The sequence below is a fragment of the Pinus tabuliformis genome, chromosome 6 (genome assembly GCF_031772625.1).
Source record: "Pinus tabuliformis cultivar Carrire ecotype Pingquan chromosome 6, CPIR1, whole genome shotgun sequence".
NCBI lineage: Eukaryota > Viridiplantae > Streptophyta > Pinopsida > Pinales > Pinaceae > Pinus > Pinus tabuliformis.
The window spans coordinates 194,353,133-194,497,311 of NC_142292.1; positions in this window are offsets into that span (position 1 = coordinate 194,353,133).

The following is a 144,179-nucleotide window of genomic DNA, read 5'->3' on the forward strand; positions in this document are numbered from 1 at the left end:
AATCGCTTGCTCCTATGGCCGGGTCCGATAACACATAAAGGTTATGTTGATGCGATATATCAGCAATCGCTCATCGGCATTTCTTGAAGCCTGAAGTCTGCCCTTTATAAACCATATTTGCCGATGCGATATCAATTGACTGTGTACTCAGCGATATGATCCTGTCCGTTGATCATATTGATCCAATGGATCCTGTGCATCACTCTTCACTTCTCGTTCTACTGATGGACTTACACTACACTCGGGTTCCTCTGCCATACTCTGGTTTTAAATACGATATCCATATAACAATCATTCATTTAATCAATGGATTGCCATCAATCCTTCTAGTGATTGATGGTCGATCAACATGCCTACTAATGGGACTTTAGTCATCAATGCATATATATAGCATAATTACTTGAAAACAGTTCCTCTTCCTACACACTCCTCTCTGTGTTTGCCAAGTTCCGCCTAGATACATATGCTAAACAGAATCACTAATACAAATAGAATTTATCATTTCATAATGAATCACACTATTCCACACGCAGAATCAACTCTCTGTATATTAACATACAAACACATGATTGCATATTGAGGCTCTTCGTCCCTCTCTGGCCTGATTCTTCTAATTAGAGCCTCTATTTTCTAAACTGCCCATAGGCTTACGATTCCATCGTGAATCCTCTCAAATCCCCTCTCTCTCTCTATTTCTCTTCAGAAAAGACAGGAAAATACATATATGCTCTATGTAACAGTCTCCTTCCACATATGAAGGAATTCATTATATATTTAGAAATCATATCCTACCCTAACTAATCAATATAACTACTTGGCTTAATCTCCACGCAGGGAGGATCGCTTGCCACTTATTCTCTAATTTCCTTAGTATTTGCAACAATATAACTACTTACATACTTTGAAATTAATAAAAATTAAATAACAAATTCTTCCTCCAAACTCTCATTAGCCACAACATGTGACCACACCATCACATTTTTGGCTAGGCCTAGATGCTCCTGCATCAGTACCCCGTTTTTATGTTCATAATCATTTATCTATTGTTTGTTCCAGAGCATACCAAAGTACACCCATGTCTACCAACTCACCAATTTGAAGTCCAACGTCAGCTTAGAATTTCCAGGTATTTATCCATCGTGTACACTTGCTCAATTGTTCAAAAATGTTGAAGAAAACCTCTATGGTGGGTTCTGCAACCCACATTCCTCTTATGGACATGGAAAAGGACATTTTTGACCCCGTCTGCACTTTGAACCTTATGGAGTTGTGTCAAAACATCTTATTTGGTCAATCAGATTCCCCTGTATATTCTAGAGTTGTAAAATCAAGATTATTCTCTGCAATTGTCCCTCAGACATACTTTTTCCCAGAATTCATTACTTGGTTGACTTCTTCTCTTTATCCTCAGAAATGTTTTGTGATGAATTCACTGGGGGAAAATATTTTCCAAGTTTTTTCCTTGTTAATTCAACAAGCCCTTGATTTTCCACACTCTAAGCATTATACCTCTTTTTCTAAAGAAACCTTAGTGGCTAGTTTTCAAAACTTGTCTGGAGGGGATTATGCTAGTTTATCCTTCCATATTATGCCACCTGAACACATTTTATCTCTAGAGCCAACTTTGTTTCCTCTAGATAGTTTTCTGAAGATGTTAAACCAATTTTACAAGTAATTGCCAAGGTTTTGGGGAAATAAAATACCTCTATTGTGGATCATGCAATCATAGGAATGTTTAATTTGGTCATGCAACCTGATGTAATCCTTGATATACCAAATTTATGTGAGGGCTTAATGAATTCTCAATTTTCAAATCTAAATCTTATTGGTTGTTTTAGATTCTCATCTCTGTTGGTCTACCTGTTCCTCTATGTCCATGTAGAGAAATTTATGCATTTAGGCTTGAACATAATGGATCCTCATAAAATAAAACAGTCAGTGATAAATTGGACTGAAACTATACGAAGTCATCCTAACTATGAGGGTTTTTCATATTTCATTGCCTCTTTTATGTCAGTTGTCTATTCCATTATAAACAATTATGTTTCACCATGCCTCTTGCCCAAAGCCCAGTCCTTTTTACAACTCAGTAAGGATGTCAAAGTGGGGGACTGGTTTCTATTTGAAGATTATGTTGAAATTAGATTATATGGAGCAGAAGTTGCCCCTTATAGACTCCCATATTTTGTACCAATGAGATTATTTGCATTGGAGTTCATTAGGTAGAGTTTGAATGTAGATCAAGTTCATTTTGTGCCAGCAAAGAAGGGATATTTGTTCAAGTTTCCCAAAACTTTTGGGCCTTTCATTGTTAATAATAGACAGGCTATGGAGGAAGTAAAAAAAATGCTTCAAGACATGCACTTTCAACAAGGAGATAAATGGTCCTATGACCCTCATCAAGTTGTTTCAAAAAGAAGAGTGGAGAATTCCTATGCTCCATACATACATGAATCAAGACCTGAAATAGAAAAACTAGCTAATGGGGGCCAATCTCAAGCACATAAGAGGATGGAAGTTGAAACTCCCCACCCTGCAGAGAAAGGATTTAAGAGAGGAATTGAAGAGATCATTGATCTAGATGATGAGACTAGCCACAGTTCCAAGAAATCAAAATTACATGGAAAGGAAAAGGAATCTGAGCCTTTGGTTGAAAATTCCTCTTTTGCAATTGGTTTTCAATTACAGTTGGGAGAAGTGAGATGCACACCTTCCTCTCCTATTCTTGAAGAAGCTGAACAAACCTCTATTACTGTTTTGAAGGAGTCATATGAACATATTGAAGAGAAGAATAAGAAGGTTAGGGAGAATGTTTCTTCTCAGCTCGAAGCCCAATCAGTGTCAGAGTACCATACCAGGTTACTATCAACCATGGATTTAGAAAGGAATCAGCTCAAACTTTCTTTTTCTCATCCTTCTGCTTTAACAGTTTCTTCTGCAACAAGATTCAAAACTATAAACTTAACTATGGATGCAAGAGATATTCCATTTCCTGACAAAATCAATTTGCACAGGCAAACTGGGGAACTTATTTATAGTGATCTGAGAAAGACATCATTAGCAACAAGTAGGATAGAAGATTTATTGGGAAAACTAATAAATCAGCTGAAGTTGGAAAAATTCAATTTTAGAGCTTTTATTACCTAGAATAAGGAACTAAAAAAATTAATTGTCAAGCTTGGGGTAAACCCTGAAGATAAATCTATTGTTCAAAAGCTTTTGCAGGGGGCAGAATCAAAGATTCAAGCATTGAGGAAGAAATTAAAGTTGCCTGCAATTGAACATGTTATGGCCCTAGAGGTGGCTCAAGTTGAGAAAGAAAAGGAGCTCATAACCTAGGAATTACTTGAAAGAAATAAGGAAGTGGCTACTTTAAAATAATTGAATGCAAACTTGCAGCAAAAAATAAATACTCATGTGTGCACAATTGTAGTGCAACGAGATTTTGAAGATCGATCCCGCTAGTAAACTTACTAGGGTTATGACCGAATTGAAGATTTCAAAAGTTGAAATGAAGAAGATACAAAAGAGTCTGGATGACACAAAGGAGCATTTAAATATTAAGGAGAGACAATTGAATATGTCAAAGGAAAGTGCATCACAACATCAGAAAAACTACCAGTCAACATGTGATGAAATCAAAGAACTAAAGGAGAAATTGAAGGAAAATGTCTCTTATACAATCTAGAGAGATTATTTGGAATGATATTATACAACAGGTGAAGGTAATCTGGGATTATATGTTGATTATGGTAGAGGAGAAAATCATTGTAAGGGATTTAGAAACAATTATTGTTTCTAGTAAAGAGAAATCTCAAAGAAGTGCCCAACTAGCAAAAAGAATGATTGATTTCCTCAATTCTAAATCAACTCAAGAATTGAGAGCTATGGAGGTTGAAGACAAAACAAATCTTGTTCTGGAAATAAACAAAATGGTAAAAAAGAACCTTTATAGAAAAAACACAAAGGAAAAATTGGGGGAAATCAAGGAGTCTGTTTTAAAGTTTAATACATATTTTGACAAAAGGATGAGAGCTAGATTTCCCTCATGTGGGATCAACAGGGTAATATGCTCCCATGGGAGACATATGAGACACTGTTGGTTGAGGAAAAGAGCAAGATTGACTCCTCTCATGAGAAAACAACAATGTTGAAAGACTCTATTATTGTGAATTATTTACACAGGGATTTCTAGTTACTGTGGTTGGTTAAAACCCTCTTCACAGAGAAACCAACCTACAATAGAATCACAAATTTCAGGATGGCTCATGTCAGGTTTATCAAATTCCAAAGCTCAAATTTTTTAATATGGAAGAAATGCAGAGCATTGATGTCACCAACTGAAGCAGATGAACTTGAACCTTCTACAAGCAAACCTGCATAGGGATCACAAGTCATCGAGTGAAAATAAATCACATGTTTTATTTAATGAAATATTTCAAGGAGACATTGTATTTTGTAATTTTTAAATTAAAGTATGTTAAGTTTTAAGGTTCAAGTCCTCACAAGGATCAAATAAGTCTTAGATTAGTTTTCAAAAGTAGTTTAAGAAATTCATGGCAGTTAATAATTTTTATAACTGTCATCTTTGTAATGATTCCTACAAAAAGACATTGAGGAACCATTTTTGGGATTCTGAATTTTGACTTCAGAGAGAAAACAAAAATCTTATGTAATGTGTTTATCTTTTCTTGGAGATTAAATAAAGCTTTTATGGATGATTCCAAGCTTCCTTTTGGATATGATATGTGTTCTTGCTATTGTAAGTCATTTATTATTTCTTCTTCTTTTGGAAAAGTGTAATGAAGTTGCTAGTTATTTACTATAACACATATTTACTTAATTCACAATACCTATAAATTTTAATCAAATAACCTTAAACTACACTCCATTTTTCCATGCATTCATTTTTTGAGTCTTTCATGTATTTTGCTAAGGTTTAAAATAAAGATTCTGTTGTTGCAACCTTCTGCTTTGAACCTTCCACTATTTCTTTCTACTACTCTTCTATAACTTATAAGTCATTTTCATAGTCAGTAAGGTCATCTTGAAAGATAGTTCTATCCCAAGAAGTTTCCTTTACATTACCTGTGAAACTTATCTCTGAATAATCATAATGGTACAACAAAAAATATTTATTATATTTTTGTACATATGTCCTAGACACTGAGCTCTTCTCATCCAAAGGTTGTCTATATGGTTACAACAATCTTGATGGGTAAGAACATGTACATAACTACATAACTTCTCTATGGATATGAAACATGGTGTCTTTGAAAAATGTTGTTAAGTTCTATACATCTACGTGTAAAATGGGCAAAATGGTTGTTACATTTACTGGATCTGGATTTAGGTGTTATATTTACTAGATATTTATTAAATAAAAGAGTCCACACAACACAAAAATGTTAGTGCAAGTAAATATATTCAATGTGTTCAATGTTCATGATATTAAATTAAATGGTGATGGGACATTTATATATTGTGATAAAGGTAATAGATTTGACTTTTTTTCCACACCTAATACACATACATAAACACATTAGTAATGTTATAATTAGAGATCCATATTAAATTCGGTTTATCAAGTGCCAAGAGGGATCAAATCTCTTGAGGTATAAACCATTTTTTAGTGCAAAAATTCATGAAATATTTTCATCTCAAGGGATTTTATATATCTCGGTACTTGATAGATGCAGGGTTAAAATGGATCTAGGTTGGTTTTAGTCATGCACGAACACACACAATTTTTTGAACATTTGATTTATTTGATTATTTTAAATATGTTAAATATGTCTAAGATTAATCAAATCATTTAAATTTAATCAATTATCTAAGTTTGTTGAGAGCATATATATAGTATTAATAAGTTGAATGCTGAAAAATGATGAAATAAACATTTCAAATGCAAAGTAACAATATAAAAATGTTGAATAATGGAAAATGTGAATAATAAGAATGTAGTCATTTATAATTTGTTTACATTGTGATCAATCTCAATCTATCTTCTTCTGCATTTCTTATAGCCAAACCTGTTAGTTTTCCCATCTTTTTATATCGATTATATGAAAAGGGAGGTTGAAATTGTACACCAATCAAATATTTAACTCGAGATATCACATTAAAAGTCATACCTTGTCCCTCTTTCTTCCCAATATTATCAATAGCTTTCTCCATGGCATCCTTGTGACTTATATATTGTTAATCCTCAAGCAAGTTTCAAAGGAATCCATTTTTATATCACCTGTTTCAGTAGGTGTAATAGGAATTGTTTGAGGGAATGATTCATCCCATGGAGCTCCCATATAATTACCAAATCTTACTAAAACATAGGTGAGTGGTTATAGATGGTAAAATTCTAGGGTTATACACAATTTTTTCTACAACTCCAAGAGTACCATTTAAAAGTCTTTCATCAATCAATATGTTTGATGTAAGCATCATTTGCGCTCTAATTGTGATAAGTAACTCAAATTCCATGTCTTCCTCATTTCTTTCCACAGAGTAGTTGCTTTTTCCCTCTTGTAGCAACATTTGTTGCAATGGAACAATTTATGTTTCTTAAACAATACTTATTATGATTTTGCACATCATCATTTGTTGCAAACAAATGTATTGCCTTATCAAAGAACTTTTTTTTGTAAGCATCCAAGGAAGTATCTGTACGAGTCATAAGTAACCTCTAGTCTTTTATATCTGGAATTTCATCTCTAGCATTCATCAACCAATGATGAAAACATTTTTGTTCATTGCTTTGTCCATCTTGTTGAAACATAGTATCAAGGGTCACAATTGTTGTGAAGGAGTTCCATAATTATTTGCAAGACATTTATATGCACATACAAGTTTATCCATAATAAGTGGAATTGTCTCACTCACTAACAAATATAATTGACCTACCACCAAGAGGAATGTTAGTATTTTATGGGAAGTCCCGATGAACTCTCATGTCATTATTTGTTAACAAATTTCTTCTAATGAGACTCATTTCATCTATTAGGATATATTCCACATGCTTCATCTCTCCTTGTAAGGTAATCAAACATGATCCTTGTATACATATTATCTCTTTGATTAGTATTTGAAGTGCAAAATGTATTTTTGTTGCAGATATGTTGAAAGCTACAACCCTTGCAGGAGCTAAAAGAAATAGCTAACTCTTCTCAAAAAGAGACTCAATTTCAAAGGAATTTTTAATAGCTCCAATCAAACACATTTCCAATGCTTGTAGTTCCTTGAATTATCATACATAATGGATCAATCCATGATCAATAATGGCCAATGATAATATAAAGTGCTCTTATTTTCTTATTCTCATACTTTCAAATAAATAAGTAATTGCATGTTTGTTGGTACAAATAGACTTGAACTTTCACTTCTAATATATGAAATGAATATTACGATTATAAATGTTTGCATACACAAAATTTGTATTCAAATTATGCATAATATCATGGTCCCTATGTCCAAGTAACTCAAACTCATTGTAATTTATAAATTATTCTTGTACAATCCACAAATGATCTTCCACTCATTGTCTCTAGAATTTCATGAATTTGGTATTCAATCTTTCATGACTTTGTCTTGGTTCATACTTGTTTTCTTCATTCTCATTAACATAAAGTTTTGAATTATCACATTGATCCCATGGTGCTTTATGTCAACATATCAATATTGATACCTTCTTACGGAGGCAAGATTTCTCATTGCAGGTGATGTGATGCTCAACATAATTAAGAAGTTATTCATAATCAATCATAGGATAATATTGAAATATTTTTTGCATGTCCTTTCAACAAGGATAATCATCAACATTGAGTCTAACCTGAATATTTCTCTAATGTCGATCACGTAAATTCACTATGTGTACACATAATCAAATTATTGTTTTGCAAATTTAACTTGTGCAGAAACATCCTAGTTCAATGTGTCCATGTTAGGAGCATTTTTAACCATATAAATCCATGCACATGTGGAGATCCAATATTTTGCTACTCACAGTGACACTAGTAATTTGTAGCTTGATGAAAACATTCCAAAATACGATCTTGAAACATTGTATGAATTAAGTACATATAATGTTCTACAATATAAGTATTATCACTTACATTTTAGCTTCTCCATTTCCTTCTCTTGAATCTATAGGACTTGTAATCGACATTAATTTATGAAACTATAACCATTGCATATCTACTGCACTTAATATGAAGAATATGTTGGACACCCGATACATTAAATCAATTCAGATAATTCTACATGACACTTGATCCAATATGCATGTGTACCTCTTAGTACAACTCCAAATATAATTAATCTTTTTGCAAGTTGTGAATTTGAAATATTTTGTAAAAGTTATCATAAATCCTCCATTGTTGTAGGGATATTTGTCATACATTTTTTACAAAAAATACAAAATAAGCCTCAACACTTTGTCTCATAATGGTATTAAGTAAAAAGTATCTAAAGCAAGGGTGCATTCCAAACTTTTTGTCATGATATATAAGAAGATGATTTGCATACTCATGAAGTTGGACATTTCTCCTTTGTGGTTGCAACTAATCTACTTCACCTTTATGGAATAATATTTAAAATGTCATATCGAATAATCCCTTAATATTATACTCATTGATCAAAGATGAGCCATTTCCACACCAATTAAGCACTTCTATCATCCACCATTTGCGTTACGTTCCTCTACATTAGGGTTATTTTCCTAAGTTCAAATAATATCAATCTCTCATGGTTAAGTCATCCAATGCATCATTAATCCCTATAATCCCTTCTAACATTGCAAATTTCGTGTCATTGTCTACATCTTGGATTCTACATCAGTTAGATGTGAAATAAACTTTTCTAAATAGAGATTTAAAAGAAGAGTTTTATCTTCTTCAATCAGAGGGGTTTGTAAAAGGGAAAATAACATATTGTTTACAGGTTAAAGAAAGTTTTATATGGAATTAAAAAGACACCTTAGTCTTTGTGTGTAAAAGTAGACACCTTATTCTTTCACCAAAGGTTTCTAAGGAGTAAAAGTGGTCTTAATTTGTATATCATGTCATATGAGAATGGTCATATTTCTTTAATCTATTTATATTTTATGATCTAATTATAATAAAGAGTGCCAAAAACTTGATTGAATACATGAAAAGATAATTTTTAGGTCGACAATTGTAATGTTGAGTTGATAGGTCATTCTAATTTTAATTGGGCTGTAAATCTAGATGATAGGAAGTCCATTTTTAGACACACGTTCAATATATAATATGGAGCTATATAATGGAGTAGTAAGAAACAACCCAGTTGTTTCATTGACCTCCAAAAAAGTTGAGTACAAAGCTTTATGCAATGCTACTTGTGAAACAATATGGCTAAGTAGAATCCTTGCAGATGTTGCAAAAAAGCATCAAGTACCTACAATTATCAGGTGTGATAACCAAAGCCACATCAAATTGAAGAATAATCTAGTGTATCATACTAGGTTAAAGCATATTGAAACACAACATCATTTTGTAAGAGAAAATATACAATCAAATTAAATTGACTTGATATATTGTAATACAAATGAAAATGTGGCTGACATATTTACCAAGCCTGTTAGAAAGGCTAAGTTTGAATTTTGTAGAAAGAAGCTATGTGTTGAAGAAAAATCATTTCTCAATTAAATGAGAGTGTTACGAATAATTAAGAAATAATTTGACTGTTAGGAGGAATTGATGTTCTAGAATTAGTTAGAGTTTATCTAGGTTTAGAGCAAATGCATTGTCATGTCCTTGTTTGGAAGAGTTTGTTGATGTCAAAATTTTCCTTATTTGTAATCACTGAATGATTTGTTTATGATTTGTCTTTAGTTATGTTTTCTATGATTATTGGAATTGTACTTTTGAAATACAAACATCCTAAAAATTATGTTAACTCGTTGGAAATTGTATATGAAACCTAAAAATATTGGAAATTTCAATGAGAATTATGTTGTTTTGATGCGTTGAGTTGTATAATTAAAATGGAGAAAAAGCAAAGAAAGAAACTTTGACTTAGTAGGATTTACGTAAACATGCGTTATAAAAATAGGAATATCTATTTTGGAATAAGGTTTCTAAAATTTGAATTTAATTATCAATAATGTGGATGGTAAAGATTTAACTTCCGTAAAATATTTTAGAATAATTTCAATAGTATACACAAATCAAAGGTTGAGATTTATTTCCAAAGTACTTATGCCATTTTTTTCTTTTAATTAAATTCGTTAATTAAAGCAAATGTCATATGAACAAGTGCCATATGATATGAGCTATGGTTTTTTGGGCATGTGATATTGTAAGCCATGGTATTGACCAATCATATTATAACAAAGCCTATTTACATATTAAGAATCCCCATGATAAAGTGGAGCAAATTACCATGGTTAAGAATCTTGCTACACATTTTTTAAAACTTATATGTGTTTAACTAATATATTAATTCTTTTTATCATTTTTTTAACATAATTGGTTACTAGTTTTCTATTCCAAAAAAGAAAAAAGGAGGCATGCTCCCATTACATCAAGGAAAAATGGAGAGAGGCATCTTGGAAGAGAAATAGAGGGAAAACAATCCCTATCTTCCATGTCATTCCCCCTTTGATTCTTTGAATACCTATTGCACTATCCTTTTAAATACATACAAACTGATCCAAAAAAAATTTACATTTACATAACGTACAAGACTACTGTAGGAAGAACTTTGCGAAAAGGAGTGGAATGGAGATTTAACATCTAATTTTTGTTGACTGAAGGCTCCTATCGAGGATGAGGCTGATTCTTGCTACTTTGGTAGTTAGAGTTTCCTCCTGTCTGACTAATTAGTAAAATCTTCAGATAGTTGATAGTGTCATCCATGTGCTTACAATTATGTTTTAGAGCTACAATTTCTTTACTCTGCTCGTCCAACTGCCTCTTAAGGAAGGAATTCTTAGAATTGGCATCAAATTTAAGATCCTTGACCGTTTCTCTTGTCTGATCGATCATGTACTTGTTAACTCTGCATATTGCATAACTCTCACACTTTGGAATATTTTCTAGAGGGTTCAACTCCATAATTACTGAGGGTTGAAGGCGACCTCTCCAAAAGGGAAGAGTAGGGGTAAGACGCAGTAGAGAGAAGGAACAAATTATACTTCCACAAGAAAGGCCTACAGAGACTGATAACTGCCAAAGAGGGATATAATATTTCAAAGACTAAAATGACTCTCCTTAGAAGCAAAGGAATAAGCTAAGAATCGATACTAAAATTAAGACAACAAAGATGCGTGGGGGAGAAGAGACCATCGAAGGCAGAGTGGATGAGCACATACACCAAAGGAGCATAGTCACAATTACAAAAAGGTTGAAAACAACTTTTGAGACTAGGAGGATTAAAAGAGAGGATGTAGATAATGAACCCCGGGGACAAGAAAACGACGGAGAGGAAATGAAGTGATGAGTTAAGATCGATCGAAGGGAGGGGATGAATATATAGCTGCATTGAGGTCCACTTCAAGATAATGAAATTAAGCATATCACGGGAAGATTGAATAGCTACTATTTTCTTGGGAGACGTAATCTGACTATGCTGACTATCCATGGAGATTTTCCTGATTTTTTTGTGATTTTGAGTTCTTGCTTTTCGAGATGAAACAATTGATACCCACCTTGATGTCCTTGTCTTAATTTTGATTCTCTACATATGGTGGCTTGAGGTCCTATGGAATCAGTTTTTGAGCAGTCTCATTATCTATTATGGATTCTCTCATAGGACAAGAAATTGCAAAATTAGCCTGCTTATCAACAATACAATTATTTTCTCTTAGGATATGATTGAAAGTGACTTCTCCAAGATACTGCAACTTTTTTCCACCTTTTTTGTTATTTGGCTCAGAGCCTTATTCTTGAGACTTCTTCTCTCCACCATCGAATGAATAATTATTGTAGAGTCCCCCATTATGACTGGATTCTTCATACCTTAATGCCTTAAGATTTCAGTTCCCAAGAGGAGGCCATATGCTTATGCTCTATTGTTGGATAATTCTCTTAGTCCCCATTCATAAGTGATGGGGTTTATTCCTCCTGGATCAAAAAGGAGTCCACCTGCTCCAGCCTTGCCTGGGTTAGACTTAAAAACCCCATCAAATAATAAACAAGGACTTTTTAATTTTTATGTCCATGTTTTAAATTCCTCATTTTTAATTATGATCTTCCAATTCTGAGTGTTGATAGCAGATTTGCTGATGTTTATTTTTTGTTTCTTTCTCATTAGAAATTTAATCCAGGTTCTTTCCTCATGCTGAATGTGTTTGGCATCTATTTTTTTAGCTCCTTTGGAATTGATAAATTCTGCAATGCTCCAGGTTTTGGCCAAAAACGTCCTGGTGCTTGGAGGACGATCTTTGAAGATCCTCTGATTTCTTGCTAACCATATTTCCCAACACATAAATGAGGGAAAACTCATCCAATATCTTTTAATTGTTAATTTATTTTTAAAAGTATATGGATAATTTTTTTCCAAGTTGATAGAAGCTCATGCAAAGGTAAATATTGTTGAGAACAATCCTCTAGGGGTCTTACTAGCGATAGCCAGCAGTCTCTAGCAAAAGAGCACTCTACAAAGAGATGTTGGATGCTTTTGTAACAACCATGGTGAAAATTCCATGTAAAAATATATAAATACCACAGATGATGGGACATGTATTCTAAGATGGATGGTGGGCAAGACATCCTAGGGGGTGTTCATTTGGTTGTTTATGGCTAAGGAAATTGGCAAAGGCAATGGCTAAGGCATTAAAGAGGCAAAAAGGTATTTTGGCACAATTATTTATGAAAATAATGGAAATTAGGAGAAAAGGAAGGTGAAAGGTCACTAGTTGCATGTGAGGAGAAAATTGAAGGAAAATAATGGAAAATGAAGAAAATAGAGGCCTCATTAATAAAAAGGCTTCTAAGGATCAGTCGACAACACTTGGTCAGTTTATCTTTGGAGCTCTCTCATTATTCTCTCTATCTCATATTATTGGATACTTAGAGTTTTCTTGGAGAACTTTGGCATTCGAGCAAGAAAGGAAAAGAAGACAGGAGGAAGAAAATATCAAGCAGGGAAAGGCAAGATCAAGCAACTACAACAATCTTCATTGCAGATATCAACTTGCATGTGTATTTTCCTTGCTAGATTTGGCATGCATGGGATTGCATGTGTTTATTTTCTACCATGGCATGGGTTTTGCTAAGTGTGATAGTATTTTTAGCCTAGCCTTTCCATTTCCTAATAGCTTTGATGAGATGGGTTCTCTCATGCGTTTTGTGGGGGATGACTGGATTGGATTCGAAGCTGAGTGGGGTGGATCTCCAAATTGAAAAATAAATGGTGGTAGTGGTCCTTGAACCAGACTGAGGATGCACAAAGCCACTGGCCTAGTAACCCCTGAACTGGACTGTGGGTTGTGGTAAAGCCAAATTGTGTGCCTCGGTGGGCCTAGGAATCCTTGCCGGTGAATGGCGGGATATATGGTAAAGCCAAGAGGTGGATTTTCTCTCCGTTGGGCCTAGTGATTTTGGGATGGAATGCATGGTAAATCCTAGAGAGTATGTCTCAGTGTAGGGCCTAGTGATCCCTGGATCAGACTGTAGATGCATAGTAAAGCCTGAGAGACTAGGAGGCACTCAAATTCCTCACAGTGTAGGTGGAGAACTCCGGTGGCATCCACATTGATTGGTGTTTTTTGATGTGTTCTATGAGTCCCACATTCATGCTTGGAATATGGCACGGGGGTGATTGGCTGAAGAGAAACTTGGCTTAGCCAATCTATGGTCGGGTGGAATGTGGTAGTCCCATCACCGGTTGGTTCATTGCATTTATTAATGAGAAATTCATTCCCTTTATTTTCATGTGCAAATGTACATATATATATATATATATATATATATATATATATATATATATATATATATATATATATATATATATATATATATATATATATATATATATATATATATATATATGGATTTTGATGGCTGATATGTCCATTGTATTTCTGTTCCTATTATGCTGGTTATATGTACATTTTATGGCAGCAACTATGTTTGGCTCTCAACATGTTTTTACTTGTGTTTGAATGGATATTGTATTTATGACCCAATAAGTGATAAGGCAACAAAAGACACGAGGAAACAATGGTTCATGGCGATTCTCAAATAAGTATGAGATCCCTACACTTAATTATGTTGTTTACACCTGTAGGTTACATGTTGATGATATGTTTGATGAAATCCCTGTCATGGCTAGTAGGGGTCTAGTTATGTTTTTTTTCATATTATTGCTTTTGTATCCTTGTTACCTTGTATCCTTACCAATTCTAAATGAACATTACATTCTGGGCAGTGTCCTAGGCTCTGGGCCGAAAAAGGTGGCTCAAATCCCAGAATGTTAGCATTAGTGCTGAGAGTAACTTGCTTGGGCAGTGTCTGGGAAGCATTATAAAGCACCTCGACAGTGTCTGGGAAGCATTATAAAGCACCTAGGCAATGTTTGGGAAGCATTAATATTGAAACTAACTCGCCTGGGCAGTGTCTGGGAAGCGTTATAAAGCACCTAGGCAGTGTCTGGGGAGCGTTAGTCTTGAAACTAACTCACCTGGGCAGTGTCTAGGGAGTGTTACCCTGCACTTAAGTCTCTCAAACAACTGTAGGACCCAAGGACAGGAAGTCTGAGTGGATGACTTGTCTTCTGAAAGTTATGTGGATGATGTTGGATGACTGTTTGTGATGTTCCGTAGATTCCATTTCCTTAAAGTCACCAAGGAGGTTGAATCTTATCATAGTGGCCTCTCGTCGCATGTTTACCCCAGCTGGTCGGTTGCTTAGGTAGATGTGGGAGGAGGGTGTTGTAGAATGGTATTAGAGCATGGTTCAACTCTCGAACTGAATGGGTTGAATGTGTGTTGGTCATTGCATGCATGTTAGTTGTATGTGTGTCTCTTACACTTATATACGTGTTGCATTGGCTTGATGATTGACTATGGTTGTATTATGGTTGTTATGAAGAAATTGATGTTGATCTTGTGAAATGTATTGGTCATGCGTACGTGATTGGTTGCATATGGATTATATGTCACTTACATGTTGATTTTATGTCACCTACTTACATCCTTGTATGTTAGGTTACATTTTTAATATTTTGATTCCATGCATCAGTCTTGTAGGTTGATTACAAGAACTGATCGATTATGTTATACTACATGCGATTATGCATATTGGTAGTTGGTTGGCATTGCTTATGCATACTGTTGGTTGCATGTGGAAATGTGTACACTGGAGTAATGGTTATTGTCATGCATGAATTCACGGTTTCTGTAGTTGATATGGTCATGCATTGATGATTGGACTCTAGCTAGAAGGATGTGTATATGGTTTTGTACTAATGTGTTATATGTCTATATGCAGTCGTTATGCATGTATGGTATTGGTTATAGTTATGCATGAATAGTAGGCCAAATATGCCTTGTGAACTCATTGTATGCAATTTAGGTCAGCATGGTGCTAGTGGTATGTCATGATGCTAATGTGTTGAATGAGGTAAAGAAGGAGATGAAAATCATCAAAGTGAATTTGCAACATTTGACCTCCAGGCGATCACATGTCATCATACAGGTTTACATGTTGGGCATGTAGGTAAGTATGTTAATGATTTTTATATGCATTAGGTTTATATAAATTAGGATTATGTAGATGTATTTTGATGTTATGGTTACATTCATGATGGATGTTAGATGAATAGTGTAGTTATATGCACATGAGTCAAATAGTCAAGAATGATAGTATCTTGTAGTTGTATGCATTGCTATTGTTGTTTTATATTAGATAACCTCATGATTACGTTATATGTTGTTGATAAGCATGTTATAGGTTGAATTGTTGATTTTTATATGACAATTAGTTGATGGTTTAGTTTTATGTTGTTGATGAGCATGATATATAGCTTATTGTTGTTATATGCTATTAACTTGATGATTATAGTTATTTCATTGAGATCTTGATGTTGTAATTTGGATTGGTCATATGTGTGATGTTTATGTTCATTGCATTGAAGATGTTGATGTTATATGTATTGTGTTAACCTGGTTTTACCTATGCAGATGATTATGGTTGCAATATTCAAGTATGAGCCGACACATTTTGATATGGTGTCGTATTAATCTAGACTGATCATACATATGTGATTTTTATGCATGAACAACAAATTCTTATGAGTTTATGATGTAAAAATATTAGCTAGTTACTGATATGATATAATGATCTTACTTGTGTTTGAATTGATATGTTGTGAAGTTATATTATGCTAATATGGATTGATTGTGTAGACAAGATAGTCTCCCCTAATATACATTAAGGTATGAGTTTTCTTATGTCGTATATTTGGTGCTTGGTTGTTTGATCATGACGTCTATTTGGTATATGAGTGTTTGGTGCCTATTATGTCATATAATTGATTTATTTAACATGGCATGTTTGCGAGTTGGCTGAATGTTTGATGAATTACATAATATGAGTATGTGTTCTAATGATGTTGTTTTAATATGATGGTACTAATACATATGTGTTAAGATAGCTGATAGGAACTTGAGTGTAGTAGGTGATAGTTTTAGTATTATGCTTAATGACTATGAGTTGACTATGGATTATGACATGATGGTTAGTCTTGGTAAAGGTTGAGTTCAAATTGATAGATATGATTGTTTTGATATTTGGAACATGTGGTTGACATGTGTGAGAAGTTGCAAGGTAACATGCTTGGAATTAGTATGACAAGGTAATAATTGATGTGTTTACATAACTAATAGATGGGTGATGTGACAACACATAGTAAGCCTCGATTCCAACAAGGTAAAAAGGTGAAAGAAAGGAATTGGGCAAGAATTCCTTTGGCTATGTTTGGAAACCCTAATTTCGAACGAATGAGTGATTTGTACACAGGAATCCTTTGTAACCTTGATTTTGTATGACATTATGTGGATATGTGTTATATTCATGAACATGTACTTGACAGGTATATTAGCTAGTCTTTAGCTACAGGTGGAGTTGTTAAAGGATTGGAGTCCCTTGAGAGATGGCGTGGGTGTGTTCAGTTGCAAGCAGCATTCTTGGCACAAAAAGATGAGGTAACTGGTGTATTGTTATGCTTATTTATACATTGACAGTTATGTGTTTCTGACAACATGATGTAGGGAGTTGCATGGCAAAATAGATTGCCATGAATCATGAAGAAGGCTCAGGTTGAGCTTTCCCTTGGATGCACTGCAAACCATGGGGATTGAGTCATGGTGTTTGTTGTTAGTCTTGTGCTTTTGATCTTTTGTGATTGTTGCACTTGATTTGCAAGTTCAATTGTGTCTGGTGCATAGCCATGCCACTTCGTTTGCGGAGTCGTGTTATTATTGGTTTTCTTCTTCTTGTTGTTTCCGTTCTTTCCTTTTAACATTTTGAGTTTGTGGAATTGGTTGGGAAAGAGGAAAGTTGATGGAGCTTGGGGAGAGATGTGTGGTACCCAAAAGGTAATGTAAGATTTAGATGAAGCTTGGTGCATGAGTAAGCATAGTGGAAGGTAAGGATACGATAGTCAGTTGGACTGGCTGGGTCCATTGTGGTAAATGGACAGTAGCAGTATAGTAAGGATAAAGGTGACAAAAAAAGGTAAAGTAAATGGATTTGAGGCGTCATATGCCTTGGCTATGTTGGGAATTAGTGTTCTCAATATCATGCATGTTGTGCATGAATAAGGAAGTTCTCTTAACCTAGACCTTATGTTATCTGGTAATTATTTTATGATAATGATTATGTTGAAGTTTATATATGTATACATGTATGTCATTGTCTGACAGGATCATGATTGTTTTATGCTAACGTTTATATATGTATGTATGCATCCATGTATCTATGTTACTATTTGGCAGGTTGTCAAGGATCATTCTTGTGGAGGAATGATTGCCTATACATGTGAATGGCATGAAAAGTTCCTCGCGATGAGGAACCAAGTGGGAAGAGTAGTCATGACAAATATAAGAGTTCAGTATCATTAAATATGAATTTATATTGTATGCTTGTATTATGCCTATGCTTATGTTATGGACAGGTATTACCAATGGATACATCAGCAAAGTGAAAGCAGTGTGGTCTATGACATGCTAGGATAAGTATGGATGAGATACTGGAAGAAAGGTTTCTTGGTAAGGACAGTGTGGTTTTTGATTTGTGGTACTATTGTTGAGCATACATTATATATGTTCTACATGTTACATCTATGATGTGTGCACTTGTGGTGTTGTGTATACATAACATGTTTACATGTTATTTATGCAATGTTATGTACAAGATGGTACAAATGGGGTTGTGCGAATATTGCATATAGGGTGTTGTATACATATTTTACTGTCTTCATGATGTATACGCAGTGTGTGTGCATATGGTGCTTTGTGCATGTTGAATATGCAGTGATGCGTATGGATAATGCTATGTACTTGTTAGATGTGCAATGCTATGTACACTTGGTGTTGCATGGACGTTGTACATATGGTGCTATGTACATAAGGTGTTGTGTACATGATTGTACAAGTGGTGCTGTGAGCATGTGGTGTCGTGTACATGTTGTACATAGGGTGCTATGAGCATGCAGTGTTGTGTATATGTCATGCATGTGATGCTATGTACACATGGTGTCACATACACATCGTGCATGTGGTATTGTGTACACGTTGTATAGTGGTATAGTGTACATGTGGCATTGTGTACACATTGTGCAGGTGGTGCCATGTACATGTGATGTTGTGCACACGTTGTGTAGGTGGTGCAATGTACTGGTGGTACTGTGTACATGTGGTACATATGGCACTAGTGCATGTGTGGTAATGTTTGCATGTCATACATGTTGTGTTGAGGGCATGTGGTATTATGTATGTGCATCATGTAGTCATGGTGTTGTGGCATGTGTACTCATTGTGTTGTACTCTTTGTAGGTACATGTATTGGGTGGTATTGCACATCATGTATAGATGGATGCACTATGTTGTACACTGGCTGTAGGTGTATGCGTTGTATGTCAGGTGTAGGTGCATGTATTTCATGGTGTTGTGTGTCAGGTGTGGTTGTATGTGTGTGATGCACACATCTGTATGTGCACTTGGTAAAGGAGAAGGTACTGGAAGTTTTCTGGGTGTGGCAACCGATCTGATGTCTATACAAAAGAACAAAGGTAGAAGTAAGGATCGATGAAGGATAGGTATCGGTATTGTATTTCAGTTTTATTATGCATGTGATTTATGATTCTTGTATATGATGATTACATGTGAATTATGATTTTGGTTTATGATCTATGATTCTGATTTATGATCTATGATTCTGGTTTATGATATATGATTATGGTTTATGATGGTTACATGTGATTTATGATTTTGATCTATGATGGTTGTTTTGAGCTAACCTGATGTGATATTTTTATACATGTTGATTTGGTCAAAGATGCTAGTTTAACTTCTTGTAACAGGAAGCAAACGTGATCCCAAGTATACCTTATTGATGAACCACCAATAAGGTATGATTTGAAGTTATTGCAATTTACTTTGAATCTAATGAAAGTTATGTTCTTGGTACAGGAAGCATGAACATGTCCAGTTGGGTGATTGAAATCGACCGCAATAATTGGCAGCAACAACAAAAGAAATTGGAATGTGTAGTAACATGATGGTAAAGTATTCAGGAGATGGGACATTGTGGGACACTAGTACCCAGTAGTGTCCATTAATTTCCATGAGCATGCTATGACCGGTAATGATGGTTTTAAGGTAGGGATATGCCTTAGTTGTTGTATCTTCCGATGTGAGGAAGACTTGCCAAGGGATGGACTGCCTAGGATGGGGGTGCCAGCGGAACTTGGAAGGTGAGTGACTACATAGAAGGGGTGATCAATTCCCAAGGGAATGTATAGTAGAGAAGGGAAGGTCATGGATGGGTTTGTTTTGGTCATTAGCATTGCCATATGGAATCAGATGCACATTGGGAGTGTGCCCTAGAAAAATGAGCCAGTAATTGTTCATTGAGAGGACAAGTGGCACAGAATCGTAATGCTGAACATTGGATGTAGATTCAACTATGCAGTTGATTCTAGACTTCTTCGAATGGAGGTGAATCCTGGTATTATTTTGAGGGTAGAGGTGTGAGCCTCTGGATTCCCTTGTTGATTGATACGAGCATCATATCCTTTATATGTTGGCTAAGCAAACATGTATATGTGTATATCATTATAAATACTGTAATGAGCTATGTTATAAAGCTCCAATATGTGGTATGGTTTTTATTTGGTCATGTTGTCATGATGTTTTTCTTTTGAGCGGGTCATTCATTGTAAATACTGCAACGAGTTGTCTTATAAAGCTCCATGGGTAGTATGTTTTTATTTTAGAAATCATGTAGGTTATAGGTGTCATTGAACAATAAGGAGGATGTTCTCCCAATGGGGAGGGTTCTGTAACAACCCTGGTGAAAATTCAATGTAAAAATATATAAATACCATGGATGATGGGACATGTATTCCAAGATGGATGGTGGACAAGACATCCTAGGGGGTGTTCATTTGGTTGTTTATGGCTAAGGAAATTGGCAAACGCAATGGCTAAGGCATTGAAGAGGCAAAAAGGTATTTTGGCACAATTATTATGAAAATAATGGAAATTAGGAGAAAAGGAAGGTGAAAGGTCATAGGTTGCATGTGAGGAGGAAATTGAAGGAAAATAATGGAAAATGAAGAAAATAGAGGCCTCATTAATAAAAAGGCTTCTGAGGGTCACTAGGCAAGACTTGATCAATTTAGCTTTGGAGCTATCTCATTATTCTCTCTCTCTCTCATACTCTTGGATACTTAAAGTTTTCTTGGAGCACTTTGGCATTGGAGCAAGAAAGACAAAGAAGGCAAGAGGAAGCAAAGATCAAGTAGGGAAAGGTAGGATCAAGCAACTACAACAAGCTTCATTGCAGGTATCAACTTGCATGTGTATTTTCCTTACTAGATTTGGCATGCATGGGATTGCATGTGTTTCTTTTCTACCATGGCATGGGTTTTTCCAGGTGTGACAGTATTTTCAGCCTAGCCTTGCCATTTCCTGATAGCTTTGATGAGATGGGTTCTCTCATGCGTTTTGTGGGGGATGGCTAGATTGGATTCGAAATTGAGTGGGGTGGATCTCCGAATTGACAAACACATGGTGGTAGTGGTCCCTGAACCAAATTGAGGATGCACGAAGCCACTGGTCTAGTAACCCCTACACTAGACTATGGGTTGCGTAAAGCCAGATTGTGTGCCTCAGTGGGCCTAGGAATCCTTGCCGGTGAATAGCGGGATATACGGTAAAGCCAAGAGGTGGATTTTCTCTCCGTTGGGCCTAGTGATTCTGGGATGGAATGCACGATAAAGCCTGGAGAGTATGTCTTAGTGTAGGGCCTAGTGATCCCTGGATCAGATTGCTGATGCATGATAAATCCTGAGAGCCTAGGAGGCACTCAAATTCCTCACGGTGTAGGCGGAGAACTCTGGTGGCATCCACATTGATTTGTGTTTTTTGATGTGTTCTATGAGTCCCACATTCATGCTTGGAATATGGCATGGGGGTGATTAGCTGAAGAGAAACTTGGCTTAGCCAATCTATGGTTGGGTGGAACGTGGTAGTCCCATCACCAGTTGGTTCATTGCATTTATTAATGAGAAATTCATTCCCTTGATTTTCATGTGAAAATGTACAGATATATATATATATATATATATATATATATATATATATATATATATATATATATATATATATATATATATATATATATATATATATATATATATATATATATATATATATATGGATTTTGATGGCTGATATGTCCATTGTATTTTTGTTCCTATTATGCTGGTTATATGTACATTTTATGGCAGCAACTATGTTTGGCTCTCAGCATGTTTTTACTTGTGTTTGAATGGATATTGTATTTATGACCTAATAAGTGATAAGGCAGCAAAAGACATGAGGAAACAATGGTTCATGACGATTCTCAGATAAGTATGAGATCCATACTCTTAATTCTGTTGTTTACACTTGTAGGTTACATGTTGATGATATGTTTGACGAAATTCTGTCATGGCTAGTAGGGGTCTGGTTATGATTTTTTTCATATTATTGCTTTTGTATCCTTGTTACCTTGTATCCTTACCAATTCTAAATGATCATTCCATTTTGGGTAGTGTCCTGGGCTCTGGGCCAAAAAAGGTGGCTCAAATCCCGGAATGCTAGCATTAGTGCTGAGACTAACTCGCCTGGGCAGTGTCTGGGAAGCATTATAAAGCACCCGGGCAGTATCTGGGAAGCATTAATGTTGAAACTAACTCGCCTGGGCAGTGTCTGAGAAGCGTTATAAAGCACCTGGGCAGTGTCTCGGGAGCGTTAGTCCTGAAACTAACTCACCTGGGCAGTGTTTAGGAAGCATTATAAAGCACCTGGGCAGTGTCTAGGGAGCATTAGTCCTGAAACTAACTGGCGTGGGCAGTGTCTAGGGAGCATTACCCTGCCCTTACGTCTCTCAAACAACTATAGGACCCAAGGACAGGCAGTCTAAGTGGCTAACTTGTCTTCTGAAGGTTATGTGGATGATGTTGGATGACTATTTGTGATGTTCTGTAGATTCCATTTCCTTAAAGTCACCAAGGAGGTTGATTCTTATCATAGTGGCCTCTCGTCGCATGTTTACCCCAACTGGCTAGTTGCTTGGGTCGATGTGGAAGGAGGGTGTTACAACTTTCTTCACTCATCTGGCACATTTCACAATGAGAAGGGCCTTCATAACCTTTATTTTTAAGGTTATCAGCTGTTAGTATTTTTCCTTTGAGGAGAGTCCACATGAACACTTTGATTTTTGGCAGGCTTTCAATTTTCCATGCATCCCTCCAATGATCCCAATCTCGATTTGCTTGCTGATGTATAGTGGCATATCCAGATTTGACTGAGTAATCCCCTCCATCAAGATCCCATCTGAGAGAATCTTTTGCGTCCTAGTTCAATGGTGTTGCACCCTTAAGATGTGAAATTAAAATCCTCCATTACGGAACCAGGCATTGGGGGAGGTTGTGAATCCTCCAATATTCCCAATCTCCACCTCTCCAAAGAGAGATTTCTTTGAGAGTACTGATTCCTTTTGTTTTCATCCACCTTCTTAGATCATGAAGATCTTATTGAAATGATATATGCTGATTTCCCATTATTCTGTCCTCCCAAATTTTGGTAAGTTTACCATTCCCAAGGATCTTGGAGGAATTTTCTTTGATGAGGGAAAGGGTATTTTTAATTAAACTCCAAACCTAGGAGCAGGGCCTTATTGGGGAAACTTTACCAAGTAAAAGTATTCTATTATGATTCATGTATTTTGCTTCTAGGATTTTCTTCCACCAACTACTCTCTCCAGTTATAAATCTCCATGTTATTTTTGCTCCTAGTGCCAAATTCATTATCCCAGGGAGTCTTATAGCCATACCTCCTTTCTCATATGGTTGTGTTACTTCATCCCATTTGACCAGGCTGAGATTATTGTTTCTACTTTACCTCCTTGCCATAGGAAGCCCCTAATTACTATCTCGATTTGTTTATGGATACTTGCCGGAGCTAGTATTGCTGCATACTGGTATATTGGGAGAGCTGTAAGTAATGCCTTGATTAAGACCACCCTTCCTGCCATGTTGAGCCAGTTCATTCCCCAATTCTGCACCTTTTTTTTCATTTTCTCTATGTACTTATTCCATATCTCGGTCTTCAGATTTTCTTTGGAGATTGGAAGGCCAAGATAATGAAAATGGCTCCATTTTTCTTGAAAAGGAATTTCCAGAATTTGTGATATTTTTTGGAGAGAGCGAAGAGGAGTGTTCCAACCGAAAATTATGCATTTTTTATTATTTAGAAGTCCTCCAGAGGCTTCCATAAAGTTGTTGAGCACCTTTTTTATTCTTCTTGCTATAATGCAAGAGGCCCCTCCCATGACCAAAGTATCGTCTGTGAATAGAGAGTGGTTTATGCTTTTTACTTCCGGAGAGATTGAAAGTCCTGTGATAGCCCGATCTTATCTACATTTCTCTAGATTTTGGCCCCAAGAGTCCGCCATGATGATATATAGAAAAGGGGAGATAGGGCAACCTTGTCGAAGCCTCCTTGAGCTTTGGAAAAAATCACTTGGTCTTCCATTGACCAAGGTTGGAATCCAAGGTCCCACAATGTAGGATTTTATTATATCTATTGCCTTTTTAGAGAATCCAAATTTCTACAGAACATCTGAAAGGAAGCCCAAATTAACCTTGTCAAAAGCATTTTCCATGTCAAGCTTGACAATCATTCCTTTTTCCTTTTTTAGAAGGCTAGAGTGCAATGCTTCCTGTACTATTAGAATAATGTCAAGAATTTGTCTCCTTGGGACAAATCCCCCTTGGTTTTTTGAGATTATTACTGGAAGCACTACTTTTATTATATTTTTCATAATCTTTGTAATGATTTTGCAGGAGGAGTTACACAGAGAAATAGGCCTGAACCTGCTAAATGTCTTTGCATTCGTCTCTTTTGGAACTAGGGCGAGAAAGGAGGAATCTGTGAATCCTCCTACCTTGTATTTCCCAAAAACGTTTCTGATCATTCTTATCAAATATTTTTTGATGATGCTCCAATTATTTTTATAGAAAGAGATTGGAAACCCATCAGGGCTTGGGGTCTTATCTGGATGTAAATCCTAAACAACAACATCAACTTCCTTTTCTTCTACTTCTTTGGTGAATTCATTGTTTTCTCCATTGCTGATTTTTTTGGGATGTGTTGTAGAAATTATTCATACTCATTATTTGCTGCTGAGGATGATAACAAATTTTTGTAATATCTAAAAGCCTCCTTTTTTATTTCCTCTTTCCCTCTCACTTCTTTACCTTCATTATCCTTAATGTTGTCTATTTGATTTTGAATTCTTCTTATCCTAGCAGTATTATGGAAGAAAGTTGTATTATTGTCTCCTACTTTAAGCCATAGACTTCATGATTTTAATCGCCACTCCTCTTCTTCCATTCTAGTTTGCCTATACAATTCCCAATACGCTTGTTTTTCTTGCCATAAACTCTCCTGCATTTCCTCTTGCTACTCTTTTTCCTCTTAAATTCTCTCAAATTTTTTTGTTATTTCTATTTTCCTTTTTTGTGTTTCTAATTTTTGTTCTGTTAGTGTCAGTCAATTCGGCCTATCACCAGTGATCAAATATGCTCTTACAAGGTGTTATTAGGGTGTCAAGTCAAATTTTTGTCATTTCAGTGAGTCTTCAAATAAAAATTTGGTCACTGGTTGTTGTGTCTAGGTGACTACTGCTCCCTTCACTTACTCATGCTCTTGGTCACTAATCATGGTCATTGTGTTCTTTGAGGTATTATATCTTCATTTAAATGTATTGGGTCATGAAATGGTTAAATTCCTCATTTTAGGTCATGGTCTAGGGTTTCACTCCATGTGTCGTCATGATACCATATGTAAAAAAAACATGTCCATCATGTAATTCAGTGGATAAAGGGAGTTAGCAACTTAGGGAAAGAAAAATAAAGGTAAACGTAATGTTTTATTTCAAATAAGACAATGTTGTAGTACACTACCTCGTCTCATCATTTCTCAAAGGGACATATGATGTCATGCCACTACCAAAGAAAAATCAACTTTCAAGCTACAAAGGACCATCCAAAGCATCAAAAGGGTTTCATTTCATCATTCACAAGTTTAAGCATCTCCTTGGCAAGTAAATAAACATCTGGCACCTCTTATGCATCCTTCATTTTGAAGAACTCAGTGAAAATCCCTCTCCTAGGGTTTCACTGTGCTTTTGGTCTCCAAATGATTTTGCTTCATTTCAATGAGAAAAATCATAGTTTTTATGTTCCATAACCCAAAAAATACCTTATATACCCCTCCCAACCATTTCCCATACCCATTCCCTTCATTTCCCCTCATTTTCCCTAAACCCTAGCTCAATGCTGCATTTTTGCAAATTTCTAGGTTAGGACTGTGTTTTGGACTTTTTCACACCTTTCCCTCACTCTTTTCAAGAAATTCCACCTCCTTACACTCCCTAACATCTATCCCTACCACCCAAAATTTTCCCAAGAATTTATAAATCCCTAACTGCTTCATTCCCCTCCATCTACAAGACTGTCTCAAATCCCCTGTTTTCCTAAAACTAAACCCTAATTCTTCCTCCTAGTGAGCTAGGGTTTCACATTGGAAGCAGAGGCCACACACACTGACAAGAATAATTACAATAATGGAGGACATGTATGAAGAGTTGACCCATCTAACATCAAAGAGATTAGTGCCTCACAAACTCATCAAGTGGTCATTTGCGGCACACAGGGATGATTTTTCTTCAAAGTGTGTTTTTGACCAAATGGAGATGAAATTGACAAAAGTAGAATAGGTTTTTGTCAATCATATACCAAAGGAAAAAAAATCCTTCATTTTTTTACACAAGTATCATAGGTTGGGAGATATGAAACTTTCTTGGAGACCTATGTCAGAAAATAAAAAATTTTCAAGTTAATATCCTATTTTAGCCATGATTGTGTGGCACAGATTACGAGAAAATGAAAATGAATTTCCATAAAAGGAGAGAGATTTTTTTTCAAAACATCCTTATCTACAAAAACTTCTATCGGTTTTCCAAAAAGCCTTATGGTTAGAGAGATATAACTCCATCTTTGAGCCATATTTTTGCAGAAAAACCAAAAATTTTGACCCTGCCAGAAGCGCAACGCCTTGGTGCTATGCTTTTTCCTCAGGCCTCCATTTGAGGAAAGGTCAACATTTTTTGAAATATATTTCCATCCTCTAAAAACCCATTTGCTCATATTCTTCATACGTGGCTTATTTTTGGAGAAAAATGCAAAAAAATGGCAAAAAACTAGCATTTTGGACCCTTTTTTGACAGGCACTGCGCTCTTGGAGCGACCTTGGAAGAATGGATTTTTGAAGGCCTTCCCATGGTCCAAATTAAAAAATTCAAACTGTTATGGAAACTAGACGTGAAGGGCTAGTTGACCGTTCTCTCAGTTTGGAATTTGGACCCATGGAAGGCACCTAAAAATCAACTGAAATTCAGCGCTGCACTTTTGCACTTTTTTGTGTGTTTGATTGGAAAATTTCACTGTGTAAAATTTCTAGTTTCTAGTTTGACTCAGTCAAAGTAAAGATTATCTATGTAATGGCACTATTTTCGAGGATAGGTGACGTAGGCATGAATAAATTTACATCATAGGTTGTTTTTGATGTTTATTACGCCTCATAAAGGAAGCAAAATCCTAAACAAACTCTCCAAGAAGTGTTTGAGTTTCACCTTCTCACTCTCACTTGTTGGTTGAGAGAATCTTGGAGTGAGTTCGTCCACCAAGGAATTCAAATCTTGAAGGTGGAAAAGTGGTCTAAGAGAGTATATATGTATCATTTCTCTTTAGGAGAAGAGGGTTCAACTTTTAGTGAAAGAAGCTTGCATGTAATCATCTTTTCAGTTAATACAAAGACAAGTTGCGGTTATTTTCAAGGAACTCTAGCCCAGTCAGTTCATGGGGCTTGTACTTCATTCTTTTTGTTTTATAATGGTCTAAACATCTTTATCTACATTATATCTCTTCTTTCTATGGATGCCTTACAATAAAATACATAGAATTCTTGTTTATCAAGCTCTATTATATGGTTTTCATAGTTATGTGTATGTCTTCCTAAGCTAATGGAATCATGTTTATTTATGCTCATTAGTTTCTTCCATACTATATCCTCTATACTACACTGCAAATACTCAAAATACACCATGGCTTATGATATCTAGCTCCTTCTCATATTTTCTCCTGCACTCCTATAGCCTAGACCTATTTGTGGCTCCAAACCCTAAAAACAAAATTTTCACAAACAAACAAACAAATACACATATCTAGCCTAAAATTCATTTTCTTTAAAGTCGTATCACTGATAAGAGACTTAGAGAGATCCCTCTCATGCTTAATAGGGCTAGCTACTAAGCTGAAGTGGTTTGAAGTTACCCTTCTCGATTTCCTTTTCAGTGTAGGAGATTGTAAGGACTAACATGTTCCTTGCCCAATGTTTCAACGCTTTACTCAGGGCTTTAAGTTTAGATTCCCAGACATAGTTTGGGGAGCCAATAATTTGATTTTCCCATACCTCTGTAATAATATTTTTGACTTCTTTGTTGTCATTCCAGGTGGAATTGAATCTGAAAGGGACTAGGCCAAGGTTCCCCAACATCACTAGTGAAAGCACCACCGGTTTGTGATCTGATGCTATGTTGTGGATGCTTTTTGATTTTATCTCACTGAAGGAGGTGGCAATTTTGTCTTGAATTAGAAATTTGTCCAACCTTTCCATTATATTATTTTTACCAATTATTTTGTTGCTCCATGTATACTTCTCATTGCTAGGTGGCATGTCCATTAAATTTCATGTTTCCATAATTTATTTTACCATTTCCCTTGATGTATCAACATGATATTTCCCCCCAAACTTCTCCTCTGCAATCAATACCAAGTTGAGATCTCCTCCTAAAATTATGCCGCTATTTTGAATCTGCAAAAGGTATTTTTTTAGAGTGATCCAATAGGCTTCCTTATCCATATAGTGGTTAGAGGCATAAATATTAATGATGAAATATATCTCTTTTGAATTTTTATTTTTCAAGTCTATTTTTATCAAGTGCAACTTCTTTTTTGCTGAATCAACTCCCAATTCTCTGTTTTCTATAATGTACAAATTCTTCCTAAAGCTTCGATCACTGGAATTGATGTTCCTTGATAGCTTTTTATTTTTTGGGTTATTATTTCCATTTCCATTTCATTTATCTTTGTCTCTTGGATCATAAAATATCAGGTTTCTCTGATGCTATTAAGTCTTTCATTGCCTTAAATTTTGGCATACTTCCCATTCCTCTGCAATTCCAAGAGACTATATTCATTATCACTTTGTGTTGTGGGTAGAGGGACCTTTCCCTTTGTTGGGGTGAGCATTTTTCTCCTTGCTTTTTTCTAAGAAAGTATCTAGTGGTTGTTGGGTGCCCAGAGCCATTTCCTTTTCCACAACTTCATCTCTGATTTCTCTGTTGGATTTACTTCCAACCCTTTTAGGGTGGTCGAGGGAGGAGAGGAGATATTTAGAGAGGGTTCGAGTGATTATTTGGTCTAAAGAGGGGGGGAAGAGGGCTATGAGAGAGTATGGGAGAGGAAGGGGAGGGAATAGAGGGGAAGGGAAGGAGAGGAGGGGAAGAAGGAAGGGAACAAGGAATATCAGGTTCCCCAAAAGAGCCAAAGGGGTTAGATGCCAATAGAACTGATGAGGGGGGGGGGGAATAGAAGAAGATAATAAAGATGAGGAGGGAGATGTAGGAATTTACAGGGTAATTTCCTTAGACAGAACACCAAAGGACACTGCTCACAAACAGATCACAGATCAATACACCAGTACTTTTGACATGGTTAAAACCCTCAAGGAGGGAAACAATCCACGGCTTGAGCAAACGCGGCCACTTTAGGAAATTTATTAATAAAAGAATGAAAATTTACATATGCTTCTCTCATAGATGGATTACCCTACAAATGACCCTCCATGCTCTTTAAATAGATATCATGGACCAATCGGGTGTTAAGCCACAGATCAAGTGTCGGTAATACCGAGGAGAGAATGAACCGTCGGATCACTACATATCATGACCATCGGATTGTAAGTTACAAAATGTACATAGTAAAGAAACACACTTTACCTAACTCTATACCTAACTCTATACTAGACCAAGTTGTACTTAACTATTTCCTATGTGTCGGAATATCCTAACATCCCCCCTTAAGAAAACTTGGGATAGGATTGAAGGATTTACAAATATGACACAATAGGAGAAGGAAGGAAGCACTAGAGCCTATCCCCCCTTAGTGACAACTTCCTGAACTCCAACCATAAATCGAAGTTTAGTGAACTTCGCTTCTGTGAGAGCCTTTGTAAAGATGTCTGCAACTTGATCATCTGTTGAACAATATTGCACTTCAAGAAGATGGTCATGAATGAGCTTTCTGATGAAGTGCATGTACAATTCAATGTGTTTGTTGTGCTGATGTTGGACTGGATCTTTGCATAGTTGGATGGCACTTTGATTATCACACCAAAGTGTAGTCGGATGCTGCTGCTGAAAGCCAAACTCTGACAGGATCTGACGAAGCCACAAGGCTTCCTTACTAGCTTCTACGGCACCACGATACTCTGCTTCTGCTGAAGAAAGAGAAATGGAACCTTGTTTCTTGCAAGCCTATGTAATAGGTCCTGAACCAAGAGTGAACACATAACCTGCAGTAGACTTCCGATCATCAGGGTCACCAGCCCAATCGGAATCAGTGAAACCAACCAATAGAGGAGTTGCTTCGGCACTGTAATGAATCCCAAACTGAACTGTACCTCGAACATAACGAAGTATTCTTTTAGCTACTTTCCAATGACTTTCATGTGGGTTTTGCATAAACCGAGCAACAAGGCCAACGGCAAAGGAAAGGTCAGGACGAGTATGGGTTAGATACAAAAGTTTTCCTACAAGTTGACGGTATAAGGTAGCATCAACTTTAGGAGAAGTACAAGTGACTGAAAGTTTGACTCCAGACTGAAAGGGAGAAAGGGCTGGCTTACAGTCTTCCATGTGAAAGTGGCGTAGAATATCACAGGCATACTTGGACTGAGAAAGGGAAATACCTTCCTTGGATTGCAAGACTTGAAGACCGAGAAAATAATGTAAGTGTCCTAAGTCTGTCATTTCAAACTTCCTTTTAAGGCTAGACTTCACATGGTTTATAAGGTTGGGATCACTACCAGTCAGGATAAGATCATCAACATAAAGAACAAGAATGATAAGAGACTTGCCCACTTTCTTGGTGTAGACAGTATTGTCAGAATGACACCTAGAGAAGCCAGATTCTAAAAGAAAGTTATCCATTTTGGCCTACCAAGCTCGAGGAGCTTGCTTGAGACCATAAAGGGATTTCTTAAGCCGACATACAAGGTTGGAGTCTGTTTGTATAAAGCCAATAGGTTGTTCCATATAGATTTCTTCATGCAAGTCCCCATGCAAGAAGGCGGATTTAACATCCATCTGATGGACTTCCCATTTGAAAGAGGCAACAAGGGAAAGAACAAGGCGGATAGAGTTCATTTTGGCAACAGGGGAGGAGGTTTCAGTATAGTCAATGCCTTCAACTTGTGAAAAACCCTTGGCAATAAGACGAGCTTTATGTTTATCAACTTTCCCATCTGGTCCATACTTGGTTCTGTAAACCCATTTGCATCTAACAAGTTTTTGTCCCTTTGGTAGAGGAACAAGATCCCATGTATCGTTTGCCAATAATGAATGATATTCTTCATTCATAGCTGCTTCCCAATCTGGATGGCCTGAAGCTTCTGCAAAGGTGTCAGGATCATAATTCACTGAAGCTTGAGCCAGTAAAGAAGAGGCTCTCTCGAACTGAGAACGTGTATGTCGCTGATCTGTAGGATCACCGACAAGATCACCTGCTGCATCCCGAGTAGCACAGACTCATTTTGGAAGCTGAGGAGCTGAAGGAGGATCTTGAGAAGGTGGGGGAGGATTTTCATCCTCGCTTTCATCATCTGAAGAAGAAATATTTTCAAAAGTAGAAGAGATAGGGAGAGGTGGCACATCCACCGGACTAGGCTCACAGGCCGATATATTTTCATCAAACTTTACATCTCTTCTAATGATAACATTTTTGGACTTAAGTGGAATAAGTCTATATCCTTTGACATCTTCAGAATATCCAACAAAAATACATTTTTCACTCTTTGGTTCTAAAGCTTTATGTTTCTCATTTGGAATATGGGCCCATGCTTCACTTCCAAAAACACGAAAGTGACTTACATCTAGTTTGTTTGAGCTCCATGCTTCTTATGGAGTGATATTCTTTAAAACCTTAGTAGGAGTGCGATTTATTATGTAATTTGCACAGTTAATTGCTTCTGCCCAATAATTAAGACTAAGTCCTTTAGATTGAAGCATACAATTAGCCATTTCCTTTAAGGTGTGATTCTTCCTTTCAGCTAAACCATTTTGTTGTGGAGTATATGGAACAGTATGTTGCATTTGAATTCCATTCTCAGTGCAAAAGTTGATGAATGTGTTTTTAACATATTCTCCGCCATTATCAGATCTTAGCTTAAGAATTTGATGTCCAGATTGTTTTTCAACAAAGGCCTTAAAGGCCAAGAACATGTTAAGTACTTCACTCTTGAGTTTTAAGAAGTATACCCAAGTGCGTCTGGAGAAATCATCAATGAAAGTTAAGAAATACTTGTAGCCAGAGAATGAAGCAACTGAAAGTGGACCACATAAATCACTATGCACGAGCTGTAAAGGGGCTGAGCCGTGCCAAGAGGCACGTTTTTCAAAACTGTCCCGATGATGTTTTCCGAGTACACATCCGAAACAAACACCATCTCTGCAAGATACCATTGGAAGACCTGTCACCATATTTTATTTACATAGATTTTGAAGAGAGCGATAGTTTAAGTGACCAAATCGCTCATGCCAAAGTTTGCTCACTTCATCATTATGAGCAACAAATACTGAGGGAAGATTTGATGACCCAAAGTTGTGAAACTTATACAACCTTGTAGAATCATCAGTAATGCCAGTAGCTAAAATCTGTCTAGGATCTCTTAGGTCCTTAATTACAACATCGTGCGGTGAAAATTCAATGATTTTACCTTCACCTGAATGGGTTATCTGATATACAGATAGAAGGTTGCAGGATAAGGTTGGAACACATAATATATCATTAAACTGACCATTGTCTAGATGAACAGTTCTAGTCCCTACAACACTAAGAGATCTATCATCACCAACATATATATTTTTGGTGTTACAATCATTTAAAGAAGAAAACATGGCTTTTTTTTTGGCCATGTGATAAGAAGCTCCAGAATCAATGAGCCACTCATGAGAATGAGAAGAAGAAGATACATTTAGTGCATAGCTAGACCGAGATGCTTGACAACCACATGCAGAAAGTGCCATTCCTAAAGATGAAGTTGAAGTTGAAGATTTCTCCAAATGGATGCTATGCTTCTTCATTGCTGCTTCCAGGGCTTCCATCTTCTTAAAGCATTTGGATTCTAAGTGGCCATCTCGGTTACAAAAGTTGCAATGTCTATCAGTCTTCTTCCCTTTGTTTTTATTTGTCTTATCATTTTGTTGAAATGATTTTTCATTTTGAGGCTGAAATTGCTTAGGACCCTTGTTTGGTTTAGGACCATTCTTTTTAGGATACAACTTCTTAGGATTCTTTGGATTTAGTTGCTGCTGGGCGGCTAACGCTTTCTTAGAAGAGTTTCCAAGATGAAGAAGACCAAGGTGTAAGAGTTTTTCTTGTTCTCTTATTAAAGAATCACAAAAGGAATCAAAGGAAGGGGACTTGTAGGTTTGTCCTTGAGAAATGAAGGCTTCTCTTGTAGAATGGAAGGTGGAAACAAACACAGAATAGGCTGGTCCCAACTTAGTAAGAATGGAGTAGATAAGGCTACTATCTTCTTTCTTAACCTTAACACCTTCCAAGAGAAGTCTAAGGGTCTTGAACTTGGACAAAAAATCTTCAATGCAAGAAAAATTATTGGGGTCCAATGTAAGCAATTCATTTTCAAGTTGATGGGCTTTAAGTTCATTTTTAATTCCAAAGACTTTAGTAATTTGTTGCAGTGCTTCATTAGGAGTATCAAGTTCTGCAATATGGAATCTAAGATCTGGAGAAATAGACATCCCTATCAACCCACGTGCTTGGTCTTGCCTATTTTCCCATTTAGCTGCCTTATTTTCATCTTTTGGTTTGGTCTCTTGGCCTATGGCTATTCTGTAAAGACCTTTACTTCTAAGTAAATCCATAATGTAGAACCGCCATTGGAAGTAGTTAGTGCTATCAAGAATGACTTAGCATGGACTTTCCATTTTTAATAGAAACTGAAGCTATAGATGCTAAAACTAAGTGTACCAATGGAAAGATCTCGAAAAATTAGGCCGTTTAAAAAAAAACAGTTCTGAAAACGGCTTCCGGATGAAGAAGTTATGGCTTTTTGAAAAAACAATTGACGAAGTCGCCGACGAAGTGCGGGAATGTGTGGAAATGAAAAAATCCACCCCCACAAAATGGAGACTTGAACCCAAGATCTCTACTCTCATAAATTAGCTTTGCACCAAGAGAGAGAGAGAGAGAAGGGGGGGGTTGATGCTTTGGGTTGCGTGCTTGCTTTGAGAAAGCTCTTTTTCCCTACAAAACAAAAAACACAAAACCCAACATGGACATACAAAAAAAAACGAACCTTGTGGCTCGAAGTTAGCTTTAGCCGGAAACTAAAACCTTGCGGCTCGAAGTTAGCTTTAGCTGGAAACTAAATATTTTCCTCAATGTTTCTGATTTTCCGAGATCACACTAAGGTGCAGCGGAAAAGAGCATACGCATGAGAAAAATCCTTCCTTTCTGTTTCTGATTTGCCCAGATCGCACAGAGTCGCAGGACAAAGAGCATACGCAGAAATGAAAGGTATAGATCCGGTAATAAAAAAAGCTAAATAAACCGAAACCGAAATAAACAGAGAGAAAATAACTGTAAACTGCAAATAAACAATGTATACCTCCAGATCTTAAAATTGACGCAGCTAGGGCTACCAGAAACCTTTTCGCGTGAAACGAAAGGGGTTCCTCATTGGAACAGATGCTCCCAACACAACAGAGCAGTCCTCTCGGCCCGAAAGCAGTCAAAAACAGTAGATCTAGGAAACGACAGTCAGATACAGTTCTACCGGCTTCAGATTTGGATCACCAACGGACGCGGCCCCCAAATAGCTTTGATACCATGTAGGAATTTATAGGGTAAGTTCCTCAGACAGAACACCAAAGGACACTGCTCACAAACAAATAACAGATCAATACACCAGTACTTTTGACATGGTTAAAACCCTCAAAGAGGGAAACAGTCCACGGCCTGAGCCAACGCGGCCACTTCAGGAAATTTATTAATAAAAGAATGAAAATTTACATATGCTTCTCTCATAGACGGATTACCCTACAAATGACCCTCCATGCTCTTTAAATAGATATCATAGACCAATCGGGTGTTAAGCCACGGATCAAGTGTCGGTAATACCAAGGAGAGAATGAACCGTCGGATCACTACATATCGTGACCGTCGGATTGTAAGTTACAAAATGTACATAGTAAAGAAACACACTTTACCTAACTCTATACCTAACTCAATACTAGACCAAGTTGTACTTAACTATTTCTTATGTGTCGGAATATCCTAACAGGAGAGGGAAATTTATTAGAGGGAATATGAAAAGAAGGAGAAGAGGAGGGGGAGAGGGGAGGAAGGGTCGAAGAAGGGAGAAGGGAGATAGAAGAGGGTTGGGAAGAGGATTTGTTAGCTGACTTTTTCTTCTTGACTTGCTCCCATTTTGGTTCCTGGTTTTCTATTTCTTCCATTTCCTATTTTTTAGCACATCTATTTGCAAAATGACCATATTCGTGACATACCTTGCATTTGAAAGGAATTTTTTCATAGTCCAACTGTTGAATGTGAACCCAGCTATCAACTCTGATCTTGACTGCTTTTGATAGTCCTTTCCCTAGGTCGACTTCCACACGTATTCTTGCCCATGCGTGCATGTTTTCCTTTGGCTCACTTCCATCAATATATTTCCCAACTGCGTTTCATATTTCTTTAACAAAGTCGTCTCCCTAATAGTGCAGAGGAAGATGGGGAAGTCTCACCCACACTAGCACTGTATTTGGCACATCCAACTCTAGATCAAAGTTCGGAGTCCATCTATTGACATAAATCCCTATTGAATCCATGAAATACGGTCTATTTCTGAAGATTAAATCTTTGTCCTCTTTTGTTTCAAAGTGGAATGTGAAGTAACCTCTTCCATAAAACCTAATCAAGATTTTCCCCTTGATGGAGGAGGCCCAATTTCTTTCCACCCATTTGAGAACTGATCGGGGAGAAGGCTAGAGGCCAGTAAACTGTCCAACCAATCCTTGCTCAGAAAGAGATAGAGCTGCGCAATGAGAAAGGGAAGGAGGGAGGATTATTTTAGGAATTTCATCAATCTTCTTTACAAACTTGGATGTTGAAGGCCTAAGTCGAGAAGGACCAAGGGAGGAGAGAAGAGAAGCAAAAGCTTCTGCATTTTCACTCAACTGAGCTGAAGATTAAAATATTGAGGCAGGAATTGAATCCCCGACATGAGGAGGTTCCATATGTGCATTGCAGGCTAGTAGCAGGGCAACTCGCCCTTGGAGTAGGAGGCCTTGGGAGCCGAGGGAAGAGGGCTTGCTCAGAATTTGAAAGAGCCAAGGTGAGAGAAGCGCAACGCTTCAACTCATTTTTGATTAATTCTTTTTTATCATTAGTAATAATAAAAATAACATTTTTTTTTTTAAATTATAATTTAATTAATTTTTATGATTTTTTGAATTTTAAAAACTTGAGATGTATGATGAAGTAAGTATTTTGATACTTATTATATATGATGACTATCAACATTTACCAATTTTTAATTTAGATGCTTGCACTACTTATTTAAATGAAACAAAATTGTTTTTATTTTTTTCATAATTATAGTTATATTTGTAACAAGAAATAAACTAACAAATACAAATGTAATTTAAAAATGCACTATTGTTTCAATATATTCATTCTTGGTAACAATATATTGATTCTAACACTCTAGATAAATAATATTTGTAAAATATGTATCAATATGATATTAGTGCATTGATTTCACTCATTATGATATAGACATGTTTATTTTGGTATAATTTTCAATAATTACGCCGTAAGGTGTTCCCTTTTGAAAATAAATCCCTCCTATACCACATGTAGTATTGTGAGCCCTTTATTTTCATGTTAGACATTGAAACAATGTCAACCATCCGATTGAAACTACTATTTTTAGTTACAATTCGGTTAAGTGATAGATCCGGTATTGTTAGTTACAATTACTTACCATGATAAGCCACCGCTGCGGAGAGGATGAGGCCACTGCTGCACATAAGCTCTTGGTTAGACACTGCGAGCCTATTCCTAGCCACATCCATTCTCCCCAAACGACTTAGGTTACATTGCGAGCCTATTCCTCGCCACATCCATTCTCCCCAAACGACTTAGGTTTTGCTGCCGCTCTCTGTCGGGGTCATGACAGTGGCTTCTCTGGTTTTTATGCCAGAACTCCATTCTCCCCAAACGACTTAGGTTTTGCTGCTGCTCTCTACCAAGGTCATGACAGTGGCTTCTCTGGTTTTTATCTAGTCTTAGGGAGTCGAGTGGCTTCTCTAGTTTTTATCTGGTCTAGGAGTCGACCATGCTGCCCATGCATTACAGATTTTGGTTGATACTTTTACCTCTGTTATATGATGATTATTTATAAACTGTGATAGCCCAATGGTTCTTTGTTAAATTTTCTTTCTGGGAATTTCTTGTTTTTGAATATTCTTCAATAACACGTAATATTTGATTCATAGTAGGATGTCCAGATTGCTTATTATAACTGTTTATTATAACTGTTTTCTTGTTAGAACCACTCCTATTTCAATCTTATATGGACAGTAAGAGTGTCGAATTTTACATTATAGCATACTGTATATTGGTTTTACCAGAGTTGTAAACATTGTTGTGAATAAGAACGAACCTTATTTCTGTTTCTATCTGCCACATGTCTTTGTATAACAGAAAATCGTTTTATTTTCTATTTATCACTATTGGGAAGGTGTAGCTCGGACATCTGGGCACTGTTTGAACCCATAAATGTATGACATGTAAAGATAATATTATATTTAGAATTATATTTTTTTAATATATTTCCATTAATATAGATTAACTAAATAATATTAAAATATCTTATATTTTTTGCGCTGTATTTTGTAGTATAAAGGGTATTATATTTATATAAAGCATATAAGAAAGACCTAATATAAAAAAGTATATAACGAAGAGAAACACAAGAGGAAAACAACGACCAGCATACTATAGTATAAACCGTATTATATTTATATAAGGCATATAAGGAAGACCTAATATAAGAAAGTATATAACGAAGGAAAACACGAGACGAGCTGGAAGCATCAATATGCCTAGTAAGGTGTGAAATATGATTTTTACTAAAATCAAATTGAGTAAATAGAATATTATGTTTAGCATTATGTTAAAAATTTAAAATCTTGTTATGCTTTTTAAAATCATGTGAAATGACTTTTACTGGAGTAAATATAATATTAATTGAGTAAATAATATTATATTTAGAGTTGTGTTAAAAATTTAGAGTCTTGTTATGTTTTTTAGAATTATGTTTGAATCAATTTTTTAAAGCAGGTTTTTTAGTTTTCATATGATATATTAGAGAGTTTTATTTTAAGATTTTATATTTTAATGTTTTGTTCATATATATTATTTGATTGTAGGTTTGGCGAATATGCATAGTATAATTTAAAGGTGTGAAATGATTTTTACTAAATCAAATTGAGTAAATATAATATTGTGTTTAGCATTATATTAAAATTTTAAAATCTTGTTCTGTTTGTTAGAATCATGTGAAATGACTTTTACTGAATTAAATTGATTAAATATAATATTAATTGAGTAAAATTAAAATTTGAGTTTAGTTATTGAGCACATGAGATGTTAGATGTTAAATGTGAAATGTTAGATATTTTATAAATTCATTTTTTTTATTATAATTTTGTTTTTTATTAATAGAATTACTAATAATTTTTTAGATAAAAGAAAATATAATATACATATCACATTCAAATATGTAACATATAAATAGTACTTATAAATTAACATTCATTTTACCATATAAATTAAAATAATGATTCCATACATATCACATTCAAATATACAACATATATATAGTATTTATAAATTAATATCCATTTTACCATATAAATTAAAATAATGATTCCATACATATCACATTCAAATATGTAACATATATATAGTACTTATAAATTAACATCCATTTTACCATATAAATTAAAATAATGATTCCATAACCATAAGTAGATAAAAACTTAATATTTACAACATTAGATGTTAAATGTGAGATGAATGTGAGATGTTAGATATTTTATAAATTCATTTTTTTATTATAATTTTGTTTTTATTAATAGAATTACTAACAATTTTTTAGATAAAAGAAAATATAATATACATATCACATTAAAATATATAACATATAAATAGTACTTATAAATTAACATCCATTTTACCATATAAATTAAAATAATGATTCCATAACCTTAAGTAGATAAAAACTTAATATTTACAATATGACAAGATTTTTAATCATGAATATTTACCATGCATATTATTAACTTCTAAATGGCTTTTTTTACAATATCATGGGCCATACCTAGACTTTTTTTACAATATCATGGGCCATACCTAGAAGAGAAGGATGGGTCATACCTAGAAGAGAAAGATAGACAGAGGGGGAGAGAGGGAGAAGAGGGAAAAAATCATAATACCATGGGCTAATACCATGGGCCATCTAGGCTTTTGATTATTATGTTATGGATCTAGGCTTTTAATTATTCTATTACAATACCATGGGCCAATACCATGGCTTATCAACACCACATGCCCAAAAACCATAACTTATTTCTAAATCAAAATATTTTAGAAATACTTTATTTTAATTTAATTTTATAACATTTTTAATTAAATCTAAAAGAAAAAAGGTTATAATTATTTGTGAAGTATATCTAAACCCTCTATCCTCACAATTACTAAAAATAGAGAGCCATAGGAGCATAATTGTATGGAATAATGTTCAATAATGTGTTATATGCCCTCCTTCCTAATGCAAATAATTTACCACATACCTTTCTTCAAATTGGGGGGAATATTACATACACATGCCCTCTTTCTATGCCCTCCTTCCTAATGCGGATAATTTACCACATACCTTTCTTCAAATTGGGGGGAATATTACATACACATGCCCTCCTTAATGCAGATAATTTACCACATACCTTTCTTCAAATTGGGGGGAATATTACATTGGTCCATTTGATGCAGTGGCAGGAAAGAATCGTAAATATTAGCCCCATGAGGCATCCTTTCATGAAGAGCTTCCTAGGCTAACTAAAATTTGAATTAAACTGGGGGAATATTACATTGGTCCATTTGATGTAGTGGCAAAGAATCGTAAATATGCCCCATGAGGCTCCTTTTCATGAAGAGCTTCCTAGGAAAGAATCATAAATATCAGCCCCATGAGGCACCCTTTCATGAAGAGCTTCCTAGGCTAACTAAAATTTGAGTTTAGTTATTGAGCATGTGAGATGTTAGATGTGAGATGAATGTGAGATGTTATATATTTTATAAATGCAATTTTTTTTATTGTAATTTTGTTTTTTATTAATAGAATTACTAACAATTTTTTAAATAAAAGAAAATATAATATACATATCACATTAAAATATTTAACATATAAATAGTACTTATAAATTAACATCCATTTTACCATATAAATTAAAATAATGATTCCATAACCATAAGTAGATAAAAACTTAATATTTACAATATGACAAGATTTTTAATCGAAAATATTTACCATGCATATTATTAACTTCTAAGTAGTTTTTTTTTTAAATTTCACGGGCCATGAAAAAAAAGTACATATCACATTAAAATATATAACATATAAATAATACTTGTAAATTAACATCCATTTTAGCATATAAATTAAAATAATGATTCCATAACCATAAGTAGATAAAAAATTAATATTTACAATATGACAAGGTTTTTAATCGAGAATATTTACCATGCATTTTATTAACTTCTATATAGTTTTTTTTTTTTTTTTAAATATCATGGGCCATACCTAGAAGAGAAAGATAGAGAGAGGGGGAGAGAGAGAGGAGGGAAAAAAATCATAATACCATGGGCTATCTAGGCTTTTGATTATTATGTTATGGATCTAGGATTTTAATTATTCTATTACAGTACCATGGGCCAATACCATGGCTTATCAACACCACATCCCCAAAAACCATAACTTATTTCTAAATCAAAATATTTTAGAAATACTTTATTTTAATTTAATTTTATAACATTTTTAATTAAATCTAAAAGGAAAAAAGGTTATAATTACTTTTGAAGTATATCTAAACCCTCTATCCTCACAACTACTAAAAATAGAGAGTCATAAGAGCATAACTGTGTAGATAATGGAAGAATGTTCAATAATGTGTTATATGCCTTCTCACATATCTCCAAAAACTGTATCTTATTTCTAAATCAAAATATTTTAGAAATACTTTATTTTAATTTAATTTTATAACTTTTTTAATTAAATCTAAAAGAAAAAAGGTTATAATTATTTCTGAAGTATATTTATATGCCCTCCCACATATCCCCAAAAACCATAACTTATTTCTAAATCAAAATATTTTAGAAATACTTTATTTTAATTTAATTTTACAACATTTTTAATTAAATCTAAAAGAAAAAAGGTTATAATTACTTTTGAAGTATATCTAAACCCTCTATCCTCACAACTACTAAAAATAGAGAGTCATAAGAGCATAACTGTGTAAACAATGGAAAAATGTTCAGTAATGTGTTATATGCACTCTCACGTATCTTTCTTCAAACTAGGGGAATATTACATGGGTCCATTTGATGTAGTGGCAAATAATCGTAAATATCAGCCCCATGAGGCACCCTTTCATGAAGAGCTTCTTAGGAAAGAATAGTAAATATCAGCCCCATGAGGCACCCTTTCATGAAGAGCTTCCTAGGCTACCTGTGCCCAAATTTTACTACACACTCCAGTATATTGTATTTGAGGCTGCAAACAAGAAAGAAGGATTAACTTGGTCCATAAACCATCTGACACACATATTTGGCTTCTCTGGTTGGAGCTTGATGAATGTTTTAGGCACATTGTGTGTTTACACTGCCATTTGCAAACATGAGGGGTTCCCTTTCAAGTGCCCAGGGAACAATATTTTGTGGGAACATTTTATGGATGCATTTGATGCAGAATTGGTTGCAAAACATGAAACTGGGGCTGCCATGTATCCTTATGCAAAGAATGAGGCCTTTACTTATGCTATATTTAGATCACATAAAATATCACATCATTTTTCATCTATACTCTTCCTCCATATACTCTACTAACTTACGACGTTTCTTTTGCAACATTTGGTGCAAATGCTAGTTATTAAGTGGATGGTAGGATTTAATCTACATGTAATATTCTAGAATGTTCGAGTAGTATTTACAATTCAAGGGTTGATATTTATCTCTAAAGTAGTTGTTCCATTTTTCCCTTTTAATTAATTTGATTAATTAAAAAAAATGTGACATGAGAAAATTTCATATGAATTGAGTTATGGCTTTTTAGGCATGTGGTATTGAAAATCCATGGTATTTGCCCATTTAGTGTAGCAAATCATATTTACACATTAAATTCTCCATGGTAAAATAGGGGTGAATCTTCATGGTTAAGAATTTTTTTACATGTTTTTTAAAATGTATATATGCTTAGCTTATATATTATTTTATTTTATAATTAATAACAAGAATAATAGTTTAAATAAAGTTATAGTTTAGTTAATTTTTATGAGTTGTATCCTGATAGACATGTTTATATTGAAATAGGTTTTCTAGAGTTTTAAATTAATTATCAATAATTGTTAGGTGGATGGTAGAGATTTAACTTTCACATAATATTCTAATTTTTTTATAGTAGTATACACAAAAAAATATTGATATTTATTTACAAATTAGTTATGCTATTTTTGCCTTTTAAATAAATTGGTTAATTAAAAAAAAATGATATAAATAATTTTTTGGGCATTTAGTATTGGTAAGCCATGCTATTGGCCCATTCTATTGTAACAAATACTATTTACATATTAAGAATTTTCATGGTAAAGTAGGGTAAATCTACATGTTAAAAATAATGTTCCATGTTTTTCTAAATATATCTCTGTCTAAATTATATATTAATTTTTAAACAGTAATATATATATATTTCTCTCTCTATATATATATAATGCTTATTATGAATTGATATCTATCCACATTTATTAGTCATTTAATTTATATGGCATAGTTAATATTGCACCATTTTATTAATTTGGTAGTACAAAATAATTTAACATATTAAATATATATATAGAAATTATAGAGAAATTGATAAACACCTAGACCATCCAAATTGTAGAGTACAATCACTTCAACAATAATACGGTGCAAAATAGTTTCAAAATGCATATTATAATGTTGTAAAATAGGTTCTCAAGTTCATCGCTTTGTTTACTTGGATGTGATTTTCTATTAGTTTATTAGGAACAATTGTTTCAAAAGGCATATTATAATGTTGTAAACTAGGTTCTCACGTTCATCGCTTTGTTTACTTGGATGTGATTTTCTATTAGTTTATTAGGAACAATAGATCTTGGATAAAGAAACCATTAATTTATTGAAAAAAAATGAGTTTATATGCAATACATAAAGTTAAAGTTGGAATAGTTTTTCAAATCAATTTACACTAATTTTTTAAGATTATATATGATATTCGGTAAAATTTAAATAATCAATTTTTTATTAAAACAATACATATGTACAATAATGATCTTCTCATATTATAATATTTGCAATAATGCTTATATTAGTATATATCTAGGATTGGGTTGTTAGTTGGTGGAGTTCTTTTGAGAGAGTTTCTCAACAATATTCTCCTTGTTTGGAATCGCTTGGATCTCATCAACACTAATTTTGTGGCTTGTAATTTTGTTTAGGGAGTAATACATATGAATTGTTTTGTGTGCACCATGTCTACTCTACCAATTTCTTGTTGGTATCATAGCCTCTTCTGGCTTGATTCCCTTAAGGAAAGGCTGAAAAAATGAGATAGACTTGAGAGGTATTATACTGTGTACATATTAGGATAGGTTTGTGCAGAGTTTTGGTGTGTGAGATCGATTTAGGCTGTGATTAGTTCTATGTTATGAATGAATGAATGAGATTTTAATGTCCACGAGACTAGATATAGTCTATGGGACCACTAACTTCCCTACTTTTTGCCTTTTGCAATTCAATCCTCTTATTATTCAAATTAATGATGAGTTGACCCAACATTTTAATAGTCCCCTCACTGAAAAGACAATGCCAAGGAACCATTGTTAACATACTGTTGTAACTGTCTTTGAAAGCATCACATTCCAAAATGAAATGTTTTTCCGATTCCACTGCCCTAGAAGTGCAAAAAGTACACACCCGCTCTTCCCAAGATTCTTTAGGCCTTTTCAACCGACCTGTTTCGCACCGTAGTTGATGCGAGTTAGTTTTTAATTGAGCAATAAGAATCTTTGCTCTCCATGGAGTTCTAGGTCTAATGTACTCTTTTTGTTGGAGATCACACGTGAGGTTGAATTCTTGAACATAGTACTTCTTCTTTCTACCCAACTCTTTTCCCCATATATGCCTTCGAAACTTCTCCATAACATAACTCTTTAAATCCTTGCTATTTGTGGGACATGCATTGAGGTAAATATTCCAGTTTTGCATCCATTTGTTGCTTTGTCTCATCCATGATTTCTTTCTTTCACTCATTCCTTCATTGAAGATAACTTTAGGCCATCTACCTTCTCCCATTTGCTCAATTCCTTGAAAATACCTTATGAGACGCACCATAGCAATTGCTTCAATGGAAGTTGCTCCTGTTTCACTCAACATTATCTCATAAGACACCGAACTTTTTATTTTAAACTTGCTCATGATCAAACATTTTTGGATTTTCTCAAATTTCTTCCATTTCTTGACAGGGATGCTGCTAGCCCACAATTCACACCCATATAATATCATTAGACAAACTAGGAGCCCAAAAATCACTTTAATTGTTTTCCAATCCCATAACTCTATCTCTCTACATCTGTTGAAGATCATACAATGCTTTCCACCGTCCTAAAATTCTCTTCTTTCTGCAGTGCTCCCAATTAAGCTTGTTGTTGAAATCAATCCCGAGGTACTTGTATTCATTTACTTCTTCAAGAATGTTGCCTTCAAAGAAGAACATATGATGGCTCTGCTTCTTTTTATTTGAGAAAATCATTATTTTGGTCTCGCTGATATTGAAACAATGTAAACTTTGAAACAAGAACTATAAACTCAAAACGGGAACTCTAGCCAAAAAGCTCAAAAAAACATGAAAAACAGTGCTAAAAAAAAAAAATGTTGATGCTGGAATAATAATTTTTTTTTATTATTTTTTTTAGGGTAAATTTTCAACATGTTTTAAAAATGACAGTGAAAACCAAATTTTAACACTCTGAAAATGAGAAGCGTTAATGTTGGAATAATGCTATTTTTTTCCTAGGATAAATTTTCAACATGTTTAAAAAATGACAGTGAAAACCAATTTTTTGTTTAAAAATTGTACAAAAAAATACTTTGAAAACGAAAAGTGTTGATGTTGGAATACCACTCTTTTTTTCTAGGGTAAATTTTCAACATGTGTTGATGAAATAAGGTCTGTTTTTTTTGGATAAATTTTCAACACTTTGAAATAATGGCATAAAATATTTTATCATGACTCCAAAAAACATTAAAATTTCAAAAGAATAATGAAAACATAAAATAAAAAATGAAAACAAAATTAAAACAATAAAAAAAACAAAAAAAAGTTAAAAAAAAATAACAAAACATAAATAAAATATATATATATATATATATATATATATATATATATATATATATATATGACAAAAAAAGTCAATCATAAAAATGTTAAAAAAGAAAAACAAAATTATCCTATAAAAGATAAGAATTAAAAAACTTATATATATATATATATATATGAAAAACATACTTTCAAAAAAAAAGTATTTATTTATTTATATTTTAATCTCGTAAACGATACAAATAATTGAAAAAAATTAAAAATACAAACAGAATTAAAAAAGCTATAAAATTAAGTAAATAAAAATACAAAAATATAAAAGAACCATTAACACACACACACACACACATATATACTAAAATTAGATTAAAAACATTTAAAAAAAAAAGATAGTCAAATAATAATAATAAAAATAAAAAACCCATTAAAATTAACTATATATATATATTTTCAAGCTTAAAAAAAAAATTGCACCCCCATGGGCCACCAAGTGGCCAAAGTCAGATCGGATTTCGGCTGCTCGACGGCCCGTGGGGGCGCGGCTTTGGGTGGCAGAGCTGGATTGGACTTCAACTGCTTGGCAGCTCGTGGGGGCGCGACCTAGGTGGTAGAGCTGGATCCGACTTCGGCCGCCCGACGGCCCGTGGGGGTGCGACCCTGGGCGCTAGAGGTGGATCTGACTTCGGCTGCCTGGCGGCCCATGGGGGCGCGGCCCTAGGCGGTGGAGATGCACGTAGCTCTGCGGCCGAGGGTCGCACCCCCACGGGCAGCCAAGTGGCTGAAGGTCGATTCTTAGAGTCGGCCTTCAGTTGCCTGGCGTTCCGTTGGGGCGCAATTTTTTTTTTTTTTTTTTAAACTTAGATATATATATCTATATATATATATATAATTTTAATAGTTTTTTTGTTTTTAAATTTGAGTATTTTTTAGGTTTTTTAAATGTTTTTAATCTAATTTTAGTGGGCTTTTAATACGTTTTGTTTTGATTTTGTTTTTGTTTGTTTTAATCTAGTTTTTTTTTATTTTTATTTTATATATTTTTAGTTTTTTGTTAATAGTTTTTTAAAATTTTCTATATTTATTTACTTATTTTCATAGTTAGTTTTTTTTTTTCAATTTTTTTTGGTTTACAAGATAATTTTTTTGTTACATTTTTAATGTTTTTTTTTTTTTTGTCTATATATATATATATATATATATATATAAGTAATCAACATTTAAAAAAAGAGAAATAAGACAACTAGAAAATTTGTTAAGTAATCATGATTTCAAAAAAAATTGGACATAAAAAATTTTAAAGTGTCAAAAAATGTAACATTTAAAAAAAAATATCCACACTTAATACATTAGAAAATTTAAATTGTAAAAAATAAGCCCTCTAAAAAAAAGGTTGATGCTGCATCAACACGTTTCAAAATCAACATGAAAATCATTAACATTTAAAAACAAATATTTATATTTGATACATAAGAAAATTTAGTGTCAAAAATATGCTCCGAAAAAAAGAAGTGTATTCTGCATCACCACTTTTCAAAATCAGTTGATTTTTTTGCTACCTCAACGAAACGTGTAATTGTATCAATTCCTGTTACAAAGTTTACATTGTTTTGACTTGCATCCCACTGCTTTAAAAAAATGTTCAAGCGCATAAAGGTGCATCTGCAGTCCTTGGGATGATTTAGCAATAAATACAAGGTCATCAACATATAAAAAAAGCTTTATCACAAGCTTCCCCAACCGAACACCATCCCTACCTTGTAGATTTAGTCATTCTTCCAATTTATCAATATATAAACCAAAAAGAGTAGGGGATAAAGGCCAGCCTTGCTTGACTCCGATGTCACTTCTAAAACTTTTTGAAATGCCTACTGAAGTTTTAGTCACCTCTTCATAAGGCCTATGGACATCAACTCTATAATGCAAAGGAATTTCAAGTTCTTCCATTCTACTCCACAACTTATCTCTAAGGACCGTGTCAAATGCCTTTTTGAAATCAACAAAGCAGCAAAATACTTCTTATTTTCCCTTCCAAACCTTTTCAATAATGTGTCTCAACATGATACCATGATCTACTGTAGAATGCTTCGGCCTAAAACCCGCTTGCCCTTTTGCCCTCATTTCTTTGACTTCCACCCACTTACTGATTCTATTTTCCACCATGCTGCTGAATAGGTTTTCAAACAAAGAATTGATCATAATGGTTCTATAGTTGGAAGGATTATTAATGTATCCACTTTTAAAAAGGGGTATTGCTAGACTAGTTGTCCAATCTCTTGGGAATCTTTATAGAGTGACGTTGTTCAATATTTCCATGATGTGCGGTGCAAGAATGTTCATTCCCCACTTTAGATATTCTGCTTGAAGTTCAACCAAGTCCTTTGCCTTTCATATTTTCAACTTCTTAATACCTGTCTCTACTTCCTGTAATGTGAAAAGCTTTGTAGTTGTGTTAATCTTGGGAGGAGGCTCCTCCTTTGATTCTTTCTGTTATGAAACCAGCTCAAGAAAAGATAGAAAAGATATATCAACGCCTTAGAATTCAGCCTCTTCGAGGGGGTAACCTCCTTTACATTACATAAATGAACAATTCTTGGATGATACAAATGAAAAGACCTCCTTTCTATATATAGGAGTCTAAGGGGTCATGACATAGTCAGAGCCGACATAACAATAATAATGTAAGGGCACAATAATAACAATAGTGGGCTTCTATGTGGCACAATAGTAACAATATGGGCACTACATGGGTACATCAATATAATAAGTGGGTTGTACTAATAACAATAAGGGGTTACACTAGTATTATAGGGGCCTAACATGCCCCTCTCCTTCAAAAAGTGTTGTCCTCAATGCTTGAGTAGTTCTTGATGCTTCTGTATAAAATTATTGTCCTCCCATGTGGAATCTTCAACGGGTAAGTTCTTCCACTTGATGAGATATTCTAAAATTGATTGATTTCGTAGCTGTGGGGTTCTTGTTTCTGTGACTGCTCCAGGTTCCAATATGATTTTTCCTTCCTCTTCAATTTCTAGCAATATTGTTTGAATTGGGATCTTTTGCAACTTTTGAATAAGTGGCCATACTTCTTTGTCCTTCTTCCATTCATCCCTTGCTTTGTTTATCCAATCTAGTTGGATAATAGAAATAGCACAAAACAATGCTTCCACATCCTTATCCTTGAAGAGTCTTCCCATTCGGTAAGGTCGCCATTTTTTAAGTGCATGTAGTATCGCCAACATTTCCTTCTCATAAATAGCTTGCTTGAGATGTAGCTGTAAAAATACCCAATCACCTACATCAAAGCATTTTTCACTACGATGTTGATCTACCTGTTGTTTCGTTTGATTTTTCACCGAAGTGGCGTTATCCTTTAAAATTTGGAGAACTTGTTGTTGATGATCGATGTGATCTTTCACTGCTTGAACCTTTTTCTTCTTGATATGTCCTTCTATCTCTAGAGTTTGAGGAGTGATAATTTCTTCCAATCCTTTACAAGATATGGTTGGATTCATTTCTTGATGCTCAATGTGATCTTTCACTTCTTGAACATTTTTCTTCTTGATATGTCCTTTTATCTTGATAGTTTGAGGAGTGGTAATTTCAACCAATGAATTACAAGATATGGTTGGATTCATTTCTTCTTTCTCGATGTGATCTTTCACTTCTTGCACCTTTTTCTTCTTGATATGTCCTTCTATCTTGAGATTTTGAGGAGTGGTAATTCTTGCCAATGCTTTACAAGATATGGTCTGATTCATTTCTTCTTTCTGTGGGGTGGGGTCCTGGCGTATATCTTCTTCTTTTGATGTTTCTTGATTCTTTTCTTCCTCCTCTTCATATTCTATGTAAAATAATTTCTTCTCAGCACACTTATGACCTTTAGTGCATTTGCTATCACAATTGTAACAAAGCCCTTTTTCTCTTTTTTCTTCCAATTGTTGTGGTGTAACCCTTGTAGGTTGTGAAAGGCTAGGAGAAACAACACTTCCATCTTTATAGTTGTGAGGTGTATGCTTCCTGGTTTCCATAATTTTTCTTTCCAATATGTCACAAAGCCCTTTTACTCTTTCCAATTGTTGTGGTGTTGCTCTAAAGAAGGTGTTTCTCTTTGTATCCTCATAATGTGCTATCATTTCCTCCGTGAAAATTGACCACGTAACAAGTTGTTTATGAGAACAAAGCCCTTCGTACCATAAAAGTTGATCTGGTTCTAAATATGAAGATGCAATACATACCTTTTGTAACAGTTGTACACCATGTAGATCAAAATATTGCTCCATCTGAAGTATCCAATTTACCGGATCCTTGCCATCAAACTTCCTCATCTTGCTTTTTCTTGATTTTAGGAGCTCGACCTTGAAATGACTGTAACTCTGTACTTTCAGATCTTTAAGTTCTGAAATTGTGATCTATAGTAGCCCTCTATGTCCTCTTTCCAATGCCACCAGTCTGATCCAAATTGGATTCTCTAAGAAAGAGTTATGCACAATCTCCCAAGATGACCTGATTATAGACCTTTCCAGAAGAGCGAAATTGTATAAAGTGACACGTGTCACTGTTTCGACCTTTGGATCTGAGAATTGCATACAAGAAACTACAGTCCATCCTCTTTCTGTACCTTCTTACAAAATTTCAATCCGATCCCTAGAGAGAAAGTTATGACGATTTTTCCCAGGTCACCTGTTTGGAATGTAATTCAGGAGTCTGCAAAAAGGCCAACTTCCTCAAATCATATCTCTGCAAATATAGCGCAAAAAGCTCTGAAATTCAGACCCGAGGTTCAGCGCAATTTCTTCTCAAATGGGTTTTTTTGTAACTTCTGAAACATCACAGAAAAAAGTTATAGCGAAAATGCCACAATGACCTGTTTGGAGTAGCGAAACCCTAGAATCCAAAGCTGTGATACCAAATGTTATGAAACCAGCTCAAGAAAAGATAGAAAAGATAGATCAATGCCTTAGATTTCAGCCTCTTCGAGGGGGTAACCTCCTTTACATTACATAAATGAACAATTCTTGGATGATACAAATGAAAATACCTCCTTTCTATATATAGGAGTCTAAGGGGTCATGACATAATCAAAGCCGACATAACAATAATAATGTAAGGGCACAATAATAACAATAGTGGGCTTCTATGTGGCACAATAGTAACAATATGGGCACTACATGGGTACATCAATATAATAAGTGGGTTGTACTAATAACAATAAGGGGTTACACTAGTATTATAGGGGCCTAACACTTTCTCATAGAGTTGTCTTGCATAGTCAAATCATTGATTGGTTGTAATAATATTTTCAATTTGCTTCTTCCTTGGTTGAAGTTCCTGCCAAAAACGTTTTGGGTTATTCTTGCCTAGATATATTAACTCTTCTCGCCTTGTGTGTAGTTTTCTTCCGGAGTTCTCGTATCCATGATTATTTGAATCGACATTTCGAGCCATCCACTGTGGCTCATCATCAGGATAGATCAGTAATTGTGTAAGACAGATCTCATTGGACTGAATAAATAGGGTTAAGAGATGCAAAGGGACTGGAAGCCGACCTTATCATAATTTGTTTTGTAATATTTGGATTTAATTTAATATAAAATGATTTTATAAACTTGGATTTAATTGTTTTCCTATTATCGCCTTGTTTGCATGAACTCATCTTTTTTCTTTTTTAAAATATGCTTATATAACTTTATATTCATCTTCTCCTCACCTGCATTTTTCAAGGTTTTTCTTGCCATTTTGCATTCCTCATCAAACCAAGCATTTATAGGAAAACACTTTGATTCAGATTTCCTATTTTTTTCTCTTTTGCACTTCTCAAGTGCACTCTAAATTATATTTGTTAACTCATGACTATTGAGGCTTTGAGAACCACTCTTCCCCTTTTGAATTCATCTCTCCAACATTATTTTGAAGATAGTGCAATTTTCTTGTGTTAGAAGAATTTTCCCCCTTGATATCAATTGCCAAAACATTGGGTTTTCTTCCTATACTGTAATTCTTATAACCAATATAGCTTTATATAAATTGGGTTATGGTCTGATTTTAAGTCCCACATGCTCTCCAATATTAACTTCATCTATCCTTTTTATCAAGCTTTGTGAACAAATAACGTAGTCAACAACACTTGCCCCATTATATGTGTTGCAAGTGAATTTCCCATACCTTTTCCATTTATCAAGACCATTGCAGATGATTAAGTTGAAAGCACCACACAACGTGAGAAAATACTCTCCAAAATGATTGCTAAATTTGTCATCTTCTGAACGTCTTAGCCATTGGGGATTCTCCTCTTTAATGAGCCAGATAGGATTGTGATCTTTTTTGCAACAAAAAAAAATAGATTGTTGATTTGTTGTTCTAGCATTGAAATCTCCCACTAAAATAAATTGTCCCTACTAAGAATATACATCAATATCTTGCTCTAAAGTTGCATATAGGTCTTTTCTATCTAGCCCCTTATTTTTGTAAGTTTTTGAGGCTTGAGATGCAAAATAATATGCTGCAATTCTTATGTGGTTCTCATCCTATGTTATTTTGAACCATAAATATTTCTTATTTGTATCTTCATTCACAAACTGTATGTGACAACTTTCTTTTTCTTTCACTAAAACCAATATTCCTCCATACCCTTTGCCATTTTCTGTTGCCTCGTTCCAAACTGCTAATTTCAAATAATTATCAAACATAGAAGTTTTAAAACCATCATTTTCATGAGTTTCCGTGAGATAAATTATGTCTCTACCTTCTGCAATAGGTCCTATCCTAGGTCCCCTCCTCCAAGGGTAACCTCTACAGTTCCAACATACTAGACTTAGGTAGACCTGAGTAGGATTTGATTGATACACGGCTAGGCACACAAGACTCAAATTTGAGTCTTCACCCCTTTTCATCCATGTTGATCCCATTGTTTTTCTCCCTATTATAGAATTAACTGGTTTTTCTTTACTGCCAAATTGCTTCCCTACTTTGCCATGAGGTGAAAACATTGCAATAACCGGTTTACCATTATACAACGATGCTCTTTTCCCTTTGTTTCTTGCTACTCTAATTTTCTCCACTTCTTGTCTTCTCACCTCTTGTTGTTTGCTAGTTAGATCTTCATCTAAGAAGAAGTGTGAGCCTTTCAAGACTTTGTTTTTACTTAAGAGATAGTGTTTGTCTTGCACACTCGCCATGATGACTTTTATGGGTCGAGACCTCTTCTCACATATTTCAAATTGAGAGTGTGATCCAGGTGGATATTGGTGGCCACCCACCAAGTCCACTTGGACTCCCACCATTGTTTCTTTTAGCTTTTCAGTTTCCTTAATTGTAACACAGTTTACTATTTTTAGTAGTTTTTTCATGTCTTGAACTTCCAGAGCCATTTTTAGGCCCTAAACGACGTTTTTTGGGAAAATTGGGAGCAACATAGGTTAATGGCCCCATGTTGCTCTTCCCAAAGTTGTAGTTCTCGGATAGATCTTTCTAACAAGATATTGTGTGCGTCAAATAGAGATTGTATGCCAAAGTTACGACCCCGGGAAGTTGATGTACCAATTTACCCAAACAGGGCCCACAGTTTGGCATTTCATCTTCTAGGGTTAGGTTTTTGGATGTTTAGGGTTTTCCATTGTTTCTCAACAATAAATAGGCCTTCGAGCCTCATTATAACACAGTTCAGAGGCATGTAGCCACCACATCTCTTCTTAGAGATAAGCTACCATCACCCTAGCTAGTTTATTTCCATTTCTGTTTGTAAGCATATTTCAGTATTTTACAGTAATGAAATGAAGTATTATTTCTACTGCATATCTATATGTATGGTTATATATGTAATTTGTTGCGTTCCTGTTTAAATCTGGATCAGTGGTATCAGAGCGGTCTGCTCTTGCTCTGTTTTTCTTTGCATGTCTCCAATGAGGTCAGGATATAAGGAGTTAGGGCTTGAACTGGTCGAACCTTTGCAAGACCAACCTCTCAAATCTTGACGGCCTACCATGGCAGATGAAAAGAAAGATGAGGGGGTAGGAGATCCTATCAAAATCTTGCTTGAAGAGGCCCTCGAGCGACAAAGGAACGCGATGATGGACAACTTTGCCCAAATCCTTCAGTGGCTACCCAGGGGTGACACATCTACTTCCAGCAGCAACTTTGGAAGCGCCACACCCTTTAAGGTACAAGTTAACTTTGACATTCCCATATTTGAGGGTTATATAGATGCAGACGCTGTAGATAAATGGTTAAATATGCTAGAAGGGTATTTTTTTGTTCATGATTTTTCCGGCCAGGAAAAGATTACTTTCGCTTTTCTCAAAGCCGCCTCCCATGTCAAGGACTAGTGGGAAACCTACTGCGAGTAGCAGGATGAAAGTACGGCCTCACCGTTTTCATCCACACTGTCATATCCCTCTCGTAAATAACTCGAGGTAAACAATTGCGTTGGGAGACTCCACCTATATTCAATTCCAATAATTTGGCATGTGAAGAAAAGCCATTTTCCGTATGCCATGGTTGTTCCGGCTATGTTGAGCTGGATTCAAGATACTAAACCACCAACGCTCAGGGCTAACACCTCGAACGAGGTCGTTTACGATGACATCTTTACCGGAAAACCGTTTTGATTGCTGAGAAAGGGATGGTTCTTTACATAATGTGATTCTCAAATGAGCGGAATGCTTCTATTGACAATTCTGAATAGGATAGGCCGAAAAAATTATTCTGTTCACTTCTTGAAACCCCAGTCCATCCCTAAATAACTGGGCGTAACATTATACAGTTAGAGTAAGTAGTAATTTTTAAAAAGAGTTACGAATCAGTTCAAAAAAACTGATTCTTGATTTCCGCTAATTCGGAATAAGGATGCACAGATAGGCTTAACTACTACTGAGAACACAATGGTGGAAGTTGAGTAATTACAATTCATCTTCTAGGCATCAGTATCTGATGCCATAGCCGGGTTCTCTGCAACTGTCGCATTGATAATGGGCAGCGACATGTTTAGGGAAGAGATGCGCACAAACTTTTCACTTGCTCTGGATATACTTATATCCCTCGGCCGGGGAGAAATGGAGGAGTATTCTCTCAATGTAGACTAGTGAAGTGGAGGAGCATCTCCTTGTTGCTGGTAGTAGCGGCCATGTGGATGATATAAACCGTCTGGAACTGATTCTGTTGAATGCAGATAACCAGCCATGGGCGAAAATGATGAGAGATGCTCTGTTCTTGGAATCCAAACTGCTATGGGGACTTGCTTTACCATTAGTGGTGGTGTATGTGGTGAACTATATAATGAGCATGGCTACTCAGATCTTGTCTGGCCATCTTGGAAACCTGGAGCTCGCTGCTGCGTCTCTCGGAAACAATAAGATAAGTAACTTGCCACTTTTTTGAAGAAAAATATATGTATGTTTTATTTGGGTATCTCTTTGAAGGATTTCTTATCAAATATAGATAATAAATGCATAATAGTATGCATAGAAGAATGTGAAAAATGTGTGGACTTAAAGGCTAAGAAGATAAGTAGTTTCTTATAAAGAAAAATATGTAGATCTTCTTAGAAAGACTACATGTGAGTCTTGGGTGTGAAATGTTGGGTCACATGCCATTTTTCTTGGAATAAAATCCTTTCTAATTAACCAAAATATAGCCACAATATATTCTTGAGAAAAGATGATAAGGTATATGAACTTCCTGTTGACATAGTGTAAAAGTGGCCAAGTTTTCTTGAATTAAAATATGTGTTTTTATTTAATAAAGGTTTCTTGAAAAGGGGTACATGCTAATTGCATTGTGATACGAGCTAATCTCTAAGCTTTTTGTGAAATGATTATGCATTACATGCATGATAGAAATAGCTAATGATGTGCTTCTAGGCACATAGATATTCATTTCTACAGTTTCTTTTTCAGAAAAAGAGTGCATACTTCATGTATGAAAATGAAGGCTTTTATGAGAGATCTCTTGAAACAAAAATAGAGTTTCCTATTCTTAAAGACATATGAATAGTGTTCATATCATATCAAGAATCCATACTTGTATCATGAAAAGATTATGTGCTTGAAGTAAAAGTAATTGTGTAGGAAAAAACACATGTTGCATGCAAAAAAAAAAGGGGTTAGCCTTTGTGACATTGGAAATATGATTTTGTGTGTACGTAGAGAAAGTGGTTATGTTATCTTTCTTGGAAATGATAATCCCTTGAAAAGATTGTTTTGCTAGATAAGTTGTGTCTATTTCTTGATTGTGGTGCATAAAAGGTTAAGTTAACCTTGTTATTGTTTCTTGATTTTTATGCATAAAGATGGGTATCTATAATAACTTCTTGGAAGGGATGCATGAGAAACCTACATATAGGAAGATAAGAAATGAGCTTATAATGACTTTCTTTTAAGAGAGAAGTATGTAATTGTTTAGAGGAAATGATGGTAGAATTCTGCGAAGGAAGCATGTGTTGCATACATTAAAGAAGGGCTATTATGATAGGCTATTGGATGCACAAAGAATGGTCATTGTGTTATAGAGATATGTTCATTGTATGGATAGAAGAATTATTGAGTCATTTTCTTTAAGAAAATGATATGTGATTACTTTTATGCTAACATAACTATTATCTTAGTTTCTTGTTGAATGAGATGTGTATGCACATGAGATTTGTGTTAGCTTTCATTAGAAGGATATATATATTTTCGCATCCGGGAAAAGACTACAGGATGTGTGAGATTGCTTTAAATATTTGCATGCATCTAAAGTAATAGCTAAGGATTAGATCTTTGATAAAGTTTATGTAAATATTCACGCAAGAAGATTATAACTGATGTTTTAGTTAGTCCCTTCAAAGGAATGCCTTAGTGTTTTAAGTATTTGTGCTTATGCGAAGGGAAATGCTAGTTAATATGATTATTTATAAATGTAATCATGATGTCAATGTTGATAATGTTAACATGGCAAGTAAAGTTGGATTACTTGCACAAGGCATAGATTATACTTAACATTGTGGCAGGAAAATAATTAATGGTCCATGCAGATGAGTACGAGTTGCAGGATTGTACATTGCTAGAACAATCATGCCGCAAAGAATGTTGCATGTGGCGGTATGTAAGTAAAAGGTTTCATGGAAAACTATATTAGCTTTTAGCCAATTATGTGACAACTTAATGATAATTTATTGTAATAATTTTTTAACAATGGTTAAGGGATGGAATCCCTTAAGGCCATTGAGTGAGGGGTGAAATCCCTCACGAGCATTTAATAATAAGATTAAATGTTTGCTGGTTTTCACCCTACGGGGTTTCCAGGGTATATTAGTGTTCAATGGTGCGATTGCCTTTTGTGTCAGTTTGATGATGTTGAATCCTTGATGATGATGTTTCTTTATGTGATGTGATAATCATAATGTTCTAGTACGTGATTATTTAATATGGTTAAGGAAAATCATAAAATGGACGAAAGGTTCATGAGACAGTTTATGTTATTACACTACCACGATGGTGGTTAATGGTTACACAAAGGGTTATGCGTCTTACTGTCTTCTATTGCAATTTACTTCATGTACTAATGAACATTATATCTAATGGTTAATGAGGAATGTGGAATTGTGAACTGGATTATTACTTGTGGGTAACTTGTGTAAAAAAATTCGAACTCCTTGCTTTTACATGCGAGGTTACCGGGGTATTTTACAAGTGGTATCAGAGCTAAAGGTTGCAGTACTGGCGCCTTTAGGAATTGGTAAGCGGAAAAGAAATTGAGGTACGCCACCAGTGGCATTAACTCAGGTGTGAGTTTAACCATTCACATATTGATTTATGTAGTACACTACTTTCGGCATGATATGTGTGATTCATGTTTATAATTGTTTTGCATAGTAAGTAATAAAGTTTGTTGCATAACTATTGAATTCTTGATGAGGATGAAAGACAATAAAACTTTTGTCACACTTATGAACAATATTGAACACTCATTACACTTATGAACAATACTAAGGAAAGTGACAATCAACTACCAACTTTTGATGTGCAAATATGGCAATAACAATAATGCATTTATTGAACAAGATTGAAGTTACAATGAACGAAATTTAATGAGTCAATGCATGAATATAAATTATGGGGAACATCCTTGAATAGGATAACAAATTGTTTAAAAAGGACATTAGAAGAACCCCTTTAGATATTGGAATATGCAATGAGTCAAGTAGTGAGACTTGATTGTAATAACTAATTTTTGATTAAGTCTTGTCATGGATGCATGAAGATGGTTGGTAGTTGAGATTGGTTAGTGTTGTATGACTAACCAATAGAATTTATATGCATTAATTGCATTAGATTTAAGATTATTACAATTCGTAAACAAGTGATGGTTTGATTGGTGTCACATGCATGGAATGTGTGTATGATGATTCTTACTCTCTCTGTGCTATAGTTCCAGTTGTTTATGAGAAGAGTTCTTAATTTTATTCACCATGAGAATGCATGATGAATAGTATATGCTTTTGTCTTAATATATTTAATGATGTTTCCCTCTAATTAATTGAAATTCACTAGCATGGTATGTGTTTTATGTTAATCATTACTTGTTGTGAGATTAAAACCATTGGAGCCTCAACTTAATGATGGTTGAATTTATCTCTACTATGGGAATGACAGATTTCTTATGCATGTTGCATTCCAGTGTGAAGTTAATTGTAGAGGCATGTTCAGTGGGTAACATTTCTAGGACCCATTCATGGTAGAATTACATGTGACAATTATTCATAAATAGACTACCTATGTTAATGCAGTTGTCAGTAAACTCTAACTACCTTCCCCAACTATAGATGCTTCCAAAGGAAAGGAAGCAAGGAGAAGGAAGAAGACCGTGCTGTAGGGACAGATGGAGAAGGGAAAAAGAATCGCTAAGTCTGGTGATGACCAGATAACGCAGGCTTTGAGTGCCAGAATCTTGCAGAAGACGCTGAGTCTGGTGATGACTATATAGCACTTGATGTGCATGTGAGTATTCCTTTGACCATGCTTAAGGAGTTGGAAAATGATAACTAGAGTGTGTTGATGTTAATGATTTTCATCATGTCTCCTTGAAGTCATTATTCTAACATGGTCACATAGTAGTGTTAAGATAGTTGTTGCATCTAACATCAAGTGGTAACTCTGGTGCATGTGTGACACTTAGGGGATCACATTTCTAATTGCTTAAGTAGAGGAATTGCCTCCGATAAGGGTAGTTTAATTAGTTAGTTATGCATGTTGAACCAAGGGTTGGTCAGAACATCTTGACTATACTTAATTATATTAATGATGCATGGCTAATGTTGGCCATTGTAAACGTAAGATAATACTCCATTAATGACGGTGTGGATTAAGACAATAGACTATGGGAAATTGGAAATGTTTAGATTGTTAACTCAACTATTGTTGACATTTATACATTAATGAATATTTGCATATGCTTTTATACATGACAATATTGTATGCATGAAAATTTTTGGAAATTGAATACTTGTTAACTGATGCATATTTATAACTAACGTTGCTGATGGGATTAAGTAGTGGTAGCTTAATGGCAACAAGAAAACTCGTCACGTAAAATGTTGCAATGAGAATTGCAATCATAAATGAGAAAGAATAATGTTATATGATATGCATGATTATGTTATTTGGAAAATCAGAATGCATACAATATGTATGATAGATATGTTTCCCATCAATCTAGATGTTGTGGACCCATGATGAGGGTTAAGTGTAAATGCATGGTGTACATGCATGTTTATTTTGTTAATGATAATGTTCATATGGTTCATTATGTAAATTACTTTGGGAAAGAGTAATAAAAGAGAAATTTAACATGCCAGATAGTTGCAGATAGTTGGGAAAGGCTAGAATGCCTTGGGTTGATGGCAATTACCTGCCCGGAGGGGTTGATGGTACTTGTCTGCCCGGATATGCCTTGGGTTGATGACAGTTACCTACCCAGAGGGGTTGATGGTACTTGTCTGCTCGGATATGCCTTGGGTTGATGGCAGTTACCTGCTCGTAGGTGTTATAGACATTTTTGTGCGCTAAAACCCCAAGCATGAAATGTCCATAAACCAAGGGCTCCTAAGTCCCTAAAAGTGTTTTTCTAACCCCTAAAGGAACAAGGTCAAAAGATTACAGCTTCTCCCAGAAGTTCTCCATGAAAAACTACTTAGAACTGGTCAAAACTGGATCATTGCACTTGCTCCATGGCCAGAGTGCGATGCATTGCACCTTGTACACACGGGAAGTGCGTTGCATTTCAGAAAGCCCTTCTATGGGGTGCGATGGACGAGAAAAGACAAGTGGCGGAGACAGTTTGCGAGGTGGATGATCATGGAATCTTCCAGAAACTTCTCCTCGGACACTTGCCTCTCAGAATCGCCCAAGGATGAGTAAGAGATCAATAAGATCTCCAAGTGGCATCAAGAACTATCAGAGAGAAGACACTAATCAAAAACCCAGAGCTGACTCACACCTCTGCAAATATCTATATATAGATCTCTCATCCCAGAGATCCAGAGGAGGGAGGCTGGAATTTTGCATATTGTAAGGAATTGCTGTTGGTTTTTTGAGACAAACATCAGAGTATTGGGTGATCTATGCTTTGTTTGAGGTGAAGAGGGGCTTCTTTGCTGGGAGGTTGATGCTGGGTCAGGAACCACCGGTTGTAACTCCTCCTGGATCTTTTCTTGTTTATCAATAAAAACTATTTGAGTTTTTCCTCCATGCTTTTGTATCATTGATGCTTGTTACATTTGTATGGTTAACTTAAATCTGATCCTAAGTTGTTTATGAATATAGATCCATGTCTTTGTATAGTGTTCTTCTTCTGTGATCTTACAGGTACTTTGTGAAGCTGGGCAAGTAAGGGAGCAGGTAGCTGGAGGCTATCAAAGAAGAGAGGGATTGGATCAAAGGATTACCGCAAGACATAGGTTGGTTCTTTCTATTCCTCTCTATCTATAGTTCATAAAGGAAATACAAAAGTAGTTTTTCTCTGTTTGTTTCTAAGGCAGCTGTCACACCTTAGTGGGATAGAGCAGTTCTAAATAGACACTTTTCCCGGTAACAAAATGGCGACTCCACTGGGGAACAAACATACCAGCATCAGATGCATTATGCCGGTATGCAAAGACTAACTGCTCAGGTAATCCCATCTTATCCTGGGTATGCTTCACCTAACCTGAATCAACAGTTACCCTTTGTGGCAACTTTGGAGTTACCTGATTTAAACCGGTTAACAAACGATCCAATTGCTTATGCCCCTTGGTGGCCGGTGATTCCGCATAAACTTCCGTCAGATATTCCTAAATTTAATGGAAATCCGGGTGAAGATCCGTCGAATCATGTGATGACCTTTCATCTGTGGTGTTCATCAAACACCCTAAACGATGATTCGATTAGGCTTCGCCTTTTTCAGAGGACGTTAACTGGTCCGGCAACAAAATGGTATATCAAATTGCCTAGAGCTTCATTTGACAACTTCAGTACCCTAGCCACAACCTTTTTAACCCATTTTCAGTTACCGATAAGGTACGAAACGGGAACAGAACTTCTTACCAATTTCAAACAAACAACGGCCACTCACATATCTGATCATATACATGAGTGGCGACGTCATCGTAGAATGGTAAAAACATATGTTCCCGATCAGCTTTTAGCTGAATGGTTTATTAAGTCATTATTGCCTTCCATCACGGAAGATGTGGCAAAAGGAGGAGTCATCACCGAAGAGCAGGTTATCGCTCGTGCGCAATATTTGGACTTGATTTACACTCAGTCTGGCACGCTCTACGATAAAATACCTGACGCTCCTAGACCAGAATTCTCAGTCCCTCCCCCTCCTAAATCAAACAATGACTCTCATGCTGGCGATGGCGTGATTGGCGCAACAGACACGAAATCGACAAAGGCTACATCTAAAAAGGCCCGTAAGATTTCTGGTCAAAATGCAAAAGAGGAACTTCTTGCCTCAGAGGTAAATGTCATGTCAACTGACAAGGGCAAACAACTGAAGCAACTAGGGGGCAAGAAGAAAAAGAAAGGGAAGAAGAAGAAACGGGATGAGTCATCTCCTGAAAAACCTTCTGCAAACCCTTCTGGGCAAAGGAAACCCCCTGCGGGGTGTCATATATGCGATGAGGATCATCGGACGAGAGATTGTCCACATAAAGCTGAAGTTAAGAAACTCTTTAAGAGTTCAAAAACCTCAGCAGTATTGACTGATCTGTTTCCAAACCCGGGAACCAAAATGGTTGCTAATCAAAATGCTTCTTGATCCCAAGTACTTATGTTGTCTATCTCAAAGCAGCAAAATGATGCTTTGACAAGGAATAAAGATTACGGGAATCCACAGCTGTCGAATAACAAGGCTAATGAACAACCTAGTAGTTCGACAACAACTTTGACCGAATTTGTGCCACCCATCATTCCTGAACCAATGATAAAGTTGCCAAAGGGAGTAGTACACAAATCGACATTTAATCCTCGTGCAAAAGTAGCACAGAATTATAATATAGTTGAGGACCTGGCCCAATCGCCGTCCGCTATGTCGACACTTGAGGTACCACAAAATTGCCTCTCCCAAAAGCAAGCTTTATTATCAACAATAATTGGGATTGGCCCAATGGATTCCAATCTTGTGGCCTTTGATCATAAAGGATATGACCCTCAATTACCAGCTCAACTAGCTTTCCTTATTCAAGTGAAAGCCCTCAACAAAACTGTTCATCGAACAATTATTGATGAGGGGGCATCTACATGTATTATGTCGATGAGTTGCTGGAAAAATTTAGGCTCACCACCCTTGTCGAGATCGTCAACGATGTTAAAATCATTTGATGGACGATCATACACTCCATACGGGATTTTAAGTAACTTGCAAGTTGAACTGGGGGGCAAAATAGTAGAAATTGATGTTGAAGTAATCGACGGAAACCTCGATTACAACATCCTACTGGGAAGGCCCTGGATATATGCCATGGCCGCAGTTGTGTCGACCTACTTCAGGAAGATTGCATTTCCCTTTCAAGGAGGAATTACAATCGTCGACCAACAAACATTTGTCCCCAACAGTTCACAAGTTACGGGAAGCATTCCAATGATCCATGGAAGCAATAATTCGCTTAAAAATATCGGAGTAGGTCTCCTAAAAGACCCTGCCTTAATGGGTACTTTTGCCCTACCACCTCCGAAGAATCTGGCGGAAGTGGCCACAATGGAAACCTGCAATATGAAATCTTCTATATCTAATGGGTTCAGAAGATTCCTAAACATTTTGTCAGCATGGATCATCGCCATTTTAGAAATATTGTAGCAATCAATTTTCTTGGCCTGGGGGGCAAACCCAAATCAATGCTCATCAAGTGTTTGGATAGATAGGTCTAAGGAATATGGTACCTCTTCAAATCCTTGGTCGCATGTACATTCTACAGACGAAGGAATCATTCAATCAATGATGTTAGGAGAGGCACCATGGGAAGATTACCATCATCGTTCCCATCTCCTGGATTACCACGAAGATTATTCCAGCGACCTTAATCATCCTTCAGTTTTTGATTTTCCATCAAATACTGTAAATACGGTGGATTTCGAGGATGGTTCTTATCTCGTGTCGACCTCGTTAAAAAATGAAACAAGGAGACTTGAGGATGGTTCTTTTACTGTGTCAACCTCATTAAAAAATGAAACAAATCCCCTTTCCAAATCTCAAAGGTAAACCTTCATTCCAACCACCGAGTTGAATGCAATGAAGCTTGCGGGGCATGCACCTCGATTTGCGTTATTATGCTGGGGGCATGCAAACTTATCATGAGCAGTGTTACCACAGGGTTCAAGCTCGTTAAAAAATAAACCCGCCATGAGAAGTGTTACTGCAGGGTTCAAGCTCGTTAAAAAATAAACCCTCATCGAGCAGTTTTAGCACATAGTTCAAGCTCGTTAAAAAATAAACATAAGACATGAGCAAATGTTTCCACCCGCATTTAAGCTCATTAAAAAATGAACTACTCCTTGGTAAATAACCATCGTGAATGTAGTACTTCAGCGATTAAAGCCTTGGTCGTGTTTGCACCGTCACCTCCACTTTTGCATTGGCCGATCATTCACCTCCATTTGATTGTTTACCCATTTTGAGGAACAGCTGCGAAGAGTGATTTCACTAGCCATCCTTGTGACACTGCCGTGATTGGAAATTCCAAACCTTACCTGGAATCAGCTGCTATTCGTTTTATCACCCGTTCCTCAAAAGACAAGTCTCCTTTAAGCTCTTTTCAACTGACTCGTAAAATATGAAAAGATTGCCGAGCCATTGGCCTCTCCAGCTCGTTAAAGGGACAAGAAGTGCTATCCCTCCTCTAGATTTTAATCTTTTTGGACCTGAGGGATTATTACACAAAAAGATCGAGCGCTTGTTTTTTTCGGCTCGTTAAAAGTATCGAAAATCCATCCCTTCTGTATTATTTTATACTTTTTCGGACTTAAGGGATTAGATGATGAAAAAGGAGCTTTGGAGTTACCTTTACGTTCCTTTTTAGACTCTCTAAAATTGAAAAGGACCGAGTTATCTTTGTCGTTAAACTCGTTAAAAAGATTAATAGCGACAAACTTGTTTATAGACGAGAACGAGTTTCACTATCGCTAGGCTCGTTAAAACATAGCGATGGGTTTGCCCGGAAGGGCAAGTTATAGAACAAGCATATGTTATCCTCCTCAAGCTTGACAAAAATAAAGAGGTACTGGTTAGCAATGACTGGGGAAAAATTGGGAAGAAAACTCAAAGAAACTTTGTTGGTAGCAAGTCGCTCTTGAACATGACACTTCCACTCCGTGTCCGAGTCGGGTTGGGTTGTTTCATTCACCGGTCACATCACCATGGTCACGCCATACCATCCACATTTGGGGTTAATGCTACCAATCCATCACATCAGTGTCGCCGATATGTTCAAGAGAAGTCATTCAGAGAGTTCACCTGTGTCTCACCCACTACCATACATTATACTCCATTCTTTCATGACCGCCACCCTGAACCTTATATCACCAGATCGTTTTCACCTCCATTAAAATAATTTGCTCCGTTCCGTGTCATTGATGTGGGATTCATTAAGGCCCTCCTGTGACGGATCACTTCTTGTCGACATCAGCTCATTATCCAAGAAGTTGATCTAGGAACACCCCATTCAGTACTTTGAAGCTTGCATGCCTCAATGGCAAATTTCTCACTTCCGGCGACAGGTTTACATCAATGGCCTTCGACCGAAAGATTTTGCGTGGTGTTCGACGCCAAGTCCTTTATTCACACCACGTGAATTGTACTGCAGTACCTTGAGGGTCATTATCATTATCGGTGATTCCTCTCGTGCTTGTTAACAGTTTACATTATTGACTGGTAATCAAGCGATGTCTTTCCATGTTCGACTTCAGGACATTTCTCACATGGATCGACTTGTACTTTGAGTGAAGATCGAACGAGATTGAAAACCCCGGATCTAGTTTCATCCATCCGGGCTGCGATATATATTCAGGGAAATAAAGACATTAAATGTACATCATTTGCAGCACAGATAATCATCTTATCAAAAGGATGATGGCTCTATCAGAATCATCAGTCTACACTCAGACGGTTGTCTGTCCTATGTACATGAAAATGAATTTATAAAGCTGAGCATGGGAATGCCCGCCTCAGCTAGATCATGAAAATATTATGAAGATAATGTATTGTATTGTATCTTATTACAGGTCTCCTCCCAGCATTGAAAGAACTTCGGATCCTCATAATAAAGCATTTCACCTGACACCAAAAGGTTAACGGCCTCATACTTTAGGGGGCAACTGTTATAGACATTTTTGTGCGCTACAACCCCAAGCATGAAATGTCCATAAACCAAGGGCTCCTAAGTCCCTAAAAGTGTTGTTCTAACCCCTAAAGGAACAAGGTCAAAAGATTACAGCTTCTCCCAGAAGTTCTCCATGAAAAACTACTCAAAACTGGTCAAAACTGGATCATTGCACTTGCTCCATGGCCAGAGTGCGATGCATTGCACCTTGTACACATGGGAAGTGTGTTTCATTTCAAAAATCCCTTCTATGGGGTGCGATGGACGAGAAAAGACAAGTGGCGGAGACAGTTTGCGAGGTGGATGATCATGGAATCTTCCAGAAACTTCTCCTGGGACACTTGCCTCTCAGAATCGCCCAAGGATGAGTAAGAGATCAATAAGATCTCCAAGTGGCATCAAGAACTATCAGAGAGAAGACACTAATCAAAAACCCAGAGCTGACTCACACCTCTGCAAATATCTATATATAGATCTCTCATCCCAGAGATCCAGAGGAGGGAGGCTGGAATTTTGCATATTGTAAGGAATTGCTGTTGGTTTTTTGAGACAAACATCAGAGTATTGGGTGATCTATGCTTTGTTTGAGGTGAAGAGGGGATTCTTTGCTGGGAGGTTGATGCTGGGTCAGGAACCACCGGTTGTAACTCCTCCTAGATCTTTTCTTGTTTATCAATAAAAACTATTTGAGTTTTTCCTCCATGCTTTTGTATCATTGATGCTTGTTACATTTGTATGGTTAACTTAAATCTGATCCTAAGTTGTTTATGAATATAGATCCATGTCTTTGTATAGTGTTCTTCTTCTGTGATCTTACAGGTACTTTGTGAAGCTGGGCAAGTAAGGGAGCAGGTAGCTGGAGACTATCAAAGAAGAGAGGGATTGGATCAAAGGATTAGTGCAAGACACAGGTTGGTTCTTTCTATTCCTCTCTATCTATAGTTCATAAAGGAAATACAAAAGTAGTTTTTCTCTGTTTGTTTCTAAGGCAGCTGTCACACCTTAGTGGGATAGAGTAGTTCTAAATAGACACTTTTCCCGGTAACAGTAGGGGTTGATGGTACTTGTCTGCTCGGATTTAATGCCTTAGGTTGATGGCAGTTACCTGCCTGGAGGGGTTGATGGTACTTGTCTGCCCGGATTTCCTCTCCCTAGAGATCAATGATCTCAGTAAGGGAAAAGAGTTTACCAAGATGGTGAAGAGGGTAAAAAGCCTGTGGCAACCCTGTTGATTTGGAGCCTATTGGAGGAGGCCCAAAATTCCTCATAGACGGGACGCTGTCAGAGGAATAGGCAGGATGCTGCCAAGAGGAATCCTATATTGGACCCTATGTGGTCATTGGAATTCTTGAGCTGGTTGGCCAATGGAATTCCATGTTAGACCTAGTAAGGTCTCTATCCAAGAAACTGTCTGGATGTGGAAATGACTCGATTTGGTTGTGGAAACCAGTTCCCATGGGTTGGGAATTCTTTAGCCTATTGTGGTTCTCATAGCTAAAGAAATTAACTAATCGGCTATATGTTGTGTTAAAAATGAATTTTACATATAGTTGTGTGAAATATGTTATGCACATTTAACAGGAAATGAGCTTAGTGTTTAATAAGGAGTTATTGGAAATTTTAATTCCTTTATCATATTATTAATCTTGTAAACGTCTTAGTAGGGGCTAAGACAATTTTCACTTGATGCAGTGATTGATTGTTAGAGAGCTAGGTGCTCTTTTGGTACTTTTAAAAGTACTCTGTGGATGTCTTTAATGAGAGTTAATTCAGTGTGCATGTGGAGCAGTGATGAGCTCTTAAGTACTTGTAAAAGTACTGTGAATTAAATATCATCTAACATTGCACAATTGATTGATAGTTAAAAGTATTTCATTTGACTCGAAATATTGTGACTAATGCGATTGAATTTGTTAGTCATACATTACAGGAATTACTTACCATGGAGGGTTGATGGGTTGTTCAATCACTATTAAAATTCTTACGTGAAAGTACTCATGGTTTTCAAGAGTAATTGGTAAGTAATGGTAAGTTCATATAGAGATTTGTCTTTATATATTATGAATTTGAATACGGGTCAAGTAATGAAAATTAAAACTTGCATAATTTGCAGTTATAAATGCTTATGACTATTGATCTTTCTTATGATTATGTCATTATTATTTTGTTTATTGTCATTTCTTGGAAAAAATCTTTGATTTTTAAGAGGAAGGATCACATTTTGTGTGGTTTAGATGGTTATACCATGAGTACAATCTAAAGTCCCAACGAGAGATGAACACCAAGGACGGTGTTCTTGTTAAGGGGGGGAGTATGTCATATCCATCTCGTAAATAACCTGAGGTAAACAATTGCGATGGGAGACTCCACCTATATTCAATTCCAACAATTTGGCATGTGAAGAAAAGCCATTTTCCGTATGCCATGGTTGTTTTAGTTATGCTGAGCTGGATTCAAGATACTAAACCACCAACGCTCAGGGCTAACACATTGAATGAGGTCGTTTACAATGACATATTTACCAGAAAACCGTTTTGATTGCTAAGAAAGGGATGGTTCTTTACATAATGTGATTCTCGAATGAGTAGAATGCTTCTATTGACAATTCTGAATAGGATAGGCCGGCAAAATTACTCTGTTCACTTCTTGAAACCCCAGTCCATCCCTAAATAACTGGGTGTAAAATTATACAGTTAGAGTAAATAGTAATTTTTAAAAAGAGTTACGAATCAATTCAAAAACTGATTCTTGATTTCCACTAATTCGGAATAAGGATGCACAGATAGGCTTAACCGCTACTGAGAATGCGGTGGTGGAAGTTGAGTAATTACATTTCATCTTCTGGGCATCGGTATCTGATGCCATAGCCGGGTTCTCTGCAACCATCGCATTGATAATGGGCAGCGACATGTTCAGGGAAGAGATGCACACAAACTTTTCACTTGCTCTGGATATACTTATATCCCTCGGCAGGGGAGAAATGGAAGAGTATTCTCTCAATGTAGACCGGTGAAGTGGAGGAGCATCTCCTTGTTGCTGGTAGTAGCGGCCATGTGGATGATATAAACCGTCTGGAACTGATTCTGTTGAATGCAGATAACCAGCCATGGGCGAAAATGATGAGGGACGCTCTGTTCTTGGCATCCAAAACTGGGGACTGGCTTTACCATTAGTGGTGGTGTATGTGGTGAACTATATAATGAGCATGGCTACTCAGATCTTGGTTGGCCATCTTGGAAACCAGGAGCTCATTGCTGCGTCTCTCGGAAACAATAAGATAAGTAACTTGCCACTTTCTTGAAGAAAAATATATGTATGTTTTATTTGGGTAACTCTTTGAAGGATTTCTTATCAAATATAGATAATAAATGCATAATAGTATGCATAGAAGAATGTGAAAAATGTGTGGACTTAAAGGCTAAGAAAATAAGTAGTTTTTCTTATAGAGAAAAATATGTAGATCTTCTTAGAGAGACTACATGTGAGTCTTGGGTGTGAAATGTTGGGTCACATGCCATTTTTCTTGGAATAAAATCCTTGCTAATTAACCAAAATATAGCCAAAATATATTCTTGAGAAAAGATGATAAGGTATATGAACTTCCTGTTGACATAGTGTAAAAGTGGCCAAGTTTTCTTGAATTAAAATATGTGTTTTTATTTAATAAAGGTTTCTTGAAAAGGGGTACATGCTAATTGCATTGTGATACGAGCTAATCTCTAAGCTTTTTGTGAAATGATTATGCATTACATGCATGATAGAAATAGCTAATGATGTGCTTCTAGGCACATAGATATTCATTTCTACAGTTTTTTTTGCAGAAAAAGAGTGCATACTTCATGTATGAAAATGAAGGCTTTTATGAGAGATCTCTTGAAACAAAAATAGTGTTTCCTATTCTTAAAGACATATGAATAGTGTTCATATCATATCAAGAATCCATACTTGTATCATGAAAAGATTATGTGCTTGAAGTAAAAGTAATTTTGTAGGAAAAAACACATGTTGCATGCAAAAAAAAGGGGTTAGCCTTTGTGACATTGGAAATATGATTTTGTGTGTATGTAGAGAAAGTGGTTATGTTATCTTTCTTGGAAACAATAATCCCTTGAAAAGATTGTTTTGCTAGATAAGTTGTGTCTATTTCTTGATTGTGGTGCATAAAAGGTTAAGTTAACCTTGTTATTGTTTCTTGATTTTTATGCATAAAGATGGGTATCTATAATAACTTCTTGGAAGGGATACATGAGAAACCTACATATAGGAAGATAAGAAATGAGGTTATAATGACTTTCTTTTAAGAGAGAAGTATGTAATTGTTTATAGGAAATGATGGTAGAATTCTGAGAAGGAAACATGTGTTGCATACATTAAAGAAGGGCTATTATGATAGGCTATTGGATGCACAAAGAATGGTCATTGTGTTACAGAGATATGTTCTTTGTATGGATAGAAGAACTATTGAGTCATTTTCTTTAGGAAAATGATATGTGATTAATTTTATGCTAACATAACTATTATCTTAGTTTCTTATTGAATGAGATGTGTATGCACATGAGATTTGTGTTAGCTTTCATTAGAAGGATATATATATTTTCGCATCCGGGAAAAAACTACAGGATGTGTGAGATTGCTTTAAATATTTGCATGCATCCAAAGTAATAGCTAAGGATTAGATCTTTGATAAAGTTTATGTAAATATTCACACAAGAAGATTATAACTGATGTTTTAGTTAGTCCCTTCAAAGGAATGCCTTAGTGTTTTAAGTATTTGTGCTTATGTGAAGGGAAATGCTAGTTAATATGATTATTTATAAATGTAATCATGATGTCAATGTTGATAATGTTAACATGGTAGGTAAAGTTGGATTACTTGCACAAGGCATAGATTATACTTAACGTTGTGGCAGGAAAAGAATTAATGGTCCATGCAGATGAGTACGAGTTGCGGGATCATACATTGCTAGAACAATCATGCTGCAAAGAATGTTGCATGTGGCGGTATGTAAGTAAAAGGTTTCATGGAAAACTATATTAGCTTTTAGCCAGTTATGTGACAACTTAATGATAATTTATTGTAATAATTTTATAACAATGGTTAAGGGATGGAATCCCTTAAAGCCATTGAGTGAGGGGTGAAATCCCTCACGAGCGTTTAATAATAAGATTAAACGTTTGGTGGTTTTCACCCTACGGGGTTTTTTGGGTATATTGGTCTTTAATGGTGCAATTGACTTTTGTGTCAGTTTGATGATGTTGAATCCTTGATGATGATGTTTCTTTATTTGATGTGATAATCATAATGTTCTAGTACGTGATTATTTAATATGGTTAAGGAAAATCATAAAATGGACGAAAGGTTCATGAGACAGTTTATGTTATTACACTACCACAGTGGTGGTTAATGGTTATGCAAAGGGTTATGCATCTTACTGTCTTCTATTGCAATTTACTTCATGTACTAATGAACATTATATCTAATGGTTAATGAGGAATGTGGAGTTGTGAATTGGATTATTACTTGTGGGTAACTTGTGTAAAAAAATTCTAACTCCTTGCTTTTACATGCGAGGTTACCGGGGTATTTTACACACACCCACTTGGAATTCATTCCGGACAACCATCAAGGAGCAGTGCTACCCCGTCGGAAGCTATGAGGATCAATACATAAAGTGGACTACTCTGCAGTTGGGAAGTTACCAAGACGTGCCAGAGTTTACCAATATTTTCCATACCCTCGTGCAATGTTGGGTATCAAGGATTCAGAGCAGCATTTGGTACTCAAATATCGCGGCTGCCTGCACAGGTACATCCAGGAAGAAATAGAATTCTTGAACATCTTCTCACTTGGCAAGGCATACCGATATGCCATCAGTATCGAGCAAAAGTTTAAACAGAAGAAGTGAGACTTTGGATCTGCGAATCCGAAACAAGGGAAAGGTGCCCTAAACTGCAGAACAAAGGACAAAGCCAAGGCGGGGCGGGCCAAGAAAATCCACCAAAGCTGCAAGCAAAGAACAATGCCACAAAGCCAAAAAGGGAAACGGGAAAGTGGTGTGAGTTCCATAAGAGCTCCACTCACAACACAAGTGAGTGTCGGGCCAAGCAATCACTGGTGGCTGAGCTAAAGGTTACAGAATCAGATGCATGTTCCGACTCTAAGTCAGAACCCAACAAGGGGAATGACAAAGGGAAGTAGATTATCGATGCGAAGCCCAACACCACCATGGCCACCATGAAGTTCTAGAAGGAGGAACCTGAAGATCCAGAGGAGGAGGAGCATCTCTTCCACTCCCAGATGTGGGTAAAGGGCTCCCTGCTATAGTTCATTGTCAATAACGGGAGCCAAAAGAATCTCTTTTCGGCAGAGGTCGTGAAGTGGTTGGGCTTATTGACCAGAGCACATCCATAATTGTACACCATCGGGTGGCTTCACCAAGGATAGGATCTTCGCGTGAGCCAACAGTGTCACCTTCCTTACAACATCAAGACCTTCACAGATGAGTTATTGTGTGACATTGCTCCCCTTGAATTTTGTGATGTATTATTAGGACAACCATACTTGTGGAAGCGACATGATGTGTATGAATCAAGGCCTCGTGCTATTATTGTTACTTTGGGAAATAAGTTGTATAGGATACCAGAGGTAGCACTGCCTACCGCCATCTCTTTGGTTACTACAAAACAATGCAGTAAGCTCATTTCCAAAACCAGGAAATTTGTTTTCCTGATGATACACCCTCAAGGAAAGAAGAAGACGGTGGCCACGACTTCTAGACAGGGCCCCTCTGCATGACAACTACAGATGGACAAAGTCATGGAGGAGTACGAGGACATCTTCACCTCCTCTGCAGGGGTTCCTTTGCATTGTTAGGTCAAGCACTCCATCGATCTGACCCTAGGTGCGCCGTTTCCCAATGGACCAATCTATCGGCGCTCCTTTTTGGACAATGATGAAATCAAGAGGCAGATTCAAGAGCTGCTGTAGAAAGGTCACATCCATCCGATTTCATCACCCTATGGAAGCCTAATCATGTTGGTACAGAAGAAGGATGGGACTTGGAGACTCTTTATTGACTATCGGGCGCTGAACAAGATCACTGTCCATAATAGGTACCTAATCCCATGGATTGATGACCTCTTGGACCAACTGAAGGGGGGAAAATATTTTAGCAAGATCAATTTGAAGTCAGGATATCACCAGGTACTAATCGAACCCTCCGATGTGTGGAAGACTACCTTTAAAGCCAAGGAGGGCCTTTTTGAATGGTTGGTTATGCCTTTCAGATTGACGAATGCTCCTGCAACCTTCATGAGGATAATGGATGACATATTTTGGCCATTCACCAACTCATTTGTAGTGGTATACTTGGATGACATCCTAATATTCATCTAGAGTTAGGAAGAGAACCTCCACCACATCCGATAGGTTCTCCAAACACTGTGGCAACACAAGTTATGTGCCAATTTGGAGAAATGCACTTTTGGCATGACCCAAGTTCAGTATCTGGGATACATTATTGATGAACAGGGGGTGCATGTGGATCCAGCTAAGATCCAAGTCATTCGGGATTGGCCATCTCCAACCACTCTGATAGAGCTTCGCATCTTTCTAGGTCTTTCCAACTTCTACTATAGGTTTGTGTTGGGATTTTCTCATATCACTTGGCCCTTGAGTCAAGTCACCAAGCGAGGAGCAAAAGAAAAATTCTTTTGGTTTGAATCTAAACAGAGGGCATTCGCAGAGTTGAAAGATCGCCTCTGCTTGGCACTAGTGCTCGCATTACCAGACTTGCAACAACCATTTGAGGTTGAGACAGATGCCTCTGACTATGATATTGGGGTAGTCCTTACTCAACATGGGCATCTAGTGGCATATCACAGTGAGACACTTTCAGACACAGTCTAGAAGTATCCCACTTATGAAAAAGAGATGTATTCCATTGTGTAGGCCTGCTGACAATGTAAGCATTACATTTTGGGGAAGGAAACAGTCATCCACACATACCACCGACCCCTGTAGTTCATATCGACCCAAGGGAAATTGTAGAATGATCGCCATTAGAAGTGGTCCACATACCTACAACAGTTCCATTTGAATATCAAGTATAAGAAGGGCAGCACCAATAATGTTGTAGATTGCCTCAGTCGCCAATCGATCATGGTGTTAACCACCGTGCTCAACTCTTGTGGGCACGAGACTTCTGGTTGACACTTCTCTACAAAAGTGACCTAGAATTCAACCACACATACTAGACACTCTTGGAGGGTTAGCATGTTCCAGATTTTCACCTCCAGTATGCCTTGTTATGCCACTTGGGTCACCTTTGTGTTCCTTCAAGTGAGCGTGCCAAGATGATTTGGGAAGCACACTACAATTGGGCTACTGGGCATTTCGGGGTTGAGAAAACGGTGGCAGTACTGCAGAAGTATTTCTATTGGCTGAATCTTTGACAGGATGTCGAGAAGTACATCAGATCATGCACTGCCTGCTCCATTGCCAAACCAACCATAAAGAAGCAAGGCCTCTATACCCTATTTCCTACCCCTAGTCAACCTTAGGAATCCATCTCCATCGATTACATGTCGGGCCTTCCTTCCACTAAGCATGGAAATGACTGCATTTTTGTGGTCATCGACAGGTTCTCGAAGATGGCCATTATGGCAGCCTGCAAGAAGAATATCACAGCAGAAGCCACTGCTAAACTCTTCTTTGAACGAGTGTGGGTACACTTTGGGATCCCACAGTCTACCATCTCAGATCGGGATAGCAGGTTCCTCAGTACATTTTGGTCCAGTCTTTGGTCGATGCTGGACACCAAACTCACTAAGTCCACATCCTTCCATCCTCAAATTGATGGCTAGACAGAGGTTGTCAACATGATGATCGTACACATTCTGCGCATGTACAACTCAAAGCATCCACGCACATGGGACGAGAGCCTCCCCTATGTTCAGTTCAGCTACAACTGGGCTCTCCATAGCTCAACTGGCCACAAACTTTTTTAGGTGGGCTTGGGATTCCAGCCACTATGTCCCATTGATGTGGCCATACCATTTGCAGCTACTCCCGCAGATTCGGCTCATGTCCAGTCCAAAACAGATAAGGCAAACAACTTCATTAAGCACATCCAACATATTCACCAATAGGTCCATGACATTCTGGAGAAATCAAATGTCAAGTACAAACAACGACATGATCAACATCGGGTGCCACACAAGTTTCAGGTGGGCGACAAAGTTTGGTTGCATTTGCAAAAGGAACACCTTACCGGAGCCTATTCAAAACTTAGACCACTCCGATATGGTCCTTACACCAATACCAAGGTTGTGGGAGACAATGCATTTGAGCTCAACATTCCCCCATTCCTTGGCCTGCACCTAGTGTTCAATGTTGGCCACCTTCGGCCATACTTTCCACCATTACTAGACACATCCGACATTGTAGAACAACTCACACCCACAGAGTTAAATCTAGATTGCATGAAACAAGCTGCAACTGATCGGATCGTGGACACACAGATCAAGCACACTTACTAGCAGAATATCCAACTGTATCGAGTTGTCAAAGCATGCCAACTCCTTCACCAGGGCAAGTGGCTCACCAGGGACCAAGTTCAGCAGAAGTTTCCTCATCTCATGGAGGAACTCAACCAGGGAAAATTTTAAGAACTCCCCCAAATTTATATGTATAATAAATGGGCGAATCTCCATGGTATGTAGGAAAAATGGAAGGCAATTTTATCAATAATATAATATGTATATATAATTTTTTGGCGAATATCTCACCAGGCATGGCGAATATTTTACTCAATTATAAAATCTTGTAAGATCTTGGCGAGTCTTTCACTAAATAATAAAACTTTGTAAAGTCCTAGTGAATCTTAGCATTGTGAACTCTTAGAGATTTTTTTGAAAAAGTATAAAACCATATATGACAAGAGCCACATGGTGGCAATATCACTGTTTTTTTTCACATTTCCACGACATGGAACTTGTTTATAAAATTATAAAAAAGCCAACCAAGTCCCTTATAATATGCAGGTAAGCTTATAACAGAGTCTGATACCTCTACTATGCTTGTCTTCATTCAAGTGTCATAGCTGCTATACTTAACATTGTGAATCACAACTCTCTCAGAACTCAACTCTATAGTGTAATTAAAACCTTTGGAAATTGAATTTGACAACTCTATAAAAAGGATTAGTGAAATAGAAGCTTTTGTGAATGAGCCCACTAACTATCACTACTAAACAATCAATCTAGACTATGAAGTCTTCCATCTTGATCACAATCGTGCTCACGATCAAGGGAGTGTGACCACCTGGCCTGACATAATGACCATCATAGCTTCCAATAATCAACAACCACCTTGCAAGGACATCCTAGCTCATGTATCATGAATTTTATTCATCAATCTTAACTGATATAAATCTTATAAAGATAATATTAGAATCCTCTCCAAATTCACTGTTAATACAAGGGTAAAGGAAATTTTCTAGCTCAAGGCACTAGCTAATACCAACTTTGGTATTTGTGACCCCTTTGTGGGGATGCAACTACTTTGCCCCGTTGGGTTTCTACCTTGTAACATAGTTCAAGGATCACAAGACTTTCCAATCTTCCTACTCCATTAGACACACTTTATATGCTATACATAGTGAATGGAAAAGAAGCATTATAGAACACACAATTTTACAGAAGGAAGAAAAATCTTAGCCAGTTCAATATCAAAATCTTAACCATTGATTAATAAAGAATAACAAGTAGTGTGATGAATTGTTCCGAGTTATTTATTTACAAGCTGTAAATAATGTAGTGGAATGGAAAATATTACTTAGGCAACCCTTCAATATTTTCTACTAATATGTCTGTGCATGTACATATGAAATTAAAAGCATTGTTGAATACAAAGTTTCCTTTTCTCTTGCCTCCATTTTGACAAATCAGTGTGAAATCAGTGTCACTTTGAATCCCATCTCCTATGTGGATGTTTTGACAAATCAATGTGAAATCAAAGTCACTTTGAATTTCCTTTCCTGCAAGGGATCACATCCACAGTTGATTAGTAAAAGATAATCTACTATATATTATGTTCAAGAAACTGACTGCAATCTACAGTGGAAACGAGACTCAATTCTTATTCTGAATTTGAATATCTCAGGACAACATAACAGATAAAAATGCATATGGCCTTAGTAGCTAGAAAGCAATCACTCGATCATTACATGACCACCTAGATTTTGGCACTTAATCTAAATAATGGCACTAGTTGCAGTGCTTATTTGCATTAACACCATGGAAAAGCAACAACAATGTTTCAAAGCACACTTACTGGAAAAGTTGTAACGTTCTGAGAATATTTAATGATAGCATCTGAACCTCGTAGCTATGGTGGGGAAACTAGGGAATCCAGATCTTGGAAGATATCTCATACCAAATCTGAGAAAAAAATAAAAAAGGGAAAAAATCAAAATCTATAAATCAAGCAATGAATTGTTTACAAATCAAATACAATTCCTTTAACTAACAGTTAAATTGTGGTGATATATTTAAATATTTAGTAAGAGGGAAACATCAAACCATGGAATATTACCTTTGTCATTACTGTCATCCCTCAGTGACTGAGATTACAAATCAATACTTATGGAAATATTGTAAGAAATTCTGTGAAATAGTAAAGCATAACCTCTATTTTCAAGCAACAAAATCAAGACACTGTTACATCAAGAGCCATAATTGATACATAATCAATGAATCAAGTCCTTGTATGGCACAGGCTTGTTTCACAACCTCTATTTTCTCAATAACAAAATCAAGACATTGTATGCGGTTATTGCCAAAAGGAAATTGCGTTCTAATTTGGAAGAGGATCTTATCAAAAGACATGGATTTATTCAAAGCTACAAAGCCTAATGGGTTATTGAAAAATAAGTTGGAATATGGGATCATGATACTTAAATTGAAAAAATATGCTTTCCTTTTAGAAACATTACAGTTATACAATGTTTTTTGAAAGCATTAGAATTTGAAATTGGGCCTTTCTATCAAGACAAATTTTCATTAACAGAATGTACTTTCCTACCTGAAACGTTGTAGATATCCAAGTAAAACTTGAAAAGCATAAGAGAACTTAGCATAATGTACTTTCTTTCCTTCCTTAACATTCTTAAAGAGTTGAGGTTCCCCAAGTAATCAGGTAACTTTCGAAGGAAATGACAGTTAGTAATAGTCCAATTCACAACTAAAGATGTGTCACAAATATGAGGGGACATCTCCTCCAAATCACAAAAGTGCTCCAGGTTAAAATCTAGAATTATTGGAAGCTTAATGCTCGACTGGGTGTTATTGAACCCAGACATTTTTCCAATCTTCACTAAAAGCTTAAAGATAGCTTCTCTAAGTTCTACATGACTTTACTATGCTCTTGAAGTGGGAGCACATGTAGCCTCTCCAAGTGAATAGTCTTAAATTAAGTGAAGGTAAGGCCGATAGATCATTCAGTGTGGATCTCTTTAACCCATAATTGAATACTATGTATCTCTTGAACCCATAATTGAATACTATTAGGACTTTCAAATTTTTCATGGAACTCAAAAATGTTGGAAGAAAGTATTTGCTTCCATAAAAGAATAAAACTAAAGCCTCTGCTTGAGGACAATTGATGTCACACCACTAATACTTTTCCATGGAATCTATATAGGTAAACCACAAATGCAGGATTCCATTAGAATATTGTGTTTATTGAATACACAAATGAAATCATTGCATTTCTTTAAAATATCTTTTGAAATCAAAATTACCAAAATTACATATCGATAACCTAGTGGGTGTAGGATAAAATTCACTCGTATCATTCACAGAAAGCATGAGAAAAAACCTAATACTATATATAAAATCAAGAAAAATTCAAATTCATCACTTCTAGGGACCTCGTAACCACCCTGCCAATACACAAGTATGTTCCTGTTTGCAGTTAGAAAAATTACCCAAATTACAATCTGTTTACTCCAGCCTATGTTGGACAGTTATAGAAGGATGACTAGTGCAATCAATCCATTCCTTTTAGCCCTGGATTTGTTTCAGTTTAAAACAGAAGTATACAAATATATTTGTCCAATGTCTATGCTTTAACCATTCACCTTAAGATGTTTTTACAATATAATTTCCTAAGTCTATTTAATATCTTCATTATCATAAAAACCAACCTATATCCATCTTAACTCCACATCTACCACTCTTAGGGGGATGAAATCTATTTATCCCTCTGAGCACTTGGTAGACCCAAAATTAAGATGGATCTAAGATGATAGAATTTCCCCTTTAAATAGTCTATGCTCACATGAATACCATGGTATTACCATGGGTCAATACCATGGGTTATCATAAACCTGGAGCCTAAAAATTACTATTAGTAATTTATAAAAATTAATAAAATTAATAGTTGATTTTTATTTTACTTTTTATTTTAACCAAGCTAAAATGTTTAACATACATTAAATTACAACATCCATTTTTACTCTTGATCCACCAAGCCTTGAGAGGGATCAAATATTTTTTCACTCTATGCTAGTTTCCATATCACAATATTTGATACCTCTCGAGGGTTAGTAGATCCAGAGTAAAGATGGATATATGTTGGTTTAATTCCCCCATTTAAATAGGTTACATTCTATATGAATACCCTGGGTCAATACCATGTGCCATTTTTATTTTTATTAATACTAATATTAGGGTTAATAATGTTTTTTTGCATGGTATTAATAATAATCTAGCCCATGTATTTGTCCCATAGTATTTTGCCCATAGGTTTCACCTAAATATAACGCATTTTTTGAGTGTTTGTAAATATAAGGTGACTTATGGAGTAAATATAAAAAAATGTTTTATTTGTTTACCATACCTCTCGTTTATTTATATTTTTATTAATTTACCATACCTCTTTTACAAATATGGTATTTGGCCCATAGGATTCACTTAAATAAAACCTTTTTTTTGAGCCTTCATAAATAGAACGAGGATTATAGACTAAATATAAAAAGAGGTTTTATTTATTTACCATATGTCTAGTTTATTTATATATTTTTTTATTTACCATACCTTTTGAGTAAGTATAAAAGTACGTTTTATTTATTTACCATACCTCCACTTTACTTATATTTTTATTTGTTTACACCCTTGCATATATATAAGGTGACTTATGGAGTAAATATAAAAAATGTTTTATTTATTTACCATGCCTCTCATTTATTTATATTTTTATTAATTTACCATACCTCTTTTATAAATATGGTATTTGGCCCATAGGATTCACTTAAATAAAACCTATTCTTGAAAATTAGGGCGAATGGAAGGTTGTAACTCCTAATTTCAAGGGCTAAATTTACTTTCTTTACCCTCTCCTTTAAAATAAGGTGGGCTATTTGAGGTGATTTGTAAAAATGTACTATGATACAAAATATTCGCTCACTAAAAATTTAAAACCCCTTAATCTCGCCAAAGGGCGAACAATCTCTCCTAAAATTTTCCATGAACTCAACGCAATGGGGACCATTACTTCCTGGGGGGGGTGATCCAGGTGGATATTGGTGGCCACCCGCCAAGTCCACTTGGACCCCCACCATCGTTTCTTTCAGCTTTTCAGTTTCCTTAATTGTAGCACAATTTACTATTTTTAGTAGTTTTTCAGATTTTGAACTTCCAGAGCCGTTTTGAGGCCCTAAACGATGTTTTTTGGGAAAATTGGCAGTAACATGGGTTAGAGGGAATATGTTTCTCTTCCCAAAGTTGTAGTTCTCAGATATATCTTTCTAACGAGATATTGTGTACGTTAAACAGAGATCGTATGCCAAAGTTACGACGCTGGGAAGTTGATGTACCAATTTACCCAAATGGGGCCCACAGTTTTGCGTTTCATCTTCTAAGGTTAGGTTTTTGGATGTTTAGGGTTTTCCATTGTTTCTCAACAATAAATATGCCTTCAAGCCTTATTGTAACACAGTTCAGAGGCATGTAGCCGCCACATCTCTTCTCAGAGATAAGCTACCATCGCCCTAGCTAGTTTATTTCCATTTCTGTTTGCAAGCATATTTCAGTGTTTTACAGTAATGAAATGAAGTATTATTTCTGCTGCATATCTATATGTATGGTTATATCTGTAATTTTTTGTGCTCTTGTTTAAATCCAGATAGTGCTTTCCTTTTTTCCATAGCCACTTATTCCTCTTATAATAAAGTTTGTTTCCCTATCTTTTTTGTCTGTGCTCTCTTTCCCGTGCTCTAATGCACTTACATATTTTTTTTCCTCCATCCTTATGTAACCTTTAGTGCCCTCAGCTCTGGTTTTGATTTCTTTTGGAATGCTTGTCCTCTTGATCTCTTTTTCCTTTTTTCCGAAAATGATTACTTGTTGAGATATTTGTGTGTCCACCTGAGTTGCTTTAGAAATTATCACTTCCTTGTTTGCTGCAATTGATTCTTTCATGGTTTTCCATGTTGCCTTCATGTTTTCCCATTCTTGTTTTCTTGTCTCTAAAGCCTCTTGTAGCATTGCTACTTTCTCTTTTAGGATCCTATTACCTTCCATTAAAAATCAATTTGCAAGTGTAATCTCTGAGATTTTGTGGTCCCTTTCTTGTTCTTTGGCTTCCAAAATTTCTAGCCTTTCCCTGGCCTTCATTAGTTCTTGGACATAGAGATTTGACGACCAAGTAAGAGGTGTAGATGTGGGACTGTAAATGGTTGACTCTTCTTTATTTTTGTTGCTCTTATTTTGCTGCTTTTATTTTCTTTCCTTTTCTGGGACTGCTTTATTCTTCTTTGTTCCTATTTAAAGCAAACAAGTTTGCGCCTTAAAATGACCCAATATTGTTTTTCATTTATCCAAATCCACTTCCCTTTTTTGTTTGTTGAAACAATTTTGACTTGGCTTAAGTGATTTGTTTCCACAAAATCTGAGATTTCCTTGTCATTATTTTCCATTTTGAGATGAAGCCTTTGTATATGTTTAGCACACCCATTGTAACCTGCCTTTGTGTGTCGTGTAAAGTGCAACACAAGTCTCTATATATGCGTAACGCAACAGAAAATGAAAATAACGCACAAAATACCAAGATACCAAATGAAAGAGACCCTATCTATCTGTCTTATTATTGTTGCTAAAGGATTGCTCGTGTTGGCCAAAGGAGGACATTATTCCCAATATCGGATCCCAGTGGTCGCACCATCACATGTTCCTTTGATTTGTGTTGTATTCTTATTGAAATGTGCATATGTGTTGACTACTGTGTTATTATATTGAACGTAGAGGTTAAGAGCATGTCGCTGCAAGGAAATGGTTGAAGCGTACATGAACTATTGCTGTGGGTCTTAATTGCCATCGTCTTAGTTGACACAGTGGTGACTTCCCTCATTTTTGTTGTTGATGTGCATGCCGTTGATGACTAAATCTATGCATCAGAAAAAGTATGAATTGGGGAATTGATCCATATGTCACAACATACTTGCAGCGGTGAGCTTGATTCATCGAAGTGAAGCCGTCAAGGTTTCAACAAGAATTGTCGTGAGGTTCATGCAAGAAGGTGCTCGTCTGATTGAGTGCAAGTGAAAGGCCCTTGAATTTGCCTGTTTTTCTTAGAGGACCAGGGTTTTTGATTGGAGAAAAATTGGATCAATCTATCGAAACCAGTTTTTACTGTGTTTTTTTGTTGTGGGAGAGGTCATTTCCGTAGACAACTTGCACCGAGAATGATCTGGTTGTGGATACTGTCACCGAATTTTCAGTTTTCCTGTGTAGCTATCTGAGGATGACTTGTTGGCCTCTTTAATGTTTCATCTGTGTAGCCCAGGCAACACCTAGGTTTCCTATCCTTTCTCTACTTCCGATAACCTTTGGTGGCAAAAATCCCCCTCGAAGCTCGAACTCGTAATCTGGATACCTTTAATCGTCACCACTGTAGAACGCTGATATCGAAGGGTTGCGTGGATGTTTAGCTTAGAGAAGGGTGAAAATGGTTTGTGATTTTGATATCTCTGTGTAAAACAACAAACAATCTTCTTTCTTGATACTACGATTGGATTCAATTTGTGATCTTGGGCTACAATGATTTTCTTTGCGTCGTGTGAGCTATGTGGGTTGTGTGAAGCATTTGCAATTGTGTATCGTATGGACGCTGCTTCGCTATTAAGCTTGCGTGGAGTGTAAGCTTTTCTAAAGTAGATCTACTGCATGTAGCAATTGATGAAAATAAATCTGACCTGCCATCGACAAGTGTTTATTGCACTCTACCTTTTGTTGTATCAATTCGAAGATCCGATCTCCAATGTTGGTAGAGAGATCCTTATCATCGAGAACAAATGATTTTCGGAGAACAATCGTACCATCGATCTCGGTAACTCCCTCTTATTATAACGGCGGAATAAATGACTCATTTTTTGTGTCAAGTTTAAACCTTATTCGATTAACATACAACAAAAATGGAGATCCCCGTAGAGGCGTGTGTCTAGGATACCTTCTTTGTTTATATATTATATAGTTGTTGGTCCCTACAACAAATATGAGAATTTGTTTATATATTATATAGTTGTTGGTCCCTGAAACAAATCTGAGAAAAGTGTATGGTGTATATGTTGTGCATGCGTTTTGGATTAGGCACGCCAGTCATAATGGTTTGGCCTTTTCCTTTGCATGTTTCACGGCCCACAAAGGACTTCATATTTTGAGGAGGCAACCTAGGAGAAGAGTTGATTATCGCTGAGAAAAGACAAGGAAACTGGTCTCTGTTCTTATGGATAGTTTCATGTTTATTGATTTTGTTGTGTGATTTGTGTAGGTTTTTTAATTTTTTTCGTAAGCATATAATTGATTAATCCATCAATCAAGTATACAAATTTCATCAAAGATGGTTAGAGGTGGTTATGTCTTAAATGAGTTAAATGAGGTGGCAGTAAAAAGAGCGTTGTCTACGAGACTTCAAAATGAGGATAAGTGCCGAGGAAGATCGGTCACATAGATGTGACATGTGAATTGTAATTTGTCATTTTTGTATTAATCTTTGTAACGATGTAATGTAAACATTAAATGGAGGACTTGGAATAATGCTTACATTAGTATATAGGTAGGATTGGGTTGTTGGAGTTTTGTTGAGAGATTTTCTCAACAATATTCCCCTTGTTTAGAATCTGTTGGATCTCATCAACACTATTTATGTGGCTTGTAATTTGGCTTTGGGAGTAATGCATACTAATTGTTTTATGTGCACCATGTATGCTCTACCAATTTCTTTTTATAATTAAAATTAGATTAAATTCATTTTAAATATATAATTATGAAACTTCAAACATAATAATAATAAAAAACATCTTATATATAAACTTTAATTTAATTTAATTTAATTTTAGATTTATTTTATTTATTTATATATTTCCAAAAGTATAATACCTATTAACATTAAATAAAACTAAAACTAAAATAAAATTATAATTAATTTAGCATAACATTATTAAGACATTTTTTATATACTTAAAAAAACAAATTCATAATTTGTTTTTAAATGTTCTCTCTTTTAAATATTATCATATTATTGTTTGAAACTTTATGGTGGAGTGTCCAACTAAAACTCCTACAAGAAAAACTTGTACACAATTGATATCCGAAAGTTTCAAACAACATAAATAATTGTGGAAATCTCCACTATCAAATTATCAAATAATCCAAAAATAATTGAAATAGAATAAATACCATTAAAACATATACACATTATATTATAATGTATAAAATTAGACATACAACATGTGATCTAAACCCACATATATTCTATAATCATATATCATTAATTAAAATATTTTTATTTTAATAAATATTCTATATAGGTAAAAATATCCATTAGGCCCACTCATGTTGTATACGAATTGAAACACGCAATTTCTACTCGAACTCACATATACTCTATAATAACAATATATCAATTAAATTATTAAATTTTAAATAAAATCATTAAAATATATATGTTTAACTCATATGCTGATTTTTTATAATTATTAATAATAATATTTATCAATATTTAAGAGTTATTTAATTTATATGACTACATCAATAATATAAGAAATGAAACACCCAATTTCTATTCCAACCCACTTAAGCTCTCTAATAACTTTATATCAATTAAATTATTATTTTTTAAATAAAATCATTAACATTTTGTAATATCTTTACTCATTACTTAAATTTTTTTTTTATGACTTCTTTTATTAGAAATTTAAATAAAAAGTAAAATTATACTAATTACTCTAGTATTTTTGTTTAGGCTTGGAGTATACCCTAAAATTACTTTTGTTAAGTTCAAAAGATCATCATCTTTGTCTGATGTAAATAAACATCTTAACTATGAAAAACCCATATAGAAAGAGTCAAGGTTTGCCTCCTTACAAACCATAGTTATCAAATTCGCCAGAATTAGGGCAAGAAATACGAAAATTCCTTGAAATCTTGTGAATTCGATCCACTAATCTGATGAGTCCATTAAACCACCAAAAACCTCCTCGAACATGTTGTCAACCTCATAAAATAAAATGTACTTTCTTCTATTCATGTTCATATCCTTAGTGGTTTGTTGCGTCCGCCTCTTCGTCGAAACTCATAAGTGTGCCCGCTTTATACGTTCAACCACGCTACTAGAGGATTTACTATAAAAATAATTAATTAACCAACTAAATTTCCAACTAAATTTTATTACTATAGTCCCTCCCGGAAGGCAAGGACTAATAAGCACATAAACCAATGAAGGGTTATTAGATAATAACACTGGCATAGAAACGGAGGAATATGCAAAAGGCTACACGTGAGGTGGGTAGAACCAAAACCAATGTGATGATACGCTATTCTAACTGGGTTTCTAAATATAGTAAATTTAAGCGCACATGAGTGCACGGTACAACGGTCGGGGCAGTTGGCTTTCTCGCACCCCAACCGTGTTCGATTCCTGTATGTGATGCTGCGCAGCAGCTATAGCGCTTTATTGAGAATGTATGATATATAATGATTGATGTGATGGATCCGTAGCTCTGGCTTATCTGCTCGCTTCGACGTGTTTGTAATATGTTGCTTCTTCAGGGGGATGAACTTCCTCCCTGAAAAAATATATAGTAAATTTAAGCAAGATATTGGGTTAAATATGCCTTTAAATAGTAGTTGAATTTATGATTCTAACATTTTGGTATATATAGTTGGGTAATTGTGATTGAAATTTGGTAGAATTTTTGTTAGAATTATAAATTTAAATGGTTTTAATTATTTTTTAATGGTACTAAATTTATTTATATAATTAAAAATACAATTTAAATAATTAAAAATCACAATCTAAAACATAATTATAATCTTATATAAGGATATAATTGTATGAGAAAAACCAAAACTATCTTGATTTTTAACTATGTGAAACTCTAGAATTGGGTTATTTGGGTTATGTGGATTATTGGGTTATTTATTAGGTGACAAAGAAAATATAAATGGAAGAGAAGCCCAACCAAATATTTATAAGATGTAAGAGAAGACAAAACAACATATTTATAAAATGGAATTTCAAATGTTGACTTGGTTTTTGTCACGAACGTTCAGTGATGAATCATAACAAAGATCTTTCGTTTTTTAATATTAACTAGAACTTGAAGATATTGTGCATGTTCAATCCAACCATCACAAAGGAATTTTATGGTTCTTTAGCTTAGAAGAGTGGAGGAGATTAGTGGTGGGGTTGATCCAGATTAAGATATGATCCGAATTAAAACAGGAACAAAACAAATTACAAATATAACCATAAATACAGAGATGTAACAGAAATAACACTTCATTTCATTAATATCAAATACTAAAGTATGCTTGCAAACAGAATGGAAATAAGACTAGCTCGAACGATGGTAGCTTATCTCTGAGAAGACATGTGGTGGCTACATGCCTTTGAACTATGTTAGAATGAGGCTCAAAGGGCTATTTATTGTTGAGAAACAATGGAAAACCCTAAACATCCAAAAACCTAACCTTAGGAGATGAAGCACCAAACTATGGGCCCCGTTTGGGTAAATTGGTACATCAACTTCTGAGGGTCGTAACTTTGGCATACGATCTCCGTTTGACATGCAAAATACCTCATTAGAAATATCTATCCGAGGAGTACAACTTTCGAGTGACCAAAAATAATACATGACCCCTGTTGATCCCCATTTTCCCAAAAAATGTTGTTTAGGGCCTCAAAATGGCTCCAGAAGTTTAGGACCCGAAAAACTGCCAAAAATAGTAAATTGTGCTACAAATAAGGAAACTGAAAAAACTGAAAGAAACAATGGTGGGGGTCCAAGTGGAATAAGAGGGTGGCAAAAAATATCCACCTGAATCATTCCTCCCCCCAGCAAGAAATGGTCCCTATTGAGTTGAGTTCCTTCATGAGATGAGGAAACTTCTGCTGAACTTGGTCCCTGGTGAGCCACTTGCCTTGGTGAAGGAATTGGCCTGCTTTTATAACTCGATATAGTTGGGTCCTTTGTTCTCAGGTGTTCTTGATTTGCAAGTCCATGATCTGATCAGTTGTGGCTTGTTCCATGCAGTCTGGATTTAACTCTATAGGTGTGATTTGTTATGCAATGTCTGATGTGTCCAACAATGATGGGAAGTATGGTCGAAGGTGGTCCACATTGAACTCTGGGTGTAGGCCAAGGAATGGGGAAATGCTGAACTCAAATTCATTGTCACCCACAACCTTGGTAATGGTGTAAGGACCATATCAGAGTGGTTTGAGTTTCTGATAGGCTCCAATAAGGCGTTCCTTCTGCAAATGCAACCAAACTTTATCGCCCACCTGAAACTTGTGTGGCACCTCATGTTGATCATGTCGCTGCTTGTACTTGGCATTTGATTTCTCTAGAATGTCATGGACCTGCTCGCAAACATGTTGGATGTGCTCAATGAAGTTGTTTGCCTTGTCGGCTTCGGACTAGACATGAACCGAATCTGCCTAATTAGTTGCAAATGGTATGGCCACATCAATGGGACATAGTGGCTGGAATCCCAAGCCCACCTGAAAAGGGCTATGGCCAGTTGAGCTGTGGAGAGCCCGATTATAACTATGTTTTACATAGGGGAGACTCTCATCCCTTGTGCATGGATGCTTTGAGTTATACGTGCGCAAAATGTGTACGATTACCATGTTGACGACCTTTGTATGACCATAAGTTTGGGGATGGAAATTTGTGGACTTAGTGAGCTTGGTGTCCAGCATCGACCAAAGATTGGACCAAAATGTATTGAGGAACTTGTTGTCTCGAACTGAGATGATAAATTATGGGATCCCAAAGTGTACCCACTCTCATTCAAAGAAGAGTTTAGCAATGACTTCTATTGTGATATTCTTCTTGCAGGCTACCATCATGGTCATCTTCGAGAATCAATCGACGACCACAAAAACATAGTCGTTGCCATGCTTAGTAGAAGGAAGGCCCGACATGTAATCCATGGAGATGGATTCCCAAGGTTGACTAGGGGTAGGTAGTGGAGTATAAATGATTTTCTTCTTGATGGTCGGTTTGGTAATGGCGCAGGAAGTGCAGGATTTGATATACTTCTTGACATCCCCTCAAATATTCGTCTAATATAAATACTTATGAAATACTGCCACCATTTTCCTGACCCGAAATGTTTAGCGACCCGACTGTAGTTCGCTTCCCAAATCATCTTGGCACGCTTTCTTGAAGGAACACAAAGGTGTCCCAGGTGGCATACTAGTGCATCCTTGAGGTGAAAATCTAGAACTTGCTTACCCTCCAAGAGCGTCTGATATGCATGGCCGAATTCTGGGTCGCTTTTGTAGAAAATTGGTCAATTAGAAGTCTCATGCCCATAAGAGTTGAGCACTGTGGTTAATTCCATGATCGGTGGTCGACAAAGGCAGTCTGCAACATTATTGGTGCTGCCCTTCTTGTACTTGATATTCAAATGTAACTATCGAAGGTATGTGGACCACTTCTGATGGAAATCATTCTACAACTTCCCTTGCATCTGTACGAACTACAGGGGTCGGTGGTCTGTGTGGATGACCGTTTCCTTCCCCAAAATGTAATGCTTCCATTGTTGGTAGGCCTACACAATGGAATACATCTCTTTGTCATAAGTGGGATACTTTCGGACTATGTTTGAAAGTGTCTCACTATGACATGGCACTTGTTGCCCATGTTGAGTAAGGACTACCCCAATAACATAGTCAGAGGCATCTATCTCAATCTCAAATGGTTGTGCCCCTTATTGTTGTGCCCATGTTGTCCCCATATTGTTATTATTTTGCACTATAGAAGCACACTATTATTATTGTTGTGCCCTTACATTATTATTGTTATGTCGGCTTTGATTATGTTGTGACCCCTTAGACTCCTATATATAGAAAGGAGGTCTTGTCATTTGTATCATCCAAGAATTTTTCATTTGTGTAATGTAAAGGAGAGGTTACCCCCTCGAAGAGGTTGTTTTTGAAGTCATTTACCTATCTTTTCTTCTATTTTGTGAGTTGGTTGCATAACAGGTTTTGACTGAGAGTTAGAACATGCATCTGATTTCGAAGCCTTCAGCTCGACCACCAATGAATACTTGGCCCGACACTCACTTTTGTTGTGAGTGGAGCGCTTATGGAACTCACACTACTTTCCCATGTCCTTCTTCAGCTTCACGATGTTCTTCTTTGCTTGCAGCTTTGATGGGTTGTCCTGGGCCGCCCTGCCTTGGCTTTATCCTTTGTTCTACTATTTGGTGGCACCTTTGCCTTGCTCTAGATTCGCAGATCCAAAGTCTCGCTTCTTCTATTTAAGTTTCTGATCAATCTTGACAGTGTATCAGTATGCTGTGCCGAGCGAAGAGATGTCCAGGAACTCCATCTCATCCTAGATGTACCTATGTAGGCAACCATGGTACTTGCGTACCAAATGTTTCTCAGAATCCTTGATACCCAACTTTGTGTGAAGGGTTTGAAAAACATTGGTAAACTCCAGCACATCTTGGTCCCTTCCTTGCCGCAGCATGGTCTATTTTATTTATTTATCCTCATAGCTCCCTACAGGGTAGTACTACTCCTTGATGGCATCCCAGAACGAGTTCCAAGTGGGTGTGGCTGAAAAAAGTGAGGGTGTAATTTCATCCTTCTGCTCATAGTAGGTTTCCCACTAGTCCTTAACGTGGGGGGCGGCTTTGAGAAGAGAAAAAGTAATCTTTTCCCGATTGGAAAAATGATGAACATAAAAAATATCTTTTTAGAAGATTTAACCATTTATCTACAGCATCTGCATCTATTTGGTCTTCAAATATGGGAATGTCAAAGTTTACTTGTACCTTCAAAGGAGTGGCCCCTCTAGAGAGGCTGCTGGATGTGGATGGACAGCCAGTGGAAAACCGTTGAAGGATCTAGGCAAAGTTATCCATCATCGCGTTCCTTTATTTTTCGAGGGTCTCCTCGAGCAATATTTTGATAGGATCTCCTGCTCCCTCATCTTTCTTTTCTTCTCCCATGGGAGGCTGTCGGGATTTGTGAGAATTGTCTTGCAAAGGTTCGACCAATTCAAGCCCTAACTCCTTATATCTTGACCTCATTGGGGACATGCAAAGAAAAATAGAGAAAGAGAAAACCGCTCTGATACCACTGATCCAAATTTAAACAGGAACACAAAAAATTAGAAATATAACCATAAATACAGAGATGTAGCAGAAATAAAACCTCATTTCATTAATATCAAATACTGAAGTATGCTTGAAAACATAATGGAAATAAGACTAGCTCGGGTGATGATAGCTTGTCTCTAAGAAGAGATGTGGAGGCTACATGCCTCTGAACTGTGTTACAATGAGGTTCAAAGGTCTTTTTATTATTGAGAAACAATGGAAAAACCTAAACATCCAAAAAACCTAACCCTAGGAAATGAAGCGCCAAACTATGGGCCCATTTGGGTAAATTGGGACATCAATTTCCTGGGGTCGTAACTTTGGCATACGATCTCCATTTAATGCGCACAATACCTCGTTAGAAATATCTATCTGAGGAATACAACTTTCGAGTGGCCAACTTCAGTCCCTAATCAATGTTGGCCCTTGTTTTCCCAAAAAATGCCGTTTAGGGCCTCAAAACGACTCCGAAAGTTCAATACCCAAAAAACTGCCAAATATAGTAAATTGTGCTACAAATAAGGAAACTTGAAAACTAAAAGAAACAATGGTGGGGGTCTAAGTGTAATAGGCAGGTGGCCACCAATATCCACCTAGATCATGGTAATTTACAATAAATATTTAATGGCGAGGAATTAAAGATTTGGGTTTGCTGAATTGGTAAGGATTTTGATTGTAGTTGTTAATCTTATGATGATATGATAGGAATAACTCTGCAGTAATGTTATTGTAGTGTTATAGGCATAACAATTCCCATTTTTTATTGCAGTATGGATGAGATTCTATTATTGCAGTGTGGATGAGAGTCTAGGATCGGTTTCAACTTTTTTCTACCCAGTCTTTTCCTTCGCTTGAAGCGTGTTATTAGTGGTGGTTCAATAAAGGAGGGAAGATCAAATCTATCCCTTTATATTATTTGGGAGATTTAATGTGAAAGGAATTCAGGGATATTTGAAGGGAGGCCATGAATATTGCCAGGATCTGTGGCAATGTTCAGGTTTGGTTGGAGTCTCGGGAGCAGGTTAAAAAAATTGATAGGGCAGTCACGTTAACGAAGAATTTTGTACAGGTTGAGTTTCGAATTGCCTTTTTTTGTTAGTGAATTTCAATTTGGTATGTGTGGATGTGGGGCTATGTTGATGATTAGTCTACAAGTTCAGCTGCATTTCTTCTCGTTTAGTAGAGAGGGCACAAATTCTAGAGTGGAAACTTTGGCACTTTGGGGACTATTATATTTGGCTAGAAATCACCATTTGGATTGGATTTCTATTTATGGAGGCTAGAAAACCATTATTAACGGGGTTATAGGAAAATTTATTCACCTCCCTACTTGGTTAATTGGTTGGCTAGCATTGAGATGTTGAAACAATATTTTTCGTCATCTCCTTTAAACATGTATATGGGAAACTAAATAGCATGGCCGATGGTGCATCTAAGGAAGGTCTCATGGTGATCCTAGGTACTATTCACTATAGACTTAGATTATATGTGGAGATACTGGATGAGGGCCAAATCGCTCTTGTTTGAATCTTTCAGTTCAAAGGATCCTTTCTGTTGTCACATTTTTTGTTCATGGACTTTTGCTTCAGGCATATATTTCTATGTCATATGGTCATACTTCATTAGTTTAGGTAGACACATAGGCCCAATGGTGGAAATATATGTTTTCAATCTCTAAGTCCATATAGGAATTGTTAGTGTTAGTATTACATATTTGCACATGATGGGCTTTTTTTGGATGATATATGTACTATTTTTTCTCTTCTAATAAAATATCGAGGATTTTTTCCTCTAAAAAAAACTCCACAGTAATGTATTTGCGTTAATACTTCAAATATGATTGTTTTTACTGTGTCTTGTTTATTGTGTTTTTCTAACCAGAGTAATGGATTTCCACAACTACGTGGATCAAATATGTTTACCCAGTTTAACATAGTATTTATAGTTTACATTAAAATATAAATATTTTATATTAAATCTTCATGATCTAATTATGAATTTGATACACTTGTAACTTCTTAGTGTATCCTTTAATATAATTTTTTTGGGAAGAGTGTACAAGGTGAAAATGTGAAGTTGGGTTACACTTTTTGCCCTTTTTTGAGAAAAAAATATCATTTTTAGAAGTTCTTCAACATTCCGCAAGCCAAATAATTTTTTTTGTTTAGAATTTCATTTTACAATAAAAGGAAAATTTGTCAAAAATTTTATTAGCTTTCTATGACTTATTTTTTGGAAATTTTTTATTCACATTTGATATGTCAACTTAGAAATTCTTTGATTGTGTGTACTTTAAAAATTAAGGGATTCATAAAAGGTCATGTTTTTTGGCACTAGTGTATTGTTTGTTAAATTGATGTTTTTGAAAAAAAAATGCATTGCAACAATTTAGACAAACTCTACTTCGACATCATTATATTTACGAAACCAACTAATGTGCATCATAATTACTAGAATTTTTTGAATTGAACCAATATGAAAAAACTACATATTTTGAATATGTTTAGCATAACGTCAAGTTTCTCAACATATTAGTTATAAATTTAAAAACTAAAAACTTCCCATTATGGAAGACAGACCAATATAATGAACCATAATTTTTTCATATTTTTTTACAGTGTATTTTTGAAGACGCTGAATTTTGGTTTCACTGAAACACAATGACCTTCAGAATTTTTTTGCACACTTTTTATTAGAAAATTAATTAAAATTAACAAATATCTATGAAATTCTATAAAATTTATATCTACTGAAAGTAGATTCAATTCTACAAATGATGGTATTGGTTCTGAAAGTAAATTCACCAAATTTGATGGAGTTTAACCATTCCGAAGTTGGAGAAAGGTGACCCAAAGCTGAGTTGCTGCAAATTTGCAGTTTAAAGTAGTTCAACCGAACTAAAAACACATTTGGTCAAAATTGTATTTATCTTCGACGCCCGTTAAAATAAATAGAAAATTAATTTGGCTGAATAAATTTAAAAGTTTGGTTGAAAGTTTTTAAACATTTAGCGAAAAATGTGTCTATGCAACCCTAAAAAAATATATTTCACCCAAACGATATAAATAAACGGAGCTGAAAATTTATTTTTGCACTCTTTCCTCATTTGGATTGAACTTTTAAACTAAATCTTTTGGGCTGAATTTTTAAGGGAAATTTTTTTGGCTGAATTTTTAAAGTGAGTTTTTTGGGTTTAATTTTTAAAGTAAATTTTTTGGGCTGAATTTTTAAAGTGAGTTTTTTTGAAAGTAAATCTTTTTGGCTGAATTTTTAAAGTGATTTTTTTTTTTAAAGTAAGTCTTTTTTGTTGAATTTTTAAAGTGATTTTTTTGGTCTAAATTTTGAAAGTGAGTTTTTTTGCAGGATTTTGAAATTGACTTTTTTTGGTTGGATTTTAAAAATCTACATAGATTGAATTATCATGGGAAATCAAAGAAATTGCAAGAGAAAATATGATCGAATAAGAGACATTGAGGTTCGTAGAGAATACTCGAGAAACTATTACAAAAGAAAGAAGGAAGAACGCTTAAATATTGAAATGGAAAATCAATCTCAACTAGAAGTTGAAGCAGATATGTAAATGTAAATATTATAAATGATATTTAAAATTTAACTAGTGTATTGTGAAATTTAATTTTTATTTGATAAACTAATTTGAAAAATATTTTGCAATGTAAACAAAGAGAGATATTCCTCATAACATTGATGATGAGATTGAAAATGTTGAAAGACAAAGTAAAAAATATAATGAACCAATGATTGATGATGTTGAAACAGATTCAAGTAAAGAAGTTGAATAACCATCAGGTATGTAGATATATGTCATGTGTATTATTGAAATTATACATATTTATTAATTTCAATTTCATTCAAACTCTATTTTTTAATTTAATTATTTAATGAATACTTATATCCATTTACATTTAATTTTCATATGTATAGATGAAATCAATATCGATGATAAGATGTTAGAAAATGTTGACACTGTCACATATGGAGATAAAAGAGCTGACTATGTTATAAGATATCGTGTTAAGCTCATTATTGATAAGTTATTCAAAGATGAAAATGTGACATTTCAATCTCGAATTTTGAGAGGTCTCTTAACATCAAAGAAAATAAAAGAAGCTACAACTCTATGGGTATTCAAAAATCAACAAAAGATAAAAAGGTGAAGGAAAATGTGATTCAAAATATAAATAGTGCTCTAAAATCAATTGGAATATCTAGAAAGAAAAGTGATATAGATGCAAATGGCAGTGGTTTCATCAAGTACTAAATAAAATCGTTTCGTAAAATCTATGGAAAAAACATTAGGGACCTCACGAAAAACATTGCACAAACATATGAAATTTTGATTACAAATAGATGTAAATAATGAGATGGCTTGTTGTACAACTATTTGTAGGCAACCATACAAAGATAGACTTGGATAAGATGGCTAAAAAATAATATATGAATACTGGATGAAAAATTCATGTGTTTCACCAAAAGCAAGGGATGTGGTGTGACGAAGAATAACACAAAATTAGTATGAAGAACATGCAAAAGATATATTGGACACCACTCAGATAGACTTTTTCAATAAGTTCATAGAAGAGAATCGTGGAGTTAATGTCTCAATCAATACTTTTGTGCAAAAAAAACCATGGTATGTTAAACCTATCACTGTACATGACACTTATTGTTATCATTATCATGTGGAATTTCAATTATATTATAACACCTTCCAATCTGAACTGGGGCAAATTAGTAATGTTATGATAATTCCCCTCATCACAATATAAAAATATTCTTGAGGTTATATTCCAAAATAGCAAGTAAAAACATGAATTTTATGTGTTTTTGTTTAAGTTAGTTTCATGAAGAAAACTTAAAACATGAAACCAAAACACTCAATGGAAGCATGCATCAAACAATAATACACCATCCATTGATAAAGGAGTTCAACTCTCCTAGGCTGCATCTCCTTGGATCAGCTCTAAAGGCTTGACCCCTTTTCATTACACCCACAATTCTTCAGATAAAGAGTACATAAATGTGCTGACAAAAAGAGTGGCTTGTTTCCTCTTCAAGGAATCATTCTCCAAAAAATAATTCTCACTCTAAACATATGATAACCTACAGTTAGTCATGAAATAATTAGCAAGCTAAGGGCTCTCAAACCAAGACCCCATACTGTAACTTCCAAGAGCATAAACAAGTACAACAATCCACTTGAATATCTTAAACAAGTCTCTTTCTCCATACACATATAGCGAAAAGAAGAAATACAGCTACATCACTGCTGTAATGGCTGCTGCAGAAAACATATGGAGGCTGGAATACCCCTACAAGGTCATTTCCATCTTGGAACTCCTCCATAAACTAAATCAACACTCTGGTTGACTAGGGAACCCATAGGCTTCACTTTGCAAAAAGCCTATCTAGAAGTGCTCCTTTGACTCTGAAACTTGTTCCAATGAGTCTAGAATGCCCAAAAATGGCTATCTAGCCTTTTTTTGCATCCAATTTGGTTTAAAATTGCCTTAGTTATGACTTCTACCAATCTCACCACAATTTCCTCCTCCAAATTTGGCTTACTGATAGCTAAATTCAATAACCTCAGTCAAAACTAGCAGTTCCGCCGAAATCGGTGGTTCCGCCATTAATCTCGCCAATCTCGCGGTTAAGGCTGAGTGATCACATGCGGAGTGCAAGGTCTGACGGTTAAGGCTATGTTTTTGCTATTTGTCGGCCATCACAATCGATCTTTGCCAAGGGTAATCCTTAACATAGGACTTAACACATGAAAACATGTGAACTAGCGATATAATGGACCCACTAGTATTATTAACTACATTTATGGAAAAATATCACTTTCGGAGCATCTCGCTCATCGCAATTAGTGTTATCATATCAAAACTTAATCCACGCCTGGACCGGGGCCGATAACCTGTGGCCAATGTGATTGCAATATGCAATCGTATCACATCGCAACTCCATACCCTACCGGGGCCGAGATCGATTCTTGTCGCTGATGCGATTGTGATATGCGATCAAATCACATCACAAACCTTGCCTTGCCGATACCTATTATGTTACCTTTCACCGATATGAGATTGCGATTAGACCACATCTCAAGTTCGGCTAATATCACATCGCACTCCATGCTTGAACCGAGGGTCGATTACCATTAACCTGCAATGTGCGATTGCAATTGCATCACATCACAACCTGCACTATGACAGGGGCTAATTTTTTAACCCAACCTATCTACCATTGTGATTTGTGATTTGCAAGGGCTAATGGTGGGTTACCACTTGGCACCTCCCGATTGGCTAGGACCTTTGCCACATCATCCCAATCCTACCATGTCATCAAGTCAACCCTGAACTTTGACCGACTCTAACTTCTGCATACGAACTCGGATTTGAGTGCCATTCACACCATTGGATTTAGAATGATGAGCTCTTTAGTCTGAAGCTGAACTTATCAAAATTCTGACACTTTGAAATTTTGACAAATTTTGAGCTCCTGATCACTCTTCCCCACTAAAAATCTTTTGGTCTCCAAAAGCATTAAATAATCTACAACTTCTTTGTACTTTTTCTACACCGCAAGTATCCTACATGTCATTCTTCCTTCTCCTTCACCTTTGTTCTTCGGAGCCATAAGCAATGAGCTGACACATGCATCCCCTGCAAACCTGTAGTACAATATCTTGCAAATTACATGTTTCACTATGTGACAAAAGATTCAAGTCTTATGTTCTTCTCGACCTGTCCATGTCACTATGGCCATCCACAACAACATCCTTCCCAAGAAGAATTCCAAGAAGATTATCTGCAAAATCCTTATCAAGGATAAGATCCTAAAAGACTTTGTCAAATGAACCCAAAACAAGCTTCACATAGTGAATACTCGTATAACTCGAGTGCTACACACATTTGGAACATACTAAATGTGTTGCAACTACTCATACAACAGTCTTAAAATTCTTTTTACAAAATGTGTTCAAGAAAGAATTTTACAAAATTGGATGAACTTGACTCCCGAATTTCTCCATTCAAATTTACTAACAACAACCAAACTAGCATTGTAATGCTTAAAGAAAAACACTGTTGCATATAAATGATTTATTTATGAACATCACTTTTACAAAATACCCAACTATGGGGATATGCAACTAGTGCAAAATAGAAACTTTTAAACTTTAGTTGGACAAATAGTTTGCCCATTTCTTACCCAACTAGGTGAATGAACCCTCTATTTGAACTTTTTCTTCTTCTAAAGCTGTTTCAGGGATGGTCGCATCTTGCGCCACTTTTTCTATTGTCGCTTCCTCTTCTGGTGCTTGCATGATCTACTTTCCCTTGCCAGGATGAAGATGTGGAAACAATTTCCAACACTTCTCAACCCAATGCCCACTGATATTGTAGTGAGTACATAAATTCTTTTGAGATCCTCTCGGCTCACTCTCCTTTATCTTTGGATGGGATTTTCTCCTTTCGGTCTCAATTTCAATAGACATAGACATCTTCTAGATGATTTCTTTCCTCTTATCACACTTATCTACATAATGGTTAGATGAAAGGAAAAATTGCATGGAAACATTTTCCTTAACACATTATCCAAATCCACATTATGTTTTCCAACATGAAAAGCATTTGCTTTAACAAATTTCGAATTAACAAAACTATTATACCTTTGTTTGATGTTCTTTGGCTTACGCTTCCTGCGTGAGGAATTCATGTGGCTGGAAGAACTATGCTTCCCCTCTTCTTCAACACTTTCATCTCTCTTTGGAGACATTTTCCCCTTCGAATAGTCCTTACGTTTGAGGAACCATGCAAGAACTAGCTCTGGGTGCAGGCTCCAACATCTTGCCTCCTCGTGTCCTCCCTTACGGAAATAAGAACATGTGACCCATGAACCATCGCTAGAAGACCATTCTTCTTTGGTGACATAGCCTAAACCTTCATATTTAGGCCTCTCTTTGGTTGCAATTGGATTTTTAATGCCCTGCTGATTTACTCCAAGGCCTCCTCCCTTGTAACCCATCTTAGTCAAGAGTTTGGATCCAATGCCTTTATTGTGTTTTTCAAAGACTGAAAATGAATTTATATCAATACTTTTGCATAAGGAAGAAGCATGTAAATTCTTACCATTTTCTACATCCTTTGATTGGAATACGAGGATGCTTTCAAATTCCCTTTTAATTTGAGATGTGTCCTCTTGGACTCTTCGCCTCTCTTCTTTCAGCTCCTCGAACTTGGGTGTTGATTGAAACTTGTCTATTTGCCTTATCTGAAGTACTTTCTACACTAGAATCTTGCATAATAGTTGTAGAAAAACATGAACATTGTGGAGAAGATGGTGGTTTATCGCCATTCCTGTTACCTTCTTCCCTTAGAGAACATTCTCCTCTTAGAGGTCTAGATCCTTCACCTTGCAAATTATTATTCCTCTCTTCATAGAGGACTTTCACCATTTCTGCAATGTCTAGGAAAGCCTTTCTAAAAGCCTTCATATCCTCTGAAATTCTTGTAGGCTCTCCTCCTTGGGACATGCCTTTGTTGAAGCTTCTACTGAAATTTGAGGTAGAACTTGGTGGTAGAGATTGAAACAATCTTGCTCTCCTTTCCAAAACCTTCTCCTCAATGAGCTTCAAAACACATTTACTTGCAAACAACAGTCAATTCCTCCTTGCACAAAGAAAAAACCATAGGTTTGATACCAAATTGATCTGAATTGGGGCAGATTAATAATGCTATGTGTTGTAGTGGCTACAACCACCCTCCAAAATTTTTCATTAGCTTCGTTTTGGAGCCTCCCTACCAACTTTCAAAAACACCTTGTCTTGATTCGTTAAGTACACAAGCTTCAATGTTTTTCTTGCGGAAAGGCAGCTTGCTAATTATAGCTTGATGCATTCCCCTCATAGGTTTCTCATCCGGACTTGGTCTAGTAGCAGGCTAAGCAGCTCCCCCAATAAATTACGTAATTCTATAGGGAAACCAGCCTTCCCTCCAGAATTTGTGCAATCATGTCTGACAGCCTGTTGTGCTCCAGAATTGCACAATTCTGCCAGTCAACCCTCATAGTGAAAATTGCGCAATTTTCCCCAACAGGGCTACTCAGCCTAGAATTTGCACAAATTTGGGCAGCATTCAACTGCTCTACGTAGAAATTGTGAAATCTCCTTGGCAGTCAACCCAAATCCCAGCCAGAAATGCGCATTTCCTTCCAGTAGTTGGGCAGCTTCATGCCTGTGTAGTTGGGTTGACCAGTTCCACCTAAGACCCAGGAAACTTGACTTGCATGCATGGCTTGCTTTTTCTTGGAATAGCAAAAAGCAACATGCAAAAGGCATCCCATGATTCAGGGAGCTATTTTTAGCAGTTGGAGGTTACATGAAAAGTTGTTTTAGAAACTTTCCTCCAAGTGTCGTTTTTCCTAGATTTGTGGCATGCGTGCCATGAGATCAAAACTTATTTATTCAACGAATCAGAGCTCATTCTTTCACATTGATATTGGAGCTCTGACATCCCATAGCACATCCAGGACTCTTAGACACATCCAACTCAGCTATTCACGGGTAAGTGGCCTCAAATTGTCTTTTTTAGCATTTCTGTCGCTTTTTGTGTTTTCGCTTGTGCGAGTGTTGTTTGCTTGATTTATTTGAACACTTGTTGTCATTTACATGTATACTAGCTTGTCCTAACACTGTTTTAGTTTTTGTTGCTATCTCACTCTTGTCGCATGCATGAAACTATTTTGCACAAACGGTTGCTGATTCAGCGACTCGCTTCACTCACATGCATGTTGATCTATTTACTGAATCTTTCATTCATGATTGCTTGCACTATCAATCATTCTACTTTCACTTAGTGTCTCCATGCATTCACTTTCATATTTGCTTTCAGTTGCCTGTCAGAAAGTTTGGCCAACCTTGGCTCGGACTCTTCCTTCACTGAGACACCATGATGCAATCTGGGGAAGGAAGGCTCTATCTTCCTCTCTAGAAATGCACATTTATGTCATTGTCTTCCAAGACTATTTTGCGCATTTCTAAGGGACAGTGACTGGTGGCCCAGAAAATTGTGCAATGTAGTCCCAAAGCCTGCAGCCACTCCCAACTGTAATTACACATTGCGCAATCCCAACACCCAACAACTAGTCTGGGTTGCACATTGCGCAAATCCAGTAGCCAGTCTTACCTCCTATAGAGCCCAGACTACCTTTTGCATAGTTCTGGCAGGCAGTCACCCAGCCTCCTAGGACAAATTGCACAATATTTCCTATTAGTTCCCCAAGTATGTGTTATGTCATTCCCCAAATTTTCTTTGGTTTTCGCTGACAAATTTCTTTCCATGCATGTTTCTTGTATCTATATATTTCACGTGTTCATCCACCTCTTAGCAGTACAGGATCAATGGTCTCCAAGAGAGCAGGATCATAGGACACTGAGGGAAATGCAGTTGTTGGGTTGTGTTATATTCTTTCCACGACTAGCCCACATAGTTAACCAGGGGTTAGAGGAGGGGAGGTCACAGGGGGTTTGAGGGGCACCCGTAACCCCACTTTATGGGGTCCGGGGCAGCGCCCTGGAAAATTTTGGTTTTGGACCCTATGATAGGTTGGGCAGACCCACCTATGGTTTTGTGTATGAATTTCGCACATGTTTTTTGGACGCGATGGTTTTCAGTCCATGGTATTGGATGCGATGGTTTTTGGTCCATGGTATTGGATGCTTCGGCATGTATAAATATGTATTATAACATTGAAAGGAACATAATGAAAAATCAAGCTAGTAGTCCCGATTTTGGGATCCAAGGGAAAATCTCTGTGTATATGTGTTTTATGTGTTATGCTCTCGCATTGTTTATTTTATGTGTTTTAGAATTCGTATGTAGGTAATTTCTGTATAGGGTTAAAACCTACATTTGGTATCAGAGCAGTTTTGGCTTCAAGGGGACGCCTTTGTTGTTGAAGGGTTTCGCTTGGGCCTGTGGTAGATCCTATTCAGTGGGAGATCTGCGAGATCGATTCTGGTGGTGAAAGAAGATGGCAAGCAGTGGAAAGATAGAGATCAAGAAATTTAATGGTCAGAGTTTTGAGTTGTGGAAACTCAAGATGGAAAATCTGTTGGTGGATAAAGATCAGCGGATCATGGTAGATCCAAGTACTAAACCAACGGGAGTGTCCGATGAAGAATGGAAGAAGTTGGATCGGAAGGCAAAGAGCACAATACAATTGTGTGTCTTAGATTCAGTTTTGCTGAATGTATCAGGGGAAGCTACAACAAAGGATTTGTGGGACAAGTTAGGGACTTTGTACCAATCTAAGTCTCTGGTGAATAAACTGTTCCTGTAGAAAAAGTTGTATAACCTGAGGATGAAAGATGGAGACTCAGTGACAGAGCATCTGAATGCATTTAATATTGTGGTAAGTCAATCAGCATCTGTTGATATTAAAATTTCAGATGAAGATAAGTGCATCAGTTTGTTGTGTTCTCTACCAGATTCGTGGGATAGTCTGGTTATTGCGATAGGTAGCAATGCAACTACCTTGCATTTTGATGAAATAATCTCATCCTTGCTGATGGAGGAGATGAGACGGAAAAATATGGAGAGCCATAACGGTGATGCCTTGTCTGTACGAGGACGGTCCCAGAACAGAAACAAAAATAAGTCATCAAGTGGGAGACCTAAATCTAGAGGGAGATCTAAATCTCTAGGAAAACCTGTAAAGGTGGTGTGATGGAAATGCGGAAAGGAAGGGCACTACAAAAGGGACTGTAAATCTAAAGCTCCTGATAAAGGAAAGGGATTTGATGATGCTCCTTCTGCAGAGGCGAAAACCACCTCAGATGAAGGTGGGGATCTGTAATTGGCTTCTTCAAGTACACATGTAGATCATGAGGCATGGTTGATTGACTTAGGTGCATCCTTTCACTTCACTCCCTATTGAGAGTGGTTCTACGAGTATGAGAAATACGATGGTGGTGATGTCTTCTTGGGGGATGACAGGAAGGCTAGAATCGTTGATCGCGGAAAAGTAAAGTTGAAGTTGCAAGGTGGAAGGGTTAGAATGCTTCCAGGTGTTCTACATATTCCTGCATTAGCCAGAAATCTGATTTCTGTAAGCAAGCTGGATGATGCAGGTGTAAAAACAGTGTTCGAGAAGGATACTTGCAAAATGGTTCAGGGAGCACTGGTATTGATGCAGGGAGTTCAGATTGGAACTCTGTACAAGCTGCAAGGTAGCACTATTATTGATGGGTGCAATAGTTCTATGGTTCCTGAAAGTGGAGCAAAAAATCTAGTGGTCTCTGAAGAGAAGACCATGCTGTGGCATCAAAGGCTTGGACATATTGGAGAGAAGGGCCTTCGAATACTTCATGGTAAAGGTATGGTAGAAGGTATGAGTAATAGCTCTCTGGATTTTGATTTCTGTGAAAATTGTGTATATGGGAAGCAAAATCAGGTGAGTTTCCTTTCTGGTGGTAAGAGGGTGAAACAGATATTAGATTTTGTGCACAGTGATGTGTTTGGACCTGTGAAGGTTCCATCACTAGGTAAGTCTGTGTACTATGTATCATTTATAAATGACTTCTCAAGGAATACATGGATATATTTCCTTAAGAAGAAATATGAAGTCTTTAACAAGTTTAAAGAATTTAAGGCTCTGGTGGAAAACCAGACAGAGAAGAAGATAAAGGTGCCGAGGACAGATAATGGTGGAGAATTTTGTAGCAAGGAATTTGAAGAATTCTATAAGAAGTGTGGTATATCACGATAGAAGACTAGTCCATATACACCTCAGCAAAATGGAGTTGCAGAAAGAATGAACAAGATGTTGATGGAAAGGGAAAGAAGCATGCTCAGTGGTGCCGAGTTAGGACAGGAATTCTGGGTAGAGGCGGTGGATACTGCATGTTACCTGGTCAATAGGTCACCTTCATTAGCGTTGGAGGATAAGACTCCACAAGAGGTATGGAATGGCAAGAAACCCTCTCTTTCAAATCTAAGGGTATTTGGATGTGATGCATATGTACATGTTCCAAAGGAGAAAAGAACCAAGTTGGATAGTAAATCTGAAAAGTGCATATTTATTGGGTATAAGGATGGTTTAAAGGGTTATAAGCTTTGGAACCCAGTAATAAGGAAGGTTGTGTACAGCCAAAATGTGGTGTTTAGAGAGGTAAAAGATGTTATTAAACATGAAGTCCAACCAAAGGAACCTGCGAAGATAGAGTTTGAGCTTAAGGAGGAAGAATCAGACTCTACAGCAAAGGAGGAATGAGAAGATGAAGAGCCACAAACTCCGGCTATGAGAAGATCAGTTCGAGAAAGAAGGCAGCCAGAAAGGTATAGTCCATCTACTTTCTGTTCAAATTTTGTTTTATCTGTTACTGATGATGATCCCAGAACTGTGAAGGAAGCAGTGGATTCAGAGGATGGAAAACTCTAGAAGGAGGCCATGGTTGATGAAATGGCATCTTTGCACAAAAATGAGGCTTGGGATCTGGTGGAGTTACCGGCTGGAAGGAAACCCATTGGCAACAAATGGGTGTTCAAGAAGAAGGCAAATGCTTAAGGAAAGGTGGAGAAATACAAAGCTCGGTTGGTAGCAAAAGGTTATTCCCAAGTGCCGGGAATTGATTTTGGTGATATTTTTTCTCTTGTTGCCAAGGTAACTTCTATTAGATTACTTTTATCTTTTGCTGCTGCTTTTGATTTTGAGGTAGAATAGATGGATGTGAAGATAGCATTTCTTCATGGGGATCTGGAAGAGGAAATATACATGAAGCAACTTGAAGGATTTGCAGTGAAGGGTAAGAAAGAACTGGTATGCAAGTTAAAGAAGTCTCTGTATGGGTTAAAACAGTCACCAAGGATGTGGTATCAAAAATTTGATACATTTATATGGGGACTTGGCTTCACCAGAAGCAAAACAGATCACTGTGTGCATTTTAAATTAATTGGTGACCGTGTTATTTATCTGGTCTTGTATGTGGATGATATGTTGCTTGTTGGAAATGACAAAGAAATTATCCAAGATTTGAAGACCCAATTGTCCTCCAAATTCGACATGAAAGATCTTGGTGCTGCAAACTATATTTTGGGTATGGAAATTAAAAGAGATCAGGCAAAGAGGAAGCTCTGGTTAAACCGGAGGAAGTATGTCGAGACAATACTGCAGAGGTTTAATATGCAAGATAGTAAACCAGTGAAGGTTCCTATTCTTGTAGGTGTGAGGTTATCTGCTGAACAGTGTCCCAAGACACAAGAAGAGGAAGAGGACATGTCCCGTGTTCCATATGCAAGTGCAGTCAGTAGCTTGATGTATGCAATGGTTTGTACTAGACTAGACATTGCACATGCAGTGGGAGTATTGAGCAGGTTTATGTCTAAACAAGGAAAGGAGCATTGGACAACAATGAAGCGGTTTTTCAGGTATTTGTGTGGCACTAGTGATTATGGTTTGTGCTACCAAGGAAGACCAGGATTGGACAGAGTGTTGGATATTCGTGGCTTTGTTGATGCAGACTGGGCTGGAGATCTGGATCAGAGAAGATCTACAAGTGGGTATGTGTTTAACCTATTTGGAGGTGCAGTCAGTTGGATGATTAAGAAACAATCTGTAGTGGCACTATCAACTACAGAGGCAGAGTACATGGAAACTACTCATGCAGCAAGGAAGCAGTTTGGTTGCAGAGATTGTATTCAAGTATGGGGTTAGTACAGGAAGCTATAAGGATATACTGTGACAACTAAAGTGCAATTTTCTTGGCAAAGAACCCTGCATATCATTCAAAGACAAAGCACATTGATGTTCAGTATCACTTTGTGAGGGATATGATAGAAGACAAAAAGGTGTTGCTAGTAAAGGTGGACACTTTGAAGAATACTGCAGATGCATTGACAAAATCTGTGATCTCTGAGAAGTTCTCTTGGTCTAGAGAAGCAATGGGCATTGTAGGGCTGGATAAATGACTAAGCTCTCTTGTGGCCCCCTGTGGAAAGAAAACAACAAGTGGTAGAATGTTGGGTTGTGTTCTATTCTTTCCATGACTAGCCCACATAGTTAACTAGGGGTTAGAGGGGGGGAGGTTGTAGGGGGTTTGAGGGGCACCCGTAACCCCACTTCATCTATATTTTTGCAAACATATCAAAATATCAAAAATTAAAATGACAATCTATTTGATCTTAAATCCACATACTGCTCTAACTTAGCTTGAAATTTTATCAATATATGTGCACTAAAAAAAGTGTATAGGGACGCGAATGTGTGCGGATATGCAATAGTGAGTATGTGTAGTGAAGGGAAAGAGTCGTGTCATACAAAAATGTGTCCAACCAATTATTATGTGGAGGCAAGTCACGTGACAAGATAAAGTTTGTAAGAATGTAAATAATGTACACATGTAAAGAATATGCCGACTTAAAGGAATAACTATCATTTGATGCCTTCCACAATTGCATAGGCATATAGGAACTTATTCTTACACCTAATTGATGCATGCAACACAAATATAGATTCAAAAGTAGTAAATTTAGTTTAAATTGGCATTAAATACGTATTTACAAAAAAATAGATCCTTTTGATTCATAACAAAACATTATTTTTTTATAAAATCTCAAAGCATATCCTCGAAAACTTATCCAAAACATTATCTCATAACTCTTTACAGAAATGGTGAACATATTCATAATTATAACAGATTAATTAGTCTTTGTGCTTGATAAGCAATGAATAGTAAGCAACACATTTACAGTAAAAATAGTTGTATCTCGATTCAAATTCCAATCATCATAGCTATGATTAAAATAAATAATAAAAATGTAATAGATATCTGAGAACCAAATATATGCAAGAATGTATGCAAAAGGTACGAAACATAGTGAAAGAAAGCTTTGTTCCTTTGGAGGGAAAATGTGTGTGGATGTGTGGAAGTGGGGCATAAAGGCTCTCTTTCACATCTTTTATTCCATACACTGAAATCCTTTGACCTTTGACCTTCGATAAGAAACTACACATTTTGTACCATTGAAATGAAAAATAATTTATATTTGCGCAAACATATTACAATATCAAAAATTAAAACACTAATTCATTTGATGTGAAGGAACATCCATTGAATTAATACTTTGTAGTGTAACTATATGCCATAGTGCTTTGACTTAAATTGGGTTTTCATAGATATAGGTGCATCAAAAAAATGTATGGGGACGAGAATGTGTGCAAATATGCAATAGTGAGAATGTGTAGTGAAGGGAAAGATCATTGCCCACATAAGAATGTGTTGAGCCAATTACTGTGCAGAAGCAACTCACACGACAAGATAAGTCTGTGCAAAAATGAGTGATGTACATAGATAAAGCATTTGCCAACTTAAAGGAATAATTATGATTTGAACCCTCACGTAATTGTAGAAGCTTATAGGAATTTTGACTTACACCTGATACATGTAACACAAACATAGATTCGAAAGTAGTAAATTCAATTTAAATTGACATTAATTAATTAATTACGAAAATTTAGATGATTTTAATAAATAAGAGAAAAATAGATTATTTATAAAAGATCAAAGCATATCCTTGAACTTATGTAAAGCATTATCTTAGAACTCTTATATTATCCAATATTAAATGAAGTGTTCTTTTAATGTGTATGAAGAAGTTTTGTGTAGGAGAACGGGTGTCTCAAACAAGGAACAAAAACTTTCAACCACAATGTTCATACATTCACATACATTCCCCCTCCGCACACTTCCTCCGAACACCTCCCTCATGCACAACACTTCTTCCTCACACGAATTAGAAATAAATTTCATTTAACTTTTGATAATAAGTATCAATTCAAAAACATGAAAATACATATGCACATAGTATTCGGGAACTGTGAATACCAAGATTTGTTGTTTCTAGTTTCTAAACAATCAAAGTTGTTGAACATAGTTTTGATAACAACACATCAAATCATTAGCTTTATTTATTTTTCTAATTTTTGGAAATATCATTTCTAATTTTCCATTGGTTGAGAGAACCTTGATGTGACATGTTTCCCCTTGTGGAGCGTGATTTATTTTTGCTATTTTTCATTGCCTCACAAATCATTTTAAAATAAAAAAGGCTAATTTTGTAAGTTCCATTATGTCAACGAGTGCTTGGACACTGACATTGGCACAATGCTCTAAGAAAGTCCTTTATATAAGCCAGGGGGCATTACATCAATGAGTGTTATGATTCTCACATTGATAGTGACACTAATAAAGGGGTTACTAATGCATTTACCTATTATTTAATGTTAAACTTTTACAAATTCAGCTGTGTGGGAGAATAAGTGCATGGAGTTGTGAATATGTGGGGAATTAAGGATGTGCAAAAGAGGTGGTATGTGTGGGAGAATAGGGGTGGAGAGGGAACTTTATTCCATAGACATGAAATTATTTTAACTTTAAGTTGAATCTTAGTGTCCAATATTAAATGAAATGTATTTTTAATCCATGTGAGAGAGAAGTGTTGTGCGGAAGAATGGGTGTGTGGAGAAAGGAACAAAAACTTTCATTTGTAATCTTTTACATCTCTGAATATAGTTACACCTCTTAACACTACATATTAATCAATTAATTCACAATTTTGGATTATTAAAGTTTAGGGCATGAAATTTTTGGTTTATGTGTATATCAAGTGTGAAATACGGGTGGGTAATTAACTCTCTCCACTACTATGTTGACATGGTTTTTTATTTGATATCGGGATGCAAATGAGTTGTGGAAAAACTTCTTATATTTTGAATTTATTGAAAAATAGGAATATTCAACATTATCTTGAAACTTTGGTTAAAATTGCTAAAATAGCCATGAACTAATTGAGAGTCAACATACTTTGACCACGAGGGTAGTGCTATAATCCCTAGTGAGGCAGGGACTAATAACCAAAACATGAAACAAAAGTTAAGAACCAAAAGTAGAGAAAACAGTAGCCTAGTGCTATATTCCCTGGTGAGGCAGGGACTAATAACCAAAACATGAAACAAAAATTAAGAACCAAAAGTAGAGAAAAGGGTTGGAAACTTATACCTAACGTTGATTGCACCTAGAAATCCAAATAATGGATAAAAATATCTCTACTAAACACCCACCACCCACCACTAGTTTGTGACTTATATTAATATAATGATAGGGTAGATAAATGTGTAAGACAAAATCCCTTATTTATAATAGCAATGATGAAAAAAATAAATTTGAGTTATTTTTATTATATAAAAATGAAATGTTTATAACAGAACATTATATAAGGACATTATGACTATGGACACAATATTTTAGATTTAAGACCACCACATTTGAGTTGCATGAAGAGCCTAGTATGGATTTTTATTATGGGGGGAAACTACAATTACTAAAGAATTTGGAGGTATATAAACAACCATGAACATATATAGAGTTATTTATTTTATCTAATTACATATAAACATTAAAACTCTTCCATTTTTTATTGAGACTGATAAAATGTATAATAATACAAATAGTAAGGATTGAGAGATCGATTCCCATATGGGGTGTTGACAGAGATTATATGTGGTAGGGTGCATGCTAGTCATCCCACTGAGTAATAATAAGGGATGTGCCATATTACACCCCCCCTCCCGCCCCAATTAGAGTAGACATGTATCACTTCTAGTTCATCACATGATGCTTATTTACTTCATCCATCCATTTCACCAACTTGATCTACGATGTTGTGCGATTGAAAAATGTGGGAGTCTAACCCAACATGGAAGATATATGTTTTAGAATTTAAGTTGGATTTTAATTTTATTGCAAACTTTCCTCTTAGTACTAGAGCCACGCAGAGAAAATTTTATCATAGGGAAGTTTATGCTGGAAGTCCATTGCTTTGCAGACTCTTTTTATTATTTCCTTCCTAGCCATCTCCCTTTTTGATGGAAAAGGATTAGGATTTTATTTATTTGATCTCCTTGGAGGTGGGATGAGTTTGGGGTAAGGAATGATTGCTTATCTGTTATTGGTTTCTAGTGCCACTACATAGTTTTCCTTCATTTATACTATTCATTCTATGCATTTATATGTGCCTCTGATTGAATTAACAAGTCATCAATGCACTTGTTGTAGATGAGGAGTAACCTCTTATGGGGCACAAGGAGGCTCTTGGGCTTGATTTCGAGAAAAATATTCTAAATGCCAATTTCATGAACACACTCCACTCAACATCCAAAGTGAATTGTAGGTGGTAGAAAAGGAAATTGTTAAAGAACAAGGTTATCATTTATGCAGAGAAATTGTAACTATGATAGCTACATGGATCTCAAACACTGAAAATACTTGTGGGAGGAAATCTCAATATTTTCATTGGAAAATGAAGTCTTTATTGAGGAAGGTGTTGTTGAACTACCATGATGCTAAACATGAGATTTTTCTTAGGTTGGATGACTTACAACTTAAAGTGAAGGGCCCAAACCATGGATTAGAAAGAATTGAGGCACATTTGTGTTCCTCTTAGAACCCAAGGAGCTCCACTCAACAAGGATACAACTCATTGAGGTCTTGTTAAAGGATCAAAATGCCATTACCTCAACATTGGGGATAACCCGTAGATGACCTCAGAGAAATAATGAAGGTATTACAGACCCAAGTGCTGGGGTGTGCCTATGTTATTTTATGCAAAGGATCGATAAGATTACGAAATACAAAAACATTGAAACAGTAAGAGAAACACAGTAAGAAAGCACATAAAACACAATAAGCTTAATAAGGAGTTCACCCAATCCTCCTGGGCTACGTCTCCTGGTCTAGCCTTCAGTGGTGGCCTTTCTATTGTGTCTTAAAGCAGAGTTTTTTTTTACAATAATGAGCTCAAATTGAGTCTCACGGAATAGATGATGATCAGTAGGATTGTACTTGGATTCCCCAAGTCTCTAGAGTACACAAACTCCCCTTATTGAATCTTGACCTCAACTGGGCTCAGTGGTATGAGTCCAATTTGGTACTCAATACCTAATAGGTATACACAGAAGAGTTGCTTGAACCTCTCAAGCCTTCTCTGGAGTTCACAGACTCTCAGACTCTCTCTGTCTCTGTCTGCTCGATGCTGCTTTTGTCTACAGGTTGGCTCGGCTTCACTGTTCTCTGCAATTTACTTCTTTCTCGCCTCTCAACTTTCTACTTCTCTTTCTCTGCCTCTCTTCCTGCTCCTTTGCTCTCTGTTTGTTTGTGGCTTAAAGCCATTCTGCTCTCTGACTGTTCATTTCCGCTTCCTGGCTCTCTGGATCTCCTATCTCTGCCCGCTGGAATTCCCATGCTCTGTGTCATCATCACTGTGTAATGCTTCATAGAGAGGTGGCCACTTGTTTCCTCACGAACTGAGTGTCAGTTCTCTTTCAACGGTCGTTATTTCTGTTGCTCCAAGATTTCCCATGAAACTGATTCCTTTGCCAGCTCAGCGGTCATGCCAGACCTCAAATCTTATATGACTCAGCCTATTTCCCTATCGAATTTGGTCATCCATCGGATCATTTCTCCATCGTTGATCTAGAGCCTCTAGATCCTACGGTCTCCGTCCATATCGGGCGGGTAAGTAGCATGCCCTTTAGTCACACGATGTGAGTGGTTTTCTCTCTCATCCGCTGGACTCGGTTGAACCCGCTTATCGCTTGAAGCTCTTCTGCTATCTTGCCGGTTTTAGCGTGGGACCCGCCTTCTGACGAAATCGACGATTTTCGTATGGTTTTATGCTTTTCCTCGTGACCGAGCACTTGGGGATTTCCTTCACTAAAGGGGACACCCTGCGATATGGGATTAGCGCTTTAGCACTAATCACATATTAGAAACTGCCTCTGTTTTTGGATTTGACCTCCCGTTTGTCAATTTGTGCCAGTGCACAGTCACCATGGGCCAACGGTCTGTGCGCTTTGACCGAGGGTCCTCATTGTTCCGTGCTAACCACAAATTGCCATTGTTCAGAGGTTATTTCTGATAAGCTTCGACATCCATAATACTTTGAAACTTCAGTATGAGTTTTACAAAGTTCAGGGAACTTTAAGAGTGTTTAAGGATCCAATTCGGATCACGGCCTTCACACTGAAAAAGCTTTTGGACCACCAAAAGTTGTTTTTCAAGCATCAACTAAGTGAGGGTATAGTTGTCTCACTTGTCCATTCTCTATCCATTTTGCACTGCTTGGCTTTGAACCCTTAAGTCCAATCCTGAGGTACTCAACATCTCCCCTGCACGTCATCCTCACCTTCCTGTCTAGAACTGTGTCTTCCTGCAATTCATTGAGGTATTCAGGTAATAGATCATCAATAGAAGGCAATTGACTTTGCTCTTTGGGATCTTCAATTAATGAAGGTTCAAATAATCTCAAGCTATCTGCATTAACGACTAAGTAGATGTGCATGTAAGCTGGTAAATCAAGGCGGAAAGCATTCTCACCAATTTTCTCAAGTATCTTGAAAGGTCCATACCTTATTGGCTTTATCTTTTTATCTTCACCTTGCATTCTATCTTTGCTGATTTACAACCATACTTGATCACCAACTTGGAAACTATGCTCCATCTGATGCTTGTCATGCCTTGCCTTGTATTTGGCTTGGCTCTTTTCCCACTATTCCCGTACTGCCTAGTGAATCTCTTGGATTTGTTCAATGAACTTGGTTTCCTTGTCCACATCACTGTGTCCATCAACTGCTATGTCTTTACCAAAGACAAAATCCAAGGGAGACCTTGGTGTGAAACCAAAACAGGTCTCAAAAGGAGATCTCTGTGTATAAGAATGTTTTGCTCGGTTGTAAACACGCTGTACATAACACAAATGTTCATCCCAGAGTTTGGGATGCTTGTTGCAATAGCCTCTGAGCAACTGGATCACTATCCTGTTGACCACTTCTGTCTGTCCATCTGTCTGTGGATTAAAGGTTGTGCTTTTCTTCAGTTTGGTGTCCATCAGTTCCCATAGACTCGACCAAAACTTCCCAACAAATCGGGAATCTCGATCAGATACAATGGAAGTGGGTAATCCAAAATGAACCCATACATGCTGAAAGAACAATATTGCAATTTGTTCAGTTGTAATTTGTTTATTACAAGGTATCAAAATACACATTTTGTTGAACCTATCCACAACAACATATAAATAGTCATGACCTTTCCTATATTTAGTCAGTCCTCCAACAAAGTCCATGGAAACACTTTCCCAAGGATGAGAAGGGACTGGGAGTGGAGTGTACAAGCCTAGTTTTCTATTACTGGGCTTTCTTTTAGCACACATGGTACACCCTCTTACATATCTAGAAACTGTCTCACTCATTTTTGGCCAATAACAAAATCTTTGCAGCTGTGCAACCGTTTTACTTACCCCAAAGTGACCTGATATTAGAGAAGTGTGTGCTTCTCGAATTATCTTTACTCTTTTAGTTTGTGGAATGCATAGCTTCCCACAATGATGCAAGATTTGGTCCTTAATGTGATAATTCAATTCTTCTACTCGTTTGCCTTGACTTAAAGTTGCATATATATATATATATATATATATATATATATATATATATATATATATATATATATATATATATATATATAGATATATATATAGATATATATATATATATATATATATATATATATATAGATATATATATATATATATATATATATATATATATATATATATATATATATATAGATAGATATATATATATTTAAAATCTATATCTTGAGCATATTGTTCAATGTAGCTCTCATGCAATACTGAGTTATGCATAAGTATAGTAGATGTGTTTATAATTGGTCTAGATAACATATCTACAACTTTATTGTGTATGACATTTTTATATCTGATGACTAAATGAAACTGTTGTAGAAAACCCATCCATCTATAGTGTCTTGATTGCTGCAACTTAGTTTGGGAGTGTAGATATTGAAGTGGTTGATGATCAGTATGTATAACTATCTCTTTTCCCATTAAGTAATGTTTCCACTTTTTCACACTCTGTACTAATGCATACAATTCTTTATCATATGTGGGATAGTTAACTACTGCAGAATTAAATGTCTCAGAATGATAACATATGGGTTTATTGTGTTGTATCAACACTGCTCCCATGGCATAGTCACTGGCATCCATTTGGATCTCAAATAGTCTTTGAAGATCGGGCAGTGCTAGTACTGGTTCTATACTTACCTTTTCTTTCAAGGCATCGAAGGCTTTCTGCTGTTTGCCTCCCCACTGAAACACCTTGTTCAATCCTGTTAAAGCATGTAAGGGAGCTGCAATTAAGGAAAAGTTAGAAATGAACTTTCTCCAATATTGTGTTGCTCCTAAGAAGCTTCTAACTTCTGTAGCAGATTTGGGTTTAGGCCAGTTTACAATGACTGCCACCTTAGAGGGATCTATCTTCAATTCACCACCCCCTACTATATGTCCCAAATAATTCAAAGATGTTTTTCCAAATTCACATTTTGAGAGTTTAACATAAAGTTTTTCTCTTTTCAAAACATCTAGTGTCTGCTTAACATGCTTTAAATGTTCTTCCCACGTTTTGCTAAATATAAGAATGTCATCCAGATATACAATAACAAAATCATCAAGAAAAGTTCTGAGTACATCATTCATTATTCTCATGAAAGTAGCAGGAGCATTAGTTAAGCCAAAAGGCATAACCAACCACTCATACAATCCCTGCTTTGTTTTGAAAGCAGTCTTCCATGCATGTTGTTCTGCAACTTTGACCTGATGATATCCACTATGCAAGTCTAACTTGGAAAAATAAACAGCTTCCTTTAACTAATCTAATAGATCATCTATGCGAGGAAGGGGATAACGATTTTTGATTGTTATCTTATTCAGTGCTCGGTAATCAATGCACATTCTCCACGATCCATCTTTCTTTTTCACCAAAACGATTGGAGACCCACATGGTGATGTGCTAGGTCTGATGAACCCCTTCTCGAGCAACTCCTGCACCTACTTCTTAATTTCTACATTCTCTAAAGCAGACAACCTGTACATTTTGATGTTAGGCAATGGAGCATCTTGCTTCAAATTAATATCATGCACTATTTCCTTTTTAGGTGGCAAGCCTTTAGGTTCTTGAAACAAGATATCATATTCTGAAACAACTTTTTCTAAATCAGCTTGCTGTTTAGCATCATAGCCCTCAAATACATTGGTTTTATCAGGTTTCTTTTCCTTTACAACCATCAGTAAAAATTGTTTGCATGAATTTACAATTTGTTTCATCTGCCCTGATTTTATGAGAGTATAATTATTCTTGAGCTTATGAGCTCTTACAATATATTCGATTCCATCTTTAACGAGGAGATACTTGTTCTCAGCTCTATAGAAAATAGCTTTTCTATCATACAAGTAGGGACTTCCTAAAATAATTCCACATATATCCAAAGGAACTATATCTAACTCAACCTCATCTACAAATGTTGACCCAAAAGAAAACTCAAGTTTACATTGTCTAGTCACTTGTAGTTGTGCTTTATCACTTAACCAACCTAATGGGTATGGTTTCTTGTGAGGTGTAGTTAGTAATCCCAACTTCTTTACAATTGCTTTAGAAATTAAATTTACTTGTGAGCCACTATCAAACAAAGTATCAATCTTTTGATGCTTGGAAATAACTCGAATATGGAAAAGCTCATGTCTTTTTCTCTCATTTTATTCATTATTAGTAGATTGTGCAGAATTACTAGTAGATGCTTCAGAATTTTTACCTTTTATACCTGTGGCTGAAATGGTTGTTTCATCTCCTGAGTCTAACCCCAAATATATCTGAATAGCTACAACAGTCTTCTTCTTCTTGCCTTCAAACTTCTTAGGTCTCAGCTCCGGATGCAGGATCCAACATTGCTCATCATCATGCCCATCCTTCTTACAGTGACTGCATGAAGACTTGCTTTTCTGTGCAATGTTGGCCTTCCTCTCTTTCCATTTCTGTTTTCTTTTCTCCTTATTCTTACTTGCAATGGGCTTGGATGATCCCCCAACTTCTGGGTTCCCATTCTTTCCTCTAGCTTCTAGATGCGCATCTTGAACATATACCTCCTCTATACTAGTGGGATTAAACATGAGGATAGTGTGCCTCATGTAGCTGTGTAGACCACCTATGTACTTCAACAGAGTCTCAGGTGAGTCTAAAGAAATTCCTAGAATCAAAGCTCTTTTCCTAAATTCTTGGGTGTAACCTTGTACACTTTGCCCTTTCAATTGGCGAAGAGTTTGCCAGCTCATCATGGCTTGCTGCATGTAAGCCAGTGGATAGAACTTCTTTTTTATTGTAGAAGCAAATTCACTCTAGACAGAAAGAATCTTACCATGTTTCTTCATGTCAGCTTGTGTCCCGCCTTCCCACCATACCAAAGGCAGTGCCTTTGAGGCATAGGCTCGCCAGCTGAATCTTACTCTTGTCTGAGCCGATACTTTGCACTCTGCAATAAACATCAATTTGTCTGATCCAATTATCCATCTTCTCTACATTCAACTCTCCATCATATATTGGTAAATCAAATTTAACATCTAATTTAATCAAAGATGTCTTCTTTTTATATTCAGAGCTATTAGGAGGTGTGAGAAAGTTTTCTTCTCTCCCTTTGCCTTTTGAGTGGTCATGGAGGAGAGACTCTTCTTCTCCTTTATCTTGTTTGGAGCCTGATGAATCTTCATATTTATGTTTCCTAAAGTCCCTATACATTTCCTCTACCATGGACCTCATGGCCAAGAAACTATCTATAAATTGGGGGTCTAGTCCCAAGGGAATTTCTTCTGACATTTTCTTCTAAGGATAGACTCTTCCAATTTCAGGGTTAGTTTTGACCAACTTTCCTTCTCCTAATTTAAGCTTTGATCTAGTTAGCATTCAATAACAAAATTCCGATAGAAGCTTGTCTAACCTTAACAACCATGAGCTCTAATACCACTTGATTTGAAATCACCTGTAAATGACCTCAGAGAAATAATGAATGTATTACAAACCCAAGTGCTGGGGTGTGCCTATGTTATTTTATGCAACAGATCGATAAGATTGTGAAATACACAGACACTGAAACAGTAAGATAAACACAGTAAGAAAACACATAAAACACAACAAGCTTAATAAGAGTTCACCCAATTCTCTTGGGCTACATCTCCTAGTCTAGCATTCAGTGGTGGCCTTTCTATTGTGTCTTAAAGCAGAGTTTTTTTTTTCAATAGTGAGCTCAAATTGAGTCTCACGGAATAGATGATGATCAGTAGGATTGTACTTGGATTCCCCAAGTCTCTAGAGTACATAGACTCCCCTTACTGAATCTCGACCTCAACTGGTCTCAGTGGTATGAGTTCAATTTGGTACTCAATACCGGACAGGTATACACAAAAGATTTGCTTGAACCTCTCAAGCCTTCTCTAGAGTTCACAGACTCTCAGACTCTCTTTGTCTCTATCTGCTCAATGCTACCTTTGTCTGCAGGTCAGCTTGGCTTCTCTGTTCTCTGCAATTTACTTCTTTCTCACCTCTTAGCTTTCTGCTTCTCTTTCTTTGCCTCTCTTCCTGCTCCTTTGCTCTCTGTCTGTTCATGGCTTAAAGCCAATCTGCTCCCTAACTTTCATTTCTGCTTCTCGACTCTCTGGATCTCCTGCCTCTCCCCACTGGAATTCCCCTGATCTGCGTCATCATCACTGTGTAACGCTTCACAGAGAGGTGGCCACTTGTTTCCTCATGAACTGAGTGTCAGTTCTCTTTGAATGATCATTATTTTCGATGCTCCAAGATTGCCCGCAATATTCCTCTGCCAGCTCAGTGGTCATGCCAGAACTCAAATCTTATATGACTTAGCCTATTTCCCCGTTAAATCTGGTCATCCATTAGATCATTTCTCTGCCATTGATCTGGAGCCTCCAGATCCTACGGTCTCCGTCCATATCGAACGGGTAGGTAGCATGCCCTTTAGCCGTGCGATGTGAGTGGTTTTCTCTCTCATCCACTCGACGCGTGTCACCCAGTGTATGGCATCAGGCGAGACTCGGTCAAACCCGCTTACCGCTTGAAACCCTTCTAATATCCTGTCGGTTTTAGCGTGGGACCTGCCTTATGATGGAATTGGAAATTTCCGTATGGTTTTATGCTTTTCCTCGTGACTGAGTGCTTAGGGTTTTCCTTCATTGAGGGGGACACCCTGCGATATGCGATTAGCGTTAATCGCGTATCAGAAACTACCTTTCTTTTGGATTTGACCTCTTATTTGTCAATTTGTGCCAGTGCATGGTCACCATGGGCGAACAGTCTGCGCACTTTGACCAAGGGTCCTTGTTGTTCCGTGCGGACCACAAATTGCCATTGTTCAGAGGTTATTTCTGATAAGCTTCGACATCCATAATACTTTGAAAATTCGGTATGAGTTTTACAAAGTTCAAGGAACTTTAAGAGTGTTTAAGGATCCAATTTGGATCAGGGGTAAGGAGTGATTTCTTATTTGTTATTGGTTTCTAGTGCCACTACATAGATTTCCTTCATTTATACTATTCAATCTATGCATTTATATGTGCCTCTGATTGAATTAACAAGTCATCAATGCACTTGTTGTAGATGAGGAGTAGCCTCTTATGGGGAAAAAGGAGGCTCTTGGGCTCAATTCCGAGAAAAATATTCTAAATGCCAATGTCATGAACACACTCCACTCAATATCCAAAGTGAATTGTAGGTGGTAGAATAGGAAATTGTTAAAGAACAAGGTTATCATTTATGCAGAGAAATTGTAACTATGATAACTACATGGATCTCAAACATTGAAAATACTTGTGGGAGGAAATCTCAATAGTTTCATTGGAAAATGAAGTCTTTACTGAGGAAGGTGTTGTTGAACTACCATGATGCTAAACATGAGATTTTTCTTAGGTTGGATGACTTACAACTTAAAGTGAAGGGCCCAAACCATGGATTAGAAAGAATTGAGGTACATTTGTGTTCCTCTTAGAACCCAAGGAGCTCCACTCAACAAGGATACAACTCATTGAGGTCTTGTTAAAGGATCAAAATGTCGTTACCTCAAAATTTGGGATAACCACCTGGTCAGGAACTTGAAAACTGTTCCTTTTCCATTTGGAATGGTGGCTCTGATTGGGGATAATGAGATCGATTTCCCTTTAAGAGTGTATAATGGAATTTGAAGTATAATGTAAGTGAAATGGATGTAATGAATAGAAATACAAGAGTATATATATGTATCTATATATATTTCCTGGGATTTAACTTATCTTTATATGTGCGATTGAAAGATTCTCTAATATTCTAAACAATATAGATCATCTAGCAATTCAAGAAATAAGTGAAATAAAGATAATTAATTTGATTAAATATTTAATCAAATTAATTATTAATACATATCACATATAATATTTCATTTTTTTCAAAATACAATAAAAAATAACAACTTTGTACTCTTCAATAGTGAATAAGTATTCAACTGTGTTAGGTCCCTATAATACTAGTGATTCCCCCATTACTATTGTCATTGTATCCCTTATTGTTATTGTTGTGCCCCTATTGTCCCCATATTGTTATTATTGTGCCCCATAGAATCCAACTATTGTTATTTTTCTGCCTTTATATTATTATTGTTAGGTTAGCTTGGTTATATTGTGTCCCCCTAGACTCCTATATATAGAAAGGAGGTTTTGTCATTTGAATCATCTAAGAATTGTTCATTTGTGTAATGTAAAGGAGGTTTCCCCCTCGACGAGGCTGATTTATAAGGCGTTCATCTATCCTTTCTATACTTTTGTAAGTTGGTTTCATAACATTTGGTATCAGAGCTTTGGATTCCAGGGTTTCGTTGCTCCAAACAGGTCATTGTGGAATTTTCGCTATAACGTTTTTGCTGTGACGTTTCAGAAGAAAAAAAAAAAACCCATTTGAGATGAAATCATGCTGAACCTTGGGTCTGAATTTCAGAGCTTGTCTTTCTATATGTTAGGAGATATGATATGAGGAACTTAGGGTTTTTGCAAGCTCTAGAATTTAAGCTAAAATAGGGCATCGTGGGACTTTCGCTATAACTCTTTCGCTACAAAGTTTCAAAAGCTAAAACAAAAAACCATTTGAGAAGAAATCAGTCTAAACCTCAGATCCAAATTTCAGATCCTGTCTTACTATATTTTCGGATATATAGTCTAAGAAAGTTAGAGTTTTTGCAGACCTCCGAATTACATTCCAAACAGATCACCGAGGGAAAATCGTCATAACTGTCTCTCTGAGCATCAGATTGAAATTTCATAAGAAGTTATAGAAAAAGGACGAACTGTAGTCGCTTGTATATAGTTTTCAGATCCAAAGGTCAAAACAGTGACATGTGGCACTTCATACAAGTTTGCTCTTCTGAAAAGGTATATAATCAGGTCACCGTGGGAGATTTGGCATAACTCTTCCTTGGAGAACCCAATTTCGATCAGACTGGTGGCATTGGAAAGAGGATGTAGAGGGCTAATGCAGGTCACTATTTTAGAACTAGGAGATCCAAAATTACAGAGGTACATCAGATTCAACATCGATATCCTACAAAGTGAAAAAAAAGGTGTGTATTTTTAAATTTTTTTTGCATAAGCTTGGTTTGAAAAATTAGTTTGAAGGAATTCAAAAGGCATAGTGAAGCATTATTATCGGTAATTGATGCTCGGAAGAAAGAAAATGGAAACACCTAGTAAGCAACATGAAATCTCTAGCATGACTCGTGAAGAAGAGGAAGAAATGTAACATGACATATCAATATTACGAAACCAAGTGCAACAAATTTCACTCGCACAAAAGGTAACAAAAAATAAGATGGATGGTTTAAAGAAAGACGTAGAAGCTAAGATGGATGGTTTAAAGAAAGGCATAGAAGCTAATATGAATGACTTGGAAGCTAAGATGGATGGTGTGGAAACTAAGATGGACCATTTGAAGACAGATTTGAAGATAGGCATGGAAGATTTGAAGACAGACTTGACAAAATTTCTACAATAAATGCTTACTAATGGCAAAAGGGTAGTAAAGGAGACTCGTGATGAGAACAAAATAAATGTTAATCATGATTTCATAGACTCTAACGTTGGATCAAAGAACCACCATGATCCAAGTATCGATCAATTTCAAAGTATCTCATCAAGTGGAAGGACTTACTTGTTGAAGATTTCACATGGGAGGATGAGAATTTTATACAAAAGCACCTAAAACTACTCAAGTGTTGAGGACAACACTTTTTTGAAGGAGAGGGGCATGTTAGGTCCCTATAATACTAGTGATTCCCCCATTACTATTGTCATTGTATCCCTTATTGTTATTGTTGTGCCCCTATTGTCCCCATATTGTTATTATTGTGCCCCATAGAATCCCACTATTGTTATTTTTGTGCCTTTATATTATTATTGTTAGGTCGGCTTGGTTATATTGTGTCCCCTTAGACTCCTATATATAGAAAGGAGGTTTTGTCATTTGAATCATCCAAGAATTGTTCATTTGTGTAATGTAAAGGAGGTTTACCCCTTGAAGAGGCTGATTTATAAGGCGTTCATCTATCTTTTCTATCTTTTTGTGAGTTGGTTTCATAACAAACTGCATATAAGATCATACATAGAAAAACAATGAAGAAAATATGTGACTATTAATCATATATAAACACAACAATAACATAATATAATAGTACCCGATATATCAATGCTTTTCTCATAAGAAAAACAGTCTTGGTTCATCTTTCCTATGAAGATTATTAAAAGGTACAATAATGCAACTCTCTTAAGTCTTCTTTACAAAAATTCAGAACCCCTTTCTAAAAGACATGAAAGGGTATTTATAATTAAAGGATCAAATGTAAAAATATAAAATACTTGAAATGTTGAGGAGGTTCAAAGAAACCATCCTTAAAATAAAATAAAAGATAAAAATAAAGTCTGCTTGAACAATTCATCCAGAATGAGAAGCTTGTTGTCCTACCATTTGTTGCCTGAGTTCATACATATTTATCATGGGCTTCAATTTTGGAGGATGAGTTGGCTTTAATCGCATATGAACATATGAGTGCTGGGAGCATATGAGCAGTGGTATTGGTTAAGCATCGTAACATAAGCCATTGGCTATGCGGTTTGACCAAGTGTTGCCAATAATGTTCAAAAGTTAGCTTAGATAACTTTTTGATGTTATCTGCCTTCATCTTTGACCAATCCTGCTAGTGTTTCATTAGTGTTTTGACATCGAGAAATGCATCTATAGGGAATTCTTGAATCAAATTAGCGTTGAAAATATTCTCGTGAATGGTTTCGGTGATGTTATTTGTGACATCCCTTGCACTAAAGATGGTTGCTTCTACTTGTTTCATTTTCATATCCCAATCCCGAAAAAGGATTTCCTTCTGTGAATCTTGAATCCTTGGAGGATTGGTTGCTATGCCATATGCATTTTCCTACTAGGAAATATAGTCAGAAATATTTTCTTCAATGTCATCAAAGTATGTCCTCAAATCGGACAATTGATTCATCAGTGAATCACTTGTCTTACACAAATCATTGACTGTTGTTAACTTCTAGAAAAAAAAAACTTTTTGTTGAGCAAGGAGAGTGTTGAGTTCTCTTGCTTCTTTTTTGAAATATTCAAGCTTAGGATTATCTTTGAATTGATCAATCCTATGCTGAAGTTGTTGCAACTGATCATTTTTGCTTTTGATGTTAGCTTCATGCTGAAGCTTCATCTCATCAAAGCTTTTCTACAGTTGGGTTTCCTGTTCCTTCCATCCCTCATCAATACTTTGTTTTGCATTGAGTAATGCTTGTTCTAATTGTAGGATATTGTCATCCTTTTAATTGATCAACAGTTGTATTTCTGAGGCTTTATCAACAGTGGTTGTAGCATATGATCCTACAACCTACGATACCCTTATTAGATCATCGATAGGGTTAGTTTGTGGATCCTTCCAAATAATATCCAATGGTATATTTCCGAGAACTAACACATGTGATTGTTCAATTCTTTTCCTCTTCCTTTGTCTGCTCATGACAACCTGTGCTTTGGACTGTAAAATACACATAGGATATGCCTTCTATTTCGAGCACAACTTCAGATGTAGGGTGAGCTGGAATGACTTCTAAGTCATTAGTATTGACTACTTTATCTAAAGACCCAATAGTGAGTGGGACCTTCTTTGTAATCTCAAGAGTCTTAAGAGTTTCTTTTGGTGATGAGTTATGTGCTTCTTGTGATGTTGTATTAACAATTTTATCAAATTGTTCCTATACCTTATCTAGGTTGCTAGTAGAGGGTGACTCCTCATTCTGCTGTGTCAATGTTGCACTTTCCTTATTTCCCTTATTGACTTTGCGATCCTTTGAAACCTGGGTGAAACATGTTCCTACTGTGGAACTGATTGCGAAATCCCTAATATATCAAGGGGGAGATTCTCTAACCTTGTACTCCTGTACTCTTTGAACTTCATTAACTCTTCAAGGTTCATACGAGCTTTGGCTAACATTTTCACATGTTGATAGTCTCGCGCTATTTCAAACAGGTGATCAAAATCATCAAGCTCGTGTTGAAATTGCCAAACCTTGACCTGAGCTGTGAAATTTTGGGCTACCTTGGCTGGATCATATTGCCTGAGCCGAATAGTGGGAAATTTCATACATAGTATATTCTCAATTTCAAGTGTTGCATGCTTGAAATTATCTAAAGTAAAAACTCCACAACGAATAGGAAAAGATGGCCAGATAGACTTTTTGGCTTCCTTAAGGGATTTGGTTAAGCCATTTCCCACAGTTTGATAGGAAAATTCTCATGCTAAAAGCTTGTGAGGTACATAGAGAGGGAGGACATGAGGGGAAGCTAGGCTTCCATAAATCCTAACATAGGTGAAAAATTCCTCTCCAAACCATTTTCCTATAGTTGTAAGGTCATCGTTGGCTTCTCTAGAAAATCTAGGAGGTCTCTCATCAAAAATGACTTGGTATAAGGGTAACATCATTCCATGGAAGATTTTATAAAAATGGGGCTGGTAATTGGACTCCCAGAGGATTTTATGGTAAATATGGATTGGGGTAGGGTCTTCAAGGGTCCATTTCCATCCCATAGATTGAAAGTCAGAGGTGAAACACATTGTGTCCATAATATAAGCACTCATGTAGAAAGGGGGCATGGTCCTGGTAGTAATATTGTGCTTGCTTCAGTAGGCTAGGATCTAGGAGACTAGATTGTTGGATAGGATAGTGGCCCAATCCATAATATAGGCTTCAGAGGTAGCCTCCATTAGGGGAACCCATTCTATCGTGAACTTCTATGTATTAGGTTGTCTGAACAGTCTACACATCATAGCAACAATGTGGCAATGATGACCAGCAAGGGAGGCTAGAGAATACATACCCTTGTCTTCATGTTTGTACTTGTTCGTCTTGCGCCTCCACTAACTTATCAATCTAACTGGACTATAATTTCTACGGAAAACTTCTAAAGAAACTACACATTATAGATTTTCTGTGGCTCTAGAAGATGATACATCATTCTTAAATCTTTAAATTTAAATGATCTAATTAGCGTCCGTGTCCTCAAGGTTATGAAGGTTCTATCTATGTTCACATCGTCAATAATCCATTTGACAAAATCAGTGCATGGCATAATGTTTGGCCAAGCTACAATTCGATGGAGATGGGAATTGGCGACGCCTACCCAAGTGGTTTCTGAAGTCGATGTAGAGTCATTTTGCATTGTTACTTGTCTTGTAACTACTCTAGGTTCTTCTTCTTCAAATAATCTATATATTTCTTCCCAAGAAGAACACCTAGAGTCTATAGTGCATGCAGTAGGTGGAGTCAGCTATGGTGGCACCATTGATTTCTTTCTCTTCTTAGCGGCTCTTGACATTTCACCTGATTTCTATTTATCAAGACTAGCTTACAACAGAGAGAACGCAGAGAATAAGGAGCAAACACTTAGAGTTAGAAACTTAAGGTGAGAATGGTGAAATAGCATGAAAATAGGCAATTAACACAAAATATCGAAACACTAAATGCGATCAATCAAATCATTTACATTACCGAGAACCATCAATACCGTTATAACTAATTGTTGGTTGATTGGGGCCTGACCCAAGTTCAGAGTTGATTTAGCCAAACAAATCCCGGTACTACTAGCCCTTTTGGCAATAGTCCATATAGCGCGGATTAAGGTCTCACCCAAAGTAGTATGGGAGGGTGCTAGAACCAAGTTTCCACACCCTGGAGATGTCTGATGAGTTCAAGTGGTCCGCGGTTCGACCCTATGTGCAAGTTGCTTTGCACACTTTCCCGTACCTCGCAGCCTGAAATGCTGCCTTTGCGCAACCCTACTCAGGGGCTGAACGTTGTGCTTCTGTGTTATTACCCAAGACTTTACTAGTATTCCAATGTTAGTTGATTATCTTAGCCTACTTGCATGCTTTAATTTATACTTAACAACATAAAGCATTGATACAGGTGCGTGTAGTAAATAAACAATATATTTGCAAATTATATCAAACATGCATTAACCCAAGAACAGATACACAAAATTATGATAAACTTCTCTTTATTAATTCCTTCCTTGGTTACAAACTCGACTCCACCCTACGCACTCAATTGCAAGGGTCTGCACACTCACCTACGGACTACTAGGCCTCTGCACACTCAGTTGCAGAGCCTTCTCCTACTCTACGACCCAAAGACACCCTTTACACTTGTGACTATTAGACTTGTTATTCTTCTCTACCCTTATCTCCCTTTTAGACTCAGAGCCTTGCTCTATTTATACAATCCCATGGTCTGTGGACCATGGGTAGGTCTATCGAGCTGACATTACATTAGAAAACTAGGGTAGACAACCCTACGACTCTATTATACTTTCGTGCTCCGTGCCCACAATTCGCGGAGATTTACAACAAAATTGGGTCAAAACTTGGGCTTTGAGCCCCAAAACATGCCTTGGGGGGATTCCATGCCCAACATGCCCCCAACACAAACATCATGACTTGCCCTCGAGTCACTCTGTTGGAGTGACAATCTTTGCACAGAGTCCCTCCAAATGTTCTCGAACTATGTGGAGGTCACTAGCACACCAGGTAGAGCAGCTACCTAATGACAAAAATGGTTATTGGGGTGTAGTGGAAATGCGACACCCAAAGTAGTTTCAGTAGCCCAGCCTTCTCCACTCCGCGCAATCACTTCTGTGGCTCTAATGTTGTCAACACCCCCGCGGTGTTTTGCTTCATGAGGTTTCCTGTCTCAAGGTGAGGGAACTTCTCATGGTCAGCGAGGTCCCAATCTTCAAATTTCATGGTCGGTACATGGCCTAGGTGTGTGCCTTCAAACATAATTCCATTTGGCAGGAGCGGGGTTTGGAGCGAGCTCTTCGTTTCATCCAGGTCCTTAGGCACTTTGGCCTTCCCTTTTCACGGGGGGACATAGGTGGGTAGTTTTGTTGTAGAGTTCCTAGGCTGAGTATCCACTTCCATGCCTTCATATTCTTCTTCTATGATGGTAAGTTCCTGCTAATCTTCTTCTTCTTCATTTGTTTCTATAGTGACAACTTTCCCTTTCTCCTCCATCAATAGTTTGCTGCGCAGCAGGTTCAACGGGGACACGTGTATGAGAGCCATTGCTTGTTTATCCTTCTTGGGTCTTGGCATGCATGGTGATTTCAGGATCTCTGCCACAATCCCCGCACCTTCTGGAATATCCCCCATAGTTAGGGTTTGAGCAGACTTGCCAGCGGTCACTTCTTCTATCCCCATACCATCCTTATTTGTTGTCATTATATTTGTGCAACAATCTATCACTCGCAATTTCAGGGGCTTAATCGATGCTCGGCTCACAATACTTAGGGCTCTACTCAATTGCTCAATTCACAAATGACCAAGTGTTGTTTGCTAGGTAGCCCTTTTTATTTTATAGCGCTTTTTGAATTCGAATTCGACCGTTCCCCCCAATTCTGGTTCATTAATGCTTTCTTGGCGGTAGATTCTCCCAAATCTTGCTCATAAATTGCGTCTTAAATTCCTGTCGCCTGCTCCATTTGGCCTCAAGTCGAGCATCCCATCATGAATAGTGACTTTAACGGTCACATTCTAGCCAACCCGCGTGACAGCGCAGCCCCCCGTGCACAGTTGCGGACCTTGTGACCCTTTGCTTCTGTGTGCATCTCCAATATCGCACAGCTCCTGGGTAGAATAGTTTATAGTCCTGCGCTCCCTTCCAACTGCCTGGAGCACTAAGACTATCCTTTCCTTGGCTAGTCAGGTGGTCGCACCACCCATGTAGAGTTCCATCATGTCCTCTATCATGGTTCTTGGAGAATCCCCACCTTGTATTGTTATGGTCGGCATCGCGCACTTCACCATTTGCAACGCGCTACCCTGGTCACTATGCTTAGCAATATGTAGTCCGAGCCAAGGCATCAGACAAATCAAATGGCAATAGTTCTCAAACTTGTTAGCATGATCATACACTCCTTGCCTTACCATCCTAGTTTTTTCGGTCAGAAAATCTTCCTCGATCTCATCCTCCAACTTCTTGACTTCCGCGTCCATCAAAGTGATTTTCTTCCTTAACTGTACCCTTTCTTCTTCAAGTTTGTGGAGTCTAAGGTTTCCTTGTTGGATTTCCTCCTCAAGTCCCATGCATTATGTTTCTTGCGGCTATGTGATCCCTCCTTTTCGGGCTTCGCGAACCATCGTATCTATGGGTGCTACTGTGTGCGGACTAGGCTTCGCATGCTCCATAGGGATTATAACATCTGCTTCATATTTCAGCTTTGGAAGTGCCTGCATGGTTAGGGTTTTGAGCATGGTCCTATAAGCCCATAGAACCGTTGGTATGCGCAGGTCGCAGTCAGTGCATTTCACATGGTGGACTGCGTTCAGTACTTTGTATACTTTGTCAAAGGCTTCTGCATGGATAATCTTCAGCGTGCTTGGTCTTATCATACTTCCTGGTTGTCGCTCACACCATTGTCTTGCCCGCTTCTGCTTGTTGGTCGTCTTTCCTATCGCGAGGACTGTGTGCATTCGTGCAGGTTGTGCATCATACGCCCGTATCCATCTGGAGAGGTGGGCATGTGGGTTATTTCATCTGTCATGCCCGGCTTTCATCTGCATCTGAGGCTTTCCAAACTACATGGTCATCATCCTTCTGCATTCGCGCCAGTCTTCAAAGCTTCTTTGATGTGTACCCCACCATCTTGCGGGCGTAGCGCGTAGTGCCATTTCAAAGCGTCGAAATGCTGCTATTCTGGCACTTCTCTTTAAAATTTATTCAAGAAATCATACATAGGTAGGTCTCTTGTTTCCATTGCTATGCAGCGCAGTGACCTTATCATCATGTTGAAATTGAGCGTGGTTACCTCGTGTAATCGGTTCTGCCATTGTTCTATTTCCTCATCTGAATCTGAGGCGCAAGAGCTTTTGCACTCCCACGAGAGTCTGTCATCCACTGTTGGATTCACACAGTCCTGCTCCCGCGCAGTTATCTTGTAGATATAGTCTAGATTGTCATCACTATCGTAGTCGCGCACTGGCTCTGTGTAGTGTGATCCTTCCGTAGGGTCTAAAAGTACCACTACGCGCAGTGAGTTTTTCTAAAAAATCATCTTATGCTTCTTTAGATTTATCACTCCATTCATGTCATTGGCCCAATCTATTCCTAGTAGCATGGGATAGGGATTGTTGTCATCAACAATCTCTATCACTTTGAAATTTGCAAGTGCGCTTGCACCTTCGATAGCTACTGTTATTCCCTGCAATCTTCCCATAGGTAGGATCTTTTGTTGGTTCACCATTCGCAGTTGAATAGGAGACCATTGCAACATGGACCTGCCCATGTGCTCCCATGTCTACTTTGGCAGGACGTTCGCGTTTGATCCTAGATCCAAAATCACTTTATCCATTTCATATTCCTCAATCTGCATAGTTAATCTCATCTCTCTTCCTATTCATGTTGTGTGCTTCCCGAGCTTCCGGACTACGTGCAGTTCTCCTGGCGTGGTCCCAATACATCTAGTGATGAGTTCTTGCAGCCCCTTCATAGCCTTGCTGTCGCGCAGCAACTTCATTTATGTCTCCAAAAGGGTAGTGAGCATTGATGGGTCCATTTCTTGTTCCAGTTTGTCCTTACTACCTAAAGTGGAGGCCTCCGCAAAGTTCTTCTTAGATTCCATGAATGTCTCCTTAGTGTGCTTTAAATCAAATTGTGGTTCCTTTGTTGGAGCCTTGCAAACCCAGGCACTCTCTTCGCACTGCTTGCCTTTGTCATCTCCTATCGTGATACCACTTCGGACCATGATATTTACATTTGTGTCTTCCTCACGCAGATCAGATCTCATCATTTGTAGGTTCTGAGTCGGGGGAGGTTGGAGTGCTCGCAACCTCACTATCAGCGTGGGATAGTCCTTTGTCTCATGATCAAACTGGGTACAATATAAGCATGATGGTCTCGTCGGATTTGTACAATCGTGGGCATAATGCCCTAGTCCTCTGCAATTGTAACATATCAGTTGTTTGCAACCTCTTCATGGTCTGATTCCACCTCGACCTCGTCTGCGCCCCTGAAATCCAGTGCACGCCATCCTTGCATTTTGATCGAGGGCCCATGTTTTAGTCTGAACTCTATAGGTAGGGGTCTGATCCATCATCAGTTCATAACTTCTATAGGTACGTTCATCGTGCCCTACTGACCTGCAAAAATTATAGAACAACTACTTGGGAACTCTGCATATACTTCTGTAATAGATGGCAGTTATCTGTAGCATGCTTCCCTCCTATCTGACAAATCATGCACCATAATGCGGGTGCCGTGCTTGGTCCTTCTTGTGCCTCTGGTCTCAATGGCATTGGCCCTCCTCCCGCCAAGTAGTCCATAAAGACTGGACAATGGTCCTTTTCATGTCCCTGGCCTTTGCACTTTATGCACCATACCTCCTCACGCGCTTTTGGGCGAGCTGTCCTGTCTTGTTTCAAACTCTGCATCTCAAGACACAAGTTTTTCAACTGCGTGTGGATTTGTTGGACTCCCAGGTTAGGATCTTGTATCGAGGTCTCGTGCAGTCTCATTGTGATCTCCAAGGCCTCGGCCTGAGTGGATAGATTCTGTTGTGACAATGAATTCCTTATATGTTGCGTTAGCGATGCTACAAACCATGCACAGTGTTTCCTATCCGTCAAAGTCATGTTGGCTTCATGAATCATACCATTTAGCCTCTGATGCAGCTCCTAGGGGGTCTCGCTTGGAAGCATCACAATTTCCTTAAATCCGATGATCGACTGTGTCTCTGACTTTGGTCTGTTAAATTCCTTGTTTAGCGTAGCTTGGATATCCGCGATCCTTGCGTTCGGATTATCATTGGATTGATTAGTGTACCAAGTCAGTGCGTGATCCTGTAATGTGCTGACCAATGTTGCTTTCTTTACATTGTCATCCATGACTCTCTGTGCTTCCGATATAGCCCTTACCACAAACCAAAATTGGTCTGGATCTTCATTCCCTACTCCCTTGAACACTGGAAACTTTATCATGCTTGCCATATTGAATTGTGGTGGTGGCGGAGGTGGTGTGGGCGAAGATGGGGGTGAAGATGGTGAGACTGGAAGTGGTGTATGTGGAAGTGGTATGCACGGAATTCATCGCCTTATCAAACTGATCACACTTTTTGGTGAAACCTTCGCGAGCTCTTCCTCGCTTTCTCGCGGAGGTGAAATCAAGGGGCTAGTTTCTATTTCTGCGCTACCTTCATTTATGTAGATCCTCCCACTCCACGTAGCCCCAAAGATCAATTTATTCGCATAACCCACTTTTCACACAGTAGCATCTTAATCCAAGTGTTTAAGGATTTAACGTACTTACCTCGCGGTCCTTTGAGGAAGCATTGTTTTGCCTTGCTATAGCTAACTAAAGTATCTACCGCGAACTTGGTGATAAATCCTCCTATAATTTGATCGAGCCAGTGATCCACAGCGCGCACGATCTTATCTTCCGATGCTTTCAGTCTGTGCACTAACTCAGGAGTCCATACAATAGGTTTGTTGAGCCTACACCTTCCTTGACTATCTTCTAGCTTTGCGATCCACTCGTACAACTTAGAGGGGAAGGATGCAAAGAAAATTTCATGGATTTCCGTATATAAGTGGCACTCTAACCACTCTTCCTTCAATAATCACGGATTCTTGTTTTCTTGTGTTGCGAACTCATGAATCTTCCTATCCAACCACTCTTCAATTCCTTTCTTTGTCAGATTCCGGTGATACGACATCAGACATCTCTTATGCAGATCTCGGTCCCCGCAATGGAACCCTTTGTTGGCTTATTGGGGCCTGACCCAGGTTTAGAGTTGATTTAACCAAACTAATCCCGATACTACTGGCCCTTTTGGCAACAGTCTGCGGAGCATGGACTGAGGTCTCACCTGAAGTAGTATGGGAAGCTGCTAGAACTAAGTTTCCGTACCTTGGAGATGTCTGATGAGTTCAAGTGGTCCACAGTTCGGCCCTGCACACAAGTCGCTTCGTGCACTTTCCTGTACCTCGCAACCTGAGATGCTGCCTTCGCGCAACCCTACTCAGGGGCTGAACGCTGTGCTTCTATGTTATTACCCAAGACTTTACTAGTATTCCAATGTTAGTTGATTATCTTAACCTACTTGCATGCTTTAAGTTATACTTAACAACATAAAGCATTGATACAGGTGTGCGCAGTAAATAAACAGTATATTTGCAAATTATATCTAACATGCATTAACCCAAGAACAAATACATAGAATTATGATAAAACTTCTCTTTATTAATTCCTTCCTTGGTTACAAACTCGACTCCGCCCTGCGCACTCAGCCACAGGGGTCTGTGCACTCACTTGTGGACTTCTAGGCCTCTGCACACTCAGTTGCAGAGCCTTCTCCTACTCTACGATCCGAAGACACCCTTTACACTTGCGACTCAATCACTTAGACTTGTTTTTATTCTCTAATCTTATCTCCCTTTTACACTTAGAGCCTCGCTCTATTTATACAATCCCATGGTCCGTGAACCATGGGTAGGTCTATCGAGCTGACATTACATTACAAAACTAGGGCGGACAACCCTGTGACTCTATTATACTTTCACACCCTGCGCCTGCAATTCGCAGAGCTTTACAACAAAATTGGGTCAAAACTTGGGCTTTTAGCACGAAAACATGCCTTGGGGGGATTCCATGCCCAACACTAATCATAAATGAAGAAACATGGATTCACCTGCTCTTTGTACAGGTCAGCCCTCTACTGGCTTATTTCGCATCACAAGTTTCTTTGGCATGCATATTATCTAATTCGTGAAATATTCCTCTTGTTGATATGTGATGGACTAACCATTTAGATATGTGGAAAAAGGCTTGTAGAGGGAATTATCGCATCGAAAGTTCCCTTGGCAAGACTCATCTTGAGTTTTGCAATGCGATATGAATATTGTGATGAGGAAACTGCGATGGAATACTTCTTGCGATATCGAAGTAATTTTTATCGGGAGTTCGGAGTTGTGGTAACAATGGAAAGTGTTGATATAACTTTGCATTTTTCTATTTGCGATGATGACGTGGCTTGTTGGTGGGACTGATTCTGACCTTTGCACAGGTGGAGGGTTTTTCTTTATTAAAATTATATATGATCTATCGCTAATTCATTAAGTCTTAGGCAATTTGCATCACACTTTTGCTTAAAAGCTTGCTTTTCTCTAACCTATGCGATTGTCGATATGCGATATGTGAAGGGTCCTCATAACTTTTTGTTTAAGTTATTTGAATTCCAATAGATTTAAGGCCTAAGTGCAGACATCATATTTTTTAGTTTTTTAGGAACCTTTTGTTTTATTATTTTTTAATGGTTAAAATACTCTATGTTTCAAAAATTTGAAAAGGGTCCCCATTATGGCTAAGTTAACTTATCTAATAATAATGGGCTTTGTTGAGTGACATGAAAATTGGCGATTCACTAGAAGAACCAGTTATCCCTGATAAATGTATATATAATGAAATTTAAACTTAATCAGAAGAAAAAATGATTATGAAAGAAAAACTATTTTGAAATATTAGGTACATAAGATTACTCTAAAGAAAAAAAACAACTCATTTCATTGTAACTTACTTCCAAGTTTTTATAGTTGAAAATCTTCTTTATCTAAATCAACCATTAATCAGTGATAAAGATAAAGTAGGGGGCTATTGAAGCTTAGCGTTTCAGATGAAATTGCTTTGTCACAGGTAGAGCCACTGTTGCCAGTAGGTGTCCATAGCCTCAACATGGTTACCTTTTAACCGATAATGAACCAGCATCCCATCCAATTTAGTTTTAATATTTATAGGCAATATATATATATATATATATATATATATATATATATATATATATATTCTTTTTTCTTTTTACTTTTTGAAGATATTTTTAAAAGCCATTGTCTTGGTTTGGTAGCCAGATGATGACAATGTCATTCACAGGTTGTAATAAAGTTGAACAAGCTAGCTCGTGATGAGACTCCTTGTCTTATGATTATATAACCATAAGCCATTATCCTAGTTTGGTGGCCAGTAGTGACAATGTCAACCTATTATTTTCCCATGATCATGGTAAGTAGGCTCTTGATGAGACCTCTTATCTTTTAAATTTATTATATTTTTGAATTACACTCTAAAAATATATGACTATTGGATGGGGAGGTTCATTCACTCCTTAAGAGTATCGGATGACAATTGAAGTTTAAGGTGTTGAAACTCCAAATAGTCTTTACTTTTTTTAAAAGAAAACCTTTCCTGACTGATAACTAGATCGAAGATTTTATAAGTGTCTTTAGGTCGAAAGAGGCTTCAACTTCAATGGAAAAAGATTTCAGAGTTTTATAATAATTACCCAATTCTTCAAGTTCGTAATTATTTCCTAAAAATTTTATACTTTGAGAAGTCAAAAATCATAGAATGATTAGAGATAATGATAAAAATCCATTTGTATGTTACTTAACATTATTTATACTACAAACACTGGTATGTATGTATTAATATTTACATATTTACATTAGAACTGATGTTCCTTCAAGAAAAGATTTTTCTGAGAATTTGCCCATTAATAGGAAGAGCATCCCTCTTTCCTCGTAAATATTGCAAAATAAAAGTTGATGGGCCTAATTGCTCAACAATTTGAAATGGTCCAAGCGGCAATCTTTTAAATTTAGTGTGTTTCCTTTGTCTTCACGTGCCTTGTCCCATTTCATGACTAAGTCTCCAATTTGAATTTTTTTTCTTATCAACTGAGCTTATATCAAAGGAAGATTTTACTAGTTGTTGATGGTGAGCATGTGTTTGTTTGGATTTTTCCCTTTCTTATTCTAATTTAAGTATTTATGATATCCTTAATTGCAGAGAAGAAGAAGGTTTTTCTTTGATAAATTGTACCAAAGCTGATGAGGGAAGGACTAGATTAGGAGGAGAATAGCCTCCTTCCCATACACTAGATTAAAAGTAGAACTACCTATGAATGCCTTCTTAGTTATTCTATCAGCCCATAGAGAAAAAATAAGAGACTTATGCCAATTCTTTTGGCTTTGATCAACAGTTCGCTTAATAACCCTAATGAGGTTTTTATTATTTGATTCCGCTAAACCATTTCCCGAGGATAATAATTAGCAGAGTATTTAAGTTTAAATCCCATTTTTAAAGAAAACCCAGTCATATTGTTTCCTGAAGCATTATGTAGAATGAACATGGTAATAATGTATTGATTAATTAATTCAATGATATTGTCCGAATTGGCGACTTTAAGCAGTATCGCTTCAACCCATTTTGTGAAATAATCTCTAGCAGTAAGGATAAACCTATGTTTCTTAGAAGAGTGAGGAACAATATCACCAATAATATCCAATCCCCATTGTTCAAAGGGTTGTTCAATGTTGACTGGTTGAAGAGGTAAGGCTGGTTTTCTTTGTCTTCCTGCAGCAGTTTGGCAAATTTTACACTTTTTGACATATGCATGTGTATCCTTTAAAAGAGTTGGCCAGTGGTATCCAACATGTATGATTTTGTGAGCGGTGGTGTCTCCTCCAAATTTTCCACCAGCTGGTCCATCATGTAATTCCTGCAAAACCCTTTGTGCTTCAAATTTTTCTAAGCACCTTAACAAAATAGAATCATAATTTTTTCTAAATAACACATCATCAATGAGTTCATATTGATTGGCTTTCAGACTTAAATCCCTTTTAATTTTTTAATTGGGTTCAGGTGGAGCATAACCATTCTTTAAATAAAAAATGAGATCAACGTATTGAGATTCAGTATCAGTAAGTCATACAACAGATATCTGGACAATGTTACATGATTCCTTATTAGCTGATATATTAGAATCTATAGTAATCAATCTGCAAAAACCTTGACCTCTTACAATTTTAGTAGGTTTAACTTCAATGTCATATTCCTGCAGAGTAGTGACCCAATTTTCTCTCTTTTCTCCCAACATTTTTGAACAAGCAATTGTCTTACTGTTGGGATTGGGACACTTACTTTAGTATGAGTTTTCAAAGAAAATGCCTAAAGTGTTTAACGAACTTAAAGACTACAAAGGCATTTTTCTCCACTTCTGAATAGTTAAGATCTGCTTCTTGTAAGTTGGAGTTGAAGAAGGATATAGGTGCCTCTATTTTTTTTATCATTGATTTGTGTTAGAACTGCAACATAGGATAACTCAGAAGAAAATGTATACAAAATGAATTGATTAGAAAATTTGGGAGTTATTAAAGAGGGAGCATCAATAATAGCTTGTTTCATTAACTCAAATGATTCTCTTTCATTATGTCCCCATTTAAAAACTGAGTTTTTCTTTATCATAGCTTGTAGAGGCAAGACAATTTGAGAAAAATCCAGAACAAATATTTTCACAAAATTAATCTGTCCTAGGAAATATTGCATTGATTTCTTATTATGAGGCAAAGGAATATCAAACATTCCTTGATTTTGTCAACCTCTATGCAAATCCCTTCCTTAGATACAATAAATCCTAGAAGTTTCCCTTCACTAAGTGCAAAGTATGAATTCTTGGGGTTTAATGAAATCCCATATTTAATACACCTTTCAAGGATATGTTTCAAATCATGATAATGGTTGTTCCTTTTCTTGGAATATATAGTAATATCATCCAAGTAAACAATAACATTTTTATTGATCAGACCTCTAAAGGAAATGTCCATAGCTCGTTGGAAGGTTTCTCCTGCATTTATTAATCCAAAAGGCATTTTTTGATATGCATAAGTTCCCCATTTAGTCCTGAAAGTAGTCTTTAATCTGTCATTTGGATGAACAAGGATTTGGTTATACCCTGAGAATCTGTCTAGAAAAGACATCAGTTTAGAACTAGCTACTAACTACAAGATTTTTTCCATGGGTGGAAGCAGAAAGTTGTCTTTCTCATAGGCTTATTTAAATTTCTAAAGTCGATGAAAATGTGAATATCACCATTATTCTTCCTAGCAAGAACCAAATTTGAAACCCATTTAGAGTTCCTAACAGGAAAATGATTTTGGCCTTGAGGAGTTTGTTCAGTTCGCTCTTGATTTGATTTTCAAGATTGGGATGAATTTTCCTTAGCTTTTGCTGAACAGGCTTAACATCAGGTACCATTGGGATAATATGTTGAATGATAGAGGAATCGTAAGTTTTCAAATCATCATAATTCCAAGAGAAAACATTTTTGTATTTCTTTAACAAATGAATAAAGGCCAATCTCTCATCTGATGAAAGTCCTAGGACTAAATTAATGTTTTGAGGTTTCAGATTAGATCCAAGGTTTATCAATTCAAACCTCAAAGTTGAACTTTGTAGTTTGCAGTTAGTGAATTTTTAAAATCTGTCCTTTAAGTCATATAAATCTTCAATCTTGACTACAGACTTTGGTAAGGAATTTTCCTCAATTGATTGCTTCATTTGTTTGTCACGTTTGTCTTCATCGATTATCTAATTAGTATATGACCCTTTTGAAACTAAGAAACTTAAAATGTCATTGTCATCATTAAACACACACCAATTAGTGACATTGTCAGGAATTGAAGGGTGAAAAATCAATTCAATGGAAAATCTATCTCGATTATAATCCTATGGTGGGATTAGTTTGGATGTGACATTAGCTAGCAGATCAGCACTAGAATTTTGAAGTCTTGGGATAGGAGAAATATTAAATGCTAGAAAATGAGAAGTGAGAGTTTGAATGAGAGATTGATAATGTTTCAAGTGGCTTGAGACACAATGTATGTTGTTTCTAACCTATTTAATAACAATTTTAGAGTCTCCAAACACTTGAAGGTATTTGACATTAAGACTTATTGCTTTTTACAAACCCTGAACCAGAGCTTCATATTCAGAAATGTTATTGGTGCATTCAAACTGTAATCTACATGCTATCATTGTTTTATCTCCTTCATGATTTACTAAAATGCATCCTACTGCAACACCATCATTGGATCGAGAACCATCAAAATATAAAGTCCAAAACAAAGATTTAACTACTGGTTTATCCACAATATTTACACATCTCAATGCATTTGTCTGTGAAAAACTTTCAACTTGAGAGGTGATAGAATCAATCTCAAAAGGATTTCTTGTGCATTGAAACTACCCAATAATGCCTCTAAATAGTAGTTCCCAAGAATGTTATTGGTGAAGGCCATTGGTTCATTTTCCTCATCCAAGTCAGTTACTCAATTTTTCATGTGATTTTCTTGGTCAATCTGAATTTGATTAGGCTTACAATTGTAAGGAAGCGACATATGAGACTAGTCAATAGTGAAATAACCATGTAACTTTTCTGACCAATCTCTGCTTAGAATTAAACCATAAACGTTAGGAATATCAGCAACTAGTACATCAATGATTTGACAAACTTTAGCATTAGAAGAAATTCTAATAAGAACAAAATGGATTTCCCCTAACACTTTGACTTTGGTTCTGTCAAGTTGAACAATATGTACAACACAATTTTGGGGTTCAATCTTCAGCTTAAGACAAATTGGGTAAGGAAATACATTTTAAGATGCCCAAAGTCTACTAAGAAATTATGCACATTCTTATTGAATATTTCAAAGGTCAGAAGGAAAGGAGGGGTATGATAGTTTGACCTATATCCAATTAGGATGGCATCGGTGGGATTAATCTAATCTGAAGGATCACTGGGGGGTTTTCCTTTTCCTTTAGAAACTTTAGAAGCAACAACAATGGGTAAAGTGGATGTAGGGACTGCATTCAATTCTTTAATTAAAAATTTATGTTGTTGCTTTAGTTTAGCTACTTCATAGAAGGAAATGTTAGCCTTGACCTTCTTTATATCCTCAACTATATTATATTCTATGGTGTCAGAAACAACCAGAGTTTTAGATGCAGATGGAGAATTGGAAGAAGATGGAATTGAATCAGAAGATGTAGAAGGGAATTTTTTAGGTGAAACTTTGTCCTTAATACTAGGAGTAGAAGATTTCTAAATTTGGGTTAACTACGATGAATGACCCATACTCTGTGTCCCAACTGGAAAATCTTCATGTTCTTCTTCATTATCTAAAGTAGGAAGAATAAAGTCCCATAATCCTTGAAGTTCGGTTGTTTCTTCTTCTTGGGAATCATCGACAGATAGTGTTGTTTCTTCCTCATCCTCCTCTAGATCATATTCAACATTTGATATGACATTAGGAGGCTGAGGATTTGATGTTTGGGCTCTCCTAAAATATCTAAAAGGTTTGTTAGAAGACTCAGCTACCTACTTTTTGATTTCTACCATTTCATTCGACATTGATTTGAGGACCTTTTGTAATCCTTCTAGATCAAAAGGATCTTTGGGAGTTTTCTTCTTTGGTTCCTCTTTGAAGGTAACCTTCTTAGTCTTTCTTTCTTCTTGAGAAGTTTTCTTTTCTAAGGCAAGAATCATTTTTTCTACAGATATTGACTCTTTCATGTTATCTACTAAAGTGGCTCTATTAGCCCTATCTACAAAAATTGTGATATTGGAAGGAAGAGCATAAATATACCACTCGATTTGGACATCAACACTAGGTTTAGAGTTATGTAGAATTTTTTTTAACAATTTATTAAACATAGAATTGAAATACTTGATTTTCTCATTGGGATTGGATTTAAGATTGGAGAGATCATTGATTAGAGTAGCAGATGCATGATCATCACCAAACTTAGTAAAAAATTATTCTTCAAATATATCCCAACTAGTGATAGATGCTGGTGGTAATGAGAAGACCACGAACCTATAGATCCTTCAAGGGTATTGGAAAATAATCTAACCACACAATCTTCTTCTACCACTCCATTGATATTAATGGCCAGCATAAAATTATGGAGATTTTCTTTAGCAGGGAGTCCATCGTCAGGATTAAACTTTGGTAACCATCTTTCAGGATGCTTACATAGAGGATGAAGAGGTGATGCCAATTGAACAACTTTGGGATTAGTCCATGGTCTAGTTGCTGCTGGGTTTTGTTGTCTAGCTACCTACCTATGCTAGTGCTTGTTGAATCAACACCAGCGAATTGAGAAGGGGGAGAATGAATGGGAGGATTGATCGGAGGAGAGGAAAATGGTGATGAGGTATGAAATGAAGGTGTTTAAGGTGTAATAGATGGTAAAATCTCGCTAGTGGATGATTGAGTTTTGGATTTTTTCATCTCTCTTCGGTGGGAAGGCAAGGGAAACTCAAATGGAGTAACGCCAAGTTTCTCACTTTGGGAACGAGTCAAAATATGAGTAGATTGCAAAGATGAGGAAACACTACTTTCAAACAGCTCAGAATGTTATGGATTTTCTTCTGAAATAGAAATTCCTTCTAATTTCTGAATTAAATTTTGAACTTTAGGTGTCTCCTGAGAAAGTGGTTGATCAGATGACTTAGGTAGTGTGCTAGGAGATCTTGTGGTCGTTTTCACAACTTTCAGTCTAGGAGTAGGTGATTTGGAATGAGATTTGGAATTGAGGGGAAATCTTGAGGGGGAGTGACTCTTTAGATGGCCTTTTGATTTGGGATTAAACGTTTTTTCCATTCATAGTCGAGGCCCTCCTTCTAGAACCAAAAATGTTGAAGGATCGAAATGTCACTGCTTCAACATTGGGGATAACCACTTGGTCGGGAATATGAAAGATGTTCATTTTCCATTTGGAATAGTGGCTCCGACTGGGGATAATGGGACCAACTTCCCTTTAAGAGTATATAATGGAATTTGAAGTACAATGTAGGTTAAATGGATGTGATGAATAGAAATACAAGACTACAAACATATATATATATATATATATATATAGAGAGAGAGAGAGAGATAGATATATATATATATATATATATATATATATATATATATATATATATATATATATATATATATATATATATATATATATATATATATATATATATATATATATATATATATATATATATATATATATATATATATATATATATATATATATATATATATATATATATATATATATATATATAGCTATCTATTTCCCAATATTTAACTTATCTTTATATGTGCAATTAAAAGATTATCTAATAGGCTAAACAATATAGATCATCTTGCGATTCAAGAAATAAGTGCAAGAAATATAATTAATTTGATTAAATAGTTAATCAAATTAATTATTAATACATATCACATATAAGAATTCTTTGTTTCCAAAATGCATTCAAAAATAACAACTTCGTACTCTTCAATAGTGAATAAGTATTCAACTGCATATAAGATCATACATAGCAAAACAATAAAGAAAATATGTGACTATTAATTAGATATAAACACAACAATAACATAAAGATAATAGTACTTGATATATCAGTGCTCTGCTCATAAGAAAAATAGTCTTGCTTCAGCTTTCCTATTAAGATGATTAAAATGTACAATAGTGCAACTCTCTTAAGTCTTCTTTACAAAAATTCAAAACCCCTTTCTAAAAGACATGAAAGGGTATTTATAATTAAAGGATCAACTGTAAAAATAGAAAATACTTGAAATGTTGAGGAGGTTCAAACAAACCATCCTTAAAATAAAACTAAAAGATAAAAATAGAGTATGTTGGAACAATTCATCCAGAATGAGAAGCTTGTTGTCCTCCCATTTGTTTCCTGAGTTCGTAGATATCTATCATGGACTTCAATTTTGGAGGATGAGCTGGCTTTAATCACATTTGTCCTGCATAAACTGCATCAGAGAGCGTTGGGATCATATGAGTAGTAGTATTGGTTAAGCGATATAACATAAGCCATTGGCTATGCGGTTTGACTGAGTGTTACCAATAATGTTCAAAAGTTAGCTTAGATAACTTTTTGATGTTATCTGCCTTCGTCTTGGAACAATATTGCTAGTGTTTCATTAGTGGTTTGACATCGGGCAATGCATGTATAGGGAATTCTTGAATCAAATTAGCATTTAAAATATTCCTGTAATGGTTTTGGTGAGGTTATTTGAGATGTCCCTTGTCTAAAGATGGTTGCTTATGTCTGTTTCATTTTCATATCCCATTGCTGAAAAAGGATTTCCTTCTATGAATCCTAAATTGTTGGGGGATCGACTGCAATGTTATTTGCGCTGTCCTGCCAGGAAATATAGTCAGAAATATTTTCTTCAATGTCATCAAAGTATGTCCTCAGATCAAAGAATTGATTCATTAGTAAATTTCTTGTCTTATACAGATCATTGACTATGGTTAACTTCTGGGAAAAGACAACTTGTTATTGAGCAAGGAGTTTGAGTGTTGAGTTCTCTTGCTTCTTTTTTGAAATCTTCAAGCTTAGGATTATCTTTGAATTGATCAATCCTAAGCTGAAGTTGTTGTAATTGATCATTTTTTCTTTTGATGTTAGCTTCATGTCGAAGCTTCATCTCATCAAATTTTTATTTTTATTTTTTTTTATTTATTTATTTATTTATTTTTTTTATTTTTTTTTTTTTTTTTTTTTTTTTTTTTTTCAGTTGGGTTACCTGTGCCTGCCATCCCTCATCAATACTCTGTTTTTCATTGAGTAATGCCTGTTCTAATTGTAGGATCTTGTCATCATTTTCCTTGATCAACAATTGTATTTCTGAGGCTTTATCAATAATGGTTGTAGCATATTCTCTTATGAACTGTGATAACCTTGTTAGATCATTGGCACAGTCAGTTTATGGATCCTTCCAAACAATATCCAATGGTATATTTCCCGGAACTAATGTTTGGGATTGTTTAGTTCTTTTCCTCTTCCTTTCTCTGGTCATGACATCCCTGTGCTTTGGACTGTAAAATACATCTAGGGGATGGATTTATTCTATTTTGAGCACAACTTCAGATGTAGGGTGAGCTAGAATGACTTCCAAGTCATCAGTATTGACTTCTTTATCTGAAGATCCAATAGTGAGTGGGACCTTCTTTGTAATCTCAGGAGTCTTAAGAGTTTCTCTAGGTAATGAGGTATGTGCTTCCTATGATGTTGTATTAACAATTTTATCAAATTGTTCCTATACCTTGTCTAGATTGTTGGTAGACGATGACTCCTTATTTTGTTGTATCAATGTTACGCTTTCCTTATTTCCCTGATTGACTTAGGGTCCCTTTGAAACCTGGCCTGAATCTTGTTCCTATTGTGGAACTGATTGCGAAATCCCTAATATATCAAAGGGGAGATTCTATAACATGTTACTCATGTACTCTTTGAACTTGATTAACTCTTTAGGGTTCATAGAAACTTTGGCTAACATTTATACCTTTTGATAGTCTTGGGTTGTTTCAAACAGGTCATTGAAATCATCACGCTCGCTCTGAAATTGCCAAACTTTGACCTGAGCTGTGAAATTCTGGGCTACCTTGGCTGGATCATACTGCCTAGACCGAATAGTGGGAAATTTCATACACAGTATATTCTCAATTTCAAGTGTTGCATGCTTGAAATTCTCTAAAGTAAAAACTCCACAACGAATAGGAAAAGATGGCCAGATAGACTTTTTGGCTTCCTTAAGGGATTTGGTTAAGCCATTGGCCACAGTTTGATAGGCAACTTCTCGTGCTAAAAGCTTGTGAAGGACATCGAGAGGGAGGACATGACGAGAAGCTAGGCTTCCACAAATCCTAACATAGGTGAAAAAATCATCTCCAAACCATTTTCCTATAGCTGTAAGGTCATCGTTGGCTTCTCTAGAAAATCTAGGAGGTCTCTCATCAAAGATGACTTGGTATAAGGGTAACATCATTCCATGGTATATTTTATAAAAATGGGGCTGGTAATTGGACTCCCAGAGGATTTTATGGTAAATATGGATAGGGGTAGGGTATTCAAGGATCCATTTGCATCCCATATATGGAAAGCTAGAGGGAAAACACATTGCATCCATAATATAAGCACTCATGTAGAAAAGGGGCACAATATTTGTAGTAATATTATGCTTGCATTGGTAGGCTAGGATCTGGGAGACTAGATTGTTGGATATGATAGTGGCCCAATCCATAATATAGGCTTCAGAAGCAACCTCCATTAGGGGAACCCATTCTATCGTTAACTTTTGTGTATTATGTTTTTTGAACAGTCTACACATCATAGCAGCAATGTGACAATGAGGACTAGAAAGGGAGGCTAGAGAATACATACCCTTGTCTTCATGTTTGTGCTTGTTTGGCTCGCACCTCCACTGCCTTATCGAGTCCGACTGAACTACATTTTTTGCGGAAAACTTCTAAAGAAAGCACATTATAGATTTTTTTTGGCTCTGGAAGATGATACATCCTTCTTAAATCTTCAACTTTAAATGACCCAATTAGCATCTGTGTCCTCAAGGTTATGAAGGTTCTATCTGCAATGTTCACATCGTCAATAATCCATTTGACCAAACCAGTGTATGGCATAATGTTTGGTCGAAATTCAATTCGATGGAGATGGAAATTGGCGACGTCTGCCTAGGTGGTTTCTGAAGTCAATGTAGAGTTATCTAGTGTTGTGACTTGTCTCGTAACTACTCTGGGTTCTTCTTCTTCAAATAATCTATATATTTCTTCCCAGTAAGAACACCCAAAGTTTGTAGTGCATGTCGTATCAGAGAACGATGGAGGCATCTCAGTAATCTCCGTTGTATATGGAGTCAGTTGTGGTGGCACCATTGGTTTCTTTCTCTTCTTAGTGGCTCTCAACATTTTGCCTGAGTTTTGTTTATCGAGACTAGCCTGCAACAGAGAGAACATAGAAAATGAGTAGAAAACACTTAGAGTTGTAAACTTAAGGCGAGAATGGTGAAATAGTATGAAAATATGCAATTAGCACAAAATATCGAAACATTAAATCTGATCAATCAAATCATTTAAATTACCGAGAACCATCAATATCATTATAACTAATCATAAATGAAGAAATGTGGGTTCACATGCTCTTTGTACAGGTCAACGCTATACTAGCTTATTTTGCATCACAAGTTTCTTTGGCATGCATATTATCTAATTCATGAAATCTTCCTCTTGTCGATATGCGATGGACTAACCATTTAGATATGTGGCAAAAGGCTTGTAGTGGGAATTATAGCATCGAAAGTTACCTTGACAAGACTTGTCTTGAGTTTTGTGATGCGATATGAGTATTGTGACGATAAAATCATGATGGAGTACTCCTCACGATATTGGAGAAATTGTTATCAGGAGGTTGGAGCTGTGGTAACAATGGAAAGTGCCAATATAACTTTGCGTTGTTTTATTTGCGATGATGATGTGGCTTGCTAGTGAGACCAATTCTGACCTTTGCACGTGTGGAAGGTTTTTCTTTATTAAAGTTATATATGACCTGTCGTTAATTCATTAAGTC